The 144,179-nt window shown below is 38.1% G+C and overlaps 3 protein-coding genes and 3 long non-coding RNA genes across 6 annotated transcripts; 2 read left to right on the top strand and 4 right to left on the bottom strand.

Moving 5' to 3' along the window:
- Positions 1–3,769: 3,769 nt before the first annotated feature.
- dbx1a (developing brain homeobox 1a) lies at positions 3,770–9,467 on the top strand. The gene is made up of 4 exons (XM_014972374.2): positions 3,770–4,155; positions 4,243–4,347; positions 7,613–7,815; positions 8,798–9,467. The coding sequence occupies exons 1-4, from the start codon at positions 3,855–3,857 to the stop codon at positions 9,089–9,091; spliced, it is 903 nt and encodes a 300-aa protein (XP_014827860.1). The 5' UTR covers positions 3,770–3,854; the 3' UTR covers positions 9,092–9,467.
- A 964-nt stretch (positions 9,468–10,431) lies between these two features.
- nav2a (neuron navigator 2a) lies at positions 10,432–74,740 on the bottom strand. The gene is made up of 33 exons (XM_088004461.1): positions 73,597–74,740; positions 72,542–72,651; positions 72,362–72,470; positions 71,592–72,005; positions 64,277–64,399; positions 48,404–48,533; positions 45,307–45,616; positions 43,684–44,392; positions 41,800–42,019; positions 39,799–40,076; positions 38,565–38,630; positions 37,736–37,780; positions 37,061–37,218; positions 35,819–36,001; positions 31,095–31,147; positions 28,896–28,919; positions 28,323–28,397; positions 25,752–25,835; positions 25,551–25,674; positions 24,477–24,652; positions 20,419–20,591; positions 19,504–19,657; positions 19,234–19,420; positions 18,253–18,353; positions 18,078–18,173; positions 17,665–17,839; positions 17,254–17,489; positions 16,972–17,123; positions 16,717–16,788; positions 16,434–16,630; positions 15,539–15,657; positions 14,999–15,199; positions 10,432–14,324 (listed from the first exon to the last, which is right to left on the bottom strand). The coding sequence occupies exons 1-33, from the start codon at positions 74,718–74,720 to the stop codon at positions 14,199–14,201; spliced, it is 6,504 nt and encodes a 2,167-aa protein (XP_087860587.1). The 5' UTR covers positions 74,721–74,740; the 3' UTR covers positions 10,432–14,198.
- LOC148160287 (uncharacterized) lies at positions 51,780–53,332 on the top strand. Its single transcript, XR_015762564.1, has 3 exons — positions 51,780–52,424; positions 52,498–52,535; positions 53,226–53,332. It is a non-coding gene; the product is annotated as an uncharacterized LOC148160287 (long non-coding RNA).
- An 11,067-nt stretch (positions 74,741–85,807) lies between the features above and the next one.
- On the bottom strand, positions 85,808–91,204 carry LOC148160288 (neuron navigator 2-like). Its single transcript, XM_088004641.1, has 4 exons — positions 91,181–91,204; positions 90,016–90,088; positions 89,109–89,352; positions 85,808–85,964 (listed from the first exon to the last, which is right to left on the bottom strand). Exons 1-4 carry the CDS (start codon positions 91,202–91,204, stop codon positions 85,808–85,810), a joined length of 498 nt encoding a protein of 165 aa, XP_087860767.1.
- Positions 91,205–99,930: 8,726 nt separating this feature from the next.
- LOC106908736 (uncharacterized) lies at positions 99,931–103,365 on the bottom strand. Its single transcript, XR_015762565.1, has 2 exons — positions 103,224–103,365; positions 99,931–100,337 (listed from the first exon to the last, which is right to left on the bottom strand). It is a non-coding gene; the product is annotated as an uncharacterized LOC106908736 (long non-coding RNA).
- Positions 103,366–119,951: 16,586 nt separating this feature from the next.
- On the bottom strand, positions 119,952–123,087 carry LOC148160289 (uncharacterized). Its single transcript, XR_015762598.1, has 2 exons — positions 122,535–123,087; positions 119,952–120,940 (listed from the first exon to the last, which is right to left on the bottom strand). It is a non-coding gene; the product is annotated as an uncharacterized LOC148160289 (long non-coding RNA).
- Between the last annotated feature and the right edge of the window lie 21,092 nt (positions 123,088–144,179).

Consider the following 144,179-nt stretch of genomic DNA (forward strand, 5'->3'; position numbering starts at 1 on the left):
TATAAGCTCACTACCAAACGAGACGTGTTGACAGCTGAACTTATGTCACATGTAGAGAAAGCCAAGGTGCATCCCTGCTGGTGAATTATGCAACCTTGGCTCTGCTCTGGGCGGATCTCGAACTGACGGACTGGTGACCAGCGCCGCGACCAGTCAGCACAATCTGTTCACCCCGGACGTGAAAGAGCTGGGAGTTTCCTTCCCTTGATGCGCCCACGTCATTGATAAATAATGAGGGAATAATAAACAGTCAACCACCTGTCGGACCCGCAGCACAATGCGGCGGCCCATTGAGAGCCTCTCATGCATGGATAACATATTTACTCAATCCCCTTTCACTTAGGGAAGCAGAAATGGAGGCAAAACAATGGTTAAGTTCATCTGTTTGGTAAAAAAAAAGTGTTGGGAAAACACGAAAAATAAAATAAAAACGGGCGAATATCCAGTGACGTAAATGTTTACAGGCATTCTTGATGCTTTATAATTAACAGTGTTGGGTAGTAACTAGTTGCATTTACTCAATTATGTTTACTTGCGTAACTGTTTTTTTTTTTTAAATAAATAGTTTTAGGAGTTTTTCTTACTCCTCTGAACTTTTTGCTCTTGAGTAAAATTTCTGGGTTCTCTACCTTCACTGAATGAAAAACAAACATGTTTTAACCATAAATTCACCAGACACAGACACACACCTGCAGTTTTTGTTAAAGTTTTACAAGGTTTTTTTTATTGAAAAAAAACGATTTGTAAAAAAAAATATCCTAACTTTTTATTTTTTTTCTCACTTATTGTCATTTTTAATCCCCAAAACACCAAAAGTTCGAATTAATTTCACATTTTGGTCCGTCTGACTGTGTAATTTTAACTAGTAACTGATTGGTAGTTTGATCAGTTACCCAGTAGACTTTTTATCAAATACTTTTTTATTCTTACATGAGTAATTTCTTCGACTTTTTCTTTTACTGGAGTTCAGTTTTTGGCTCCCCTGATTATTCATGCCATGTGTCCCGCAAAATGACGCGGTACACCAATAATAATAAACATAGTGAAATCACGCGACATATTTCACTTTCTAACATGATTGTGAATATATTTCAGATCATATTTGTAAAAAGTGCAAAAAATAAAACCAATATTCAGATGCGCATCAGTTACCAGATGGCAACTTAATACCAATTGGATGATAAAGAGACTTAAACGCATGATAACCATTTAAAGGTGATAAGCGTCGCAGGGAGGGGTGGTTGTTGTTACTGTTGGAGGTTTTATTCCAAAGATGTGCTTTTAATGGCCTTAATTCATCCGCAGCCAGCTGTTTTTACTCGGCCTGGAAGAAGCGGGGGACGTGGCAAGCTTGCAAAGCTCGTAGAAATTAGTCTCGGTCAGGCGGAGCAGCCCCTGCTTCCTGGTAACCATCTGCTTGCCGCTCACAAAAGGCGGATTTCGGCCTGCCAAGTAAAGGAATAGGGGCTCATAAAAAACCTTTGAAGGCCTCGTTACTCATTGAAGGTGTAGCTGCGCTGCGCCAATTGCGCGCTAAATGCGTATTGCGCGCATAAAAAAAGAAAAAGAAAAATCGGCGCATCTCTGATAAGCGTTGACTCTGAGGGCTCATTTCACGGAGGCGTTCCCTTTTAATTATCGGATTGCGGTCAGTTACATATTATGTTGATGTATTGTTATTTAAACTAAAGTGATGTGTTTGCGGCAATCGGAAAACAGACTTCAGCACACAACTGAATATTTATTTGCTTATTCATTGAATGTATTCACATAAAAATAAACATGTGATAAGAGCGCGAATTTATTAAAACAGTTATGGCCAAGGAAAATAATAGAAAAATATTTCAAAGTTTTTCTTAGGGTCAAAATTACGTTTTTTGACAAAAAAAGTTTGTTTTCTTATTCATTGAATTTATTCACATAAAAATAAATATTGAGGCTTTTTTTCTTAGTATAAGAACACAAATTTATTAAAAACAGTTATGGCCAAAAATAATAATAAAAAAATATTTCAACAAGCAAAAGAAAAAAAAAGAAGAAAATAATAAATAAAAAAAAACATTACTTTTTATTGGCTAAAAAAATTTTAGGGTCAAAATCACAATGTTTAGCTAGAAAAAATACATAATCGATTATTTTAGGAATATTAAAATGTTTTTAAGTATAATTATTTGTTCGGTTTAGTTTACTTAAACTTTAACGAGTTATTTTATATATATATATAACTTTTTTATGAGAAAAGCTGACGGAACACGACTAACCGGCTTTAATAGGAGTTGTATATGGGGGTCTCAGTGTGCGCTCATATGAATGCGTTTTAAATGAAATCACAGATGCACTTTTATTCAGTTGGTTAAAATAGCAGAACAAAACCGTCTTTAGAACTAAATCTTCTCCTTTCTTTCTGTTTTTTTATACCACTGTGCCTTTTTTTTTTTTTTCGTGGGGCGCCTCCTCCGCAGCTGAGGGTGACAGTTCGTTCATGGTTAACAGGATCATGAGTCCACGGTCCGGCCCGCACACTTCTCCATGCGCGCTGCGGAGCCGCGGCCGCGCGAAATGAGTGATATTTAACACATCTGTTAAAGCGTTTTGATAGCAGAAATCCGTTTAAGACATTATTCCATGACGAGAGGCAGATTGAGTGTTGAGAATCCCATGAAACCCTAAAGCTGATTTACATGAGAGATGTTGCCAGGAACGGGGGCGGGCGGGTTTATTTGGTTATTTTGCGCACTGCAAAAACACAAAATCTGACCAAGTAGTTTTGATGCTCTAGTACTCTTTGTTTAATATTGATTTAAAAAGTGGATTAATGAGAAAATGTCTTGGTATAAGTAAATAATTTACTTAAAATAAGCTCCAATATCCTTATGAAAAGTTACGTGTAAGTAGTTTTGTTTTAACAGTTGTAAGATATTTGCACTAAATTTGATGTTTTTGCAGTGTTTCATCAGACTCGCTCTGTTTTTGTCTGATTTTAATGAACTATTAACTGCATACAAGGTTAAACTATGATTCTTATTGTTAGATTATGCTTATAATAGTTGTGTTATGCGCTGCAAAAACACAAAATAAGTAATTTTGGTATATTCTAGTACAAATATCTTAGAATACTTAAAATAAGACAAAACTAACTTAAAAGTAAATTTTCAGCAAGTTATAGGAGCTTGTTTTGAGTAAAGAATTAGTTGATATTGATGAACAATTATAGTTTCATTATCAGATCATTTCAATTATAATAAGACATTTTTTGCATAAGTGAAATAATCTTCCATTGCAACTGGAACTTTTTCATCAACATAGAAATTATTCACTTAAATAATCTGCTGTAACTGAAAAGTTACTTTTAAGTTAGTTTTGTCTTATTCCCTGTGTACTAACATATTTTCACTATAAGAATACTTGGTAAGATGTTCTGTTTTTGCAGTGTAACAATTTTATTTGAAAGTTATTCATGTTTAAAGAAAAGGATAATTCACCCTCTTGTTTTACCTCGCTTGCCTTTGCCAAACGAAACAAACTAAAAGGAAAGTGGCCAACATGGAGAATTGATGACTGCCCCTCCTTTGTGCGCTTTACTTTCTCCATCGCTTGATTATGAAGACTAATGCAATCATAAACTGCGTGCAGCGGCCAATCAGCGGCCATGAAAGCGACCCATGTGGAGAACTTTGTTACCTCCATTGTTGGGGCTCTCCGCTCCCAGAGGAGGGCTGAGGGGGGGGGGGCAGCAAGCTATAAAACTCCTCTCCCTAGAGTGACGAAGCCAGAACAGTTTGCAGGACTGATTCACGGAGTATTTCTGATTCCAAACTGAAACTTTTTTATTTTTCCGCCCTAACGCCGGGATTATGATGATCCCAAGTGTCCTAGCGCCTCCCGCTCTTTACCCGGGGCTGTACCGACCTGCCGCGGCTCTGCCGTCCGCCTTCCCGGCTCACTCCAGCTTCTTGGTGGAGGATCTGCTGCGGATAAGCCGACCCACCGCCTTCATAAACCGAACTGCCCCGCCGGTCGGCGCCTCCATGCCCACCGCGTCCTATAACGGAGCCTCCGCGGTGACGCGCGACTCCTGCTCGCCCAAAACCTCAAAGGATCCAAGTTTCCTCAAGTTTGGAGTGAGCGCGATCCTGGCTCCGTCACCAAAGACAGGTGAGTAGAAAGAGAGCGCATACATTTGAACTTTTGGCTCTTTTATTTGACGCAGAAATCGTTTTCTAACACGTCACGTTTCCTCAGCAGCATCCTCACCTCCAACAATCCACAGTCTCAACTCCAAGACCTTCCCAGTCCCCTGCTTTGACGGAACCTTCCACCCCATATTTAGGACGCCATATTTACCAGGTAGGCAACATTGACCATATGATCGCGCAAGTTGGAGTTACGAAAATAAATTTGCTTAAGGAAAATACGCCAATTTGAATAACTTGATTAAAAAAAAGGGAAAAAAGCTTTAGCATTAGCATAATGTGGTTTTTCTGCAATTAGGGTGAATTAGGGCATTGTAGATAGAAAAAATGACTAACTTCCGCCATAAAACCCAAAATTCTGACAGATATTTTCTAGAGAAAACGTGGGCATTTCTGAGTTTCAAAAGTCAGAGATTTTCCACTTTGGAAAGTCATAAATTCTCAAAAATAGATTTTTTTTTACTTTTTAAACTCAGAAATTGTCACGTTTTTTCTAGAATATTTCTGAGTTTTTTTATTGTAAATTTGCAACTTTCTGAGTTCTGAAATGTAATTGTTTCTGATAGAAAATTTCTGAGATCAATCTTAAGAGAAGAGTTTTTTCTCCATATTTTCGACTTTTGGAGTTTAAAAACTGATAAGTTTCTCTAGAAAACATCTGAGATTAATCTCAAAATTTCTGAGCTTTTACTTTAAACTTTTGTAACTTTTGGAGCTGAGGAATTTTCACTTTTTGTGGAAAATTTCGCAGATTAATCTCAAACTTTCATATTTTTTCTCCTCAAATTTTCCTATTTTAAGCTCAGAAACTTTCAAGTTTTTTTAGACAATTTCTGAGATTAATCTAAAAATATCTGAGTGTCTTGTGGAAATTAATTTAATTTTTCTATCTAAAATGGCCCTAATATGCCGATGTAAAAGGTATTTAGCAAAGTTGCTAGGGAAACACTTTTCTCCACATCACACAAAACCGGATGTTACTACTGACGGAAACAACGAAGAAGACAGGAAGTAGAAGGATGATGTTTTTAATAACTTATAGAGTGAACAAACTTATTCAGGTGTGATTTTAATTGTGTTTCTTATTTAATGAAAACACCGCAGATGTGTTTTTATGACAGGGGAATGTAGACAAAGTTTTGCGCACATTTGTAATGGAAACACAGCGCTAATTGCATTTAAACTGAACCTTGTCACCCCTGTCATATATTTTAACAAAAATGTGAGAAGAAAAGGGGGCAAATAGCCAGAAAAGAAGAAATCACTGTCTCATTAATGGGACCGCCGGCTCAGAACCCTGTCAGGGAATAATCACCCACCCCCTAATTAACCAATTATCCCAAATCGTCACGCTCTAAATTTGAGGCGGGGTGGCGGGTTATGGTCCCCCTGCTTCCCATTGGGGGGCGTTCTTGGCATTTCTCCGGGCCTGCGTTTTCCCACAGCGGCCCGGTGGCAACAAAGCCCGGCTGCACCGTGACCAATTCGGTCAGCTCCCACCGGTCGAACCACCCACACACCCCGGAGAGTGACTTTTACCAGGCGGGCCAACCAGTCATGCACTAATTTCCCTATTAGGCGCTATTGAGCGTTTTCAATATTCTCACAAGACCACATAGAGGGTTGTTGTTCCTGACGCTCCCGCGTCCGTAAAGCAAATTTCACCCAAAAAAATCGTCCAACTTCGCAACTCCTCCCTGTCTACACCCCGCATAGTGCGCCCTAAACGTTCCTGTAGTCTCTATCGGGGCCAGCGAACGAGCTGAGATAAAGAATAATCCGTCAGAAAAGTCTATAAAGTCGCTTTCATTCAGACTAATCATAATGGAGAAGGAGTCTTTTCATGGGCTCAGCTCAGTGCCTCAACAAAACAACTCCAGCGTCCTGAAAAGCTTTTCGTGTTCATTTAATGAAAATGATTTGAGGGCAAGAAGAAGAAGAAAAAACTCACCATTCCCCGTTCCTCCGCACTCCTCACTTCCCCCCGCCGGGCATCAGTATTCTGGTATGCAGTTGTGTTTAGTTTGAAAGTGTAAATCTCCTTTTGTTGCGATAATATATGGCCTTCGCCGCCTGTCCACAGTCTTTTCTGCGTTAGTTCATTACTACACAATTACCGTTCACGGTTTATTAACTCCTCTATCCGCCCTCGCAGGGCTCCTTTAAGGGTGCGCTGCCTCTTTAACATACCAATGCGCTCGAGGACCGACCAATGTGCTAATTAGTCACCTCGTGCCATTTCACTCAAAACGGAGAACCCAAAAAAATCCCTGAAAACCGAGGCGTCGTTTTGATTCATATGTGGACAAACATTTCAAAAGTCCAAGTGTTTAAATGTTTATTTACATAATAAAGCAGTTATGAATAATTCAATGCAAACATTACATATTTTATTCATTATATGTAAATAGCTTATGATGTTTAATTTGTTTAATTCAGTTGGTTTAGTTGTTGCTGTCAGCTGTTGGGTCTATTTCATGACTCAGTTTACATTTTATTAATGATTTAGTAAATTATGAAATGATTAAATTAATACTGAAATAACACAGAGAAGTCATGTTATAATCAATCTGACACATTTTTAATAAATTAACTGTATTATTTTATGTAATTAATACAATTACTTAAAAGAAAGCATGCATAAATATTCAATGGATTGTGGCATTTTTTTTAGTGAAACCTCCCTTTGCCTATGAGCTTCTATGGAAGAAGATTAGTGCCTACTAAAAAAAAATTACGAATTTGGACTTTTTTCTCAGAATGCGGACTTCAAAATTACAGTTCTGATTTTTCTTCCCTCAGAATTCTGACTTTTTTTTCTAGAATTTTGACTTTTTTCTCAGAATTTAAATTTTTTTCTCAGAATTCTGATCCCCCCCCCGCCCCCCCACACACACCAAATTCTGACTTTTGTCTCAGAATTCCAACTTAAATATTAATATTGAAGTCAGAATTATGAGGAAAAAAAGTTTAAAAAATGTAAGTGATCCTAATCTTCTTCTGTAGATCTACATTATTCTAAATCTGTAAACACTTTTTAAAGAAAATGAATACTATCAATAAATACTGGAGTTGGGTAATTTCTGTCACTCATTTGTTTTTGCATTTTGATGAATAATGTCTAACCAAAGATTCAATGATTGGTGCTCATTCACACATTCATTCAAAAAACTAAAAATTTTAGATGCAAGCACAATAAATAAATAAACACAAATGGAACCATTAATCTATTCAGCTAATATCAAAGTAATACTTTGGATGTTTACATGTGAGACACTTGTAATTCCAGTTAAATCCACATTTATTCATGATTATTGATTGCATTGTGAGATTTCATGAAGTTTTGAGAAGTTTTAAGAGTTTTTGTGGCTTCAGAGATGAACTTTTTGAAAGAAATTGTAATTTTTTTTGTTTTGCAGCAACATCCTCTGTTGTTCCCATCCCTGGGACCTTTTCGTGGCCCCTGGCAGCCAGAGGAAAACCCCGCAGAGGAATGCTGAGGAGGGCCGTCTTTTCCGACGTCCAGCGCAAAGCTCTGGAGAAAATGTTCCAGAAACAGAAATACATCAGCAAACCCGACAGGAAGAAACTGGCGTCCAAACTGGGCCTTAAGGACTCGCAGGTAAAACTACATCTGTAGAAAAAATGTGTGCAACTTGTGCTCGGTACGTTTCCATTGACAATAAAAATGCGTGAATTGGAATTACTCTTACTGGAAACAAATTTAGACAAAACTCAAATTTTTATGTCTTATCGAAATTAGTGCATTTCAGAAAACTGCAATGCAAACATTTTTTCACATCACACAAGTCACATGATCAACAACCGGATGTTACTACTGTGGGAAATGACAAAGAAGACAGGAAGTGGTAGGACGATGATGGCGCAGCATGTTTTTAAGGACTTAAAGTGTGAACAAACTTATTCAGTTGTGATTTTAGTTGCGTTTCCTATTTAATCTTATTTAAAATTGTGTTTTTTCAACATTAGCAGAATATTGACAAACATTTGTGCATATTTGTAATGGGAAAGCGGCTCATAAGGGCCATTACAGATAGAAAAAAGGAGTAAATTTCTGCCAAAAAACAGATACATTTCTAGGTTAGTCACAAAAGTTTTCCTTAATGTTCTCAAAATGTCGAAAATTTGTGAGGAAAAACTCAGAAATTTTCAGCTTAAGCTCAGAAATTTTCTAGAAAGAATTTGGAAATATTTTAAACCTAAAAGACAACAATTGTCAACTTAACGAGCTAAAAAAAAATTAGTCTTGTATTTTAACTCAAATTTTGGATTTTTTTCAATTGAGAAAAGTTTATTTTTTAAGTAATTTGCAAGAAAAAAATTTTAGATTGATTTAAAAAATGTCAGTTTTTTTTCACAAAATTTTAAATTTTGTAGCTCAGAAATGTCAGTTTTTCCCAGAAAATTTCTAATAATCTAAAAATTTCGGTCTTTTTCTTATAAATCTTCAACTTTTAGAACTCAGAAATCTTCAATGTTTTTGTAGAAAATTTCTGGGTGCTAATAAGTTGTTGTCAAACATAGCAGTCTCCATCTTTCTTTTTTCTCTTTCTTTCCTCACCGTCCTCTTTTTGCCCCGTTAGGTGAAGATCTGGTTCCAGAACCGCCGGATGAAGTGGAGGAACTCCAAAGAACGGGAGCTGCTGTCATCCGGCGGCTGCCGAGAGCAGACCCTTCCCACCAAATCCAACCCCAACCCAGACCTCAGCGACGTGGGGAAGAAATCCTCCGCTGAGGACGAAGAGGAAGAGGAGGAGGATGAGGAGTTCAGAAGAGAGAGAATGAGCGTGGCAGGATGCAGCCTTTCCTCACCCTCCATGTCCAGTAAACACTCAGACTTCTCAGAGTCAGACGACGAAGAAATAACGGTCTCTTAATTTATTTTTTTTTATATAAACGTATAATTTGCGAGTTGTTTTTATGTGACTGTGAACCGATTTGTAACAACAACTCATTACATGTCTCTCTGTTTTGTTGCATTATGCGCACTGGACAGGTTCTGCTTCTGAGAGCGTTTGCTGTTTTTGCACAGCTGTGTTCAACTGTACAGTATTTTGTACAATTTGTATGGAAGTTTTATGCCAAGAATATTGAGTTACTTTCACCCCGATACTGAATAGAGTTGTTTATTGAGAAAATGTAGCTATTTCGTTAATAATTTATATAAATTTGTTTAAGTATCTTGTATTATGTCTTGTATATATGTTTTATTTCACCACTTTTGTACAAACACCAAATAAAACTGCAAATGATTCAAGGCTAAATGTTTGTTTTATGCAACACACATCTGAGCAGGAAGAAATCAATTAAAAACATTTTAATGAGTTTGGATCCGAATAATTTTAATAGAATAGCAAAATGAAATAATTGTTGATCCAAAGTATACAAACTAGATAAACTAATAAGTTTATCTAGACCAGTGGTTCCCAAACTTTTTCTGCACCCCCCCTGAAAATAGACACCAACATCGGTAGCCTACAGGCTACTTGTTAAGCTTAAGGTTCTGTATTGATATTAGCTAGTCATCGTTTAGCTAACATTACCTGCATCCAACAGCTTTACTCAACTCAGTCGGTTAGTTTGGAGGGAAAAACTGTGAAAAGTTCTTTGCGTTTTGCTGGTTTGCTGCCGTGATTCTAACACAAACCTACGTAGCTCCGCCCAGCAGCAGCAGGTCTCCTTCACAGGTGTAAACCCAGCGCGAGCGTCGTAGCGCTCATGTTGCGTTTAAAGGCGGCTCGGAAAAACAGGTTACAACATGTTAACGGATTAAACAGTTTTAACTGCTGACAAAAGTGACAGAGGACACAAATATGGGAAGTGTGGAAGCCTCTACTGAATCAAATTGACATAGGAATAACAGAGAGTTGGCCATTCTAAGGTAAAAACCCAGCGTATACAGTGTTCATGTTTTTTTTTTCATCCAGATGGCTTCCCGCGCCCCCCTTGCAATGACACGGCGCCCCACCTAGGGGGCGCGCCCCACAGTTTGGGAACCTCTGATCTAGACACATCCTGATGGCAGCTGCCGTAGGATGTGAATTATTCATGTGAACTGTAAAGTTCAGAAATTACAGTAGTTAATCTGTTTCAGTCTTTGCTCTTTTAATCTACGGTTGCTCTGCATTATTTTATGATTGTTCAACATCACCAAAACAAACAAACACAATACTGTGAATCGTGGTGAGATCAGGACTGGAAATACAAGTGAACACAATTCAGTTATAAATTAATAAATTTATTGAATCACAATAACTTAAGACTAGTACAGTGATATCAGATTTAATTCTCTGAGTCCTGGACAAACAAGTGATGACAAACTGCACCGATCTGCTCTGACACAAAGAGACTGTACACAAAATACCAATTTTCAAGTATTATACCAAATCGGCTAAAAAAGTCATCAAAATGCTGCAAGATCAACAGCTATTTACAAAGTTATCTTACATATAAAAAATGTACATGGCTATGAAATCTAAACATTCATTAAGTTTGTGAGTAATAAAATGATGGACCAGTCAAAGGCTTCAGACATTCACACCTAACGGAGCTGGCTTTACACGGACTTGCAGAACTTTTTGTGCTTGCAACAAGAGCAGTGGGATTAAAACTGAAGGAACTGAAACACAAAGACAATGAGAACTACGATGGTGTATCAGGGAAACTGTATGTAAAAAAAAAAAAGCAAATTTCTGCCAAAAAAAAAATAAAATTTTGAGATTAATCTCTGAAAATTTCCATAAAAAGGATTTGTTTTCTATAAATTTTTTTAGACTTATCAAAAAATATCATTTACTTGAAATGTTTGACTTGAAACTCATTTAACAAATTCTTCCTATAAAAATTTCTGAAATTAATCTCCAAATTTCAGTTTTTTCTTATATATTTTTGACATGAAACTCAGATTTGCAAGGAAAGTTTTGAGCTCCAAAAGTTTAGAAAAACTTTTCTAAAAAATGTATATTTTTATTACAAATGTTTGACTTTAAACTTTCATGGTTTTGCTTTAAAATTTCTGAGATTAGTCTCAATTTTGTACTTTTTTCTTTGCCAATTTTTCACTTGAAATTGAGATATTTGCAGGGAAATTTTTGAGCTCCAAAAGTCAAAAATTTGATAGAAAAAAAATCTTGTTTTTTTTCTAGAAAACTTCACACAGCAACCTCAATTTTTGTTTCTCACAAATTTTGAAATTTTCTGAGATTAATTAAAACATTTCTGAGTTTTTCTTTTTCTCACAACTATTCAACTTGAAACTCAGAAATTTAAAAAAAAAATTTCTAGAAAATTTCAGAGATTTCTTTTTGCAAATTTTTGATTTTTCAAACTCTGAAATTTCCCAATTTTTTTCTAGAAAATTTCTTAGATTAATTTGAAAATTTCCGAGTTTTTTGTTTGGCAGAAATTTACTCCTTTTTATCTACCATGGTCATGATACGCTGTCGTAGAACGCTGGCCACAAAGCTGGTGCCATGCAAAACATCTTCAAACTGGGGGACAAACGGATGTTCAGTTTTCATTTCTGGATTAAATGTTGCATAGGATCGGAGAGTAAAATATTGAAACGATGGACTTTAATTCTCTGGCTTTAAACCTCTCTGAAGGCAGGCTGGGAGGCTTAAGGGGGAAAAGAGAAGGTTTTAAAGTTATAAACATGCCAAACCATTTTTACTCATTTTTCACACGTACCTTTTATATTAATAACCTCTTGCGTATATTTTTTTATATATAAACAAAGCAGCTTTAAAACTAGTTCAACATGTCTGAGTTTTGTTCATAGTCAGAACAAAACAATGAAAAAAAGATGGGAGATGAGGTATAAAATCAAGTCTTTTACTTGCCTCAGTCACCGACAAGTTCTGATTTTAAGCACCAAAACACACCGAAATATTTTTCTTTTTTGCAGTTCAATATTTACAAACTTGTCAGATCACTCAAGCAAAAAGAGCAACAAACAAAAAATAGATCTTTAATTCAAAAGTACTGCTTCTGATTCGCATCTATTGAACGTTCCCACGGCAACGGTGATTGATATGAGAGGTCGACGGCGCTCCTCGATAACTGCAGCCACTCGAGGAGAGCTCGACTTTTGGAGCCCTGTTACGTTTTACAGCAATTCAGACAAAACAAAAAAAAAACACAACAAAATCAGCTAATGCACGTAGTCTGGTAGCAAAGAGTAAGGCATTGTTTGTTGGAACTCAGTCCAGCACCAAAAGGAGATTTGTGCTACAAAAGCCTGCATGGGCCAAATGTGCGAAGAGAGATCAGAGGGCTCAAAGAAAGAAGCGATGAATTAGAGAAGAAATCAGGACACAGATCATCTCAGCCAGCAGCATTTAAAGGACAAATCCCTCCAAAGTGAATTCCAGCTTCAAAGTCACCTCTGATACTTCACTGAACAGGTTAGGATTGGTCTATAGGTGATACAAAACATGTTTAATACATTTTTGTCTGCAGATCTCTGAAAAGCAGAAGTAGAGTCTCCTGCACAACCAATAAGGATGCAGAAAGTGGTTTCAACAACAAAACACTTGTCATACAGCTTGTACTGTATTACTGTTGTTCTGTTTTAGTTTTATATTTTATTTATTTTTTAACATACTATGTATTTCAGTATTCCTCTTTTGTGTTTTGTTTGATGTACTTAGAGTTCTACTTGTAATTTTTTGTGCTTAGAAACTGTTATACAAATAAAACATATTTTAAACGTGTCTCTGCTTGGGTTGCTAGGTAACAGGCTGGAGTTCCGCTGGGGTTGCTAGGTAACAGGCAGTGCCTGCTGATTTGAGACATTACATTTTGGAGATTTTTGAAACAGTTCATATTCCAGACTAAAAAAAAAAAAAATTAAAATATTGTCAAAAAAAAAAGCTGGGTGGGTTTTTACGAGTTTGGGTTGTTTTAATTAGCAGTAGAAACCCAAATAGAAGTACAAAAATATGAAAAACTGCATTTTTCACATTTCTCATTCAAGTTTTAGAGTAAATCTGACACATTTTCTGCTCCATTTTTCCTGTCTTTAATATAGAAATATAAAAAAAAATCTCTGTCAAATTAGGATCTGGTCAAATAGCCAAAATATACAATATGTTACAAATATATTTTCCTAATATCTGTATTTAAGGAAAGGCTATAGGAATCTGATGATAAATGTAACAAAAATTGAAATGTTACTCAGAAAAACTTATCAGGCTTAATTATAAGAATGCATGCTGTGTAATAGTTTAGATCATAAAACAAAATAAGACGCATTATTAAGTATTGATAGTTCATAGTAGCACATATTTGTTGATTCTCAGGCCGTTTGTTCTCACCCCAGGATGTAAGAAAAATAATCTGCCAGTGGAACTAGTACTTTTTTATCAATATTCAGGAATTATTTGCTTAAAATAAGCTCCTCTGTCTTGCTGAAAAGTTAGTTTTGTGTTATTACTAAAAACTAAACCAAAAACAAACTTTTCTGCAGTGTATTTTCAGAAAGAAAATATTGTGTTTTGAACTGAAAATTCACTTTGGCTGGTTTCATCCAGCAGTCACTCAGACGAGTTGGTCTGCAGAGGATGAGCTGACTGTTCATCGTCCAGCAGTGGGTCGCTGCTCTGGCTCACAGTGCAAGAGAGCATGGGTTGGATCGCCACCTGCAGGCGGGTCCGGTGCGCTGCAGCATGGTGGAGGATGCCGATCACTTGGCTGGTGTTAAAAGTAAACTGTTGACTCATGATGATGGTAAGAGGCCTCATCAACAGGCACAGGCTGTGTGCTTCCACTTTCTGCTGAAGCAGACATCAGACTCCTGACAGAGGAACCAAGGGCCACAGCGGTGAAGGAAAAAAAATAAAATAAAATCACGGCAGTGCTGAAGAAACTCGTCTTTTTTTGGGTTACCTGCACCCAGATAAATGTGGCTGCATTTTGTGCCAGGAAGTTCTCATCACGGTGAGAACAGAGTAGAAATAGTCAAGCTTTTGTGCTTCTGCGATGTCATAAGGTCGACTCCAGCGACGAGTCGAGGATGTCGTCATGGTGACTGTTGCTGTTGGAGTCGCTGTCGTAGCTCTGCGGGCTCGATGACGTCGCCGCTTCCTTCAGGCGCATCAGCATATTCATCTGCGACAGAAACAAAAGTCACTGGAAGAACGAGAAGAACAATGAGGAGCTGTAACTCAGAGGTGTCCAAAGTGTGGCTCGGGGGCCACATGTGGCCCTTCGGATGATCTTTCCTTGAGCCTCCAACAGCAGAGCAAGAATGAGATTAACCAGAAAGTTTTTAGAAAAAAGAAAACTGGAAATTTCTGAGTTTCAATTTTTCTAGAAAATTTCTCAATCTCAAAATTTCTGAGATTTTTTCCAGCAAATGTTTAACTTTTCTAACTAAGAAATTTCCATGTTTTTTTGTAGAAAATTTCTGAGATTAATTAAATTTTTTGGCAGAAATTATTATTATTATTTTTTTATCTATGATGGCCGCTGTCGTAGAAAAAAGTTTCTCCTTTTTTTGGAATGGGGGCAATAAAAAAGGAATAATGGAAACATCTGTCATTTTTTATTGCATTGCGGTTGGTGTAAACTATTTGTTGCAGGTTCTACATGTCAAAACATCAGATGATTTAACATACAGCATTGTACTGATATTAGATGATATTAGAAAATATTATTTGTACTTTTGAACCTTTTAGTATTTTCAAAAGTTTAACTTGAGTAAACTTTAAGTGCAACTTTCACTTGTAGTTGAGTGCTTTGTCCACTTTAATCTGATGTTAAACACTGTTGCTTTTGCTCACCAGTGGATCTGCGTCGCTGTCGCTTTGCGGCGGCTCTTTCCGGACTCCCTCTCTCGGTGCAGAGTAGCCGTCGAAGCCGACGTCTTCTGGGCGGAGCTGCAGCAGCGGTGGCCAGTCGCCTGGAGGTGGCGTGGATGACCAGGGGTACGAGTCGATCACCCAGGCTGCTGGATCCTCCCACGCTGCCCTGCGGCCGTACAGCTGCATGGAAAAACCAAATAGTCACAAGGAGAATCTGAGGAAAGCTTCTAAAATGGTGATTATTAGTTCAGATTGGACAATTTCAAGTAAGAAAAATCTTGAGCGCAGATTTGTAGCTCACACAGCAAAAAACAAAATCCTAAGTGTTTTTTCCTGTTACAAATGACATAATCTGCTAACAGAACTAGTACTTTTTCATCAAAACAAATTTAAAAAAACCATAGCAACTCTTGAAGGCAGTGAAAAAAACATAAGTATATTTAAATAATAACAGTAGAATCAAACAGAAACAACCAGAAAATGATTTTTCTGTAAAGATGACCCTTCCAGCTCTGCTACCTGCAGTCCTTCGCGTACGGCCTCCAGCATGTAGGGGATGATGGAGTAATTCCACAGGTCAGTGAACCAAACCCTGGATCCCTCCACGTCCATGGGGCATGACAGAAAGAGGCGGGGTCCTGCAGTCCACAGAACCAAAACATAAACACCCAGTCCTGCCTCCAATCTATTACTGCAAAAACACTGAATCTTACCAAGTATTGTCTAATTCCTAGTGAAAACATATTTTTTTACTATAGTGGCCTTTATTTGAAAGTGTTAGGACAGAACAGGAGGGTAATGAGAGAGAAGGAGGTAACACTTTATTTGAAGGGGGTTGAATAAGACTGACATGACACTGTCATAAACATGAATAAGCCTTCATGAATATTTATGACTGTTGTCATAAAGCGTCATTCGGTAAATTATGACACTTTTAATACAAAGTTGACATTATTCAAAATGTCTTTGTTATGACAACTTGACATTAACCAGGAAATCATTACTGTTTAAACTTTACCTTTAATAACATAAAGTTACCTATTTTTTAAAGTGCAATCAGTAATACTTTTATAACAAATTTATATCAGTAATGATAAGTAGCTAATAAGTAGCTTTTCAGCAAGATATAGGAGCTTATTTTAGGTGGACAATTCCTTAATAATGATGAAAAACTACCAGTTCCATTGGCAGATTATTTCACTCATAACATGGGAAAATATCTTGTTATAAGTGAAATAATCTTCCACCTGAACTAGAACTTTTTCATCAATATTAATGAAACATTTATTTAAAACCAGCCCCTATATATTGCTGAAAAGTTACCTCTAAGTTCGCTTTCTTGTATTTCAAGTGTATTAACTGAAATCCTTGGTAAGGCTTTTTGTTTTGTAATGCTAACTGTGCTTCTTCTCACCGATTGTGACGTCAGAGGAGCTGTGAGTCTCTAGGAAGCGGTTCAGATGGTGCCAAACCCGCGGCACCCAGTCCATGATCTTCACCAGCTCTGCGTTTCGGGTCCGGCTGCCGATCTCCATCTCTATTAGCTTCCTCCTCAGGTAGCGACCAAGGAATCCCTTTACTGGCTCAGTGTGGTTGGCACACAGGACCCACCTTCATGGAGAACATACAGCATGAGCATTCAGTGTAAAGTGAATGTTCAGTGGAAGGAGGATCTCACTAGTAGTTTGGAAATATACCTGAAGTTATGATGAAGCTGCAGGTTTGGAGCTGAAGATGTGGCTTGGCTCATGGTGCCGATAATGTAAGGGCTGAAAGGAGCAAAAAATGTACTGATTTTACTCACAACACTGCAAAAACATAAAATCCTACCAAGTATTTTTGATCTAGTTTGCAGTGCAAATATCTAAGCACAATTGAAATAAGACAAAACTAATTTATAAGTAACTTTTCATCAAAGTCCGTTATTATAGGTTAGATGAAGCTGAACTGACCAGTGCTGGTAGTTGCAGTTGAAGAGGCCATTAAAGATTTCTCCCAGAGAGCTGACGTGGTGCAGGTTGTCCAGAATGACCACCAGGGGGCTGTCTTCCCCAGAAACACTGTTGCATTGCTGTGCTAATCCTGACAGGTACTGACGAAGTTCCTTAAGAAATAACGTTTTTGTTTAAGCTCCACAGTTTGACTTCAGAGTCACCAGGAATGTTTTCTGTAATATTAACTGTCTGGGCAACTGATAAAAGCAGAAAAAATACACAAGCTGTCCATCCTTTTACCTTGCTGGACTTGTGATCCACGTTGAAAGTGACGACAGCGTTCGGGGTCAGAGGTCGGCCCTCGAGGAGCAGAAGGTGTCGCGCCAGCTGATTGGCCAGGTAGGTCTTCCCGGTGCCGCTCGGCCCGGACAGGATGACCCGTCTGTGCTCCCTGAGCAGGGAGACGTAGCGCTGCAGCATCGGCTTCGGGATCAACGTGTCAAACACGAGAGAGTCGACGTTTTCACTGCTCGCACCTACACACAAACACAACATGAGCCTTTTGAATCAACGATAACATGCAAAACGTCTTCTTACAAGTGGAACTAGATAGTTTAGTCTCATCTCAAGACTGCTGAGATATTTGCATTGAAACCAGAATAAAAACACTTGGTAAGAGTTTGTGTTTTTGCAGTGTGCAGGCTGTGGTACCTTTGAGCTGGATGTTGATGGTGTTGTCTCCCACCAGGTAGCCGCAGGGCAGCAGCTCAGGCGTACTGGCCGTACTGGAGCTGCTGGGCCGATGGATTTCACCGATGTTGTAACCCTGAACGCTGTCTGTGCTCAGGCCGAGCTGGCTCACCGGGTCAACATGGGTGATGTACTCCTGCAGAAGATTAAAGGACCAGTTTGTAGATAAAAGCTAGCGGTGGCGTATTATGCTAGGATATGTTTATGGGCTGTTTTAGGGCTTCCTGTCACTTTAAATCCAACTGTTGTTGGCCAAATCTTCTTACAAGTTAGATTTGTCATATTTAAATTGTACTGATATTGCATTAGAAACTAGCCCAAAAATACTTGGATAAGATATTATGTTTTTGCAGAACATAAACATGTTTATTTACCTTAAAGAGGCGTCGGACCACTCCATCCAAAACATCCCACTTCGTTTTGCCGCTCACTCCGATGCAACCAATCAGGAAGTGGCGAGATTGACCCTCCTTAAAAACACAAGCAGCTGTCAGACTCTGAGAGGCCGACGTGCTCCGTACGCCACTCCCATCGTAACGCGGGTCTCACCTCCCCCCATTTGATCTCCTCGTCGAGGCTGACGACGATCTTTACATGTCGACCCTCCTTCCTCATCCCACCATCTCCACCTGTGTCTTCCAGCAGCATATCTGGCAGGAAGAGAAATGAAATATGGTTTTAATTTATTAGTTTAAAGGCCTGTAACACAATAAGTAAATCAATTAATCACATTATATATTAAAATGAGCGTGATAATTTCCTGTTGAACAACTATAGTTAGAATTGAAAAGCCGCCATTTTGAAAAACCCTGAAAACATTTAACACATAGTACAATGTAGTTAGTTTTCCTTCTTTTTTTTTTTTTTTTTTTACAACAGTTCTGCCATTTTGACTTTTTTTTTATGCTGAAGCTGAATAATTAAGATTTTTTTTAAATGCAATTTTGGTTGCAAAGATTCCATGATCCATTTTAATTATTATTGTTTTGTATTTTATTTTGGATATTTAAAATGTTTCATGTGGTATATTCTTTTGAAATTGAATTGCTTGTATACACAATAGAACGGTGACTTAAGTCTCAAAATTCAAATGGTTTTCTCAGAATTTTAAATTTTTCTCAGAATTGTAACTTTAATCTCAGAATTTTGTCTTTCTTTCACCTGAATTCTGACTTTAAAAAATTAAGAATCCTGATTTTAATCCCAGAATTTTTTTTCCACAATTTTGACTTTAACCTCAGAATTTTAACTTTTTTGTAAAAAAAAAATTAAATCAGAATTCAGACTTTTTCCTTAGAATTATGACTTTATTTTATATCAAAATTCTGACTTTTAAAATTTTTATTATGTGGTACTATTGCATGGAAGAGGAGTAGAGACACTTTAAGCTCAGCCTTTTGTCTTTTCTCTCAAAGTTTTTCCCAGAATTCTAACTTCAGTCAGAATTATTTTTTTTCAGAGGCTCTAATCCTCTTCCATACAACAGTACCACAAAATATGTTGGTATGTTTTCCAGGCCGTGCGTCTCACCCAGACTGGTCGACTCGCTGGTGGTGAGGTTGAGGCTGTGCTGGGACAGGCCCGCGGCGGGGCCCGCGCTCTGGCTTTGGGTGTGAGGCGGAGGAGACGCCGAGATGGACGCCTGCGATCCCGTCCTGCTGCCCTGACTCTCCAGCTTCAGGCGGTCATTCTCCGACTTCAGCTTCTCAATCTCCAGCTGTCCAAACCACAGTCAGAAAACGTTAACCGGCAGGGAAATAACGAGGCTTCAGTCTGTTGGGGTTCTGTGGATCAGCGGACCTGCATGCGGTTCATGGCCTCCCGCAGCTGGTCCAGCTGATGCGCCGAGCTGAGGGCCTCCAGGCGGATATCGGTCAGCTTCATCTCCTTTTCTCTGAGTTCACTCCGCAGCTGCATCACCGTCTCGGCCTCGCTGTCCAAACACTCCGACAATCTGCAAAAACACAAACCAGTTGAGATGATTCAGAAACTCCACCTTAACAAGGACTGCATATTTACTTAGGGGTGGGAATTGATAAGAAATGCATCAATACTCCCAATATCAACCTCACTTATCAATTCACATCCAGTTATATTGAAAAAACACAAAATCTTATTTTTGATCCACTTTAGTTTGCACTTGAAATAAGACAAAACTAACTTAAAGGTAACTTTTCAGCAAGAAATAGGAGCTTATTTTAAGTTAAAAAAACTCTAATGTTGATTTAAAAAGTGATATTTAAAAGTGAAATAATCTGCCAGTGGAACAAGATACTTTTCCTATTTTATAAGTTCAAATATCTTGTTCCACTGGTAGATTATTTCACTTATAAATAGTACTTTTTAAATCAATATTAAGAGTTATTGACTTAAAAGAAGCTCATATTTCTTGCTGAAAATTTACTTATAAGTCAGGTTTGTTTTATTTCAAGTGTTCTTTCCAACGGAAACTAGACAAAAATACTTTTGTGTTTTTGCAATCTAAGAAATAAACTCAACATATGCACCATGTTGTTTTCAATTAAAATCAAATTAATTGAACCATCAATCCATCAAATGAACATTTTTTAAATAGAAATGCAACTCTCTGAATGTCCACAATTTTTGTGCAGAATAATCTGCATGTTTGCCTTTTCTGGGAGGATTTTTCAAGACTTCAGGTGAGTCCAGCTGTGGAAAGCTTCAATATTTACACCAGGTGAGCACCAAACTTACAGAGTGTTGGAGTGTGTGTTCCTGAGGATGTGGCTGGAGGCCGAAGTGCCGTTGTGAGGCAGTTTGGGGGAGGACGGCAGGGAAGAGTCTGTCATTTCCTCGATGTCTGAGTGAGACGAGGCGGATTTGGGAGATTTCTTCTTGGTGAACGCTTGTTTAAAGGAGCTGCGCAGCTGTAAAAAAAAAAAAAAAAAATATGGAAGGTAAGACAGCGAAGTCGAAATGTCAAAGGTAGGGGAAGAGGAGAACGTGGCGGGGATAATGGCTGCAGACAATTAAACAAAGGCCTGGGGAGAAAAGGAATCGCAGGTAGAAAGTCTTATGACTGACTGAGCATTTTGGAAACATTTTACAGTTTAGCTGCTGCAGATAAAGCAGTTTGAGAAACTTTGAAACATTTGCAGTAAAAGATGCTCAATTATTCACACAGTGCCAGTTACATCCATGGGCACAACTGGAAATAATGTGTAAATAAGTTCAGGTCGAAAAATATAGTAAAATCTCACGTTTAATTTGGATGTATTTTTTGTGGAGGGAAACATTTTTGTGACAAACTTACTGGTAACCATAGCAACCAACATTATTTTTACGCTTTCCTTCCTTGTTTTTCTAGGAACCTTTAATTCTTCGTTTGCTTATACTTATGCTTTGTATTTTTTATTTCTAAAAATTCCTCCAAGAAAATAAAAAAAATAAAAAATTAAAAGTTTAATTCAAAAACACAAAACCTTACCAAATTCTTTGTCTAGTTTCTGGTGCAAATATTTTAGCACTCTTGAAATAAGACAAAACAAATTCATAAGTAACTTTTCAGCAAATATATGAGCTTGATTTAAGTAAATAATTCCTTAATATTGATAAAAAAGTACAAGTTTCACAGATTTTTTCACCTGTAACACAGGAAAAAGGTTTAAAGTAAAACAATCTTCCAGTTGAAATTGTACTTTTTAAAAAAAAGAATATTAATGAATTATTGACTTAAAACAAGCTCCTGTATCTTTCTGAAAAATTACATATAAGTTAGTTTTGTCTTATTTCAGGTGTACTAAGATGTTTGCACTAGAAACTAGAACAAAAATACTTGGTAAGATTTGGTGTTTGAATAAAGCTTTTCATAAAAACCTAACATAGTAGAGATTCACTTTAGCCAAGTTAAGCTAAAATACGAGGCGACTGATGATAGTAAATTACTACTTCACTCAAATTTAATGTTTTGGTTTTCTACATATTCCATATTGAGATTATGTTTCTGCAAAATAAGTATAATTTGTCTCAACACTTTTTACACATCTTTACCAGCAGAACCAATAAATATATTCAGCAGGAGTGTGAACCGGGGAGCCAGCTCAAGTGTCATAAGAACCGTTCATAAGGAAGTGTTGGAGAGGAAAAACGGATCAATCGGGAAAAGAAAAGGAGTGTGGTTAGTAACCTAGAGGAGGTGCAGGGGTTAGACTCTGGTTTCTGTCAGCACACCGCCCTTACCTCGTAGACCTGCCGCACGAAGCGCAGCAGAGGAAGACAGGGAGACAAAACAGCACATGTTCATGCGGTTCATGTTTGTCTACGGAGGGACAAAGATTCAGCTAGAGATTCCTACAAGGTCGAAAGCCACCAACGACCTTGAAACATGGAGGCTTTCATCAGCCACTAGAGACCCCCCACCAAACGGAGCCCCTATGTGCTCAACATCACACACCTATGAGCAACACCTGCAGCCAGGAGCCGCCGACAAAAACACACACACACACACACACGCACACACACACACACACACACACACACACACACACACACACACACACACACAGGAAGGAGATCAAGTTCTGCTCTACACTGCAAAAACAGAAAATCTAACCAAGTCTTATTTCCAATGCAAATACACCTGAAATAATGCAAAACTAACTTATAACTAACTTTTCAGCAAGATATAACGGCCTGTTTTAAGTAAACAATTCCTTAATATTGATGGAAAAGTTCTAGTTCCAGAACTGGCAGATTATGTCTCTTGGAACATTTTTCACATGTTATAAGTGGAATAATCTGCATGCGGAACTAGTACTTTTTTTTTGTATCAATATAAAGGAATTATTGACCTAAATCAAGCACCTATATGTTTCTACAATGTTTCTTGTAAGATAATTTAGTCATTTTTCCAAGTGTGCTAAGATATTTGCACTAGAAACGAGACAAACATACTTGGTACAATTTTGTGTTTTTTCAGTGTATGACCTAAAAGAGGAATACACTGCAAAAACACTAAATCTTACCAAGTATTTTAGCCTTTTTTTAGAGCAAATATCTTCGTACACTTGGAATAATAGAAAGATAAATTACAAGTAACTTTTTGACAGATATAGGAGCTTGTTTAAAGTTAATTCCTTAAGTACACATTTCACATTCAGATTATTTCACTTTTAACATGGTAAAAATGTTCAAAGTGAAATAATCTGCCAGTGGAACTTTTACTTTTTAATAAATATTTAGGAGTTATTGTCTTAAAACAAGCCGGAAAGTTACTTGTAAGTTAGTTTTGTGTTATTTCAAGTGTATTAAAATAATTGTACCAGAAACTAAATAGAAATTGGTAAGATTTTACGTTTCTGCAGTGCTAAAGGTATAAAATAAAAATAAGTTGCATACATCATCATCCTGGATTTGTCCAGCGGTGCACAAAAGTGCCTTGTGATTGCAAAAAAAAAAGAAGAAAAAGTTTAAGTGTCAAGTTGCTGTTTTTCTAAATGTTTGCGCCAACCATCTAGTCAACATTGATTTGGTGATTTACTTCATTTACCAATTTAAAGCATGTTTTGGACAGGAAAAGCACCAAATCAAACCTTTCAGCAGGACGTTACAAGACTACATGGAGCTACGTCTGGTGTATTCACCTTATCCCCAGAAAAAGACGGCTGAAGGAGAGAAACCCAGAAACATGTGACCCCCAACAGGAAGTTCAGCAGAAAAACAATAAAAAGTCCTGAAATTCTGAATCAGTGCAGAATGAATTCATCAGATTTATAATATTTAAAGGTTCATCTCTGTAAGGATAATTTTATTGCTGATTCATTATAGAATTTTGATACAATTCAAATATTTGTTTCTGTTTATTTTGATGATTGTTGGATTTTCATAATTTGTAACCAGGAATCAACATAAACAGAAATAACACTTGGAACGTAATAAATTTATATTAGAGATGCACAAATCCGATACTGATGCTTTATTATTTATTTTACATCAGATTTATAATTCATAATTGCACTTTTTGAACCATTTGGAAGAAGGTTTGTTGCAGTTTACTTTCTTTACATATTTGACGAAAGTAGCCAACATTTTGCTTTTGTCGATTAGAGTTTATTATTTTACTCTGCATTGGCTGTTATCCCCCTAATTGCACTGATTAATTAAGTTAAATTGGTTTTTACATGTTTGACCAGGATTTAGAAGCTATTGGTGTACTGGTGCAGAGTTATAAAATAAATGTCTAATTCATTAAATATTTAGAAATAAGAAACATTTTAAGTCAATTTAGCTCTTATTTTCTATCAGATCAGCAAGGGCCATTTTAGATAGAAAAAGAAAAAGGAGAAAATTTCCACCAGTTAATTTTGAGATTAATTTCAGAAATTTAAAATAAAAAAATAAAAAACTTGGTACATTCCTGAACATGAAAAGTCAAAAATTTACTAATCAAAAACTCAGAATTTTTTTTTAAGAAAAAAAAAAAACTTGGAAATGTCTGAGACTGAAAAGTCCAAAAAAACAAAAACAAAAAAAAAACAGAAATTTTCTAGGAAGGACTTTGAAATGTTCATGTTTTTTCTAAAAACGTATTAATCCCAAAATTTCTGAGCTTTTGACAGAAATGGACTTTTTCCTCCAGTTGCCATTGCCCTAATATTCCGTTGTAGAAATCTGTATTGATGTCATAAGTGATAAAAGCGGATCGGTGCATCACTAATTTATTTATGTGTTTCACTTCGAATTACTGAAACAGATAAACTTTCCAATTACATCCTAGTTTATTGAGATCCACTTGTAAATCTCCACACTCTTACCCAGTTCTTCTTGTTCTTCTTCTTATTCTTTGCATCTGCGTCCATGTTGGATCCCACGCTGGAGTGGCTGGTGGCGCTGGCGACGCTGCTGACGCTGTCGGAGGAGTGCTGCCGCCTGATGCGCAGGTCTGGCTGCTGCTGCTGCTGCTGCTGCTGCATCGTACCGTTACTGCCAGCTGAGAAGACATGAGGGACGTTTGCATTTAAACACCTTTCAGATTAGCTCAACATTTGGGATCCTCAGAAGGTGTCACTGCAGAAAGCAAGCAAGAAAACATTTTTCTAACTATTATACACTTAATTTCTGATAGCTTAGTTTTCCACCTGGCTTGACGGCTGCAGATGCATGTTCAGTTTTTTGCTAATTGTTACCAAATTAGGAAGAAACTATATTTGTATTTCATTTGTCCATTTTGCCTCATCATTTATCCACTCAACTGTAACGTTTTGGGGTCAGACATTATTTCATCACGCTGTGATAAACAGTTGTACACTGCAAAAACAGAAAACCTTACCAAGTAATTTTACTCTATTTTAAAGTGCAACTATCTTAGTTCACTAAAAATAAGACAAAACTAACTTATAAGTGACTCTTCAGCAAAATATATGAGCTTATTTTAAGCAAATAATTCCTTCATACTGACTTTTAAAAAGTATTGGTTCCATTTGCAGATTATTCCCCTTAAAATCCTCGTTAGAAGTAAAAATAATCTGCCAATGGAACAAGTATTTTTTTAATCAATATTAATGAATTATTGATTTAAAACAAGCTCCTATATTTTATTAAAAGTTACTTGAAAGTTAGTTTGTTTCTTATTTCAAAGTGTAGTAAGATATTTGCACTAAAATAGACAAAACATACAAGGTAAAATGTTCAGTTTTTGCAAGGTAGCAAGCTGACAACATGCTAAGTAATGTTAAAGCATCAAGATAAATGCAGTAAACAGATTAACGGCTCTTTCTGCAGTCCAGTTGTGTGTCTATTTGTTTACCAAAAATAATCCCTTTAAGTCACATCTGGAACCAATTAAAATACACAAATCTAAATGTTGAGCCTAAGCGTTTTGTTTTTACCTGTCCGATCTGCTTTGGGTACAAGTTCAGGTGTGTTGATGACTCCGTTAATGGCCGCCTGAGCAACAGCGTTCTGCTTCTTCAGCAGCTCGATGGTCTTCCTCAGCTCGTTCAGCTCAGAGTCCTTCACAGAAACCAGGATTAGAAGAAGTTAAACCGGAGAAGTCATCGGCTTGGTGTGACAGGAGGAAAAGTTTTCACCTTCTGCTCTGCAGTCAGAGTTAGACTCTTCAGCCTGATGGTCATGTTGCCCAGACTCTGTTCAAACGCTGCAACCAGGTGAGCCTGTGGAGCAAACCAACAGGTTTTAGCTCAAATTTTACCAGGAAAGTCTGGTACTCATGACTTCTGTTAAATAAAAATACACCCTTATTTATTTCAAACAGACAAAAAGTAGAAAAAAAAACAGAAACGAGGACAAATGGACAACTGACATGCAGTTTTACATAATTTGTTCAAAAAGAAGCAGGTAGGACATGAAAAGTCTTATGGTTTCCTGAACCTCTCATACAAATCGACGTACACTGCAAAAACACAACATTTTACCGAGGATTTTCCGTCTAGTTTTCTAGTGAAAATATCTTAGTACACTTGATACATGAGGCAAAACTAACTTAAAAGTACTTTTTAAATGAAATATAGCAGCTTGTATTATGTAAATAATTTCTTAATATTCATAAAAAACAGATTTTTTTCATAGCAAGACATTTTTCTCATCTTATAAGTGAAATAATCTGCCAGAGAACTAAAACTTTTTCATCAATATTAAGGAATTATTCACTTAAAACAAATTCCTATATCTTATTTAAGTTAGTCTTGTCTTATTTCAAGTGTACTAAGTTATTTGCACTAGAAAGCTGTGTATATAAAATAAACAGTGATTTGTGGTTCAGAAAAAAAAAATCTTATTTTCCTCAAAACAGCAACATTTTTAGCTAGTTTTGATGTATACTTGGGAGATCTGTGCAACGTTATATCCTGGCAATTTCTCCTGTTGTTTGCCCTTTGTGGAAGGATTAATGGCTAAATTATGTTGTACAAAACCAATTAGTTTCCAAATTCGTGTTTGATTTATAAAGGAATAAGGAATCAAAAGCAATCCAAATCTGAGCTGCTGAATTGGATGGGATAAGAAAATAGGGGCACAGTGGCGCTACCCGCTGTAACCTTGAGGCTGAAGCTCAAACATGATGTCAACAGAATGTAACAAAACCCAAACAATCACCAAAAAATAACATCCTGTGATAAATGGCTAGCTGCTTATGATCACATTACAAAACATCAACACCAAACTGCTGAGCCTGGAGCTGACACAACTCATTTATCTAAAGTCACACTGAGTCCAAGATGTGTCCGATGGTTTCCTACTGTAACTCAATCTGACCCTTCCAGCATCACAAAATGATTCCATGAGGGTGAAATATGAATATATGTGAGGGTACAGCTAGAATGATGCATATCTGCTTTGAGACAAGACAAACTGGAATTACTTTTGGAAAAACACAGGTAAGTGTGTTGGTTTAAAAGTGATTGTTATGCTTCCTTGAACAGGTTAAGAAAGGTTTATGAGCTAAACAAAACATGTTCAATAGATCTTTGAAGGGGTTTCTGGTTGCTAGGTAACGGGCTGGGCTTCCGGGGTTGCTAGGTAACGCGCTGGGCTTCTGGGGTTGCTAGGTAACACATTGGGCTGGCAAATTTTTGACATTACATTCCGAAGTTTTTTAAAAAGGCTCATTTTCCAGACACCAAAAAGCATTAACATACTGCAGAATTGACTTGGTTGTTTTTAAGTCTTCCTCAGTTCATTCAGCTGTTTTTAGAAGCATCAGAGATTCAAGTGGAAGTACAAAAACGTGTAATATGTGAATTTAGCACCATACTTCCCCTTTAATCACACAGGGTGAACAAACTCCTCCTCTAGATTTGATCCTGTGCCGACTGATTTGCGTGTCCACGTTTGTTTGTTTTTTACAGCAGAAGCTTAATTTTTCTGCCTCAGGGGCATCAAGGTGTGCTCAGATAATTCATCAGTCTGACACACCGTTAAATATTTCAATACTATTTTGTCTCTCTCTGCATCTCTCCTGCTCGTATGGAGGCGTCACTTACTGTAAAATCTTTGCTTTAAATCTACCGGCTGTGTGCCGGGACTTGAGTACCTGCTGTTTTCCAACAATCTTCCTTCCATATCTTTAATCCAGAGGAGAGCTGCACTCTAGGAGCCGATTACCAGCAGAGCGTGGCAAGACTTGTGCAACAGCGGCAGCAGGCAGGCAGAAACGTTCGTGTCTAGAGATGCTTTAAGAGATTCTCTGATGGCTCTGCCAGTAGTCAAATTATACCTTTTGAGGGTAAAGAAGACTGTGCCATCATTCTGTAAGGGATTAGTAAGTACTTGTGTTTCAGTGCGTGATGGAGGCAAATTTTCTCTACTTTGTGAAGCCTTAAAAGACAAAGTCTGAAAAGAGGTGGATTTGTATTTAAAAATAAGCTACAAATAACAAACAAAAGGAAATTCAGATACAAGGATTTAGTTCAGTAAATCTTTAGAAGAGTAAATTTGGCCTTTTTCTATTTCAGTTTTGTACTTAAATTTACAGTTTAAAACATCTGTTTTAGTATTTTTAAATGTGTCTACTAAAAATCTAGTAAATATAAAGAAGGCAAACTTATTGATTATAAGGAGAGTCACTTTTAAAATCCGGGCTCATCTCGTACAGGTGTGTGATATAGGTTTTCCAGTGCGTGTTGATGTTCTTGTTCACTTACATTGGCGCTCAGCTGTGTCGTGAGGGCGGAAACCTTTTCCTGGGAGGCATCCAGCTCCCGGCGAAGTTTTCGGATCTGCGGGGTCAAGACAAAAACATCAAAAACGCAACCAGACGCATAATGAGGAAAACACTGCAGCCACAAACAGGGGAGGATCCCTCATCTGAACAATTTGTTCTGAGTTCACTGCAAAAACACAAAGTCTTACCAAGTAATTACAGCCTAGTTTCTATTCCAAATATCTTAGTGCGCTTGAAAAAAGAAAAACTAACTTATAAATAACTTTTCAGCAAGATATAGGAGCTATTTTAAGTCAATAATTCCTTAATATCGATGTAAACGTACTAGCTTTGATAAGACATTTTTCCCATATTTGAAACAATCGGCCAGTGGAGCTTGTTCTTCTGTGTTTTGCAGTGTACAGGTGTTCAGTGGGTTAAGAAGGTCAGTCACAACCTGGCTACATGTGTAACTGGATACAACTGTGAAAACATGCCCATGTTCCAACAAGTCCAGCTAGTGAACGCAGAAAATTAAAGAGGCTGTGAGCGCTGTGGGCGTGCTGATGCTTACCTCCGACTGAGACTTCTCCTCGTTCTGAAAAACAAACAGCAGAAGAAGAGAAAACCATTAGAGTCTTCAACCTGCCGCGGGTCAGACCGCACATTTCCTGACTCCCGTTTGATTTATTAGCTCCTTGGAGACGAGCTTTATAAACTGTGGAGCGTATTGTCTGGTGTAATATGTCTGGGAAGCAGAGATATCCTCCTGAAGGCATTTCACCGTGTGTGCCGAGTCTCATTGTCAAAATGGAACAATAGCCAAAAAAAAGAAATAGGTGGTAAAAAGACATGCAGAGCACAGAAAACAAACGCTAGCTCGCACGAACGCAACACGCCCTGATGCTGGTCACCAAAACACTGAAACATGCAACACCCACATTTACATATAAACACAGCTGCACCTGAACTTGTATTTATAGATGATAACAACGGGTTTGTTTGCAGCTAAATTTAAGGTGAATTTGACTTTTTTTTCTCCTCTGCTGAAACAACCCACTGCAGCAGCTTTCCCAGCAGAGTCTGAGCAGCTAACATTAGCACATCTGGACGGTGGCATGTGGTTTACAGAGAGACTCAAAAACACACGCAGGCACACAACCAGCTGATCCTAGAAACGCAAACACAGAAGTTTGTCCTGGAGACGCAGAGGAAACAGAGAAACAGCTCTCCAATGCAAAAATAGCAACGCACAAAGATCTTATTTCAATTAGCCTTTATGTTCACAAAATGATGTGATTCTAACCTACACTGCAAAAAAACTAAATCTTACCAACTAGTTTTGGTCTACTTTCCAGAGCAAATATCTTATTACACCTGAAATAAGACAAGCTTACTTGTAAGATAGCTTACAAGTATCTTCTCAGTAAGATATGGGAGCTTGTTTTAAGTAAATAACACCTTAATATCGATACAGTTCCACTGTATCTTGTTTCAAATACATTAAGATATTTTCTCTGTTATAATTGAAATAACCTGCCAATTGAACTTTTTATCAATTTTAAGGAATTTATTACTTAAAACAAGCTCTTACATCTGGATTAAAAGTTACATGTAAGTTAGTTTTGTCTTATTTCAGGTGCTCTAAGATATTTGCAGTAGAAACAACACAAAAATACTGGGTGAGATTTTGTGTTTTTGCAGTGCAACCACCTGATCCTAGAAACACACAGCAGTTTGTCCTGAAACGACTCACTGTAACAAAAACATCACCACTCGGTTCTATCAGCAACAGATTACAGCACATAAATCTTATTTCAAAGAGACTTTAGAGCCAGAAAATAACGCGCCTCTGACTCACGCTCCATAAAATCAGAAACCGGAACACTCTGCTCCCGTTTCCTACCGTTTGCTGCCAAACCGGGACCGATCCCGTCAGAGATAGAGTCGCCATCATTTTGGCTCCGTTCTGATTTCCAGCCTGTAACTTTCAGGCTCTGAGGGTCAAAGCCAGTATGAGAGGTTCTGAGCTACACCTGCTCAGGTGAGCGAACAGAGACAGGAGGAGGAGGAGCTTCACTTTCTGTGTGCACATGTGGGCTGTTCCCTGCTACTCTGTGTGCCTACGGTTAAACCTTTTCCTTTCAGGATGTGTGAGTCACATATCTGTTTGAGCTGACTGATAAACTTTAATATTTAAATGAATTGAAGCGGTTTCCACATGAATAACTGCAAAAATAATTTCTACTTTGGCAATTTTTGGGTTCAACAGGGTATTACAGCCACACTAAGACAATAAAAATAATAAGATTACGAGCATAAAGTAATTATATATCAACAATAAAGTTGTACTCTTATAACAATAAATTTATAAAATTAAAACAATAAACTTGTATGAGACTAAAATCATATCATTACAAGAATAAATTTGCAATATTAACAGAATAAAGTTATAATGTTACAAGAATAAATAATTATGTTAAAACTTATTTTTGTAATATTTTGACTTTATTCTCACGTTATCATGACTTTATTTTTGTACGACTATTCTTGTAATATTATGATTTTCTTCTAGTAATTTAATTTTTTAATTTTTTATTAACGCCGTAAGAAAGCTGCTGGATGTAAAATTACGTTCAGCTCTGATGGCACTGGAGTCCAGAGTAAAGTTAGTAGAAGTAAAAAGTAAAATATATGTGACAGGGAGAATCGTTGCCTTCAGGAACATAAAAATATGAGGAAATTTCACACCAGTTCTGAAGCGTAAACTCACCGTGGAGTAAATGGACGAAGTGCTGGACACCAAAGACAGAGATGAGCCATGAACTGCAGAAACAGAAACAAAAAGAAAAGGTTTCACTGTTTGGCCGTGACTGCATGGCAGAAACAGAAATACCGCTCTCGACAAACAGATTCATTTTAAAAAGACTTCTTCAGGACACCGCAACATAATGAAGTGGGATTTATATCACTAAACTGCACATAGAGACTTTATTTAATCATATTTTTTAATTTATTGCTACTTATTTATGTGATTGTAAAAAAAAGTGTGAAAAATTAATATATATATATATTTTAATGAATTTTTGATTTAATGACAACGATAAATCTAAATTATTATAATAACCAGCATTTTTTCAAAAAACAAATGTCAGATTTGTCTTATTTCAAGTCCACTAAAGTATCTGCACTAGAAACTGGACTAAGATTTTGTGTTTTTGCAGGGTGGGGTTATAATTGGTGGTCAGGAAGTTGGGCCCCCAAATCAAATTCAGCTCAAAGCCCCAGACAACCTTGGGTCGGCTCTGCTGTGATTACAACCAGACCTCCCACAGTCTCCCCACACAAACTTCCCAGTCTTCCCAGTTCTGTCCAGGCGGAGTTTAATTCCTGACTATAAAGATAAAACTCCTCCACATTACAGCCCAACCATGGCGAAACTAATGACAAGCTGAACTTTACCGCAGTGACTCAGCGGCTAATCACACATGTATGGAAAACAGGGCCGCTACTGTTCCCTGTCTGGAAGCAGATTAGAAGGGATCAGCAATGTGATGTCAGAAACCACGGCGAGAGGTCGGCCCGATCCGCAAAAGAACCTTTTGTTCTGTTAGATAGGAGTTTACAGAAGATTCACTCTTATCTCTGTTTGGTCTAGACGGGAAGGTGTGCAGTCAGCCACATGAAAGCAGAACATTTAGTTTTCACTGACAGACAAAACAATCAGGCTGTACAGCTTTATTACCAAGTTAGCCACAAATGTGTCTTTTTTTAAGTGGAATGGCTGTTTTGCTTTTTTTAATTAAATGAAAACTGAGTCAAACTTTATTGCAAATGTATGGACGAATTGCTAATATCGAATTCAAGATAATAGCATCTCAAGCTTGACTTTGTCTCTCTGGGTCGACTACTCATTGTGTCAAGAAAACACCAACAGTCAGCTCATTTTGTTGTGATAACAGTTTTATGGTGTTATTATTACTCAGGGTAATGAGACTTTATCCTTGCTTTGTTGTTGTTTCTGTTCAGCCGCATCTCTTAAAGTTAATCATTATGCAATGGTATATACAAAACACATTCATGGCATGTTTTTCCACAAAAATCATACTTAGATAATGAGATTTTAATCTGCTCAGTTCTACCTATTTTGAAATGTTTTATGGCCTCCTGTCCCTTTAAATCAAAATAAGCTGCTGCTGGCCACGCCCCCCCGACTCACCATTTATGCTCGCGTATGAAAATGGCTGCAAACACTTGTCTTTTCAAGCAGACATCGTACAGTAAATACGGCAGTAAAACCAGCTGACCAAACGTGCTGAAGCTCTGCTTGGGTTGCTAGGTAACGGGCTGGATTCCGCTGGGGTTGCTAAGTAACGGGCCGTATTCCGCTGGGGTTGCTAAGTAACAGGTCGTATTCCGCTGGGGTTGCTAAGTAACGGGCCGTATTCCGCTGGGATTACTAGGTGAAGGGTCATGCCTGCTGATTTGTGACGTTACATTACAGAGGTCTTTGAAATGGATAATTTTCCAGAGACAAAAAAACATCAACTTATTGCTGAAAACCATCTAAGTGGGTTTTTTAAGTGCTTGGACTGTGTTTAGAAGAAGTAGAAACCCAAATGGAAGTACAAAGATTAAAACGTTGAATTTAGCATGTAAGTTGTAAAAGTTTGATTTCAGACTTTGATATTTAACCAAACTTGAAAAAATTTCAGCTTTATTTTATATTTCAAGTCTTTCAACCCTCTAATAAACCAGCAGATTTAAAAGCAGTTCTTGGACTGGCGGAAAACTGCAGTCATGTTTCATCATCTCCTGTTATTTCAAACAAATACTTTTTAATCCATCCATTCATCCATACTGAGCCTAACCCTGCAGCCAGTGGGTGAGAGGTAATGTACAGATGAAACATCGTTGTTGCGCTGATTTTTTGAAAGATGTTGAAGGTTAGAAACTCAGGCTTTTACTAGGCGGTTATTTCCATCAAGAAGAGCTGGTTTAGTTAGTTTGGGGACTGGGAGAGGTGTTTGTTTTTCATACATCCCACTGGGAGAAAGCCTCAGGGCAGACCCAGGACTCACCAGAAAGATTATATCTTTTGGTTGGTTTGGGAATGCCCCTCGTTCTGCAACAAGAGGTGGAGCAAATGGCTAAGGAAAGAACTGTCCTTATCCCTAAAACTGTCAAAATAAGAAAAACTGAGAAAACATTTTCATTAACTGAAATAAAAAAAAATGGAGTAAAAACGGTAACCACCTGAAACTATATAAACTATGTGTTTATAAAACTAATTAAACACAAAGTGTTTGTACGATCAGCTGTCAGTAAATTACAGTTCTCCATAATCCTGGTGGCATTTATGCTAATCCGCAAAGTGGCAACAGTAAAAATTGGGAGAAAAAGCAGTCAGTTCGTTGTTCAACAATAAATGAATTAACTAATAGAAAATGTTTCTTCTGTTGAGTATTTATTACCCATTAGATGTAAACATAATCACAATACACCTTTAACTTGTGAATTCTGCAACATTAACCAAAGTATAAACAAAACCAAAACTACTGCTACAGTATAAATAATATAAATAATAGAAACTAGCAAATACTTTTAAGCCTTCCTGAATATAAAAACCTGCAAAACTGAGAATCTTCACGTTTCATATGAAAAGTCCACATGTTTGGTTTGAGACAATAAAACATTTTCTGAAACATTTTTTGAAAACGTGCATACAGTGGTGCTTTTGATATAGGCAACTGCCCAGGGCGGCATCAAAAATGGGCTGTGTGGAGGACGGGGGGACAACCAAGATCTAGAAAATATATCTTGTCAGTTGTTCATTGAGCAGGTTTGCTACTACTTTTATGGATGTGCAGTGGAGTAAGTTTTTCCTTTAATGCATCTGTGTGCATATTCATATTTCAAGCTTACAAAGTTATTCTTAGTGATTAATCGGGATTAAGCTTATTACATTTTCTAATCGATTTGCAGAAGTAAAATTTTTCCATATTTTCAGGGCTTTGAATTGTACCAGTAATGACTTGAGTAGTCACCAATAATTTCTAAAACTTTTACCTTTTTAAAATCGTCTTTCACTCGAATAAAATAAAAAAAAAATCCCCAACCCCAAGCTCAGACAAGTGACCCCGAAGCTGTAAACTATAATTTAAAACAGTAAATTTATGTCTGTGATTCTCCTTTAAGCTGAAAAAATATTTGCAAACATAAATATGAGCAGGGGGGATTCAGTTTGGTGTGGATGAGATGACAAAGTGCGGTGTTGCTGCTCTCGTTAAGCACAACAAAGTGTTTCAGGGATGATGCGTCTTTTGAGTCTGGAGGGAAACTCTACCCCTCAGAAACATGGACATGCACACAAGCTGCATGTCACAGCAGAGACGACAACCAAGACAAAGAGTGAAAGTGGGAGGGAGAAAGTTTAGCTCGGTGGTTTTCCTAAATGTCACCACGTCTCACTCACACCTCACACAGCGATCCCTGTAATTATCCCCTCTGCTGAAACGGGAGGAGGACAGATATGTTACAGCATGAGGTGCAACAACATGCCTTCAACTGTGGTTTTCAACCAGACCTACGGCTTTCAAGACAAGTTGTGCAATGGATGATGGACAGCTGCTCATGCACAATAAAATAAGCTAAAACATGAGGATACAAACCAGAGATGCACCGATTAATTTCTGTATCAATCCCAATATTTAAAAAAATTCTAGATCGGTTTTCTATCACAATGTGGATGATCAGGGAAGGTTAAGACTTGGTTCTGCAAAAACTCCACATTAATACATTTGTAATTCAGTACTTTTATGTCTGTTTTTAAAAAAACATAGAAACATTTTGAGTCAATTCAGTACATTAGCCATGTTGGATTGACTTAAAAAACGTGAAGCTGAAACTTTAAAACTTCAGTTTATCTCAGAATTTTTCAGAAAGAACATTTTTTTCAACCACATGAACCATTCCTGCTAAAATGTGTTAAATTTCATTATCATGGGAACACAGTATAAGGAAACAACACAATATGATGTTTATCTCAATTAAACTTTAATACTTTTTTAAAAACGGAAATAATTTGGTTTTTAATAGTTTTTCAATCCCTGAATGCACTGTTTAGTTGACAAGCTGCAGCTTAAAACATCAGCTTTTCCTTGACGTCTGATCAACGAAAATGGTTACTTTGCTTTTTTGTTATTTATTGCAACTTTTATTTGTGTTTTAAAGTTTTAAATGCTCATTTCATTTCCCCAATTTTGTATTAATCAGGTGCCAGCAAGCTTTTTAAGTTACATTTTTCTTGAGCCATAAAACTTAAATGACCCCTTGGAAAACAATGGCTTATCATACTTAATATTTTATAAACAAAAAAACTAATAATTGTTTAAGTCAAATAAGGAAGCAGAAGTAGGAGGCCTTTGAACTGGTGCACATGCATTTAAACCTGATTTCATCCCAGATGTGAAACAGAAACTCGAGCGGAGGTCTGACCTTCTTCGAAGCCGTCCCTGAAAGATCCCGACCGGCTCATGGTGCGGGTCTTCTCGTCCAGCGACATGCAGGAGTTTCTCAGTCGGCTGTCGCTGCACGGGTCAAAAGGAGCGTCCTGATTGGTCAGGCTGTTGTTGCGCAGACCAGCGAGGTTGATCTGACCTGCAGAGGTTGGGCTGGATGCTGCAGAAATGACACAACCAGAGCATCAAAGCTGGTTCTTTTTAAAAGCACATTTAAATACAGGCTATATTAAATACAATAAAACATTTTACATACATTTAAACACATAAATGTGGGAGTTGGTGGATCTAAAATGAACCAGCTCTCTGTCAATGAGCTTTCAGTGCCTCATTAAGGTATTCACACATGATCCTGATGCACAAGCTTTAATGATTTTTATTAGGATTTTATGTGATAAAGCAACACAAAGTATTGCATAATTAAAGCAGGAACAAAAAGCAAACATTGTTCCAAATACAAATCCTAAAAATGTGACCTGCATTTATATTAAAGGGGATCAAGTACACAAAATTCACATTTTGCACAATTTTGATTGCTCATTTTGGTCTGAACCAGCAATAACCGAATTGTTTTTGGTTTCAAAAACTTTCTGATTGTTGAGTCACATTCGACAAGCAATGGGTCGTTACCCAGCAACCCAAGTGGAGCTCCAGCATGTTTGTTCAGCTGGTTTTACTGCTGTATGCACTGTACAATGGCTGCTGGAAAACACAAGTGTTTTGTTGTTGACTCACCATCCAGAAACCACTTGCTGCATTCTTGTTGATTGTGCAGGAGGCTCTACTTCTGCTTTTCTAAGACATACGCTTGTAAAATTGCTTATCTGTTAGCAGCTATTTTCATGTTTGAGTATAAATATCGAGTGACTGGAACGGATTATTTTAATTTTAAGTGACGGTGCCCTAAAACAGCTCAGACACATCCTAACATTTTCAAGTAAAAATAATAGGTACCTTTAATGTTTTTACATTTTTTGCAGTACTTAATAGTTTGTTTTTTTCGAGGATTGTCCTTTCCTCCCAAAAAATTAGCAGACATGCAAATTTGGATGAAATCACTCACAACGGTGGAGTGCGTTTATTAATTATATGACTTTAAAACATTTGATTGACCTGGATTTAGTAAGTAATACCAAAGTAAATGCATGCCACACTTTACAGATTTGCCAGTGAATGTATACATTTTTTTTTTTTTTTTTTTTTTTTTTGAGTGGCCTACCCAGCTGTCCAAAGTTGAAGCGAGTCCCAGAGGGAGAGGTGAGGCTGGAGCTGGGGGAGAACGGTGAGTTACTGGCAGAGTCCTGCAGCCCACTGGTGGAGTGGGAGCGCAGCCAATCACGGTCCTCATGACCCCGCAGCTGCTGAGACGGACCGTACCTGCAGAGAGTCAAAGAATTGGCTTAAAACGGAAGCCAGGGCATCAAAATGGAGATTTTGTGTGGAGTATATGGGATTTTATTATTCTTTTAACAACAAGTGATCTGGATTTTGTTGCTTATTTTGCTTCCAGCAGCCAGATTAATCACCAGGATCTGACATGAAGATGAGACAGATGCTGCACCAACATATTACAACAGCGTGAACGTTTTTTTAAAAGCTTTGAGCAACGGAAAAAAGCAGAAAAGACGGCAAAAAAGAAAAAATTTGATCCCCTGATACAAAAAAAAAATCATGCCTGCCCCAGAACAACACACTGATAGATCTGCACAGGAACAAACACTCAACACGACAACACATGTGGTAAGTGCCAAACAAAATCTTGATTTTGAAAAGCGTGAGCAGAAGCCTTAACGAGATGATGTGGACGCTGCGAAAAATAAAAAAAATATAGCAGAGGCTGGTAAAACCGGAGTGAAAAGGTGCAAAGTGCCCAACAGGAGAACAAATGAGGTACCTGAATCCCTTCTTAGGCAGAGTGTTTCTACCACAATGTGGCCCGCTGTGGGAGAAAAACACTTCAGAAGAGGAACACAAATGGAGGGAGGAGGCAAGGAAACGTGTCTCTGAAAAAATGGCTGAAATTATTTTAACAATGTATTCTCTATGCTGCAATCTACAGGATCAGGGCCACTGGAAAAAAATCTTATTTTAATCTCAGAAGTTTGAGAAAATTAAAGTCAAAATTCCAAGAAAAAAAAGTCAAAATTAAAAAAAAAAAAGAAAGTCAGGATCTTGAGATTAGATTTCTGAGATTAAAATCAAAATTCTCAGAAAAAGTCATATTTCCTTCTCTTTTTTTCAGTGACCCTAATCCTCTGCAATAGCAATCAAATAATGTCCAAACTGGAAAGTTTTATTTATTTATTTATTTTTTTCAGAATGTCAAAAGCTTTAGCAAAAAAAATAATAATGAAATTAAATAAATAAATAAACAGCATTTTTCAAGATTAACTAGAAAACTAGACTAGCTAGGACTTGATTCTCAAGTATTTTTCAAATATTTAATATTTCAGTGGAAACAGAAAAACCCAATTTTGGTGTAAGCTCTATTCTCAACCACAAGATGGCAGTAAGTGACAGCTAAACTAAAACCTGAAACTCAATTTCCATTCATCTCCAGGAGTCCTAAAACTAACCACAGACTACCACACAGGGACAAAACGCTGAGGCTAGATTACAGGCTGTAATCCCAGAGGCCGGGGCTCCCTGTGTGGCAGCAGGTGGTGCTTTAGCAGGACCACCCACCTCAGCAACAGCCTAACACTGCACACAGGTACATTTACCTGTCCTGCCTCCGAGGTAGCGTGTTTCGGCTGAATATGGGGCTAGCGGAGGGCGAGGAGAGGGGACTGATGGAAGACAGGAAGGGGAAAAGAAAACGCACAACAGACACAAGAGAAACAGCAAAGTTTTAGAGAGTGAGGTAGATGAAGGAAAGTGTCAGAGCAGAAATCAACAGCAAGGATTCAGCAGAGAAACCTCACTGATGTCGCAGCCTGGAGCCCAAATGATAAAATGTTTCCTCTGAGGCATTCTCGTCACTTTACACAGTCAGGCTGTCAGGAAGGAATCCGCTACACTGACAAGAATCAGGATTGTTTCCTTGCCGCGGCTGCACACAGATTACCAAACGACTCCAACATCACGGCTGCTTTGTGCAACTGATCAATTCAGACATTTTTCAAAAGGAAACAACAGGATTGTTTAGGAGTTTTTGGTACAGATTTCCTCCCTGCAACAGAAGTCTGGTACTGTTGTCTGACAATTAGGAAAAGCCACACATATGATGCCAGATTAGGGTCATTGCAGATGGAAAAAATATTATTTAAACGGCCACAAAAAACTCAGAAATTTTTAGATTAAGCACAGAAATTTTCCAGAAAAATTTCTGAAAATGAAAAGTCAAAAATTTGCTATAAACAAACTCAGGAAATTTGAGAATGATCTTTGAAGGTTTCTTGATAAAAGAACATTTCTATCTTGAAAATTTTTTCAATGAAACTTCTTAATAACTTTTATCATAAAACCTGTTTTTATTATTATTTCTATTACTATTATTTTATCACTATAAAATAATTTGAGATAACTTATTATTGACAGATTGTTTTTCTTATAACATGGGAAAAATATCTTGTTATAAGTAAAAAAATCTGCCAGTGGAACTTATTATTTTTCATCAACATTAACAAACTATTTATGTGAGATAAGCTGTTATTCCTTGCTGAAAAGTTACTTGTAAGATATTTTAGTCTTTTTTCCAACTGTGCTAAGATATTTGCACTAGAAAGACAAACTGTGTAAGAGTTTATGGTTTTGCAGTGTACAAACAGTGAAGTTTGTTCAAAGGATGTAAATATTTCTGCAGTGAACCTGAAAACAATGATGCAATTATCAAACAAGTACATTAAATCTAATAGTTATGCAAACTTTTTAACCTGCTGTTCAGAAAAATATCAGCAAACAAACAAAAGTTTTCATCTCCTAATCATTTCCGTAACCCATCCCGTCTGTCCGTACCTCTCTGACATGCCGGTCTTGACGCTCCCGGTGCGACCCAGAGCAGAGACGGTGTCCTCGCGGTGCGTCCCGAGTCCGCCGGCGCTGCTCAGGCTCATGTCGATGGACTCGCTGCTGGTGTGCATGCTGCTGACCGAGGGGAATCCCATGCTGCCTGCCCCACCGTGCCCACCCAGGGTGCCCTCTCTGCTCGGCACAGACGAGCCGCTGAAGGTGGTTCCCCATGTCAGGCTGTTGGAGGGACCGGTGGAGGAATACATCGATCCTGGGCTGGAGGCCTGCAAGATAAATGTCTAAGATTAGGTCTGCGAAGGGATGGGAAACAAATCAATAATAATATGCATCAATACAGAGAAAATTCACTGAACTCTGATCTAAAACCGCACAGGATTCTGGGAGACGTATGCAGAGAAAAGGCTTTAAATGCTCAACATCTCACAGAACTCTTTGGTTAAATAGCAACGACCTGTTGAGTAACATGCGCAGCAGCATTTTATGCAGCAGCGTGGGTTGCTAGGTAACAGGGTAGTGCCACATCAAATCTGACTTGACAATCAAAAGATTTTTCAAATGGCTCATTTTCCAGACACTAAAAAAATTGCCGAAGTCGTTGGGTGGATGTTTTTTAAGTGCTTGTGTTGCTTTTAGACGTTGGAAAAACTCAAATCGAAGTATAAAAATCAGCAAAATGTGAATTAGATGTTCAACCTCCCACAGCTAGTTAAGCAAAGGTGGTGTCATCAACTGACTCACTCACTCTTTGGTCACCTAGCAACAACGTGTTGAGTAACTGGTGGTTACTTAGCAACAACGTGTTGAGTAACTGGTGGTTACCTAGCAACAACCTGCAGAGTAAGTTGTGGTTACTTAGCAACAACGTGTTGAGTAACTGGTGGTTACCTAGCAACAACCTGCAGAGTAACTTGCGCAGCAGCAGTTTAAGCTTTCCCCACAGTTCTTCATAACTGCTTACAAATAAAAGAATAACAGTATGGAGTAAAAACTGTAGATAAAAAATATATTTCCGATATTTAAAACAAAAATCCAATCAATAATTAGCAATATTTACTGACATAAAACGCTTATTTTTGCCATTTCCAAAATCTCTCTAGGAAATAAACTGATCAAACATCCTAACATGAAAGACCTTCAATCAACATTCCAGATGTAACTTCTCCATCATATTGAGAGGAAGATTCAATAATCATTATCCTAAATCAAATTCCAGTTGCAGCCCTGACATTAAGTCCTTACATTGTCCGCTTCCATTCCAGGGTGAATTGAATCTGAAATAATTTAATAAACTTTTGAACTGCCTTCTGTTTGTGAAGAAGTGACTTCTCTTTCGTCAAACAACATCCTCTGTGTCATAACGTGACTCACAGCCATTCAGCTCAAAACTTATGAATCATGTGAAAACGTGAAGCAGAGTTCATGACCGAGCACGCCCAAACAGCCCGGGTCTGAAGTGATTTTGATCTGCAGTTTGTTAAACGGGCGTTTCATCTGCGCCTCACCTGAACCGGAGTTGAATCAAGAAGTCGGCGTGTTTGTGGTATTAGTAAGGTGAGAGCAGAATAATCCCAGCGTCCCACCAAAGGCCGGTAAGTAGCTCTATAAACACACTCCCACGTTTAACACCGCCACAGTTTACTCTTGTATAAACTAAGGACACAAACAGTTGCTGCTTTTAAACCGGGAATAAAAAGGGTAGCAGCTGAATTCACAGGTAATATTTTAATATTTTAACTAAAATTAATAAAAATGAATAAAAAAAATACTGTTCTGACAATAAATATGAGCAACATTTGGTGGGAAATTATTACTTTTTTGTGTCCATGATAAAGATCAATCCACATTTGACTTACTTAAAGAGAAACTAAATGAAAATCACTTGTATTTTATGTCATATTTGAACCCAAAGGAACAGGAAGTCAAATGTTAACTCTCTAATCAGCTGAAGTGAAATAAATCCTACCTAACCCAGTTAAAGTGTCTGACCTGCTCGCTGCCCAGAGTCGCGGTTCCTGACCCCAGGGCTCGGCCTCCAAACAGGGGGCTGCTGGTCTCGCTGTCCGCGCCTCCCAGCGCGCCATCGGGCGACTCCAGCACCGTCGGAACGTGGTTCATGGTGGCGTGGGGGTTGGAGATCACCGTGGAGTTCTTCAGGTTTTCAGCTGTGGTGACTGGAGCTTGTTTACTGGCCTTACCGCCAAATAACCTAAACGTGCATCAGTGAAGGAGAGCAGGAAGTTAAACCAATCAGTCACCGAATGAACAACAAACATGTTTTAACCAAAAATAGTATGTTGAAGTACTTGAGCACAATATCTGGATACTTTGCCCAACATACTCCTACTGAATGTAATTGAGAAAATACAGCTAGTTGCTACCAGAGTACCCAGAAATAATACTACAGAAAGAGTAAAACTACTTCAGCATATTTTTACTCAAGCAAAAGTAAAAAGTAACCATCTAAAAATTACTCAGGTAATAGTAAAAAAGTATTTGGTAAAAAGTGTGTACAAGTACTGAGTAACTGATCAAATTATCAATTAATTAGTATTTAAGAATTACATAATCAGGTGGATCAAATTATAAAGTTAAGAGGAAATTTTGGTATTTCATGGACCAAAATGACAATAATTCATATTATTAAAAAAAATAAAAAATAAAAATAAAAAATCAGGCAAAATGATTTTTTACAAATCAATATAAAACTTATGAAACTAACAGAAACTGCAGGTGTGTCTCTGTGTCTGATGAAGTTTTGGTTAAAACATGTTTGTTTTCCATTCAGTGGGAAGAAAATCCAGAAACTTTACTCAAGAAAGAATAGAAATACTTCATAACAGAATCACTCAAGTAAAAATAAAAAGAACCGCAAGAAGTAATACAACTTCTAAAGGTAAATTTTTCCAAAAAGTTTCTTAAGTTAATGTGATTGGGTAAATGTAGCTAAACACCAAAAGAATCTGCTTAGAGCTTCTAATGTTACTCATAAAACAGTGAAGAAAGAAGAAGCGCTTATAGGCTGCTAGTCAGAACGAAGCGGCGCTTGAACCTACAACCCTCCTCTTGTTCCCGGCTTCGGCTAATCGGTGGGCTGTGATGACTGCAGCCGCGGCGGGGGATAACAGCAACACGTCTGTTTGAAGACTTATCACTGCCTCACATTAACGAGGGCAGAGTGCTGAGGTAAGGCGATGCAGACTCCATTCCTGCACGCCACTCCCTCCTGTTGCCCCTCCAACCTCACCACCAAGGCTGAGGCTTGGCAGCTCATCAACCGCGCTCAAGGCCTCCACTCACAATGGCCTCATTTAACCCCACACACACACACTGAGTGAGTGTGTGTGTAAAACAGGCCCACACGTGTGATACTTTAGTCATGATTAAGGTTTTTTGGGGGAGTGAAGTCAAGTCCATACAGGAGGGCCCCACTTGGAGTGGCTCACCATGTCTGGAGGGGTTCGCTAAAAACCAGGGCCGTCAACGTTAGCTAGTTAATCTGATATCACACTGCAAAAACACGAAGTCTTACCAAGTGTTTTAGCTTCTAGTGCCATTATCTTAGCACGCATGACATGAGACAAAACTAACTTAAAAAGCAGTAGCAAGATATAGCCACTTGTTTTAAGTAAATAATTCCTTAATGTTAATGAAAAACTGCTTGTTCCAATGGAAAACTAACTTAAAACATGGGAAAAATGTCTTGTTACAAGTGAAATAATCTGCTAATGAACTGGTACTCGGTTGATGCAGTATATGAAGCTGATCTTATCTGCCTCATCAAAGGTGGTTTCTGAGTTAAAAACTGTTTCTGAATCGAATCATGACTCTGAAAATCAGAATAGTATCTCCAGTTTGAAGATGTGTGTTCACCTGCGAAGTGTTGGTGATGAAACCTGCTGTCTTCCCGCCGCCGCCGCCGCCGGGCCGCTCTGCATCCCGCCTCTCAGATTGTCGATCTCGGAGACGCCCTTCTCGCGATCCGTCTGATTGGCCAGAAGCGCTGCTGACCCGTTGGGCTTGGCGACGCCGAACGAGTTTTTCCCGTGAGACGTGACGGAGAGCACGGCCGCCTCGATGCTGCTGGTGGACGAGCGGTTGCCGTTGCGGGCGGCGGCACCCGAGCGGCTGGGCCTGGGCAGGCTGCGGTACTGCAGAGTGGAGCGGGCGCTCATCGGGAGGAAGCCGTCGTCATGGTGACCCAACGCAGACCCCCCGTCCTGCCCACCCGATTTTAAGCCGCCCGACAGAGAGCGCCCTCCTGATTTGGGCATCTTCCCCAACGTGGCCGAGCCGCTGGTGATGGTGGCGCCGCTCGCGGTAACCATGGTTACCATGCCGTGACCTTGCTTCTTGAAGCCGAAGGTGCTGGTCGGGGTGCGGGTCGACAGCACGAGCGTGTGAGACTGCGGGTCGGAGACGGTGTGCGTCAGCGGGGCGGCGGCGGCGCGGCCGGCGGTGGCCGGCTGCTTCTTGGCCTCGTCGCCGCTGCTGCGCCCGGCGTCGGACGGCGAGCGCTGGAGGCCGTTCGAGCGCGGAGAGTGGCGACCTTTTTCCGACACTTTTACGTCGTCGGTTTTACCTGCAGGAGGATGAAAACGATTCAGGTGAGCGAACAAAACCAGAACGGCTTCACATTACGACACAGGTGGGAAGAGTCTCCAGAAATTTCACTCCAACGTCAGAGCTGGACAATATGGCTGAAAAACGGATCAGAGGTGTCCAAAGTGTGGCCCGTGGACCTTTTGTGGCCCCTGGAATGATTTTGTGTGGCTCTGCCTGCAGTATAAAAACGGTACAGATCTGACTGTTAGGCAGATGGAGCCAATGCAGATGCACATGTTTTATAATGGGGATAATTTTATAAACATCCTAATTACAAACAAAACATTTGATCCTAAAGAGATTCTCCTTTTAAAGTCGTTAAAAAGTCACAAACAGTTCTAACTGCTGATTTTACCTGTTTTCCTATCTAAGCTGAGTGATTAATATTTTTTGAAAAGTAATTTTGGTTACAAAGATTCATAATCCATTTTAGTTATTGCATTAATATGCTGTTGTTATTATATTGTTGAAAATGATCTCAAAATGACAATATTACTGTTTATCACAATAATTTCTGGGAAAATGTATTTGTTACAACGTCGAAGTCGTACAGTTTCCTAAAAAACAAGTAATAATCATCACTTTTATAATTATCACAATACCACAAAATACGACAATGAATCTTAAAGTCCAAATCACCAAGCATATTTTGTGTTTATCAGTAACACACAGTCCCAATAATATATACAAAATGTGAAAGGTTAAACATAAAATCACAGAAAACTAAATCTTAATCCTCCATTATATTATAACAAACAAAATCACACAAGGATTATCTCCAGGTAGCTACAAAGGCCACACCAAAAAAACCCCCAAAAACATTAAAAGTTGCCAAATCCATTGTTTATCTTGATATATTGTTCTATGTTTAACGATGGGAGTTTGATTTACCCGAGCCGTGGCTCTTCAGGCCGACTGAAACCGTGGAGCCAGTGCTGCTGGTGCTTTTAGTGCGGGGCGACGTCACCCCCACCTGGGAGCTCATGCCCCTCCTCCAGGAGCCCGTGTTGGACACAGAGGGCGTCTTCCTGCCCGAGCAGCCCTTGTCGGACTCGTCGGACACGTCGCAGTTCCTGCGGCTCCACTTGGCGTCCATCCTGACGCCGCCGTCCAGCCCGCCGTCGGGCCGCTTCACCTCGTCTCCGGTCCAAGCTTGGTGAGCCGTTGTGGAGGCAGAGTGCTTCTCCGCATCCGTCACAGGCTGGAAACACAGAGGAACAGTTAGACAAGAGGTTCGCAAAAGTACAACGGCGTATTACGGCCAAGGTAGACGGAAGGCAAACAGAGGAGTAAAATTCTGCTAAAAATCTCAGAAATTTTCAGATGAATCTCAGAAATTTTCTAGAATAAACATTGACATCTCTGAGCTCCAAAAGTCAAACATTTGTAAGAAAAAAAAATGAAATTTTGAGATTAGTCTCAGAAATTTCCTAGAAAAACTTTCAAAATTTATAGTCAAAAAATTTCCATTTTTCTCTAACATTTTTGACTTGAAAATCTTTTCAAAGTTTTTTCCAGAAAATTTCTGAGATCCATCTCAAATTTTTAGTTTTTCTTCTCACAAATTTTCAACTTTTTAAACCCAGAGATTGTGAGATTAATCTCAGATATTTTCTATAAAATTCATACAAGTTTCTGAGCTCCACAAGTCCAAAATTTTCAAGAAAAAAAAGGACATATTAAATTAAAAACTTTCTGAGCTCCAAAACTCGAAAATGCAAAAAGAAAAAGAAAAGCTTGAGATTAACCACAGAAATTTTTGACTTTAGAGCTCAAAAATTTCCTTGTTTTTTCTAGAAAATGTCAGTTTTTTTTCCAGAAGTTTTTGAGTTTTTGGTGAAAATCTACTTCTCCTTTCTTTTCTATCTACAATAATCCTAGCATACTGTCATGTAATTTTCTAGAAGATTTCTGAGAATCTCAAAATTTTTGCGTTTTCTTCTTACAAATTGGAAAATTACTCTGTTTTTCCCATCTACAATGGTCCTACCATGTTATCGTAGAAAAGTGCTCGGTTCAATCAGACAGCAGGACAGCAGTCGGTCTGGTCACATCACAGCTTGCGAACTAAATGTTCTAGTAATTTAAAAGATGACTACACTTTCATGTCAGAGCAAGCCTACAGTCTGACAACAGCAGATCTTCAGATTACTGAATCCTGGTTAGTGAACTGATAATGACCTTCTCACAGGAAATGTACTTAACGCAAACCAGCAGGAACACTGTTGAAGCATTTCAGCTCCATGGTTAATTAACATTTTGCTCAGGCACATTCTTGTTTTGAATCTTTATGCCAACCAGAGTTCACACCTGAGAGGAGACGCAATTCGATTGGGGAACAAATTTGAGACATCCACACTGCATTTTGTCAAACAATCTAAACTAATTAAAAACCTGTTCCCCTCCCAGCCTGTGGGGGCGCTGCACTAAGAACCACTGAAGGAGACAACACAAAAACCTCTAATGAAAGCAGGAGCGCATCTTTCTGCTTCACAAAAAGCAAAGTAGCGTCAGATTTTAGCAGATGTTGGATTCCTCTTTTGTCTTTGGCAATAGATAATAAATTAAAAACCAGAGAAGACTCCAGCATAGTGAGGCGCAAAACACAGTTTAGCCAGAAGGTGGCGTCTATTGGAGGGGCACAAACTACCAGCAGATATCTGAGACAGAACTAAAGTATAATCAAACTAAAGTTTGATTAAAGCAGAAATGGTGTGAATGCACTGTAAATATTCATAACTTTCCTACTAACAACAGCTGGATTTGTTGCAATGACAGTTCTGCTGTCGCACAGGCAACACCTTTAAAAAGCTGCAAGCTGATCTGCTGTGAGATCTTCAAAGTCCAGCCGACGCAGGCTCGTCTGAGGACAGACGAGGCAGAGCTCATTACCTGCACTCTGTCGTACAGCTGCACTGAGAGAAAGACGCTCTGTGTGCCTTCCTTTGTTATTCAATCAGCACCTTGATCTCTGCAGCAATAATGAAGAGTCATCACACATGGGATGGCCTCAGATCAGGCCAAATATACTGTGAGTACAATAAGCACAAGAGTCCACTGACATTTTCAGCAAATGTCAAAGACTGACATGCAAGCTTAGAAAAAATAGCTTTAATGTATAAAAGAAACATGTGCTCCAACTAAACAACGAATGTTAAAAGCTTCATTCAGGGAGTTTCCACACCTGATAGTTCAGCAGACTCTGTTTGATTGGGGACCAAAATTGCAACATTTGTTACATTTTCAGCTGCTGCAGTTCTCTTTCACTGCATTGTCAAATCATCCAAACCAATCAAAAAACTTGTTCCCCTCCTCACCTGTGGGGGCGCTGCAGCAAGAACTACAGAAGGAAACAACTGAAAACCTCCAGAGCTTCCTTCCTCATGAAATGTAAACGAAAATGGAGTGGCGTCAGATTTTAGTGGTTGTAGGATTTGTTGTTGGTAATAAAACCACGAGCCATTTCTCCTGTTAGCACTAAACTAGACTAACGTTTGTTTTGGTTGTATTTACCCAGAATGCCCTGCTTTTGGAGCGGTGCAGGTTTCTGCAGGTTTCAGCAACTCAAATTTAAGACATTTTAAGACGTTTAAAGTCAATTATGAATGAAATTTAAAACTTGTATCGCATCAGAAATGTACAAAAAATAGCATAATTTATATAGCAGTGCCAAACTACTAAGTGGCAAAGACAAATGTCTTCCAGCCAACTGGCGTTAGTTAACACTAAAAAAACTAGCTAGTTAGTAATTGTAAATTAGCAGCTAGCTAGTGGTAGCCTCAACTGCTTTGAGGAACAGAACATAATAAAGATGTCTGCCAATGACTCAAATATCAGATCGGTGTGTCTCTAATTGAAACAAATCATGTAGGAATGTCCTATAAAGACAATTCATTTAAATTTCGTTGAACTTCCAGTTGATTGAACTGGGATTCACTGCAGGATGCAGAGAATCCTGCTCTCTGAATGTGTGTTTTCTCTGACTTGCCTGAGTGTTGAGGCCTTTGCGCTGAGCTGCAGGTGTGTTGGCGTAGGAGGAGATGGAGGAACTGGTGTTGATGTCATCGGTGTCGATGTTGTCGCTGACGCCGCTGCTTACCGAACTGCTGTCATCCCAGCTGCACAAGAAGAAGAAGAGACATGGAGGCTCATTTCAGTCCATATAAACAAATCGCTTTATATGGAGGAAAACGACAGACTAAGACCTGTTGGAATAAACAATAAATCAGTTAATTGCATAATAATTTCCATTTATTTCTCAGAAATATCTTCCAATTCCAGTGTTACATGTTTATTAGAAATGAAAATGTACTGATTTTTCAGAGGGTGTACTTGCATTATTACCCTACATTACTTGAAAACTGTCTCAAAACAACATTATAGTTTATTGTAATAACTTCCGAGGCAATTCATACAAAGAGACAAAACAAAGTCTGATAGGATATAATTCTGCTTTGCATTAGCCTGCTGAGAAGAAATGAATTGACTTTTAGAGTTTTAAGTGTTTAATGTCACCACTTAGTCAAAGATGCATGCAAAATTCATTTAATGCATAAAAATAGATCACTTTCTATGAACAGGAAAAGGCGAAAAATGTTAATTTAAGCATGAAGTGAGACTGAAAGAAGAATCTGGTGACTGCCTGGAGATTTTCCTTTTATTCTCCATAAAACTGATTGCAACTTGGATACACACACACACACACACCCACACCCAGACACGTCTGAATGGGGCTGTCTATCATACGAACAAAGACTCGATGGAAGGCTGACATCATGGTGCGTTTGTGTGTCTGAGCTGTTCAAATAGACCCACATGAGCAGAGCAAACGTGCCAAGAGTTAAGGATATCTGTAAATATGTCTGTGTGTGTCTGCTGGTGTGTGTGTGTGTGGGGTGTGTGTGCATGTGTGTGTCTGCTGGTGTGCGTGTGTGTGTGTATCCGCTTAGAGGCTGTGGGGGACAGGAAGCCCAGCCAGTTGGCAGGCAAACATTGGCCTGAAAGGAGCAGAGGGAGGCTGATGGTGACAGCCACTGCAGGGATGACGCACACACACACACACACACGCACGCACACACACACACACACACACACACACACGCATACACACACACACACACACACACACACTTTGTCAGAGCTGAAAGGATAAACACATTTCAGATTTGATCAAGCTAGCATTTGTTGCCTTTGATATAATTTTCTTCTAATCCAGATGATTTTTGATGTTTATTAAGGTGGGCACTTATCGTGTCGTTTATCATTTATGGATGTTAAGATTTCACATCTTTATTCACATGATGAATCTCAAGAAACCCAAAACATTCCTTAATGTTGGGATTGTTAGTTTTGATATTTTTTTCACAGTTTGTTTAATTAAAAGCATCAATGCACTGCAAAAACACAAAAGCTCACTCAGTATCTCATAAGTAATTTTTCATGAGCTTGTGTTAAGTAAATAATTCCTTTATATTTATGAAAATGTAATAGCTCCATTGGCAGATTATTTCACTTATTGCAAGACATTTTTCCAATCTTATAAGTGAAATAATCTGCCAATGGAACCAGAACTTTTTAATCAATATTATGGAATTATAGACTTAAAACAAACTCCTCTATATTCTGAAAAGTTGCTTGTAAGTTAGTTTTGTTTTATTGCAAGTGTAATAAATATTTTCACTAGAAAATAGACCAAAAATACTAGGTAAGACTTAGTGTTTTTGCAGTGTAATATTCTGTTTATGGAAGCATGACTCAGATTTATTTGTTTATGAAAAGAGGAATAAATCCCTGAATCATTAATAAGGTGATGTCCGTTAATCCCGTGTATCAAGAATCATCTATTAAGAATCAGGTAATAGAGAAAACATTCACATATTAACATAAACTAAAAACTCTGATGCTATTTCAAACGTTTCAGCATAAAATTATTTATGATTTAATTGTGTGAATTTCAGAAATATCTCCAAACCAAATGAGCCTACACAGTTCATTTCCCACCAGCTTACATCGTCTTGTTTTTAATCATTCATCCTTCCAGTTTGATCTTTGTACAAAAGCAAAACAGAGGCAGCTTTGGTATAAACAAAACCAAAGCGGCGTTGCTCAGTAGTCAACTTACACGCCCAGAACTTTCCCACCAAGCAGCGAGCTCACATCATAATTATGGCTTCAAACTAAGAAGCTAAACAAAAACAGACATTTCCAATGGCACAATTCCCAGATTCAACAGAGAACCGCCAAAACCTAATCAGCTGGTTCCTGACAACCATCAGACCCAAACACCAGCCGATGACCCGACGTCCTCCTGGATTTAACCGGCTGAATAAATCAAGCAGAAGCTTAGCGCAGACACGGCTTATGGAGCTGAAAGCATCCGAGGAGAGGAAAGAGCTGGGCGGTGATGAGAGATTTAGAGTGACCAGAACCAGTTTAAGTCTTCCACACGGCCACTGGGGGTATTTCCCACGTGGACTCCGCTCACAGACAATAAATATGGACAGCTGCACTGCAAAAACACTAAACTTTACCAAGTACTGTCCAGTTTCCTCCAGTGCACTTGAAAAAAGACTAAGTAACTCTTCAGCAGGACATAAGAGCTGGTTTTAAGTAAATAATTCCTTAGTAGTGATAAAAAGTATTAATTCCACAGGCAGATTATTCCACTTGTAAAAAGACATTTCCCCATGTTATAAGTGAAATAATCTGCCAGCAAAACTAGTACTTCTCCATCAATATTAAGAAATTATTGACTACATCTTTCTGAAAAGTTACTTAGTAAGTTAGTTTTGTCTTATTTTAAGTGTACTGAGATATTTGCACTATAAAATAGACAAAAATACGTGGCTGGATGATTCTACACTGCAAAAACACAACATCTTACCAAGTGGTTTTGGTATAGTTTCTCACTTGCATTAGGTTAATATTGAAAAGACAAAATTACTTGGTAAAATGATTCTACACTGCAAAAACACAAAATCTTACAAACTATTTTTAGCCTAGTTTCTAGTGCAAATATCTTAGAGCACTTAAAAAAATACTAAAATAACTTACAAGCATTTTTTGGATAGATATAGGAGCTTTGTCTTTTTTCAAGTGCACTAGAAAAAATAGACAAAAATACTTGGTAAGGCTTTATGTTTTTGCAGTGAGATAATCCAAACACTAGACATGACATGAAAGGAAACATTAAATTTAGTCTCTTTTCCTGCTCATATGTCTGGTATCTACCTGTTCAGGGTGCCGGTGTTGCTGTGGGAACCGGGTCGCTGCGCGAAAATGCCAAACTGGACAGAGAGCTTCATGACTCCATGCTGCTGAAGGATTCACAGAAATAAATCTCTCTCTCTCTTCTCCTCCCTCCCTCTCTCTTTCTTTCTCTGCGCTCCCTCTCTCGTTCTGGATCGAGGTTCTTTGTCACTTGCTGCAGCGGTGCTTCATCCCCCGGGCGCTGTTTGTCTCTGTCTGCGCCGAGCGCCGAGCTGAAAGGATCTGAGCGGAGGACCTGCCCCGCCGCTGGTAACCTGAGCCGCCCTGGAGACCGTTAACCTCTTCACTGCCGCAGCAGCGCCGCTAACGCTGCGCAGCCAAACACACACACAAACACACCCTGTGTCCTAAATAAGCCGCTTGAGGCTTGAGGAGCATCAAAAAGGCGGGACGAGTCAAAGCCGCGCCAGCGCAGACAGATTGAGACAAAAATGACAATCCTCATCCTCCACTTGCTCTGCTGTGTGGTTCCCAGCTCTGGTTTATGTATCCTGACTGTGTGCGCGTGCGCGTGTGTAAGACTGCAATTTCCCACACAGATCCACCCTGAGCAACTGACAAGCCAGCGCTAATTAGAGATCAGGCCAAACGGCGGGCCCAGCCCTCAGCATCCTGCTGGCAGAGCAACCCGCCTGTTACCAACCGCCGAGCCTTTACGACCAATCACAGGAGACCGAGACGCTCACCGCGGGCAGCGCTGGCAAAGACCAGGTCAACAGCTAATGGATCAGAACCAAAGGGTCAGTTTATAAATGTTTCTGGGTCGTAGGGAAGTTAAGGCTCTCTCACACCTGAACTTTGTTTCATTTTCAGCTGCTGAGGTTCGGTTTCATGCTCCCCTGAGTCCAGAGGTGGGTAGTAACTAGTTACATTTACTCAACTACGTTCACTTGAGTATTTTAATTTACCTTTTCTATTCTGTACTTTTTACTTTTACTGGAGCTATTTTATTATGAAGTATCTCTACGCTTGAGTAAAATATCTGGATTTTCTACATACTGAATGAAAAACAAATATGTTTTAACAAACAAATAAGACCGACAGCTTCTGTTAAAGTTTCATAATTTTTTTTACTGAAAGAAACGGATTTGGAAAAAATGTTTGTGACCAATTTTGTTATTTTTTGTTACTAATATGAATTATTTTCATTTCCATCCTTAACATACCAAAATTTCCACTTAATTTCCGATTTTGTTCCATCTGATTGTATGATTTTTAAATATTAAATAATTGATGATTTGACCAGTTCCTCAATACTTGAGTCGACTATTTACCAAATACTGTTACTGTTATTTGAGTAAAAATTTTGGATTTTTCTATGCCCGTCTGGTGAGGAGCCATATTGATAAGCATGAAACTTTAACACCTGATCATATTATTACTGGAGGGCTCAAGTTGCCACCCTCAAAATTAACAAATTAAAACTTTTTTACATTGAGATTATGCTGATTTTGGTCAGTTAAAAAGCTTTTCTTTAATTTTATGAATATTGGAGATGTTTCTATTCTGTTTGAAAGTGTTTTTCCCCTCCTCGCCTGCAGGGGCGCTGCAATCAAGATATACTGAAGAAAAAGGCACAAAAACCTCTGAAGAAGACACTGAACACAACTTCCTGCTTCACAAATCGTAAATAAAGAGGAGTAACAAACTTTTTCTCTTTTGTCTTTGGTAAAAAAAAAAAAAAAAAGGCCATTTCTTGTGTTAGCACTCGATTCTTGCGTTTGTTTTGGTTGTGTAATTGAAACTGAACTAAAGATCTGATTCATTACAAAACCTCAATGGGGCTCACAGTTTAAGTTGGTGAAACCAAAAGGTGCAAACCCATTCTTCAGTTTTTAAACAGGCTAAACGGCCTATAAGTCAGTAATGGAGGACGAAACGAGACCCAAATCAAGACATTCCACTCGGGAGCCTTGCCTCTCGCCCGGTCCCATTAGATTAGGGTTTCTCTTCTCCCAAAAGGGTCAAAGTTCAGGGGCCAAACTTCCTTACAGAGAAACACAGAGTTAAGAAGATGGGGGTTGGTGGCAATGAAAAAATGAAGCTCCCACATGGGACAGCCAATAATGGTTTCTGTGAGCGTCCTGAGAAACAGGCAGTGGGTTTGTTTGTTTTAACTTTCCCTATGCGAGGCTCCTGGGACGTGGTTGGTTGGACGGTTGGTCTGCTGGTCATTTCAGTTCACCAGCGGCTCCCCCAGCCCCCAACCTCAGGAAAAAAACCACCTCTGGCACGAGCACACAGAGTGTGTGCCGCCGCAGAAATGTACACACAGACATGCAGCCACAACAGAGCAGCCAGGCAGAAGTAAGGGGATTTCCTGCATGTGAGAGGAAACTACTGGCCTCTTCGCCCCACAGCTGCATCGCACAACCCCCAAATCCCCGTCTGTCGGGGGCCGGCAGGCAGCGGATGGTACGACGGCGTGGTGGTACGTTGCAAGGAGAAAAAAGGAATTATATTTCATTCAAAAAACCTCAGAAAATTTGAGATTAATCTCAGAAAATTTCCAGAAAATAAAGGAAATTTGTGAGCTCCAAAAAACTCTGAAGTTTTCAAATTAAACTTAGACATTTTTGTAGAAAACTTTGAAATTCCTGAGCTCCTAAAGTAAAAATTTTCCAAAAGTTGAACATTTTTGACTTCACGAACTCAGAAAAAGTTTTTTCTAGAAAATTTCATCTGAAAACTTTTTTTTTCTCACAGTTCTTCACTTTTGGAACTCAGAAATTTCCACCTTTTCTTTTTCTAGAATATTTCTGAGACCAATCTCAAAATTTCAGAGTTTTTTTTTCTTACATATTTTCAAGTTTTGGAGCTCAAAAGTGCCCTAACTTTTAAACTCAGTTATCTAGAAAATTTCTGAGATTAACCTAGAAATTTCTGGGTATGTTTTATAGAAATTTACTCTTTTTGTCGCCTATTTACACTGGTCGTAAACGCCATCGTAAGACGAAGAGAAACTTTTAGATGTAATCTCTTTGTAGGAAGCAGACAACATCTCACTGAAGCTGTCGGGTGTGCGTTAAGTAAACATACAGACAGAAAAGCCAGTTTGTGGATTAACACTCAACCGAACACAAAACAAGCAAGATGACATTTTTATTTTTAGTGGTGTGACATCTGGAGTGTTAATGCAGGATCTGATCTTTACTGTTAAATAAAACAAACTGAAATGTACCTTGAGATGACATTCCTTATGAAAAACTTTAGATACCAGCAGTTTTAAAGGTTGAGTTGTATCAGATATACGTTTCTGACTTTTTGTCTTTTTTTAATCCTTTTTTTTTAACGTTTTTACAGCAAAAAACCTTAAGAGGATTCAAGGAGACCTAAATATGCATAATGAAGTCCCTGTTTGTTTTTGTTTTTTTAAATAAATAAACTTTAATCATTCTGCCTTTTGGCTTTTCTACTTAAATCAAAAGTAGATCAAGTTTTTGGTTTCTAACTTTGCAGGGAGAAAAAAAATCATGTTCTGAACGGTACGGTGAAGCTGAAAAGATGAAGGAAAGGGAGAAAAACGGGATTCTGGGACATTCTGGGCCGGATCCCAGGAGTCCTGCGGTATGAAAATGACACAGTTGTCCCCGCTTTGACAGGGAAAGACGGAACCGGAGCGGACAGCACAATGAGCCGGGTTTGTCTGTCCGCTTATTGGGCCTACCGTCTCCTGTCTCGGAGAAAAAAATGGCTGCCCACATTCAGATGATTTATCGCAGCATGTTTCCTTTAAGCGCTCGCTTTCTCTTTGTGTTTGTGTGTTTAATATGTAAACACTCCTATAGATTTGACCGACTGACCCCGATCTACAGAGAATACACACAAAACTCTGAACACGTGTGCATCACTTCACACACACACACACACGACCCCTCCGAAAGGCACTCACTTCAGACAAATGAGGAATTTCTATCAGCAGTGCAGATGCCATCAAACCCATTTTCACCTCAGTGCGAGAAGAAGACTCAAAGCATCTTTTTTGCTCGGAGAAAAAAACTCATTTTGGTTTTTAGGTGGAAAAAATACAGGTTAAAGGAAACAAGTTAGACTCATTTCAACACATTGGTATAGGTCAAAACATGTTCATTGCACAAAAATGTTTTTAGATCTTAACATTCACACTTGCATGTGAAAATGGCTGCAAAAAGATGCACAATTATACAACCATACATCTTTGAAAAGCAAAAGCGGAGCCTCCTGCACAACAAGAATGCGGCAAGTGGTTTCTGGATGGTAAGTCAGCAACAAAACATGTGTCTTTCTCTGCAGCCATTGTACACCACTTACAGCGGTAAAACCAAACGCCCTAAAAGCAAAAAATAAAATCTTACCAGGCATTTTTTTGTCTAGTTTCTATTGTCTTATTTGAAGTTTTGTCACTTCAAATGAGACAAAACTATCCAAAAATTCTTGGTAAGGTTTTGTGTTTTTGCAGTTCTGAAGCTTTGCTGGGGTTGCTAGGTAACGGGTTAGCGCTCTGCTGGGGTTGCTAGGTAACGGCACACTGCTTGCTGATTTATGACATTCTGGAGGTTATTTTTGAAACAGCTTATTTTCCAGACACCAAAAAACATTAACTTCTCACCAAAAACCACCTGGCTGTTTTTTTGTTTTTGTTTAAGCACTCGGGTTGTTTTCTAGAAGCAGCAGAAACCCAAAAGGAAGAACAAAAAAACTTAGAATAAAGTGATATTTGCATGATATGTCCCCTTTAAGGGTCTCCAGATAACACATGATAATCCTCTTTAGAATAACAGAAACATATTTGGGACTTCCAGCTGCTAGAGAACCTCTTGCTGCTTTTTCCCCTCCACATTTCCCATGTAAAAAATGTTATTTTTAATCAAAACAAGAAGGTCTGCAGTCTGTCTCAAGACACTAAGCCGACTAAAACATGGATCCAAATTAAACTTCAAGGCTGCACTGAAACGCTTCCCCTAAAGTTCAGTTAATAGACGTTTGAAGGATTCAGACTCACCCTGTGCTAACGGACCAATAAAGCTCTCACAATAGACGAATTCTCCTTTTGCTCCACTTTGTCCATCTACGGTTTCGTCCCAGTGGTCTTGGTCAGATTCCAGACCGGACCAGAACCACGGCGGGACTGAGTGCTTTACTGCACTGACTGCCTTCAGAGAGTAAATTTGAATATAAAAATAAAAAAGTATCTGATTTACAGCTGATCCGTCAGTAGAATAACTCAGTGTGTGATTTTGCATCTCTGTGAGGCTGTTTTGTTTACAGCTAATAGAAACCCCGGGTGGTGGTCTGCTGGTATGGTAGCCATGGCAACCTGTGTTACCACGGCTACCATATCTCTAAGGGCTTCGTCTCAGTCTGTATCTACCTGCTTGTAAACAACAATTTTTACTTATTCTGTTTATGATATAAGAACCAGTTAGTGGCATTTAGTTTTAGAAGATGAGAACTTACCGCATTAAAGGAGTTAAAATGTTAAATAATGCATTTTTACAGTGAATTTGAAAGATATAGAATAAGATTAAAGCCACTGGAAAAACAAAAAGTAATTGAGTTTTTCTCAATTTTGACTTGTTTCTCAAAAATTTTGACATTAATCTCAGAAAAATCAGAACTGAAAAAAGTGAGATTCTGAGATTAAAGAAGACTAAAATCAGACTATTTGGATTTTTTTTTACTTTTTCTCTTCTTTAATCTCAGAACTCTGAGAAAAGAGTCAAAATATTTTTTCTACATTTTCAGTGGTCCTCATCCTCCTCCGTAGGAAAAGCAGATTACACCAGATGGGAAATCTGTGTGGGCGCAAAAAACAGCAAAACATACTCAACCTTTAGAGCCACACAGCGGCTCCAGCAGGGCTTCAATCCAAACATCACGCACTGCAACAAAGTGAAACGGCTCACGTTTTCACAGAAAAATGTGTTATTTGTACATTAGTCTACATCTGAAGTTTGTCAAATAATTAAAAGAGAGTCAAGGTATAAACGAGTGAAATATGTTTCCACAGCAAGGCAGGTGAACTTGCCTTGGACATAAGGTGAGAAACTCAAGGTGGATCTGGAGAACAGTTGATGCTTTATAAGAAATCAGCTGAGGTGGATTTTGATTTGCAGGTTTGTAGGTGGTACGAAAGAGGATTAGGGCCACTGAAAAACAAAACTAAACTCAACTGACTGCGGCGTTTTTGGCAGATTTCTGACTTCAGATCTTAAAAAGTTAAAGTCAGAATTTTGACAATTCTGCGGTTAAAGTCATAATTGTGAGATTTAAATCATAATTCTGATTTTAAAAAGTCCAAATTCTGATAGGATTAAAGTCATAATTCTGATATTAAAGTAAGAATTGCGTGGAAGAATGTCAAATTCTGAGAACCAAGTCCGAAATCTGAGATTAAATCAAATCTGAGAAAAATTCAGAATTGATATTAAGTCATAATTCAGAGAAAAACTTAAAAATTCTGAGAAAAAAGTCAGAATTTTGAGATTAAAGTTTGGATTCTGAGAAAAAAGTGAAAATTCTGAGAAAAAAAAAGCCAGAATTCTGAGAATAAAGTGTAAAATATGAAGAGACTCCAACAACAAAAAATCTGCAGCATTAAAGCAGAAAAAATTTGGTGGAAGAAAAAACGTATCCAACACTAATAATAATTATTGCAGCGAAACCACAACGTTACGATAGCTGGAGCAGAGGAGCAGGTGGAGATGCGGCCTGGTGGAGAGTAAAACAGCCGCAGCGGCAGGTGTTGGAGAAGCAAAGAGCTGATAAGGTTAAAAACATTTTGTTCTTCTGCCCGAGGCCAACAGGGAAACCGCGCAAGTCCAGACACGACAGAGAAACGTTTGGGGGTTCAAGCATCTGTGTGTCTGTCTGAAACAACCTCTGCACTGTAAAAACTCTAAATCCTACCAAGTGTTTCTGGTCTATTCTTAGTGAACACATCACTTTGAATAAAACAAAACTAACAAGTAACTTTTCATCAAGACACAGCAACTTGTTTTAGGTAAATAATTTATTACAATTGATGAAAAAGTTCCAGTTGCACTAGCAGATTATTTCACTTTTAACACAGGAAAAATGTGTTGTTACAGGTAAAATAAGTAGTTATTTTAATCAATATCAAGGATTTATTGACTTAAAACAAACTCCGATATCTTTTTAAAACGTCACTTATTATTTAGTTTTGTCTTATTTTAAGTGCACTAACACATCCGCACTAGAAAAAGACAAAAAACACAAAGCAAGTATTTTTGTTTAGTTTCAAGTGTAAATTTCTCACTTCACATGAAATAATAAAAAACTGGTTTAAAAGTATCAAGATGTGGGTGCTTTTTAAAGTAAATATGTCCTTAATATTGATGGAAAAGTACTAAATAATCCACAACCAGATTATTTCACTTGTAACGAGACATTTTTTCCATATTATAAGTGAATTAATCTGGCAGGGAAACTAACACCTTTTCATCAATATTGAGAAATGATTGACTTTAAAACAAGCTCCTACGTTTTACTGAAAGTTTATTTGCTACCTTTGTCTTATTTCACATGTACTCCAATATTTTCACTAATAACTGGACAAAAAAAATTACTTGATTTTGTTTTTGCAGTGCGTTCTGCAGTCATGCTCTACTTCGCACAACAATCCATCACCATCTTTTGGTGCAGACAAAACAATTAGAGGATGAATCATAAATGAATACTCATAACTAGAGAGGATTTCAGCAGATAAACAGCAGAGGAGTGACAGACACATCAGCTGGAGTCCCTCAGGTGCCAAAACATTACAAAATGATTCACTGAAAGCAAATGAATTTTATGACCCTGGAACATTATGCCAGTGTTGCACAAACTGGGTTTGTAATGCAATGTGTCACATTGCTCCGAGGTGCAACTCAAACAAAGCCTGCAGTTTCCTCTCCCTATGAGCAATTATTAGTGGAATAATAAATCAGGAGTCTCTCCATGCAGTGTAAAGGACTTAAAAGATTACTTGTTGAGAGATTTAGTGGGAAACGTTCTGTTTGTTTGCTTAGAGAGTCTGAAAAGGCGAAGAAAGGCAAAGATCTCCACAAAAGCATGAAGTTTACAATGAAAAGGTAACGACGGCGGCAGAAGGGATCAGGCTTTAACGAGCACTGATGAAGGAGTCTGTTAGTGGATTAGGCTGAGTTTACTTTACGATGCATCACATGATGCCTAAAAAAAAACACACACTGCACAGACCAACAAAAACTAATCCTGCAGCAGGCTGTAGTCACTAAGTCACTTTGGCTTTTTCTGGATCACAAATTCATTTGTCATAATCAATGCGGCGGATTTTCGGTATAGGGGAATTTTTTCAATGGATATAAGATGCTTTAGTGCAAATATTTAAACTAAAAAAAATCTAAATACATTGTTTTCTTTCTCCTTCCCATGAACTGCCCCTCCCTGGAAGCTGCAGCCTTTCTCAAATATAGTGTCTCACACAAAAGCTCTTAACCCGACACTTCTCTTGTTTACTTTCCTTTGACTTTTTAAACAAATGAACATTTTATTTCCTTGTGTGCAACAGACAAATTATGCTCAACAGCTGTATTTCCATTACAAATGTGTAAAAACGTAGTGAATATCCGGCTAGAATGTAGAAAAAACACAACTTCACAATTGTGATGTTTCCATTAAGTAAGAAAAGTGATAAAAATCACATGTAAATAAGTTTGTTCACACAATAAATCATTAAAAAATACATCACACCATCATCCTCCTGCCACTTCCTGTCATCTTCTTTGTCGTTTCTGTCAGTAGTAACATCCTGTTGTTGATCACATGACTCGTGTGATGCAAAAAAACATTTTCTATCAAAAAATTATATATATACTTTTTAAATTGCCGTGTTTCCATTAAGCAAATTTATATTCATAATTCCAATTTGCAAATTGTAAACGCAGCTATTAGTTAAAACAGAAACAAGAAAAGAAAAAGATGGGGGTGGGTCCTTTGTGCTCCCTCAGCAGCTTCAGACAACAAAGACCTCTTCTTCTTTGTCTTCTTTAACAAAGAGGATTCAAACCAGAGGACAGACCATAATAGATTGCTTCCTCTTTTCTCAGCCCCAGAGATTAAAGACAGGATTAGAAAGCTCTCTTACACATCAGCACACAGTTTCTATTCTCTATTGTCTGCTTGTACGTTAACAGTCTGCTGTTTCATGACTCAGCTTTGCTTCCACTTACCACTTCAGGTACATTTGATATGTTAGTCATTTTGCACAGCTGCTGAGCAACACGTCATGTTTCTCCCCCGCCTGCTCATTAGTCCAGGTCTGGTTTATCGGAAAACGTTTTGCATGACGGCTTTAAAGGTTTTCTTAAAGGTGAACCTCAGCCCTTTGAAGCCTGTGACCTCAGAGTTCAGGGGTCACGGCGTTTTTGCCCCAGCGCCACGTGAGCCCCCGACACCTCCCGCCTTCAGCTTCTCCTGAACACTTTGCTGCATCGCAATCCAGAGAGTACAGAAAAAAACGCACAGGTCACATAAATCCACAGCAGATTGCACAGATGTCTGGACGTGTGAAGCTTATAAATTAGAGATTATAGTCCAGAACCTGAACACTGCTCAGCGCCATTCCTCCACCTGCATCATTAACTCTCTTTTCATAAATTTAATTAGCCTCATCTTTTACTAGATGAAACCAGTCACCCTTCTTAACCCCCAGCTCCAAGACTTTCCATCCCGTGTGCCAATGCATTTTATGCAATGGTTCCCCAAATTACGAAGGAGGATTAGGGTCACTGTAAAAATAAAAAACCTCTGACTTTAAACTTATGAGATTAAAGTCAGAATTCTGATTCTAAAGTCAGAATTCTGAAGAAAACGTCAAACTTCCAAGGAAAAAGTTCAAATTCTGAGAGTAAAACCAGAATTCTGGGGAAAAAAATCTGAATTCTGAGGAGAAAAGTCAGACGTTCAAAGAAAAAAAGCTACAATTCTGAGATTAAAGTCACAGTTATGGTTATAAAGTCAGAATTTTGAGAGTAAAACCAGAATTCTGAGGAAAGGGCTGGATTTCATGTTTTCCAGTGGCCTTAATCCTCTTCCATACCAATCCTCCCGATTAATCCCATTAATTTTAAAGCGGTGAGATTAACCAGACATTCCTGCAGAGATGAGGGGAGACCCACCTCTCCTTTTTCCACTCTTTTCTCCCAATAAGGAATTCAGCCACAACATGATCATGATGGAAAAATGTGAATCTTCTGAAGAGAAGCCACATCTGCAGTGTTGGTTGATTATAAATCTCCCAGAGAAACATGAAATAAAATATAAAAAGTCCCCCAGCTTTTATCATTTAGCTACTTTTTTATCCTCTACTTATCGCACTCTTTAATCTAAACAAGCAAGAAAGAAAAACCAAGAGATGAGAGGAGAGACGCATGAAAAGAGGGGAGGAAACGGGAGATGAAAGACAAAGGGAGGACAGGCTGGCTTACAGAGAGAGAGAGCAAAACACCAAATCCCACCACGTAGTTTTGGGCTACTTTCTAGTGGGCCACTGGAGATGAGAGTAAATATTTCTAGAAAATCTAAAAATTTCTGAGTTTTTCTTGCAAATTTATGACTTTTTGAGTTAAAAGAATTTTCCGTTTTTTCAAGAAAATTTCTGATGTTATTATAAAACTTTCTGAATTTTTTTGATGGTATTGAATTCAGGTTATAGATGCATATAAATGTTTGCAATAAATTTTAAACTAATCTAATCGTAAACAGAAATTAATAATTTTTTTCCCCCTTCCTGTTAGGAGCTGGCGATAGCTGGATAAAAAATGCCCAAACCAGTCACTCTGCCTGTTTTCACCCACAGCAGGCCTTTGTCTCGCTTAATTTACCCCTTATTCATTTAGAGCCGTCTCCATCCATTCTGCTGTCCATCTCCGCATCATTTTATTCCCTCCCCCATCGTCTGTCTTTCTTTCAACCCCCTCATCTTTCTGCAGCTACATGGTGGGGCGCAGCTCAGCCTTTATTCGCTTCTGTCTGACAAGCGGCCAAATCCTTCCAACTGTCTGACAGGACAAAGGCGGCAGCAAAATCACAAACAAAAATGTCACAGATCGAGAAAAACTGTCCTTCTTCTCTTTGGGTGACATCCAACACAAACGACTAACATCTCAAACCATGAATACATCCTCAAAGTGAGACATGAAATTCAGATCCGGAAACATATTTTTATACTAAATGATCTTATTGAGAAGTTTTTCTGCCTCGGGTTCTGAAACTGGGTCAAATTAACCAAGTACTGCCTCACATTTTGTGTTTCAATGTTTGACATTTTTCTTTCTCCACGTGTCGACATACAAGTTTCATAACATATATAAATATCACCTCTATCTACACTTTCAGAACAAATATTTACTGATTTTAAAGTAGATAGATAAACTACAGGTGAACCAATAAATCGACCCAGAGTTCCTTCATTTGGGAAATCAGAATCTGTCAACATTCCGCTAATGGCGAAAAAACACAACTTCGCAATCGCAGTGTTTCCATTGAACAAGAGATGCAATCAAAATCAGACGTGAATAAGTTTCTTCATGCAATAAGTCACTAAAAACATGCTGGCATCATTCTCCAACTACTTCCTGTCATCTTCTTTGTCATTTCCTTCAGTAGTAACATCCAGTTGTTAATCAACTCAAGTTATGTGAAATAAGCGTTTTCATTGCAGTTTTGCAAAATAAACCAATTTCAATACAGTCAAAAAAGAATCACCTTTTCTGAGTGGCAAAACCATCAGATTATCTGAAACTGATTTGTTTCCATTAAGTAAATTTATTTTTGAAATTGTGCTATTATAATGTCAATTGAATCGCAGCTGTTGTTGCTACACTTGGCAACTTTTCAGACAAAAACAAAATGGGAATCGGCCAGAATCAGACAATTCTGAAAACAAATCGGCCAGAAAATGTGATCGGTGCGCCGCTAATATAAACACTGAAAATCCAACATGCACGAGAGATGTCACTATTTTTACAATCCACAAATCCAAATTTGGAATAATTAATATCAAGTGGATCCTGTGAGATGGATTAATAATAATAAACCGAGAAAGAAAATGGAAGATCATCAGCAAACAGCATGAGTTTGTTTTAAAACTCCACTTTTAATTGTTGCTCAACCAGATTTAACAGCAAACTTTAAGTTAAAAAATCATAGAACATATATAAGTAAAAGAATAAAACTAAAAAGTAGAGGACATTCAAATATGCACTGCAAAATCACAAAATTTTAGCAGGTATTTTTTTTCATCTAGTTTCTAATGCAAAAATCTCAGTACACTTGAAATAACTAACTTAGAAATAACTTTTTACCAAACTATAGCAGCTTGTTTAAAGTAAATACTTCCTTTAATATTAATTAAAAAGTCCTAGTTACACTGGTAGATTATTTCACCTGCAGCATGGAAAAAATTTATCTTTGAACTAGTCATTTTTAAGCTCCTAGATCTGCTGAAAAGTCACTTGTAAGTTCGTTTTGTCTTATTCCTAGTATCCTGAGATATTTGCAGTAGAAACTAGACTAAAAAACTTTTGTGTTTGTTCAGAGCGAGAGGAGAAACGTGAAGTCCACCCACCTGTCGGCGTCTCCCTGTCCTGACGACGCGTTCCGATGGAGCGTCTCTCGAACTGCAGCCATGCTGTCAGGCAGTCGGTTCAGGCGGCGAGTGTAGAGACCCAAACCTCCATCGGTCATGTAGCTGCAAAAAAAAGAAACATTTTAGGCACCAGCACGCAGAAAATGTGCAGTACAACACTTTCAAATCCAACACACTGTGTCCGGTCTTTCTGATAAATTATCTTTATTTAGTTCAGGAGGCGGCGCTCAGAGTGGTTTTCTGGTTGGAGCAAAGCGTCCATCAACCAGAAAAACCCCCAAAAACACTGAAAACAGCTAATTAAATGGCACAGATTTCCCTTATGTGGCGAACAGAAGTGGTGTTTAAAAAGAAGAGGCACAAACATTGTACTCAAAAACTTTACTCAAGTAAGAGTAAAAACGTATTTGGTAAAAGTAACTATAGTACAGAGTATCTGATCAAATCAGTCAATCATTTAATATTTAAAAATTATATCATCAGACAGGACATAATATAAAGGTAAGTGGAATATTTGGTATTTTATGGACAAAAATGACAATAATTCGTATTAGTAACAAAAAACAACAACAGAATCATTAAAAACATGTTTCCAAATCAGTTTCTTTCAATATAAATTTATAAAACTTTACCAGAAACTGCAGGTGTATGTTTGTGTCTGGTGAATTTCTGGTTAAAACATGTTTCTTTTTCATTCAGTGGGTAGAAAATCCAGAAATTTTACTCAAGTAAGACTAGAAATACTTCATGATAAAGTTACTAAAGTGTAAAGTAAAAATAGTCCAAAAAGCACATCTTAAATGTAATTAGTTACTAGCCAACTCTGTTGAAAAGAAGAGGCAGCACAATAGACAAAAGATGAGTCTGTTCTTTATTTCACCAGAACATAAATTCATTACAAAAACCAGTTCCTGCCTGTCAAATGCTGATGAATGGAAGAACTAAAGATAGGATCTGATATAAACATACTGACTACTTATCTACAAAAAGGAGGCAAAGCAGTGATTAAGTTCATTTCGTAACAGAAAAAACTTGATTTATATGTTGGGAGACTGAAAAGTGGTTCCAAGATGCTGAAACTTTCCCAACGGATAATAAAAAACTGAAACTAAATATGAACCAAAGATCACTGGTGGATATAAAAACTGGCTGATTTAGTTCAGGCCAACAGATGGTGGATGCTGAAAATGTAGCGCATTATTAATATAAACTCAGATTAAAATGAAAATATAAACGGGTAACCAGGAACTTCTAACAGAAAGAGAACTGATTTAGACTATCTCATGATATACAAACATCATTGGGGTTTCACCAACTAGAATTTATCAATTACAAATTAGAAAAAAGACAGCCAAACATATTTATAAGAGTGATTTGTTTGTGCTTGTTTCAAGTCATTAATTCCCTAATTATTATTATTTCCAGTGCTATAACTGAAATAATCTGCCAAGGAAATTAGCAAATTTGTGTTTTATCCGTGCATCTTTGTTTTACTCGTGAACCACTTTGTGATTTTTATCGATGAAAGGTGCTATACAAATAAAAAGTACTTATTTCATAGTAAGAAACCTGCAAAAAGTACAAATAATCCATTACAGGATATCATAAGTAAATAATCTGCCTTTTGTAGTCATAATAAACACAAAGTTTTGATCATAAGAGACTAAAATAATGTATGCAACTTTGTTTTAAATTAAAAAACAAGTGCGGTTAAAGCAGGACTTTGTCCAGACACAGGATCCAGTCCACAGGGGGTCGACATCAATCATCACACTGCAAAGTCACCTTGGAGATGACCGGCCAGAGACAAACACAAGCTCAAACATTTCTCTGTCACACTAATATCTAACCCCGCTCCTATCCACCTGTCTCAGTAGAAACCTGTCCAAACAAGACATTTTATTGTTTACAGGCGATCTGTTATGTAAAAAAAATCACATTCTCCATGTATTTGTACTTCCATTTGGGTTTCTATTGCTTCTAAAAACAAACCAAGCTCTTAATAAAACACACACAGCCATTTCTTGGCAATAAGTTCATCTTTTGGTGTCTTTTTGGTGTATGGAAAATCAGCAGTTTCAAAAACCTCCAGAATGTTGAGTCAGTTGCTAGTAACGCAAGCTGAGCTCCAGCTTGTGGTCAGTTGGTTTTACAGCTGTATGTGCTGTACAATGGCTGCTGGAAAAGACAAGCTTTTTGTTGTTGACTTACCATTCATTATTGTTGGTTGTTCAGGAGGCTCTACCAGTGCTTTTCAAAATGGATGATTGGTTGTATAATTGCACATCTTTTTGCAGATATTGTCACGTGTGAGTGTAAATGTTGAGTTGGGGAGCGTGGCCAGCAGCAGATTATTTGGGTTTAAAGCATCAGAATTTCCTAAAACCAACTAAAATCTCAATGTCTTAGAATAATTTTGTGCAAACAATGTAATTAACATTTTTTTGTCATCCATAAACCTATCTTATCCTCTCTAGTTAAAATAATAGCTCACCTTTAAATCCACCACTTTACCAGCTCACCTTTATGAAACTCCTCCAGTTTCATACAAACAAAATCATGTTACAAACCTACCTGTCTGCCTCAAACATGTCAGCCAAAAGCAAAATCAAACACGTCCAGGTGCTTCTATCCGAATAAAATCTCGAACGAAATGAGTCCGTTTAACCGTCAGGTCTGCGGCAAACACAGATAAACAACACCAGCAGGTGAAGGCGAGTTTCATCACGGTGAAATGAAGCCGGCCAACTTGTGTGTGAGCTCAGCGTTGATATGAGGCGGCTCTCCTCCGCTCCACATGCTGATTTTCCTCCCCTGATAGGAGGTTGGGTCTGGCAGAGGAAAAGGGAGGGAGGAGGAGGATGGGTCAGACAGTTTAGACCCGAAGCTTTAGAGAGTGAAGCGCTGGGTCTCTGTTCGTCTCTGAGGGACAGAGAACCAAAAACTGAGGGGCTGTGGGCTGAAGAAAACCACTGCACTGCAAAAAAAATTTTTGATCCAATTCAAGTGAAATCTCTTAGTACGCTGGATTAAAGATTAAAATGAATTACAAGTAACTTTCAGAAAGATATATGAGCTTGTTTAGAGTCAATAATTACTTGTTCAACTGGCAAAATATAAAACATGGGAAATGTCTTGTTATAAGATTAATCTGTCTTTAATCAATATAAGATCCTATATCTCACTGAAAAGTTACTTGCAATTTAGTTTTATCTTATTTCAAGTGTTCTAAGATATTTGCTCAAGAAACTAGACTAAAATACTCGGTAAGATTTTATGGTTTGATGTGTGAGCAATCAGTACAGTTTACAAACAAAATATTCTGGGTTTAAAAAAATAACTAAGTAACTTTTCAGGAATATATCAGAGCTTATTTCAAACAATATTGATAAAAAATTCCTAATTCCACTGAAAGCTTATTTCAATTATAACAAGACATTTTCTTATATTACAAATAAAATTATTTGCCAGCAGAACTTGCATTTCTAAATCAATATTAAGACATTTTTGACTCTAAACGAGCCCCTACACCTTCCTGAAAATTTACTTGTATGTTAGTTTTGTCTTATTTCTTATATACTAAGATATTTTCACTAGACACTAGAGCAAACATACCTGGTAAGATTTTGTGTTTTTACAGTGCAGCTTTAAAAACGTCTCCTGAATTTGGCGAAATCTCTGGGAAAAGTTTATTTCAACGGTTGCCGTTTCATTTTACCTGTGTCACATTTCCTCTGAATAACCCAGTGACCTCCTTGTACAGTATAATCCCAGTTAATCTTTTAATGAATGGCTCTCCAGTGTTGGAAAGAGCAGCAATTCATTTCACCACGGGGTTGATTTTCAAGGTGGGCTGAACTCCCTGCAGATTTTACAACAGCTGGGAGTTTCCTGCCCTGTTTTAAATAAAAAGTTCTGCCATGATGGCAGGAGTGCAAAAACATAAAATCTTAGCAAGTATTTTTGTCTAGTACAAATGTTTTAGTACACTTTAAATAACTTTTCATTAAGATATAGGAGTTTGTTTTAAGTAAATAATTATTTAATATTGATTAAAAATACTGGTCCCATTGGCAGATGTTTCCCATTTTAGTCAATTACAGTCTCTTTTCAAGTATCCTAAGATATTTGTGCTTAAAACTAGACATAGTGCTTGGTAAGGTTTTGTATTTTGCAATGTTTTTTGTGCGTTTATGTGCCACACACTGGAAAAACATAATCTTACCAAGTGTTTTAGGTCTAGTTTGTAGCATATTTGAAATAAGACAAAAAAAACTTATAAGTTTTTAGTACGATATAAGATCTTGTTTTAAATCAATAACACTGATGAAAAAGTTCTGGTTTCACTGGCAGATTATTTCACTTAAAACATGGGAAAAATGTCGCATGTAAAATAATCTGGAACATTTTGATCAAAATTAAAGGATTATTGACTTAAGCTATAATATCTTGCTAAATATTTGTAAGTTTCTTATTTCAAGTGTATTAAGCACAAGAAACTAGAAGAAACACTTGGTGGTATTTTGTGTTTTTGCAGTGCAGTCAAGCAACCAGCTCCTCCTCTGTGGGTAAACGTCCCAGCTCCGGTGTGGAAGAACCAGTTATGTCTGCGCTGGATGCCGACGCGCTCGCGATCGAGGGAACCGCAAAATGTCCCGAGGACGAAGAGGAAAGTGGGAGGTCATCATCAGTCTGAGTCTGTTTTAAATGGTTAACCCACAGGGTGACTCCACCCACACACACACGCTCACACGTGCACACACGCACGCACGCACACACACACACACACACACACACACACAACAACCAAGAGCCTCATATAGTCTCTGTTTAAATAAAAGCTGATTTCCCAGTCATCCATCACTTCTTCCTAAAGCTTCATAAAAATGCCATGGCTCTCACCTACAGACATCAACTAGCATGGATGAAACGTCAACAGAAAGTCATTTGTCAAACAGTCCAGACATCAACAAGAGCCGGATCATAACAACAGAGGATTTGTGGATTTTCTTTGCTTTATGATGGTGTCAAGTGTAAGAAAAATGAGAAATGGTTTCAAAACAGAAGAAAAATTAGAAACACGACTTCAAAGGGACTTGAAAGTAGAAAAATGGAAATTTTGCAAACATCTAAGGATCATCTAATCACTTCATTGGAAAAACACAAAATCTGTAGTATATACGGTTTAGTTTCCATTGCAAATATTTGGTACACTCGAAAAAAGGCAAAACTAACTTACAAGTAACTTTCCAGGACATAAGAGTCAATAATCCCTTAAATCTGATTAAAAAGTTCCACTGGCAGATTATTTCACTTATAACATGGAAAAAAATGTTTCGGTAAAACCAAAATTATAAGGTTTTGTGTTTTTGCAGTGCAGACAGTAATCTTGTATTTCTGCTTCAGTTTTTTGTGTTTTCACTGCAAAAACACTAAATCTTTCCAAGTTAGGTCGGGTTTGTAGTCAAAATATCTTGATATACCAGAAATAAGAAAAATGCTTGTTTCAAGTAAATAATTTCTTAATATTGATAAAAAGTAATAATTCCACTGGTAGGTTTTTTCACTACAGTCAGACATTTTTCCCTTGATTTAAGTGAAATGATCTGCCTGTGGAAGTAGCACTTTTTAATCAATATTAAGGAATTATTATAAAAACAATTTATCTTCCTGAAAAGTTACTTGTAAGTTAGTTTTGTTTAATTTACTAAGATATTGGCTCTACAAACTAAACCAAAAATACTTGGTCACATTTTGCATTTTTGCAGTAAAGAATAGAGCATGAAAACATCCTCCAACAATCCAGGAATTATTTTGTGATAAATAATATTTAGTTTGGAGCAAAAATTGTGTTGTGAACCAACACAGATCAAAACATTGAAATGTTCGCTCTAACATCTCAAAATTAATCAATAAACTTTAATAAAAACAACAGAGGCAACCTCAAAGTCCTAATTAAAGAGGGACTGATCACAATCAGTAACAATTTGGCTCAAAAGATTGTATCTAATCAGTCAGTTTAAGTCTTAAAAAAGAAAGTTTACTGTAAATATTGATGCATCAATATTCACCAGGAAATGTGAATCAGATATAAAACTGAAACATTAGCTTCCTAACACTAAGCTTGGATTCTGGGTTTAAGAAACGTGCCTCTGCTTTGGGCTCCTCTTGGAAATCAGTTCAAACTCATGCAGATGTTTTCCAAACTTTATCTGAATCTTTCAGTCTGAGGCCAACTTGGCGCCTTTTACAGCTTCATCTGATAACAATGATGACAGCAGAGCTTTGGATCAGTGTAACAGCCAAAATATGCAAAGAGCATGTTATAACATAGACAGTGGCTTTGTGAACAAAACATAAACAGTGGATCTGAAGATCAGCATTAATGCATCTGATGATACATGCGGCATGTTGGCTTTGAATTGTTGCAGATAAATGTTGTTATAAAAGCTACACAAAATCTGGCAAAGTACTTTTGGTCTATTTTTTTAGTGCAAAATATCTTATGACACTTAAAATAAAATAAAAAACTAACTTACATTAACTTTTTAACTAAATACCTGTTTTAATCAATATGTCCTTAATATGTATTTTTAAAAGTATTAATTCCACTGGCAGATTACTTCACAAAATGTTTTATTTTTCTGTATGGGTAGTTCAGTCATTAAGGAACACTACTGCCCTCTTCTGGTTTGTTATAAAACTGTATAAGAACCATTAAAAGTTCAACATTTGAACTTGTATAATAAATATATATTAAATTATCCATCATAACCTTTAAAAGTGACCTGTTACAATTCCCTGAAAATGTTAGGACAGGTTTATGGTCTACTCAAAACATTTTCATTTGCATAAAACTATTCTTAGATGATGACATTTCAGTCTGATCAGTTCTGCCTTTTCTCAGCTCCTTTCAGATTTAGCTGTCACTATAAATCCATGTGAAAATGGACCCAAACAGAGCAGTTATACAACCTTTGAAAAGCAGAAGTGGAGCCTGCTGTACAACCAATAAGAATGCAGCAAGTGGTTTCTGGTTCTTGTCTTCTCCAGCAGCCATTATACAGTGGTAAAACTAGCTGACCAAACATGTTGGAGCTCAGTTTGTGTTGCTAGGTAACGGGCTGGGCTTTCAGGGTTGCTAGGTAACGGACAGTTCCTGCTGATTTGTAACATTACATTCTGTTTTGTTATTTGAAGGCTGTTTTTAAAAGTAGTAGAAACCCAAATGGAAGTACAAAAACACTAAAAGTAAAAAGTAAAGTAAAACAATCTGCTGCATCCACCCACTTACCCACTGGTGACATCATCAGTGCGCACGACGTTCTTGCTCAGCACGTCTCCGTCGCTCATGTAGCCGGTGACCTCCATGGCGGGGCCGTCCAGCTCCATTTCGTCTCCGGCTCTGTCCCCCAGCTCCACGCTGCACAGAGCGCCGCCCCTGCCGGCCAGCTGCCTCCGCAGGTGCCCCGGGTACAGGTAGCGCCCACCTCGCCCGCCGTAGCCGTTCCCAACAGAAGGGGCGTCACCCGCCTGCAGACGAGGGCTGGACTGCCCCAGTCGCCATGGTGACAGCGACGAGCGGGCGGAGGTAAGGCTGAGGATGCTTCGACCGCTCCCGCCGCCGCTGCTGTTGTTGCCGGATGATCCGCCGCCACCACTGCTGATGTCTGTCGTAACGCTGCCGTCAAAGGTGGTTTCCAGAGTACTAAGAAAAAAAAAATTTAATTTAAACAACAAACAAACTCCTCTAGATCATTTTATTAGCAGAACCGCAATGAAAAATAGGGGTTAGGCTGAAACTAGGAATGAATAAAATGACTGAAAAAAGTGTCAGATATCGGTATCGGTATGGGAAGTGAAAATAGTGAATCGGTGCATCCGGAGTATAATCACCAAAATTTTTGTCTTAAAAACTCATGAAAATAACAAGAAGTTTTTTGAAAAATATCATTAAAGTGAAATTTAGTTGATACTTTCTCATCTTAACATAGAAGTAAGTGCAGTCAGTTGTGGTTTAGCAATTAATCATAATTAAATAAGTATTTTTTATTATTGTTTTACCTGTGAGTGACCTGAGTTCCCCGCAGACTGGACATGGTCTCTTCTAAATTTTGCCGAAGGTCTGCAATGTTTTTGACGGTGCGCAGCCGTCTGGTCTCTGGGTCTTCACCTGAACAAAACATTGTTTTAAAGAAGTGAGATTTGAAATGTAAACTGTGGACGGAAGCAGACCGTTCCTACCTGAAAGGTCTTCGATGGAGGTCTGGCTGGTCTTTGTGCAGGAAACGTCTCCACCTCTTCCCACTGAGCCGCTCTCAGAGTTCACCGTTCCCTCGCCATCTGTTTGTGTTCTGCCGGAAAACAAATTGTGTGAGTGATTAAAGTGAGGAAATCATTGATTGTGAATTATGGCGCACTTAGGGGGAACCTAATATTCAGAAAATTGTCACGAAGAAGGGATAAACCTGATTAGACCTTAAATCTGCTGTGTTTCAAGTCTTGTGACTGCGGTGAGAAGCGAATGGCTGCTAAGCCTCAGACTTCAGTAACGTTTTGTCTTTGAAGGATAAATCAATAGAGCGCTGCGGCTGGACAGCGTGACGTTTGAATGCCTCGCTCATACGCTGCCTTTGCTCTTTGGCCGACTCCAGACTTTGTCCTTGTTGACTAACGAACCCTCAGCTGAGCAGTTAGAGTCACTGAGGAGAAATAACACTTGAATTTTAACTACTAATTATCCACAAAAAATGTTTTAGCAACAAAATAACACATTCGCTTGGTTTATTTTCAGTAAAACTTTTCTCCATCTTTGTGAGATTATGGTTTATGGAAGCCAAAGTTGACATAATGCAAAGAGTAATTATACATTTGACAAGCAAACAAAAGAAAATGAGCTTTCTGTGTTACACAATGTTTTCTAATTGTGTTCAAACTGTAATTCTGTCATGCTACAAAAAAATAATCAATATGTTTTACTGGATTTCAATGTCTTTCAATGAGATTCCAAAAAGTCTGAGAATAAAGTCAGGATTATAAAACTCTGAATTCTGAGAAAAAGAGACAAAATTTTGAGAAATAAGAAGAATTTTCATAACCCAGAATTCCAAGATTAAAAATCTGAATTATGAGCTCAAAAGTCTGAATTCTGAGATTAAAACCATAATTCTAAGATTAAAAGTCAAAATTCTGAGATTAAAGTCAGAACTCTTACAACAATCCTTACAGCTGCTCCTCCAAAACCAAACCTTTCTGGTGTTTGCTAATATTCAAGCTAGCAGGGTAATCCGGCCTCCTACCTGTACATGAAAGGTGCGACAGTAGCCGTGTTGGGGTGGCTGTGCAGTTGCTGCGTCTGAGGTAGCTGCACGCTGACAGTGTTGCTGGCCGTGCTCTGCGTAGTGCCTAAACCCGCCACCGGGGTGGCGCCGGGCTTCCCTTCAGTGGAGGCCAAGCTGGAGGTAGAGCTGGAGTGCCTGCTGTCCCTGTCTCTGTCCAGAGGGCCGCGGTGCATGGCGAGCCCGCCTCCGCCCAGCCGCATGCTCCGAGGCCTCTCCGCCGCCTCCTTTGCTGAAGAAGCTTTGCCCCCAGCTCCCGGGGCTTTGCCTCCTGGCTTTGGTATTCCGCTTTGTGCTGGGGTGGAACTCTCCTTTTTGGATACTTTTCCCCCCTTGGGAATGAAACTAGCAATTTTGGACGTCTTTTTGTTGGACGCCTCCACATCCGGAGGAGCGGGCTCCGCTTCCTCCTTAAGCTCCTCCCCCCTCAGCTCCGCCCTGTCAGGGCCGCGTTTGCCCACCTCCTTCCCTTTCTCTTTCTCCTTCCCTTTCTCCTTGTCCGGGCCTTTCACTGAACCCTTCTTGGCAGTCAAAGCTCTGCTGAAAGTGCGTTGGGCAATGCCCTTCAGAGCAATTTTGGGGCTGCTGGCGGTTGTCGAAGCCGTCGTCCCATTCATCCCTGGTCGAAGGTTACCATCTTCTTCCTCCAAAGGGTCAGTGTTGGAGCCGGTTTCCAATCTCTCTACAGGCGTCCGGACTGAGGCGGCGCCATCCGGTTGGGGTACTGCCGCTTTAGATCCTGATTTGCTGTTGAATAGCTTAAGTTTCTCAAGCATCGACTTCTGGGTGGCGGCTTTGGGAGGAGCTTCAACCTTGGTCGATGCGTCCTTCTCTGGCTTGTTGGACTGCATTGCGGATGCTGGGCTGCTAGTGGACGATGGCGGTTGGGCGTTGGTGTGCTTGGCGCTTGTTGACTTGCTCCTCCAGGGTTTGCTGCTGCTGTTGGGTTGGGGAATGGCGGTAGACAGGGAGGCAGAGGATGTAGGAACCAGGTGGGACGTAGCAGATAGGGCGCTGGTGGAGGAGCCGACGGTCACTGCAGACGACGGAGCATGCTCAGTCATCACAGACAGCTGTGAGGTCATGCCCTCCAAGGAATCTGCACCAAAGGACAGACATTTTACCAAACAATGAAGTCAAGTTTATTTGTGTAGCACATTTTCAGCAACAAGGCAGTTCAAAGTGCTATCATACAGTCATCAAATATCGAACAATGAATAAACATTACATTTAGTCAAAAATCAGAATCATCAAGCAAACGCTCATCTAATCAAAGGCAACTCTTTTATTCTAGATTTAAAGGTACTCCATGTTTCAGCAGTTTTGCAGTTTTCCAGAAGTTTGCTCAGATTTGTGGTGCATAAAAGTTGAATGCTGCTTCTCCATGTTCTGGGGATGCAGACCCGAACCCGAACCAGAACCAGAACCAGAACCAGAAGACCTGAGAGGCCTGGAAGGTTGATCCAACAACAGCAGATCTTTAAAACCACAGTAATATATTTTTTATTACATATTTTTTTCATTGTCACCATGCTGTGACAGTTAATTTGTGGAAAAAATCGAGCTCTTCTGCCTCCTTCTTCCAGAAACAACCAATCAGAGCCCAGAGGCGGGTCTTAGCGCTGTCAATCACTATGTAGCTAGCATAGCATGTTGTGAATGCTGAGGCTCGTTAGCATAGCCATTAATGATGGCAGATAAACGGTTTTCCTGTAACACATTTAACAGTGTGTATATGAAGTTGATTGACAGCACTAAGACCCGCCCCCTGTCTTTGATTGGTTGTTTTCACAGTTCATCTGTCTAATGTTATATTATCACAACATAAAGATTTAAAAAAACATAATTTGCTAAGACAAATGTCATATTATTGCCTGTTTCATTAAAGTATTAGTTGTTTAATTTATTATTGTGCAGATAAAAGAGAAAGTAATCACAATAACATTATGTTTCCACTTTTAATTGGAGAAAAAAGCTAATTTTGGCTCCTGAGGACCTTCAACTTGGAGAGTTTGACCCTTGGTACAAAAAGTTTAGACACCCGTGTGCTAAGGGATAAACCTGCTATGAGTTTGCTGTAAAAAACCCTCAGCAATAACAATAAGGGAGTCCATCATAAACTGTTTAGAAGAGCAGTGAGGAGCAGACTGGAGTGCTTTCAAGCCTCGCCAAGTCAGCCACATCAAGAAGCGGTGCTGCTGCACTTATAAGGCCTGCTTTTGGTCAGAGTTCTTCTGCTCTGCAAAAAAAACAAAAAAAAAACAGCAAGATACATGGACTCAACCTCGCCTAAAAACAGAAATAATATCTCGCAACACCTCACTTTAGTTCCTGTCTGCGTAAATCAAACACAGATCTTCCTGCTAAAAGTTGTAGCCTGTCAGAAAGTGAAGCTATACTGAGGGTTTCTGAGGTGGTCAGCGTGCAGATTGCAGCTCCAACCGGCAACATTTGAATATTCAAACACCAACTGCCAGAGAGAGAGCGGGAGAGCGAGGGCCTGAGCTGGGCGGCGAAGACCCCCACCTTAGTTTGCATGAGACAACACAGACAAGATCCTCAGGCCAAGTCTCTCCTGCAGCCGTTTTCTCTAGTTTACATGATTTATTTGTTTGGTTATCTGATTACAACTGGAAACTAGAGATGCTTTGAATAAACTGTTTGTATTGTGCATAAGCCAAGATATAAAAACGAACCCCTGATTAAAAAGTCACAGTTTTGGTGACAGAAAAGAGGAAAACATGATTGCAATTTTCAGGCAAAACCTACAATATCCTGCAAAAATACAAATTCTTACCAGATATTTTTGGTCTAGTTTCTAGTGCAAATATTTTAGTAAACTTTAAATAAAACAAAACTAACTTACAAGTAACTGTTCAGCAAGATATAGGAGCTTGAATTGAGTCAATAATTTCTTAAAATTGATGAAAAAGTAAATAATCTTCTGGTGGAACTGGTCATTTATAATCAACATTAAGGAATTGGTGACTTAAAAGAAACTCCTACATCTTGCTGAAAAGCTATATGACTTATTTTTGTCATATTGTGTAAGATATGTGTGCCAAGATATTTGCAATAGAAACCAAAAGTAGTTGGTAGGATTTTGTGTTTTTGCAGTGCAGAGCCACATTCTTGTATTTTAAGAGGTTTCCTCATCACATCTCCTTGTTTCAGTAACAATTCATAGGATACTGCTGCACAGGCCTAGTGAGAAATGTCATTTATTATCAGAAATAACTGGACAGGTATTTAAATAAAAGGCATAGTGAAACTCCAGAAGTTTCTGAATTACATCTCAATTAATATAAAGTATCAGTCCAAAGAATGAATGTTTTATTCACAGCAGCATTTATTCATAGTGGTAAACAACAACACTTTCATACTGTATGCACATTTTCATGAGGATCTCCCCTTTTATTCATGTTGCCAGTTCTTTCATGTCCTAATTGGAAATCGGCACTCACAAAGCAGCCTTCACTTTCTCCTCCTCTTCAGCGTTTAATGTGAGCAGCATGAAACAAAGCAGCCATTAGGAAGTAATTAGGGCCCAATTAGATGCGCTAGTAGTTAGCTATTAACAAAGTGGGTCAGGTTTCTAATAGCTGGCTTCCTATTGGTGCTAGCTGAATAAGATGGGAACCACATCCAGCAGAGTGGGGGGAGCAAGGGGCCATGTGGTTCAGGTTTGGGGTGAATGAGGCTTTGATGTGGGCCAGCAGGAAGGTCCGGGCTCCCACAGAACTGGGTCAGTTTGGATTTTGGGTCAGAAAGGAACAGAGAGAGATGCGATGGGCATTGGGAGGCTTTTGACTTGGAGCCAGCGGGTCGCCGACAAGACCGGACCGTAAGGGACGAGGACTGACATGCTCCAGTTAGGCTGCCAAGTCGGGAAAAGAGAGATATGTTTTCCAGAGTTATGAGTGAAAAGTAACAGAAAATTGATTAACTTGGGATTCTGATCAGATCTGCTTCATTCAACAGGTTAGGGCAGGTCTACGGGCGAAACAAGACATGCTCACTACGCTTTCCACAAAACCGTCCTATTTGGAGCTGTTGCAGGGGATCTTGTCACTTTAAATCCAAATAAGCTGCTGCTAGGCATGCAGTCCAAATGCAATGCTTACACTCCCATGATGGCGCAGTTATACAACCATACATCTTTGAAAAGCAGAAATGGAGTCTCCTGCGCAACCAACAAGAACACAGCAGGTGGTTTCTGAACGATGAGTCAACAACAGAAACACTTGTCTTTTCCAGCAGCCATTTTACAGCCATAAAACCAGACGACCAAATGTGCTGGAACTCTGCTGGGGTTGCTAGGTAACCGGCCAGGCTTCCGGGGTTGCTAGGTAGGCAGAGCCTGCTGATTTGTGACATTACATTCAGGAGGTTTTTTGAAATGCCTCCTTTTCAGACACTAAAAAGCATTAACTTACTGCCAAAATCTATGTGAGTGTTTTTAAGCGTTTGGACCGTTCTTAGGAGCAGCAGAAACCAAAATGGCAGCACAAAAACTTAATAAAATAATTTGCACAATACACCTCTTTTCGCTTTAAAAATAAGTGGAGCAAATGCTTCCCATATTTTAAAATTTTAAATGACTAACACTTTAGCCTGTTCTGATTGATCCCAGTCCTGCTTTGGCACAGTTAGCTGAAGAATACTGAATGAAAGAATGGGATTGTCTCTGCAAAACAGCTTCAGATCCAGAACCAGTACTACTAAATACCCAGAATGCTTTAAAATCAAAACATTAAGGTCAAAGGTTATCCACTTAATCTTTTTTATGTTTTATTTTTAATGTTAAATTAGTCACTGACTTTTTTATGTAGTACTCCATTTTTTTATACATTTTTATTTGAATGGTGTCACTATAAATAAATCACTTTATGCTAAAAAACAAATGACTGACACCAATGACCGTAAAATTAGATTTTCTACTTCAATGTTTTTTTTGTCTTCCATTTCCTGCAAAAAAGTCAGTAAGGAAGCACTTTCCTTCCAAAATAAACAAATTATTCCTCATGTGGTTTAGCTAACGGGTCACTAACTAAGCAACCCCGTGCAGCCTGAGGCTGAATCCTGAAATTGCGCTGGTCACATTTGTTCATTTTGCTGATTTAGGAGACATGCTGGAAGAATTTAAGTGTTTGACTTAACTGCTTAATTGCTGTGGTCATTAGAGATTAAAATGAAAAGCAGACCACCCTTCCTCGACCCCCTATACGTCTGAACATCCTCTAAGTCTGGGTCCTCTCCCCTCTGCATGAGGATAATATAAAAGCCTCTCCAGGATTCACACAGAATCGATTCTAAAGTTCTTTTCACGGCTCGTCACACTCATGCGTCTGTGAATATGCATGTGTTCAAGCCTGTCTGCACCAGAGGAAAAGAGGTTGCAATTTCACACAGTGTCAGCACTCGAACCGTCTGTGCATACATGTCTGAGCACGCCTGCCAGGTTAAGCAGAAACGGTTGGAGCTGTGTACATCTGCAGGGCCAGAAACTGAGGCGAATGCAGGCTGGAGCGCTGACGGAAAACAAGCAGTAAAAAGAAAAGTGGCATCCGCTGATGACTCGGATCAAACATCTGCCACAGTCATGACTGTACCAGTCACAAGATATTACTGTCCGACTTGGGAACAAATCGCTTGGACATACAGGAAGTAGGGCTGGACAATAGATCAATAACAACATATATCGCACTAGACATGTGATCAATATTAACAGATAATTACATTTTTAATATATGGAATATTCACAGAACCACATGGCATTCTGGGGGATGTAGGCAGAGGAAAAACATTAGCCGTTAGCTAGCTAAGTTAGGTAGCTGACATCAACTAACTCTTTGGTTTCCTAGCAACAACCTGTTGAGTAACTTGCGCTGCTAAGATATCTGCACTAGAAAATAGCAAAAAAGACTTGGTAAAATTGTGTTTTTACAGTGTAGTGCTTATCACTTTTATTATCACAATAAAACCACAAAATGTTGTAATAAAACATTAAGGGCATATCTCCCACCCATGCTTAGCATCCATTTCCCATTGACTTGACATGTTGCCCTTTGATGGAGTAGCACTTATTATGATATAGAAAATCATAATTAAAAAATAATCACTGAGTATAGTTTATCCAGAATAAAACATGGTTAGGCATTATTTTTATTTACAGACTCATTCACTGATGCTCCTCTTTCGCCCTGCGGGTGTTTTTGCTTCCATATCGGATTTCAGTCGGCTCCTCTCGCTCCTCACACATTGTGCTCCAAAAAGCAAAGGGGACAGGAAGCTTTTGTGATTTTTTTCTTTTATACTTTTTAAAGTTTCTCCATATGAATACACTCAAACAGTGACGCCACAGCTCATCAAGGAGCTAGTCACTCAGTAAAGGGAGCAGACGTACAAACTCCTCACAGAAACACACAGGTGCACCCTGCACTGCAAAAAAACAAAATCTTCTGTCTAGTTTTTAGTCCAAATATCTTGGTACATTTCATGTAACCTTTCAGTTTTGTTTTAAGTAAATAATTTATTTATACTGATTAAAAGTCCTAGTTTCATTGGAAGATTACGTCACTTATAATCAGACATTTCCTGAAACAAGTAGATGTATTCAGGGAACAAAAATGCATTTTTACTGTTTTAAAAAGAAGCAATAACTGCATAAATGTGCACAGCTTTCAGCTAAAACTTTATTTAAGACAACATGAAATATAGTTCTGACATCCTAAAACAGTGTAGCTGATATCCCTCATTTGTATTGATTGGTTTAAGCCAGAGTTGCCCAACATGTTACAAAGGATGTATTTGTACAAAAGGCATCAGTCAGGAGAAGGCTAAAAAGAATCCACAGCATTATAAATACTTCATGGTAATGTGAAAATAGCCCTCAGTTATTGTAAAAACTACAAGGAATTGCAACAGCTTTAAGAAATAATGATTAATAATGATTTATTTAATATGTAAACAATACACTGCAAAAACTAAAAATCTTACCAAGTATTTTTGGTCTAGATTCTACTGTGAATATCTTCATACCCTTGAAATAAGACAAAACTAACTTGCAAGTACCTTTTTACCAAGATATAGGAATTTGTTTAAAGTAAATAATTAGTTTAATATTGTTTAAAAAGTCCTAGTTCCACTGGAAGATTATTTCAATATTTTGATCTGAGTTAGTTACTACTTTTCAGTGAGAAAATGAGCTTTTTTAAAAGTAAATAATTCCTTAATATCGATGAAAACGTTGTAATACCACAGGAATTATTATTTCACTTGTTAGAAATAAATCAATTTAAGGAAATATGTACTGAAAACGAGTTCCTATATCATGCTAAAAGTTACTTATTCGATAGTTTTAACTTAGAAACTAGACCAGAAACAGTTGGTAGGGTTTTGTGTTTTTGCAGTGCGCTCTCTCTGCTCAGTGTAAATTAGCAAACACCCAGATTCTGTCAGCTCCTATTAAACAGAGAGCAGAGCAGGACGCCTGTTAGCATGACTTCATTCTGGTGTCACAGCCGCTGACACAGAACAGCTCCGGCCCGAACATCTGAACCTGCAGCAGCAACGTTTCAAACATGCATGCAAAATTACAAGTTAGGAAAAAATCTATAAAAACCAACAATTAGAGATTGGTTGCTACCTCAAAAGGGGGGGAAAAAGAAACTAATCTAAACTCTATAAACCTGTTAAAGTAACCATTTCTGGAGAGGATTTAGAAGTGGAAGCTGACAAACCTGGCTGGTGCTGCTGACATCAAGCAGGAAAGGAAAGTAGAGAAGAAAGAAGATGGACAGCAGAGGAGAGGAGAGGCTCAAAGTGGCGTTCAGGGAGGAGGAGTGCGGTCCGCAGACAGGACAGGGGCGGAGTTTGGGAACAGGACTGCTGCGGTCATTTTTAACTCTGCACAGCCATCACATCTCTAACTTTATCGCACTTCGTCATGTTACGAGCAAAGGCTTTAATTTGTTAGGCTAACATAAAGGAGCATGTAATTACCAACTGGAAGGAGAGAGAGGCACGGCTTTCAACCTTTACAAATAAAAAGTATGGCGTTTATCTTTAGCAACCTAAAATGAAACTACACAATATGTAATAGTGTCATAAAATCCGCAAACACATTTTGCAATTCTTTATCCCAGAATATGTAATAGCATTATTATGTTTTCAACCGATTAACACAACATGCACAGGTACACTGCAAAAACATAAAATCTAACCAAGTATTTTTGGTTTAGTTTCCAGTCCAAATATCTTGATAGATTTGAAATAAGACAAAACTAACTTACAAATAACTTCCATCGAGATATAGGAGCTTGTTTCAAGTCAACTATTCCTTAGTATTGATTAAAAAGTTTTATTGACAGATTATTTGACTTGTAAACTGTAAAAAAATGTGTTATAAATGAATGTATCTACTAAACGAAGCTTTTCCATTAATATTAAGGAATTATTTACTTAAAAAAAAGCTCCTATGACTCAAGCTCCTGAGTTAGTTTTTCTTATTGCAAGAAATATCTGAACTAGAAATTTGACCAAAATACTTGGTAAAATTTTGTGTTTTTGCAGTGCAGAAACATTTTCAATGAAGTAATTTTCTTTTCATACAATTTTCTTTTTCCAAGTAATTACAATATACTCAGATTTCTTAAGTTAACTCAAGCTATGCTTACTAAAACTGCATAAGTTGATGTTACTCACTCAGTTAATTCAATGAAAACTGGAAACATTTGAGGCAATGAGTTTGTACATATTTTTTGTTATGACTTTTTTGAGCTTTGTATCAATTTTATGTCCTCATCAAAAGCATACTTGGAGTGTTGCCTTGATTCTTTAAGATGTTTAAGAAATCTTTTAATCTCCATGGAAACCATTCAGATGTGAAAAACGCCTCACAGTGCGGCTCTCCCTCAGTCTGCTCCTTCAGACTAGCCAGCAGCAATTAGCAAACACCTGGTGGAATTGAGCATTTCATTTTATAAGATACTTCTCAGTGAAATTCTGGTAAAAACGCTGTTAAAGGGTTAATAGAGGAGCCATGTTGTGATGATTTCCTGAAGGCGGAGCTTCAGAAACTGCAGGAGCTTCTTAAAGAGACAGACGCATTTTCCAAATTACAAAGTCAAATTTCTTTTAAGTCATATTTGATATATAAAGCATTTTTATAATAATTGCAGTTAACGTTACTTGATTGTGCTATGAAACAGCTCTATGTGCCTGGAAAATGCATAATACTGCCATTTTAAGTAAGAAGAACTAACTAGGTTTTACAGTGCACGCGCTTCCTTTGAATGCTTATAAAAACGCCTCCCTTCTTGGAGTATGTTGGACATTTTTTCATTTATTTCCACTCTGTTCTTCCTGAGAGTCTGAGCAGCAGACAGTTTGCAAGTAATTGAGATCATCTGCTGCATTCATGCTTCACCCATCAGCTGACTGGTAACATCCCAGTCCGCCTGCATGCAGCCGACACCGTTAACTGCTGCTTTTATGCACAGAAGCCACCTTTATGCAGCATAATGGGAAACCTTAAAACAGCTTCACTTTACTCAGTGTGAACAAAGGGACTCTTTCTTTCTGGGTCTAAACTAAGACAGACTTATTTAACAGCAAATAATCAATTAAAGCTGCAGTATGTAACTTTTATAAAGATGTTCAAGATGTTTTTTATATATTTGTTAAAACTGGCACCATGTTGTTATATGAGGCAGATAATCTGTGAAAAGATCAATCCCTGAGCTGATGATGACATACAGCACTCCCGACCAAAAACAACCAATCACAGGCAGGGGGGCGGGTCTTAGCGTTGTCAATCAAGCTCAAGGTAATTTTATTTTTAAAGCACATTTTCAGCAGCATGGCAGTTCAAAGTTCTTTACTGAATTAGAAGGAGAGACAAACAAAACAACAAACCAAAAGAAAGACAAAGTAAAAGTATAAAACTACATATTGGTTCCCCATGTTTAATAATAATGATAATAAAAATGCTTAGTCCATAGTATAGAAACTAGTAGGGGTTTCATGTTCTGATAAAACTAAATGTTGGTTTTCTGTGTTTGGTAAGACTAGTGAGGCATAAAACTAAATGTTGGGTCCAGTTGTTCTGGGTGGAGTTCTATATTTGTTCGATATAAATCTAAATGTTGCTTCTCAGTGTTTTATTCTTGTTCAGGGTTGTTAAGTAGATGGTACTTTGTAATTTTCTAGAAACAAGACAAAATTAACTTACAAATTAACTTTTTAGGAAGATATAGGAGCTTGATTTAAGTAAATGACTCTGTAATATTAATTAAAAAGTACTAGATATACAGTCAGATTATTTCACTTATGTAAAAAATGTCTTGTTGAAAGAGAAAATCTGCCAGTTCAACTATTACTTTTCATCAATATTAATGACTTAAAACAAGCTCCTACATCTTACTGAAAAGTTAGGTTTGTCTTATTTGAAATATATTAATATATTTGCACTAGAAACTACAGAAAAAATGGTAAGATTTTGTGTTTTTGCAGTGTTAGCCTGGCACTGTTTAACACAATGACATCTCTCTCTCCCACCTCTCTCTGGGCGGTCAAAACTCCCTGTAATTCTGGGTAACGAGTTTAGACGTCGGACACTAACAAAGTCTATATAAAGGTCGGGTCCACTGAACGGTCGCTTCAAGCACCATTTATGCTAAATCTGCTGCCAAATACCAGAAACAGGTTGTAAAAAAATTAAGCCTGTAATGCAAACACACCGTAGAGAGAAAACTTACGCTGCGATATCAAATTTATAGTTTTATGTAAGTCGTTTCCTGTGCTTAGAGGATTCAGAGGAGCTGTAGGAGAACATTAACATGTTTGCACTCTAGTTTTAAGAGGATCCTCTTGCTTTTCTTTCCTGGCTTAACAATTCGACCAAAACTGAGTGCTGCTTCTAATAAAATAAACACTTTCAGCCGGCTGCAGCAGACTGATAACGGCTGAAGTGTTTTTGGGGAGCCGTTCTTCGTTTGCACCGCATCTCTGAGTAAAAACAGCATAAATTTCAATCAGGGTTGGGTAAAAGTCATCAGCTATTCTCAGAATTGCGAATGATGTGGTGCGGAGCGACACAGAATGTTCTGTCCTTATGCTGGACCGAACCCCAGCCTTTGATACGCTGACCGCCACATCAGGTCGAGGTACTGGGCCGCCGTATCGCGCTCTGCCTCACCGTGGTTTTCTCCATATCGTTCCGATCATTCCTTCTGTGCAGCTGCTTCAAATTATAGGGCTTCCTTAGACCGTTTTCATTTTGGCGTACCTCAGGGTTCTGCATTTGGGGCCCTTGTTATTTCTGGTTTTACATGCCACTTGCGCACATTTTGGACAGTTTTAAAGATGACTCATGTCGATGCTGATCTCTTCATGAGTTATGGAAAAAAAACATTTCTCACATGCTTGTTGCTAAATAATATCTGGCATTACATGCATGTCTTTCAGGGTGCATAACAAGAAGCTATGATGACTGACCAAGCCTCCTACTGGTCTCAGTCACAAGTTTCACCATGGATATCAGAGTTACACATTTAAACCATTTTCATTTTGGCGTACCTCAGGGTTCTGTGTTTGGGGCTCTTGATATTTCTGGTTTTACGTGCTTCTTCAGAACATTTTGAACAGTTTTAAAGATGACTCATGTCAACGCTAATCTATTTTAGGCCTCATGAGTTATTGAAAAAAGCATATAATTCATGTTTTTTGCTAAAAAAAAAATATTTGGCATTATTTTGCCACATGATTTCTTTTTCTTTGACAGACACACACAGATAGTTTCAGTATCCAGAAAGCATTAGGTTAGAAATAAGGTTGAAATTTCCTAAACCAGTCACATAGAAAGAGCGATTTACATAATTAAACTGCAAATTGTAATTTCATTTAAGCATATTTTTAAAGGTATTGATGATTTCATTGGACAATCGATTAAACAGTAAAACTAGCAATTCCAACAACAAGGTCAGTTTTTTTTAAGCATTACTGGAATTAAGAATAAATAAAAAAAAATATGATAACCAATCCTTTTGTGGTTTTTGTTAAAATATAAGATGAAACTCTAGGTAGAACTTCCTCCAACAAAGATATGTTAAGTGGAAATTGTTTAAGGGTCTTTCTGGTAGAATTTAAACCGCAGGTGGAGGTACCTCTGTCACCGTTTATGAAGTTTCTCACCTTTGTTGGGATGTAAACTTGCTTTGGTCTTGTCGCTGCAGCCCTGACTGCGCCGGTTTCCAGCAGCGCTGACCGAGCCTCTGGCAGGGACGTCACCGCCAGCAGTGGACACCCGTGTTGTCGGGCCAGGAAGTCTGATGAACAGATCAGAAAGAAAAACAAAAAAACAATGGAGGAGGGGAGTAAAGACATTTGAGCTTTCACGAGGGAAGTTTAAATGTGTGAACATCTGATTAAACTCAGAAAAGGACTTTTTCACACAGAACAGATAAGAACCAGATTAGGAAGGTCAGCAAGAGCTGCTGTACATTTCTAATTCTTATAAAAGTCTCCTAAAAATATATCTGTTATATCTTGTTTTATGCAACAGTCAAACAACAAAGAGAAAAATGGTTTTGTTTCGACATGCTAATGCAAATATTTAATACTTTGAGTAAAAACATCTGGATCTGATCAACAATCAAACATTTTATATTTGAAGCTTTTCCCAACTGTGCAGCTCATTAATTTATTCCACCAGACAGATTATTTCACCTAGACTGCAACGTTTTAAATTATTAATAAAGTCCACACCATTTCATATGATGGAGTATTACGGCTACTACAGACAGGTGGATAAAATGAGTAAAATAAGATTAATATCAGATATTTTCTAGATAAAACGTGGAAATTTCTAAGTTTGAAAAGTCAAAAGTTTTCTACTTTTTTCTAGAAAATTTTTCGGATTAATCTCAAAATTAAAAAAAAAATTCAGCAAATTTTAAACTTTTCAAACTCTGAAACTTCCAGGTTTCCTTTTTCTTTCTTTCTTTTTTTTTAGAAGATTTCCTCCATAAAATAGCAGAAATATTATTCAAATAGGAAAAGTGCAAAATGTTTCTGTTTTTGACAAAACACACTGGCTATGCTACTAGAAACATGGCTAATTAAAGACTGTCACTGCACTTTGCTGACATTACATAGTATTGCATCTGATAAAAACAGCATTTTATGTCTAAACAAATTTTAACAAACATATTCACTGTAACTGCTAATGAAAACAATATACTTTAATACTTTATTACCTTTAACACACCTTTTGAATACTAAAATACACATAAATACATTGCAATAATCAGGTAATCTAACAGTAATATCTTCACGTTGTAGTTACACAGGTTCACCAGAAGATGGAGACATTGAACCACATGTTAGGGGCCGTTGTGACGACAGGAAGCAGGTGCAGCAAATCACATTTTGGGATGGGCTGCATGCAAAACCAGATCTTACATTCAGTTTAAAAGGGAAAGTTGTTACATTAGACCAAAATTCATGCTGAGAATCTGACAAAACTTCAACAAAACCAAACGAAACAGAACAAAGGCAAGTTTCTGTCACGCATCACTTCAAACGCACAATCCTTGCTGCAGGTTCTGTGTTAATTATTAATGTCACATTATATAGCGGAGAGGGGGACGTTCTTGTCAAGAAAACCAACCCACACACACTTACTTACTTAAGGGTTATCTAAAGGTCTTTTACAGCCCATTTAGCAGACTGGCCAAATGAGGCGTGATGCCAGAAACAGACAAGAACCCTCTGAAAGTGGAGCCAGGAGCTTTAGTTTCTATCTGCGGAGCACCATCACTCATGCATTATTGATGGTGCTTGTAGTAGAAATTGCCCTTAATCACAGACAAAGAAGCAATAGGAACTTCATAATAGTTGAAAAAATAAGTTATCTCTGATTGGAGGCAATTTCTAGCATTCTACACTGTAAAAACATGCAATTCTACCAAGTATTTTTAGTGAAAATATTGTAGTCCACTTGAAATAAGGCAAAACTAACTTTTAAGCAACTTTTCAGCAAGAAATGTGAGCTTTTTATGTCAATAATTGCTTAATATTGATGAAAAATGTAATAAGTGAAATAATCTGCCAGTGGAGCCAATACTTTTCCATGAATTTAAAGGAATTACCTACTTAAAACAAGTTAACATATCTTGCTAAAAAGTTACTTTAGTCTTAGTTCAAGTGTACGACGATGTTCACACCAACAACTAGACAGAAACTTGGTAGACTTTGTGTTTTTGCAGTGTAATTCCAGGTAAAAGTGTTGGTGAGGTGAAGGAAAGGGCAGGAAATCAGGAGAGCAAGTGAAGCTGACCTAGAGCTCTTTTTCTGACCAATGGAAAACTTGAGAAGTTTACTCTGACAAGCATCCCTGGAGGAGGAGAAGAAGAAAAGAGACGGGAGATGTGGAGGAGGACGGGAGAGAAGCCATGTTTAGAAATTTAAATGGTATGAAATGTGAGCAAGAAGATAGAAATGTCAAAATGATGGATTGAAGAAAGTGAAGCAGAACATTTCATCCACTCATGTCTCCTGTTAAAGCTGCAGTATGTCAGTTTTATAAAAATATTTTTTTACTTATTTGTTGAAACTGTCAATTTGTCGAGACAATTTACAGATAATTTGTCTTCTCCCAGTGGTAACTAGAAACAACCAATCAGATGATTGAATGCTGAGCTGCTATGAAGCTCAGCATTCATGACAGGCTATGCTAATGTTAGTTAGCATAGCTTGGCGTTTTGCATTAAGCAATATATCAATTAATTATATGATAAATTAAAACTATATCAACGACTTACATTTGTATGATTTATTGTTTTTCTCTTTTCTCTCATTAAAGGACAATTCTAGTTTTGAATTGTCCTTCAAAACTAGCTCATAAAAATCTTCAGTCTGATGTTTTGGTCTCAACTAGCTCTTATTTTGAAGGACAATTTTGTTTACAGAAACTTCATAATTTGTTTGACTTGTTTTTATTGTTTTGTTTATTTGTTCTGGATATTTAAGCTGTCTTCCAGTTCCAGTGTTAAATGTTATTAGAGTATAAAGTTTACTGAACTTTGAGAATGTGTCCTTGGATTATTATTACTCTATTATTCCATTATTGTTATATTATTTGAAAATAATCTCAAAACAATATTATCATTTATCGCGACAACTTCTGGGACAATTTATTGTTTTGTAATCATGACAGAGCTAAGCATATCCACCAACGACGGCAGATTTTCTGTGGCTGTAAGTTGTTTTCCACCATTAGTGCGTTCATGAGGATGATTGACAGCATTAAGCCCCGCCTCCTGGCTCTGATTGGTTGTTTTTGGTGCATTTCGAGATTATCTTTCCAGTCACAACAAGGTGACAGTTTTAACAAATGTGTAAAATACTTTTTTTAAGTTAAGTTGCACACTGCAGCTTTAATCTGCGCTGATCTGGCGAACCGGGCTCACCTGGACTGCATCTCGGCCTGTGCTGCTTTCTGTGCTGTGAGGGCGGGCGTCCCATACGGAGAGTGGCTGAGCTGTGCCGGAGCGCTGCTCTGCTGGCTCAGGGACGGGTGTGTGTTCTGGGTTTGGGCCGCCGGCGCGAGGTTGGGCTGCGAGTTCTGCCGCTGAGCCTGCTGCTGCTGCTGTTTGTAGCGGGACAAGCTGAAGAAGAGGCCGAGGATCGCCTTCAGATTCCCATTACGAATCTCTGAGGGTCAGACAGAGAATCCAGATCATTTATGTAGCACATTTCAGCAGTTAAAGGCACTTTACACTGTGGAAACATGAAAAAACTTCAGTCAACAGTTGTGAAAACTGATAACAGACATTACATTTTGTCATGTTAAATATGTTGGTCATTGTTCCAATGTTTGACTAAAGATCAACGCATTGATGAGTTTCTCAAGATCTTGCTTGGATCTGAACCCTGGAAATATTCTTCAGGTGACAGAAGGCCAACTTTGTAACTGTCTTTATGTGTCTCTGAAGATTCATGTCAGAGTTCATCACTACACCCAAATTTCAGGCCTGATCGCCGGTTTCAGGCTGTAATAACTGACTGGATTGTTCCTCTTTAGGTCCAAAGGTAATAACTTCAGTTTTGTTTCTGTTTGATTTGTTCTAAGCATCTTTTCAGCATGATTTCACCAGAGTCACCTGGTGACATTGTAATGTAGAGCTGAGTATCATCTGCACAGATATGATAGCTAATCTTATTTCCTGTTACAACCCAGTGGGAGCATCTAGAATGAGAGGGATCCCAGGATTGCACCTTGGAGCACCCCAGACTCCGTTTCAGGGAAAGCAGAACATGTGACGTGTTGAATTAGTAGATAAAAACCATTCAGGGTCATGCATCAGTCCAGCTCACCTTCTGCAGACAGACCCTGGATGTTGACTCCTTTAGCTGCCAGGAAACTCAAACAAGCATCAATGTTCTCAATCTGGAGAGGAAAAGACACAGGAGCAAGTCAACACAGACTCCATATTTACATTCTACATAATTCCACAACATGATTATTTAAACTAAATCTGTTAAAACGCATGTTTGGTAATGGAGATCTTTTAGGTGCAACGGTTGTTTAAATTCTGTGTTTCGTGGCGAATAAAGACTCATTTTGATTACATCGGTGAAACAAACCAAACATACATGTGTCAGCAGTCCTATACTAAAACAACCCCTCCATTGCAGCTCAGTTGCTATGACGACGCCCCTGGCAACCTGCTGAGCTGCCATTGGACAACAGGAGGATTTGATAGGCAGACTGGCTTTGTTATGGGATCGTCTGACCCATTATGCCCAGAATCTGATGACCGGGTCACATGATTATAAAGTAAACCACATAAAACAAGTCATTAAATGGGAATGACCAAAGGTTGTAGGCGATGAGTAAACACAAAGGGTGACGCACAAAAGATATCAATATGGCGTAAAACACTCCTTTCTCATGTTACATTAAACACGCCGGCCTGATGTGAGACTCTCAGATGAGCAGAACATGACAGAACCGGCTTCACAAACAGACACAAACTCACAGAAACCTGAAAAAGGAGAAGAATATCTGAGAGTTGGGAAAACCTGGAACACTTACACATGGAAAAAGAAATCCTCAGAGGATATAAAAAGTAAAACGCATATAAAACTACACATTAACTCCGCTGGGTGTGGGCAAAAAGCAGTTGGGTACCATTCATTCAGCGATTAATGACATGATTACACCTAATGTGCAGCAGCTAAATATAGCCTGACCTACAGATTCTCCTGCCTCCAGCTGGGAGGTGAGAAGCTCAAACCAAAACGGATTTTTACATTTTCCACCATGTGAATTTTTAAATAAATAAATTCAATGACAGGGCATAAACCAAACTAAAGCTCAATTCTGTTTTGATGTTGGTCCTTCTTGTTCACTACAATATGAAGCAAAACGTTTGGATGACAAGCACCAGTACTAGGCCAGTCTATAAGAAATATATCAATTAAAACATTTCTTTTTAATTCCATTTGCATGATTTACAAGTTTTCTCTCTCTTTCTACCAAAAACTGGATGACCAAAGTCATGGTCTCAACAGGACCATTTTTTTAAACTATTTTGCTTACAGACTTTGTTTTGGATATTTAAAATGTCTTCCAGTTCCGGTGTTTAAAAAAAGGCTTCGTTGATTAAAAGTTGCAATGTTGTTTGTGAAACATCTGCTTTTCTGTGAACCTGGGGCTCGACGATATGTGTTTCATATAATTAGATATTGATAATTGTTAATTTCTTTTGTTTGTTTGTTTAAATATCTGACATACTGCCAAACTGGTGGACTGACATTTCCTGATCTATCCACAGTTTTCACTCCACATTGATATTTTTTTAATTTTTAAGCAGTTATGAGGCACTTAACTGTTAAACTGTTACTGAGCAAGTTACTCAAAGGTTGTTGCTAGGTAACCGAAGTGGGGAGGGGGGTCTGCTTCTTATCCAGAATGTTGTTGCTAGGTAACCAAAGTTTGGGGGGGTGGGACTGCTTCTTATCCAGAATGTTGTTGCTAGGTAACCGAAGTGGGGAGGGGGGGGCTGCTTCTTATCCAGAATGTTGTTGCAAGTTTGGGGGGGTGGGACTGCTTCTTATCCAGAATGTTGTTGCTAGGTAACCAAAGTTTGGGGGGGTGGGACTGCTTCTTATCCAGAATGTTGTTGCTAGGTAACCGAAGTGGGGAGGAGGGGGGGGCTGCTCCTTCTCCAGAATGTTGTTGCTAGGTAACCAAAGTTTGGGGGGGTGGGACTGCTTCTTATCCAGAATGTTGTTGCTAGGTAACCAGAGAGTGAGTGAGTTAGTTGATTTCACCAACCCAGCTCAGTGGCCATGGGAGGTTGAGTGACTAAAGCCATTCTGCCTATTGATATATATATACGTATATATATATATATATATATATATATATATATATATATATATATATATATATATATATATATATATATTTGTCCAGTCCTATGTGACTGTCATTAAACATCTTTTCATTTAACTCGTGTTAAATTAAACCTCCAAAGCCTTTCTGTGCTATTTTGGCGTATGAACAGGTCAAACTCCCCTGCTAACATATCTGTGATCTCTGATCTGAGAAACAGCTGTCAGTATAGCGGACATATGCTGTCCTTCTAGATGACACGACGCAGCGTACAAGTAGGGCAAGAATGGGGACTATGGCCTTCTTTGAATACCACAACCTCCCCAAAAATAACCATCTTTGAAACACCGCTCTAACCAAGTCTTTCTTTAATACCCTGAATCTGAAACCTCACTTTGGTGACTGAACTACTCTCCCTGCCACTTTCTCTGTTGTAGCTGCAGTCTGAATAGCAGTCACCTTCAGAGAGTCTCGTCATAAATGCCAGGCCTGTCCTGCTGAGATGTACCCAGCCACGCCTCTCTGGGGGGCCAAACACTGAAACCTCGCGCTATTTAAAACCTCCAAGAATAAGAAATGCACACACAGCAAAGGGGGTCCAAATCTGCAGCAAAACTCGTATTTAAGTGGCTCAGATTTCAGAGTCCACATCTGAAGATGATAAGAACTAAGGAGGATTTAACTGAAAAAAAAGGTTTCTGACTTCAATCTCAGATTTCTGAGGTTTGATATCAGAATTCTGAGATTAAATCAAACATTCTGAGAAAATCATCAAACTTCTGAGATTAATGTCAGAATTCTGGAAAAAATGTCAAAATCCAGATAAAAACATCACAATTCTGATATGACAGTCAAATTTCTGAGAAAAATTGGAAAATTCTGAGATTAAATCAAACATTCTGAGAAAAACATCTAAATTCTGAGATTAATACTTTTTCCACAGCTGTTTGTTCCTGATTTTCAGAACATGAGAAGTTAAAACCAGCCATAATGAAACCATATTAAAATGCCAAAGTTCCTCTGAATCATCAATCTTTTTAACTAAACCACTGGTTAAAGTATAAGTAACACTTTCTGAGACTACAAACTCAGAAACAAAAAACCTTCCCAAAACCACAAAAAAAATCCTTAATGTCATTATTTTATAGAAAAAAAATCTATTAATTATTCTTCAGCCTATGAGGAAACGCGCTCTGTGCTGAAAATGCTGCAAACTGTGGCTGTCAAATCTAGAAAATCCAGAATAAAACCTCCTTATCTGAAAATACCTCCAAACAAGACGCGTGTCTGAGGCCCGACTTCTCGCCGCGGCTCCGCCGTCGGTCACCGCCTGCTCCGGTTCCTGACAGCCGCACTGGGCCGGCCGGCCAACAACTGAACAAACACTTCCTACCATCACAGGGCTGCTATTGTGTGTGTGTGTGTGTGTGTTTATGGGTGTGTGTGTGTGAGAGAGAGAGAGAGAGAGAGAGAAAGAGGAAGAGAGGTAGGGAGTACTTTTTTCTTGCAAGAGCAGGATCTTGATGGCTTATAGTTACCATTCATGACTTATAACTTGACAACTTCTGGTATTTTGCACTAAATTTAATTATTTTTAAGCTAAGCTAAAGCTACATAGCTTCTTGTTTCCGCATATAACATAATAACTTTGATTTATCACTGATTTTTGACATTTTAATGGCTGCTTATCATTTCCTCATCTCAATTTTATTAACCTTCGAGACATGATATCTTCACTACAGTCTGACAACCACTAATGGAAACTAAAAGGTTTCCAAAAATATGGAGACATATGCAGCAACAAATTGTTGCTAATGCTAAATAACACAGAACTGCACTGAAGCCAGATTTTGGTCTGTAAACTGTACACTGTAAAAAAACACAAAATCTTACCAAGTATTTTTGGTTTAATTTTCAGCATAAATATATCAGTACAATTGAAAAAAAGACAAAACTAACTTTCAGGAAAATCTATGAGCTTGTTTTATGTCAGTAGTTCATTAAAATTGCTGAAAAAGTGACGGTTCTACTGGCAGATCATTTCACTTACAACAAGATATTTTTTCCATGTTAAAAGTGAAATAATCTGCCAGAGGAACTAGAACTTTAATATCAATTTCAAGTGATTATAAACTAAGACGAGCCCTCATATCTTGATGAAAAGTTACCATTAAGTTAGTTTTGTCTTTTTTCAACTGATCTGAGATATCTGCAGTAGAAACTAGACCAAAAATACTGGGTAAGATTTTGTGTTTTTAAAATCTTAGTTTGCAAAATGAGACAAAAATGGAAGCCACACATCGATCTCAAGCTAACTATTTTTGTTTTATTTACCTAATTAAGACATAACATTATTTCTCTACCTGTTAAAATGGATCCTTGCCTGTTATTCTATCACCTTATTTTCAAAGAACAGTTCCCGTTTCGTTTTTAGAACATGCCTGAACTAATGTCTTTATTTTTAAAGGCCACACTTTTCCCAGATTCCTGGAGGGAAACTCTGTCTGCGCTGCTGATCAGCTGCAGATGACTTTCTGCTAAAAAACAGGAACACTGAGTGCATCTGCAGCCAGTGGCAATGCTCTTTTTCACTGCATAGAGAAAACCAAACCCCAGGGTCAAACACGGGAAGTTTCTCCATTCAGCCTGTTATTTCACCCACTGCTGCAGGTGCACCAGTTTTTTCCCAGAGATCAAAAAATGCAGCAAATGATTCACTTTTTCGTTGCTTTGCAACAGAAACTAAAGTTGCTCTTCTCTTATCGGTTCAACATGTGATCATCCCAGCTCTGACCTGGTGACTAAACTTGGGATTTTCCCACGCACTCTCCACTGAAACACTCTTTATTCCTTACATACTCTAAATTGTTAATTTTTAAACAATTTTTGGCCATTTTTTTGTTGACAATAACAGTTTTGTGAATTTATATTAAATATAAATGTGGTAATATCATTTTCATTCTCAAAATCCAATGAAAAACTAACAGCATCAGAAATAACAAGGAATGAGGAAATAAATCAACTGTTGATTGGAATAAAATTGATTTTTACACTGAAAAAATAAAATCTTACCAAGTATTTTCAATCTAATTTTAGTGTCAAGCTCTTAATACATTTGAAATAAGACAAAACTAACTTACAAGTAATTTTTCAGCAAAATACAGAAGCTTGTTTCAAGTCAATAATTTCTTAATATTGATGAGAAAGTACTAGCACATAGGTCAATAGCGCAGGGCATTCTGGGAAAATACAGCCAAAACAAACGAGTTAGCATAGCGCTAGCAGAAGAAATGCATCGTTGTCTTTTACCAAAAACCAAAGAGAAATCCTACAGTCGTTAAATCTGACGTTACTCCATTTCTGTTTACAGAAGCAAGTCGTTTCATTTCCTACAGTGGTTGATGCTGCAGCGCCCCCACAGGTGAGGAGGGGAACAGGTTTTTCAAAGTGTTTGGATTGTTTGACGTAGAACAGTGAAAGCGAAATGCAGCAGCTGAAAATGTAACAAATGTTGCAACTTTGATCTCGAATTGAACCAGGTAGTTTTTGACAGCTCAATCCAGGAAGGCAAAGAAAAATAAAATTAACTTTTTGATACTTATATCTTCCTATTTTATAATTATGAATGAGAAAATAGAGTCGAAGTGAAAGTTTGAGTAGAAAATTCAGACTGGTATATCTTTAACCCTGGATCATACCCACACTGCAAAAAGATAAATATTACCAAGATTTTCAGTCTATTTTAGTGCAAAGATATTAGTACACTTGAATTAAGAAGTAGCTAACTTGAGTAACTTTTCAGCATAAAATAGGAGCTTGTTTTAAGTCAATAATCATTTAAAATTGATGATAAAGTGCTACATTCACTGGCAGATTATTTCACTTAGAAAATCTTAATGAATCTAAATGAATTATTTACTCATCCTGCTGAAAAGTTACTTTTAAGTTACCTTTGTTTTGTTTTAAGTGTAATAAGATATTTGCTCTCCAGTTTTTGCACTGTGTGAACATGCAGCCATGTGTCGGATCTAAAACAACCACAACGGTTGCAAGTTCCCGTGCCTGAATGTGATTTAAATGCCAACTGTCTCTTTATAACAAATTGTCTCACAATTTATTTATTTATTTTTTTTACTTTTGCAGAAAAAACTGCTTACAATTTTGTGACAGACAAAATAAAATATCAAACGTCTGTTTGTAAAACATGTGTCAAGCAGCAAACACGTGTTTTAAATCAAAGCTTAAAGGTTTAGGAAACAACACTCACCCGTCATGAAAAAGGAAAAGCAAATGAAATGTTGCAGAGTGTCGATTTAAACTGAAACTGACTTTTAGAGTGAAACCTGGAGGGATAAATCTTCGTACAGGAAAGCCTTAATGTCAGTTGAGATTTTAAACAAGTACACACAAGCAGGAAAACCCATTAAGTACCCGGCCCTGCTGGTTTTCACCCAGGTATAGCTGTCAGTTTCCCATTTCAACTCTCACAGTTCTGACAGCAGTAGGAAAAAAACTGCAGGCTAGCAAACATGCTATTAGCAACCAGAAAACAAGCAAAGCTCTCTGCTTTTCATCTGGATCACTTTAAAAACTGGAACAGGTTTTACCCATGTTTTACTGGCAGCCTGTGTGGTTTTCACAGCTCAGTGTGAAATTCACACCATCAATCTGGACTAAACCAACAAACGACAAACTAAAACTAAAACTGGGTGGTTCAGCACTGAGCAGGCCATGGGGTCCGTTTAACAAGGACGAGGCAGCTGTAAAAACAGAACCTCTTTCTGAAAACTGCAAAAACACCAAATATAACAAGTATTTTGGTTTGTTTTATCTTAGTACCCTTGAAATAAGACAAAACCAACTTACAAGTAACTTTTCAGCAAAATATAGGAGCTTGTTGAGTCAAATAACACTTAATATTGATTCAATAAAAGTACTAGGCTCCACTCCATCACATTTTCCCGATGTTATAAGTGACATAATCTGGGAGTAAACTATACATGCTGAAAAGTTACTTATGAGTTACCTTTGTCTTATTTCCTGTGGACTTATATATTTGTAGGCCTGTGCAATAACCAGTAAATGATTTAACAGCATGATGAATAAATAGGTTTTTCTCTCTTTCTACCAGAAATGACCAAAGTCTTCAGTGTGGAGTTTTGGTCTCGACTAGCTGTTTATTTGAAGGACAGTTTTATTTACAGAGACTTCATTATTCATTTTATTTGTTGTTTCTGCTGTTTTGTTCATTTATTTTTGATATTTGAACTGTCATCCAGTTTCAGTGTTAGAAACTTACTAGAATTTAAAGTGTATTGATCTTTGATAATGTGAAATGAAATTTGAAATTTTGCAATAATGTGTTCTTACATTATTATTATTATGTCATTATCATTATATATAACATTGCAATAAATTCAGGGATAATTTATATTGTGACAGGCCTTTGATATTTAGATATTTGCACTAGAAACTAGACTCCAGTAACTTGGTAATATTTTGTGTTTTTGCAGTTGATTTTTTTTTTTTTATGTTTAGAGGCCCGGGTTAAACTCAGCGCTGGTAATTGGCAGCAGCTCTGGAAGCTTTGGGAGTTTAAAGTGGAGTTTCTCCAACCAGCTGACAAACAAACTCCACAAACCTGAGTGTGTTTGTTTTGACGGAGCTGCAAACACAAAGCAGATATTTGCATAATGACTGCGGTTGCACCTGCCCTTCATGGCACCGCGTTTCCTTCAAAGCTGACGAAGCTGCTGAGATTACAGCCAGAGATCCAATAATACCCGCCGAAGCTCGGCACATAAAGGCTCATTCAAAGCTAGACACCATAAATTAAACACTCCGTCTATGAATATCTGAGATGAAATGTGTTTTAAAGTCTCTTTTGATGACCTTCTGTAAAGTGGAGCTATTTTTGTAATGCTAAGGAGAAAAGGAAGCTAAGAAACAAAGAATAACTTTAATTCAGATTAAAAAAACAAAGCATGTACTGAAAGATTACTCTCGTTCAACTTTATTTTCATATTATTATCACTTTATCTTTGTATTATTTCTACTTTATTCTCATGGCTTTATGTCTCCAAATATCATAAGTTTATTATAACTTTATTTTCCAAGTATTATGACTTTAATCTCTAAATTTTTTACCTTATTTATTTAAATATTATGACTTTATTGTCTAAATATTCTGACTGCATTCTCATAAAATTTTATTCTCATGGTTTTATTTTATTTTATTTATTTACTCTTGCGTAAACATGCAATAAAACCTGAGAAAAAAAAAAGATTTAAGCATGAAAACAGCCTGAAAAAGGAGGGCAGGCTGTCCCCTCATGGTTGGGCCTCCTGTTTGGGATCAGCTGTGGTTCCACCTCTGTCTCAGATGTTAAATTTGGGTGTGCTTGTCTCTCCCTGCGTCTCTCTGGTGCTCAGAAAGGCTTCAATAATCTGGCTGGTGGCCAGAAATATCCCCGCTCAGCTGGCGCACCGGCCCAATTTACAGCCCATCACAGAGCGGCGGGAGGGCGGGCCGGCCTTGGGATGCGCCGCTCTGTTCCCAACAACAACAACAGAAAACAACATTTAGACGTTGAGAAAATCCGCTGCTCCTCACTGGTGTAACAAGATGAGGCATAAGTGGGTCTGAAACCCAAACCTGCGGTGCTTTTAACTGGGAGCCAACAGCCCCAAGTCTGGGCCAGATGTTTCACAGACGGTAGCCCGCTAGACCATAAAAGTAAATATAAATGGACTTTCGGTTCCCATCTACAATCACTCACTGTGCCGCAGCTTCCATAGGGGAGAGTTACTACACACAGATGCACCCACACACACTGCTACACTGCAAAAAACAAGTTTTAATACAAACATTTTAGTCCACTTGAAGTAAGACAAAAATAACTTAAAAGTAACTTTTCAGCAAGATATAAGAGTTTGTTTTAATGAAAAATTCCTTAACATTGACCAGAAAATCTAGTTCAGTTGGCAGATTATTTCACTTAACAAGACATTTCTCCATGCTATAACTGAAATAATCAGCAGTGGAACTACTATTTTCTCCATCAATATTAGGGAATTATTAACGTAATAAAACCTCACACGGACTCCTAGCACGTTATTGTTTGCATCTGGGAAATTCACACATCCGTACAACGCTTGGGGACAAAAAAATGCCATCCGTAGCCGCGCTGCCGCAGCAGAACAGTCCATTTAACTCAATGAAACCTGGAGATGATTAATTCAGTGCAGTGCGCCACAGCAAAGGGAAAAACAGCGTAGAAAACCCATTAAAGAACAACTCAAAACTACTTTTCTTCTCACCGTCTGTGCTGGTTATGCTGCATGCAGACTCGTTGCCATAGCAACTCACAACAACGCCACAAAATGTATCAGGATTCAACACTAAAAAACACTCAAACATTTCCCACACAGAGAACAGAGCATTCAGTTCGTTACAGTCTTATGTTTTCAGGCTTGATGTTTATTTTGCGATTATTAATAAGTGATCGCTGTGGTTGATTAGCTACCACTGCTATTAGCTAAGCTAACAGAGCAGTGGTAGATTAGCTACAGCTGCTATTAGCTAGGCTAACAGAGCGGTGGTTGATTAGCTACAGCTGCTATTAGCTAGGCTAACAGAGCGGTGGTTGATTAGCTACAGCTGCTATTAGCTAAGCTAACAGAGCGGTGGTTGATTAGCTAATATAAACACCTGATCTATTGATGGCCTGTTAGAGTTCATTGTTCTGGTCGCATTTTTATTTTTTAACTGAACCGAAACACACAGAATTACACATCACATCTACATGTTAAGGTTGTCAAAGTCAAGCTAGCATATCACAACTACAACTACTTCCCTCTCCGTCTCTATTTTCCTTCTTAATTAAAACTTTTTCCCTCGTTATCCAGTTGTTGTAGTCTTGACAATTAGTAGCAAAGCACGGAGTTCTTTGCCCTGTTATATTTCAAATGTACATTTAAGATTTAGTGTGTAATATTCACAACTAAATAGCTAAAAACCAATAATGGTAGTCACAATTGGCAAGCAGGTTTTTGCCCTCCAGCATGGAGATGGGTGTGCGTAAGTTCATGCTGCAAAAGAGTCCATATGTTCCTGAAAAGTTACTTGTACGAGTTTTGTCTTCATTCAAGTGCACTGAGATATTTGCACTAAAAAATAGACCATAAATACTTGGTAAGATTTTGTGTTTTTGCAGTGAAAACAAAGTTTGGAGGTCACTTACCATCTGAGAACGGCTTTTGGGACACCCATTGATATCATCAATCTTCTCATTGGCTAAAGAAGAGACAAAAAAAGAGGAAAAGAGACAAAATGAGGGAAGATTAGAAACTCATCTGAGTTTGTTCAGTAAATTATTCCTGTTTTAATCCAAAGGATGGAGACTCCAGTGTGTTTGAGTCCTGGATGGTCGATGCCTGAATGAGGGACATGAAACATTATCTGGGAGCGATGCCACCGACCAGCAGTGTTGTGTTGCTTTTTTTAACGTGTGTGTGTGTGTGTGTGTGTGTGTGTGTGTGTGTGTGTGTGTGTGTGTGTGTGTGTGTGTGTGTGTGTGTGTGGGTGTGTGTGTGTGTGTGTGTGTGTGTGTGCGTGTGTGTGTGTGTGTGTTGGGGGTGTTAAGGATCACTCCTGTCCATTAAAGGCCCAGCCCACAGCAGCTGAGACACGGCCGTCAGATCACAGCTGACAACTGAGCCAGCGGGACAGATTTTGGCATATGAGACACAGCGGGGCCAAAAGACCCGCTCCATCACAGAACCACCAGAAACAACCAACTAACCTTCATCTGTCCTTCAAGGCTAACCCCTTATTATTAAAGGTGCAATATTTCGCTTCTTTGAACAGGTTAGGATCGGTCTACGATCTATAATGTTCGTCACATTTTTTTGTACAAAGTCATTCAGAGACAATAAGATTTTAGGCTGTTTCAGGGACTCTGCCACTTTAAATCCATTAAACATATGAACAGTGTTCTACCAATATATTTGATCAACCAAATGAAACCAAATATATTGGTTCCCTTGACCAGATATGGTCAGTGGGATCAAATAATCTCCTGCAGACCACGCCCCCCAACTCAACGTTTACACTCGCACATAAAAAATGGCTGCAAACAGATCTGAAATCATATATCTGTTTGTTTGAAGAGCAGAAGTGGAGAACAGACCAAGAGGTTTCTGGATCGTGAGTCAACAAGACTCTTATTACAGCGCATAAAGAGGTAAAACCAGCTGACCAAACATTCTGGAACTCAGTTTGGGTTGCTAGGCGACGGCTGGGTTCCGCTGGGGTTGCTAGGTAACGGTTTGTGACTTTACATTCCAGAGGTTTAGGAAATGGCTCATTTTCCAGACACCAAAAGACATAAACTTATTGACAAAGACCGTCTGGGTATGTTTTTAAGTGCTTTGGTTGATTTTAGAAGCAGTAGGAACCCAAATGTAATGACAAAATGTGAAGTATTAACAAACTAATGGTTATCTTCTCTATTTATTTAGTAGTTTGCTGATATACTTTTGTGTTCTTGTCCCTTCAGAGCCAAAACACAAAATCTTAGTATTTTGAATCCAGTGTCTTGTGCAACTATCTTAGGACAATTAAATAAGGCTAATACAGAAGATGATTATTGCCACTAAAAGAAATAAAGAATTCTGATTTTTGATCACATAAGATTCTGAATTTTTTTTCTCAAAATTCTGAGAAAAAAGTATTTTTCTTTTCTTCAGTGGCCCTAATCGTCCTCCTTAGACCAAATTACCTGACAAGTAACTTTTTAGCTAGAAATAGGAGCTTATGTGAAGTAAGTAGTTCCTTAATATTGATGTAAAAAATACTAGCTCCACTACCAGATTATTTTACTTATAATAAGAGACTTTTTCAAGTTAAAAGTGAAATATTCTGTTAATTAAACTAGAACTTTTTCATCAATAAGTATTTACTTAAACCAAGCTTCTATATCTTGCTGAAATGTTAGCTTTGCTTTAATTCAAGTCCACTAACACATTTGCGTTAGAAACTAGACCAAAATTACTTGGTAAGATTTAGTGTTTTGCAGTGTAGAGCTGCACAGAGACAGATCCACCTGAAATAAAAGTGATTCAACAGCTACATTATGGGAACAGAGGCCGTCTTCAGATAAAGGGGAAGTTTAAAATCTGGGTCAGAGGTCATGGGGGAAGAGCCGGGAGACGAAACAGTCACTGACACGCTGAGTCAGCGTTCGGTCAGCTGGTGTCGGCCCGTTTCAGCCTCCAGTCTGCCAGCGGACGCAGTGACAGCACAAGGGCGGCCAGACGAAATGACAAGACCGATGATGATGACGACTCTGACGGGGGCAAAGGTCAAGAAGACACAGAAACAAACAAATTTCACAGCCTACTTCAGGCGGTTACTATGGTAACGTATATGGATAACTGACTCTGGAGACGTCCTGCATCACTGGAGGCTGAATTATTAACTCAACTGGGAAACAGTTTATAGACTGAGCAAATTACAGAAAGATCTGTCAGGTTTTTACATCTGACAAGTACTGCAAAAAAAACAAAATATTACCAAGTGACTTTTGGCTAGTTTCATTAACTTAAAACTAACTTACAAGTAACTTTTCAGAAAGATATAGGAGCTTGTTTTAAATCAATAACACTTTAATCCTGATAAAAGTGCTCGTTCCACTGGCACATTATTTCACTTAAAACAAGACATTTTTTCCTTAAGTGAAATAATCTGCCAGTGGAACTAGCACCTTAATCGATTTTAAGGAATTACTAACTAAAACAGCTTTTATATCTTTGAGATTTCTGTGCTGAGGTTGAGCTTTTTCTTGCAACTTTTGGAGCTCAGAAAAGTTTTCCTTATAATAGTAAACAAAATTACTTTTCAAGGACTTGCATTTCCAAATTTATTTTTTTAATTGTTCAAAAAAAAAAAAAGTTTTTTCTAACCGATTTTTGTGTTTTTCAGCAATTTCCTCTTATTTTCTATTTATATACAATGACTTTAAGAAACCGTCATGGTGAAGTGAAAAAAAATAAAAGTTGTTTTGTTTAAAACCATCCACTTCTTCTAAAACCAGTGACGTTCTCCACATTTTCCTCCCGTCGCCACTTAAACGGTGTTGGTTTTAATTAGCCAACTTTGTAATTAAATTAGTTAACTTACCGACGACCTGTATGATCTCGGCCAGCAGCACTCCATCCGTGACGTCCGTCTGCAGGTCCTTGATGAGCCGCTTGTGTCCTGACTTGGCAAGGTAGTGGTTGGCCCAGTCCGTGTAGATCTGCATCCAGAAACACACAAAACGCCCGTCACTTCCTGGACCCACCAAAACAAAATTCGGTCCCAAAAATCCAGAGGTCAGTGTTTCAAAACTCTGCAAAGACACTTGAACACCAACAAAAGGCATAAACGGTTGTTGCAAATTCACAGCTACAGAAATAACAGCATGGTTAAACGGGACCGGAGCGGCCCCTGGTTCTTTTGTTGCAGCTCCGATCCGGAGTGTATCCGCGTGGTATTCAAATTGGGGCCATTGTGCTGAGCCAGGGCATTCATCTCTGAGCACACGGCGGCTGTTTTCTATGGGCCGTGCTGACATCACCCTCTGGGGACAGAAAAGACCCTTCACTGCCTGGAGGGGGGAGCAGAGCAAGCATCTGAATAATCTGAATGGCTTCCTTCATAATTAGTTACCAAACTCACGCCTGTCCTCCCTTAAACTCACAACGGGACGATCGAGTTTCTATTTCTGAGTGAATAAAAAGAGGGCAGGAAGGTTGAGAAGCGATCCAAGTCGTCATAAAGGAGTTATATTTGAGAAATGGACAATTCATGGATCTGTAGTCGCTTCAGATCCTCTCTGCAGGGATTCAAAATGTGTGGCAGCTCATCTCCCTCTGTTTGACATCTTATTTTTATCATTCACCACTTGCTGATATCTGCTGGGAGAAATGTCAGTTATGGGAATAAAAAAGCGTTGATTTTTACTGGAAAATGTCTCATGAAGGAAACAGGTTTACAACAAGCACAGGCCTTTAGTTAAGTTTATTTTTGTAAAATTAACCAGACTTTAGTCTGAGAAAATTAAAGTTAGAATTCTGAAATAAAGTCAGAATTCTGAGGGGGGGAATCAAAATTCAGAGAAAATAGTCAGAACTTTAAAAAACAAAGTTAGAATTTTGAGATCAAAGTCAGAATTTTGAAAAGGAGAGTCAATCTCTCAAAACTCTTTAAAAAAAGAGTCAATTCTGACTCTCGTTAGAGTTAGAATTGACTCTAAAAAAGTCAATTCTTTTAGAGTTGACTAAAATAATTGACTTTGAATTCAAAGGATGAATGCCTTTGAATTCATCCTGGAATTCAAAGGCAGAATTCCAGGATGAAAGTCAGAATTCTGAGGAAAAAAGTTTTTTTTTTTTTTTTTATGGTGGCTCTTATCCTTTTATGAATGGATCTGATCAGTAAAATACATAATCTAAGTTTTAGAGCTTAATACGAATAGGATACAGTTTGGGAACATAATGCTTTAACGCACAAACATAAAATGCCTCTATGAAAAACTTGCAGCACATTTTTCCCAAAGATCAAAATCTGTCAAAAACAGGTCATGTTTTTGACAGCAAGTCGGAAGTGCAATTGGTAAAAGACATGAAAACACATAAACAGAAAGTACTTGATAAAGTTTTGTTTTTGAAAAAACAAACCTTAAGGTGCCAAAAGACAAAGTTATAACCGTTGTAAAGAAACCTAAACACTGACAAGTTGTAAGCACGGCGGTGGTGTCTGGTTACGTTTGAGAGAATCTCTAAAGAGGGAAATCATGACTGCAAATTACAGGGCAGCAAACCAGCAACATAAAAAACAGAAGCTGCTCCCCTCAACAAGACACAATATTTGTTTTTTTTCTCCTAAAACGTGCAAACTTTCTCCACTCAAAAGAAAAAGAGCCGGATTTATTTATTTTTTTCTGGTTGTGAAACTGAAGAACATCTGTTAATCTGGACAAGACGCCTAGTGTTGTGGTTAAAAAAAGCGAAGCAGCATTTAGGGTTTGACATGGTGGCGACCTCTGGTTCTTTATGTTTGCACTGTAAACACACTCGGGGCTTTTTCTGCTGAAACACTAAAAAATAGGATGAATCACTGCTCGTCATGTCGGTTTACAGCAGGTGTTCAAACTTCAAAGACTAGCGCTCAAACGCCAACTCATGCTAGCATGCAAACGGTTTATTAGAGAGACAACATCAAATTAAATACAAAAAGCTTCAGAGAAACCTTTAAATAATACCTACACTGCAAAATCACAAAACCTTACCAAGTATTTTTGATCTAGCTTTAGTGCAAATATCTCAGAATACTTTAAAACAAAACTAACTTACCCTTTTTTAACAAGAAAGTGGAGCTTGTTTTGAGTAAATAAGTCCTTAAAATTTATGAAAAAGTAATCGTTCATTGAGATTATTTCATTTATAACAAGAAATATTTCCATTTTATAAGTGAAATGGAAAAGGTACGTTTTTTATCAACATTAAGGAATTATTGACTTTTAAACTCTTGGATATCTTACTGAAGTATAACTTAGTACAACTAAGATATTTGCTCTAGGAACTAGAAGAAAAATACTCCAATTTTGTGTTTTTGCAGTGTAGTTTTAAATTAACAACAAGACGTTAGAGTAATTATTAATCTTTACACTGCAAAAACAAAGAATCTTACTAAGTATCTTATTTCCAGTTTGTATTGAAAATGTCTCAGTTTAGTCTAAATCTTACAAGTTACATTCTGGCAAATTTTAAAACTTATAACATTGGAAAAATTATTTGAACAAAAAATCTAACAGTCGAACTACGTTTTTATGAATATTAAGGAATTACATGTCTTGCTGAAATGTTGCTTCTCAGTTAGTTTTGCCTTGTTTTAATTCTACTAAAAGATTTGCATAAGAAACTAGACTAAAAATACTTGGTAAGATGTTGTTTTTGCAGTGTAGATGCTAAAACTGTTAGAGATTTGATAAACTTATATTTAGTTGTTATAAGAGGTATATTTTTTACTCTATATTGTGTATTTTACATAAAGAGATCTTGGTAGTCCAGCTGTTGAATTGTCTCGTTGTTTTTCTCTTTATTTTTCACTTAAAGTCGGAATGGATCCGTTTTCTCAGGATATTTGAGCCACATTTTCTGGTTTCAGTGAGTAGAATGACAGCTACCCGTTTCACCTCGGTCTTTCATTGCAGCCCAAACCCTCAATTTGCTTCCCCGAAACTGCTTCAAAGAAAGCCTGCACACTCGCACAAAAGCTCCTGAAGATCGCACTTCCTTTATTTTGAGAGAGCAAATTGAAAGGATGAAGTTTAATCCGTTTTTTTATAGCTCCTTGTTTCACTAGAGACTGTCTTTATTCTCACTGAAGGTTTGTGTTTAAACTGGAAAAACACAAAATCTTACCACATATTTTAGTCTAGTTTCTAGTGCAAATATCAGAAATAAGACAAATCTAATTTACAAATAGCTTTTCTTGTAAGTTTTACATCAATAATTTTTTGAAATTGATGAAAAAGTACTAGTTCAACTGGCAGATTTTATTCCAAGACATTTTATAAGTTATAAGTTTAAAAAGCTCATTTATCTTGCTAAAAACTTACTATTAAGTCAGTTTACTTGAAATTAGACAAACTAAGAAACTGGACAAAAAAATACTTGGTAAGATTTTTCATTTTTGCAGTGTGACTTTTGTTACTGCACTGCAAAAACACAAAATCTTACCAAGTATATTTCCAGAGCAAATATCTTAGTACACTTGAAATATGACAAAACTAACTTATAAGTAACTTTTGAAGAAGGTATGAGTTTTATTTAAGTTGATAATCCCTTAGTATTCATTTTACAAAAGGTACGTGGCAGATTTTTTTTTCACATTTTTCCAAAAGTCTTTTGAGAAAAAAATCTGAATTCTTTTCTCTTTTTTTGGCACCAATCATCTTCCGTAGCCATCTGTAACACTATTCTAATGTATTTAAAGCCTCGTCTATTATTGAACATTGAAATCCAACTATTTTCTGCTTCTGTTTTTTCATATGTCAACACAGCAGAAACATGTTTAATCTGGAAGGGCAGCTGAACAGGCATGCTGTTTCCATATGGAAAATCCCACCATTCCCAGAGACTCCCAGTAATCCCAAATCTCCCTCTTCAAGGGAGTGTGGGTCTTTTTTCGGAGCTGATAATTGGTGTAGGGGTCAGGGGTATTCCCGTCATCAGAGAGAAGCAAAGTGACACCAGATCCTTCCTTCATCCTTATGAAAACTCTTCTTTGTGCTGCCAGCCCATCAACATCCTGTTCTGCTGACGATACATCAGCATTATTAACAGCCGTTCAGCTGCAACCTTTCCTCATCAAATACAAAGCAAAACATTGTTGACAGTTGGCTTCCTTTACGACACGGGTGTCCAACGTGGGGCCAGGGGGCCATTTGCAGCCCTTGGAATAGCTTTGTGTGGCCCCCTGGACCCTTTTTAGGAATGCATATAAATGGTAATTAGCTTGCACTTTTTAAAAAACCTAAAATTTCACCAGTTCTACCTGCCATTAGTTCCTTTTTTCCCTGTCTGAGGTGAATGATCATTATTTTCTGAAATGCTACTTTGCTTACAGAGACTTTATAACCCACTTTTTTATTTTGGATGCTTAAAATGTTTTATGTTCTTTAGAAATTGAAGTTTTTTTATCTTTAAGTGGCTATACTTGCATTAATATGTCATAATTGTTATTATTATTATATTAGTTGAAAATGGTCTCAAAATGACATTATCGTTTATCGCGATAATTTCTGGGACAATTTATCATCCAGCAAAATTTGCTACACATATATTTACCTAAAAAGAAGCAATACATAGCAATAAATAGCCATAAAATATTGTGATAAAGCTTAAAGACCATATCGCCCACCCTTGATGAAAACGTCTTGTTTAGTGCACAGGCCTGTTCTACATGACAGCTGTGTGCAGCTTCTCATTTAAAACCATCAGCTCTTCAAAGCTGTGATGAGTCACTCCCCCAGACAGCTGCATCGTCTTTTCACACAAACACCACAAAATGCGCCGCAGATCCAACACGCCTGCCGCCTCGCCTCGCTGAGTCACCAGCCTGACAACAACAGGCGGCGATGGACGCATGCCATCCCCGCAGTGCACACTCTGCTTGGTCAGGCCGGGCTTCACGCCGCCACACTGCCCTTCAGCTGACGGAGTCATCCTGGATCAGAAAGCAAAGGTTTCCCAGATGGTCCAGATATACGGATTTAGGCGCTTGGAATTTTTATTATGATATTTTGTGGTACTATTATAAAAAGAAATACTCATTGCTTCTTTTGTAGCGATTTTGAAGATAAATTGTCCTAGAATTTATGGCAAGAAACAATAATATTGCTATTTTAAGACCATTTTCAACTAATATGGAGCCTATGCATGGGTTGATTCCTTTACATGCTGTCCTTTAACAACTGAATAAATTATACCTGCAGATTTTTGCTTTTTTGGAATTTTTGTATCAAAGCATTGCTTTTATAAACATAATGTCTTTACTTCAGTTATTGTAAAAGTTTTTTGGAAAACGTCTTGTAAAAAGTAGCATCTGAAAGTCGTTTTTGTTCTTTTGTGTTTGTTAGTTTTAGCTTACGTTGCATCATATTCATTTTTGGAAAGTTATTTGCGTCGCCAAATGAACCCTTAAGATAATAACTCTAATAGACTTGAGTTACCAGCATAATAGCTGAACTTTGATGGACAGACTTGCGTTGTTGTGGTTTGATTTAATGGTAAAATGGGAAACATTTAGTCACTCCTTTGTGGTTTACATGCTTGAACTTCAATGAGCAGAGTAAATGGTCCTTTAAATGCCTTTCAGTAAAGAACCGGGATAAAAATACATAAACTTTAATAAGGTATAAATACCCAAGGTGGGGTGCAAAAATCTCTTGCATCGTCTGTGTTTACACAGGATTAGTTTCAAAAAGGTGGCATAAAAAATCCTCTAAGAAGGTGAAGTTAAGTTCATGTTAAAATTAGTGTTTCTTTGGATTATTTTCCCACTATCAGCGCTAATCTAGAAAAACTGAGGGATTTGACAGCTGTTCAGTGTGACAAAGAACCAGCCATATGGCGCGTGGTTGAAATTAAAGCACTGAATTTTCTTTATGAAATAGTTTTTCCCTGATTGGTGTCACAGTTCTAGTTTGCCTCCTGCTACAGTTGAAAAAGTGTTTTATAGGTTTGGTAACTAAGTGGGCGGGGTTCTGGAGAACAGGACGCCGCGCGCAAAGGGTCAATAGATGGATTCAGCAAGCTACAGCCGACTTGATGGTCGATAGATGGATCATTGACCATCTATCTATGGTCAATGATCCATAGATTCACTGAGTCGGTGGCCAGCTATTCAGCAAGTTGAAGCTAGTTATCTATATCGATGGATCCAGCAAATTGAAACTACCATGTTAGCTATCTATACATAGATTATGCTAGCTATGTATAGCTAGCATAATCTATGCTAGCTATACATGCTAGCTAAGTTAGTTAGCCAGATAGATTCAGCAAATTGAAATTAGCTCGACAGATTCAGTGAATAATTGGTTTGTCCCAGCACAGCACGCAACAGTAACATAAATTTAAATAATAAGTAATTACAATTTAGTTCAGTTCAGTTCTTATGGAAGAAATAATATAACCTGACTTCTGTGATGCCTTTTGCCAACATTTGTTACCAAAGCACCAAAGCATTAGCAATGTGGCTATTTAGCATGCTACACTACAAAAACACAAAATCTTACCAAGCATTTTTCAAGTACAAAAGACAAAACTAATTTACAAATAACTTTACAGCAAAGATACAGGAGCTTGTTGAAAGTAAATAATTCCTTAAAACTGATTAAATTAATCTTACTGGTAGAATATTTCACTCCTAACATGGAGAATGTCGTGTTACAAGTGAAATAATTTACCTTTTTCAGTTCTTTTTTTATCAGTATTAAGGAATTAACTTAAAACAGGTTTCTGTACCTTGCTGAAAAGTTTTTTGGTGTTTTATTGAATGTATTGGACCAAAAACACTTGGTAGGATTTTGTGTGTCAGATTTGCAAAGTACCTTCTGCTGTGTGAAGCTGCTATAATAAATCCAAACAGCTTCTGCAGATCTGGTTCTACTCATGACAAGTCTATTTCAAGCTGACCTTTCCTCCTATATGCATTTAAGTCTGTTCAAATCATTGCTCCCAGCAGTGATTATGGTCCTTATTAACACCTTTTCCTACAGGCTGTCTGATTATTCTACAAGCAAATCAGAAATGATTTGATGTTTGCCGTATTTTCCATGTTTCTTTCTGATTTCTTACCACTTTGTAGTTTTCACAGGAAAAGCGGCTGTTGCTCCTGGGCGACACCTTGAGGCCGCAATAGAGCGCCATGCGAGGTCGTCACCGAGATGAAGATTACTGACAGACCCAAACAAACAGCTAGACATTCCTGAGAAGATGAGAGCAGTCTGAGCGAACAGAAGCGGTTTAGTGGCCACTTGCCCCTGACTGCCTTATCTCCGTCGCAGCGTCTTTACGGGCTGCTGCCGGTTGGAACATGACATGATTTACCTCTTTACAGGAAGGCTTCTCTTTATCTGCCCCCCGCCCCTTTTCAGACGGCTCGGCGAAGCCTCAGACATCCTGACACTGTTACGGCCCCCTGCCCACCCGCCGCCGCTGCCGCCTCTCTGAGTGTCATTCAGTCTGAGTCAAGTAGCCGACCTAGACTTGGTTCCTCTCCAGGTACAGACACAAAGCATGCAGAAATGGCAATGTTTATGTTGGGGCATAGGTTTTTTTTATTATTATTCGGTTTAAATGATGCCTTTCCACAGAAGAGGATTAGAGACACTTAAAAAAATATACTGATTTAACTTAATTAAAAGTCAGAATTGTAACATTAAAGTCAACGATACAAGGCTACCTAATTTGCTAACTACAGATTAATTCAGAAAGTTGAAGGTAGCTAGCTAGCTATCGATAGATAGATTCAGGGAGTTGAAGCTAGCTCTCTAGAGATAAAGTCAGCAAATTCAAACTACCCTGCTAGCTACATAGATTTAGCAAGTTGAAGCTAGCTAGCTAGCTAGCTATATGTCGATTCAGTGAGTTGAAGCTAGCTAGAATGATTCATTTGTAAGCACACAAGAATACAAATTTTAAAAAATAATAAGCTTGAGTTCAGTTTTGACAGAAGAAAAAAAAAATATATATATATATATATATATATATATATATATATATATCTCCAAAGTTTTCCTGCTTTGATGCCTTTTGGCAACATTTGTTTTATTCTTTTGTCTTCCGAAGATGAAGGATGAACATTTCACAACCTGAAGGCTCTTTAGGAATATCACAGAGCATATTTGGTTATTGACCCCTCAATCTGCTCACTTTCATCAATAAGGAGTCATAATGTCTCCATGCTGCCGTGAGCTCAGGGTGACATGTGGCGGCACATCCCCTCTGACCCAAGCTGGGCCGTCCAGCAGATGGCTGCTGGGAGAATGATGGATGGACTGATGGAGTCACTAACACAATAATCTAAAAAAGACATACAGTGAGTGGCTGCGGCTCTTCGTAAACAGAGGTAGATATGAACAGATGTCTCCTGACGGGCCAGAGGACCACAATCTGCTGCCATTTCATTCATATTTTTGGATTTGAACCGCCAAATTTCCCCCTTTTTCTATGTATATTTACCAAAAATCTGCAATTTTATTTAAATACATGCAAACGTTCACATTGACATCAGGTTTGAATAAATGGATCACCATTAGAGCCGTGCAGCAATGCATTAAGAAGGAACAAGAACCCAACATGAAAGAGCAGAAAACTGATTTAAAAACCACTTCATCCAGGGCCAGCCCAGAGATTTACAGGGCGTTGAGCAGAATTTGATTTGTGGGCCTTTTCCTGTTCAGCTTATCGCCACCTCCCCCTCGTTTAGGGAGCATTCATGTCAGCAACTGTTCAGTTCGATTTGATCAAAATTTTGTTTGTTGTCTAGAAAATCCAGTTTGTGGAGGTGTGAATACGTAAACTAACTCTGGTCCGCTTAAAAACCTCTGCCTCGGTTATTTGAAGTGAACTCTGGCGCAGTTTGAATGCATATGTGAACAAAAAGCGCTCCAAAGCCAGGAAGTGGACTACAAAGCAAGGCATTCTAGGTAAATACCACCAAAGCAAATGTGAGAGTCTAGCACTTGCAGGAGAAATTTGATAAAAAGTCTGCGCAAGTACTGAGTAACTGATCAAATTATCAATAATTTAATATTTACAAATCATCAGACAGACCAAAATGTAAACTTAAGTGGAAATTTTAGGCATTTTAAGGACAAAAATGTCAATAATTCATAAAAGTAACAACAAATATCAACATAATTTTTTTACAAATCAGTTTCTTTCAATAAAAAAACTTATGAAACTGTAACAAAAACTGCAGGTGTGTTTCTGAGTCTTTATCTTAGTCATAATAAAATGACTCGAGTAAAAATAAAAAAGTACAACTTAGTAGAAATACTCCTAAAAGTTCATTCTTTCCAGAAAGTTACTTAAATAAATGTAATTGAGTAAACATAGTTACCACCCAACTCTGTTGAAGATCCATCGAGATAGCCAAGCATAAGAAGTGTGAATGAATGGGATTTTAAATATAGCCACTGACTAAATACAGGATCCAAACAATCTTTTGTCATATGGATTATTAGAGTTTTATCATCAGTTTAGAGCCGATCGAGCAGCAGCACCAACCGAAGTCGGTAACCCTCCCTGCCTGCCAACCGGCGCAGGCCTCTAAAGTGGCTTCAGCCCGCAGGGAGCCGATCCAGGCCAGCTCTAAATAAGCCCTCATGTCCCTGCTTGTACTTCGTTTGGCGCATAAAACATGTGGTTTAGAGAAGCCTTGTGAGGCACAAGGCAGACCAAACAACTTGGCCTTAACGCGGCTGGTGGAGCATGGGAAACAAAGTCAGATGCTAGTAAGCCAGAGCGATGGGAGGGAGTATGAGCTCCTGACATCTGATGGGAATATTCATATCCCTGCAACAACACACAATCTGACCAAGAATTTCTGCTCTGGTCTTCAGTGCAAATACCTTAGTGCACTTGAAATAAGACTAAACTAACTCACAAGTAGCTTTTAAGGCTTTTATATAGGAGTTTTAAGGCAATAATTTCCTAATATTGATGAAAAATCTTCTCATTCCACTGGCAGATACATTCACTTATAACAAGACATTTTTCCAAACTTATAAGTGAAGAGAAACTGGAACTTTTTCATCAACATTAAGGAATTATTTACTTAAAACAAGCTCCTATATTTTTCTGAAAAGTTACTTGTAAGTTTATTTTGTCTTATTTTAAGTGTACCAAGATATTTGCACTAGAAAATAGACAAAATTACTTGGTAAGATTTTGTGTTTTTGCAGTGCAATCTTATTTCTAACAATATTTTTAACAATTAGCCAGGATAAACTTCTCCTTTTGTTAGCCCATTTAGAGACTTTTACAGTTAAATCAGCACATTGGTATCTAAAATACAAGAAAAACTTGTTTAAAAATTATTTTTCTAATCATTAAGTACTCAGATTTATCATTTGATTAATCTGGGCTGTTGTTTGTTTATATATAAAAGTTGGACAGAAATGTTGAGGATTTATGGCTTAATTATCTGTTCATTAACATGTACAGAAATACGAGTATAAAAGCACACGAGAAACATTATTTATCACCAGACAACAAAAAGTAATATTGTTCAAATAACTGAGTAAAAACGTAGGTTATTTTTCAACATCACATTTAAATCTCATGATTTATTTCCATAAAAAGTACCAGAAGCAGCTTTTTCAAAGTTCTGAATGGTTAGCGGTTTCAGAGTCCATGTTAAAACACAACCACACTAGTTTCCATTTTTCCCCGAGGCTTAGCCGTAAGCCAGGAGGGTCAAGAGCTACGATAAGCTCAAGGTTTTAACAACATTTCAACAATTACAAAACACAAACAAGTTTGACACATTTATATGATGAAAAATGTAATACAATAAGCTTTAAAATGGACCAAAGGCCTTCCCTCTGCAAGTGGCACAACAATTTTGATTTATGGACCGCAGGTCATTTGTTGACATGACAACCATGACGGTCAAATAATCAATCGAACGGATAGAACGCACCATAGATTACCGACATCGACGGCACTTCATAACACAGACGGCGGGTCATTTTAATCTTCTAAATGTGCTGATGTTTTCATGCTTATGTTGTCGGTTCCACTTATTTTTTTGTTGCTCACACACACTGACCTAGAGGTGTGTTGTCAGCCGGTGTGTGTGGGGGTTAGCTGTGTAATTAAGCTAGCTTTCTTATCAACCCATCTAAGAACCTCCACTGCCTTCCCTTCCTCTCTGCACCAGAAGAGATGCAGAAAAGAAAAGGAGAAGCAGAAAAAGAGCCTCAACAGGGCGCTTACTGAATAAAATGACTTTTAATAAAGCTGCTGCTTTTAATGCTATCACCTCTGAAATCTTTATAAAGGTTTGATTTTCCATTTCTTTGCTCCACATGTCTTTTCTGCAGCTGACCTGCTTTGTATTTTATCTCAGAATCCCAGACTCTGCTGAATATTTACCACCTCTGCAGCACCATATTGCCCTGAACAGTCAGTTTGTGCAACAATGCACAAAGCAAAGTGAAAGAATGATGCCTTGCTAATGCTTCAAAGGAAAATAGACTTGTGCACGCATGTGCTGCAGAACTCTAAAGGGGTAATTGACCCGATTGTAACTTTCCAAGCAGACATCAAAGTGAAAGACGGAATCAGGTGAGGGGAAACCACAGAGCATTTCCCTTTATATTAAACCCTTTGCTAATCCGCAGCCTTCTAGTAACCCAACACCGAAGCTGCTGCATTGTTACAGCCTGACGAGACAAGCCCCATAAAAAATACATCAACATAGAAATATACAGAAACGACTTGGAGCCACTAAAAGAAGGGAATTTTGACTTGAATCTCAGAAATTCTGACTTGAAAATTTCTGACTTTTTTCTCAGGATTCTGATTTTAATCTCAGAAAATGTAGATGTGAATTCTTCAAAAGATGAAGAAAAAGTCAGAATTCTGAGATTGAAATCAGAATTGTGAAAAAATTTTCAGAATTCTGAGAAAAAAACTAAGAATTCTGCAGAAAAATAAACTAAATTCTGCAAAAAAGACAAAGTTGTGAGCCTATGTGAGAAAAAAGTCGATTAAAGTGAGGATTTTGTGATTAAAGTCAGGATTGCTAGAAGAAAAGTCAGAATTCTAAGAAAAATTACATTTTGAGAAAAAATGTGACTGAATTCAGCCTTCTGTGAAAAAACAGTCAGAATTCAGAGACTAAACTCAGAACTGAGAAGAAAAATCTGATTTATTTTGTGAAATTAAAGTCAAAATTCTGAGAGTCAGAATTGTGATAGGAAACATCAGAATTTGGTGAAGAATATTTTAGAATTCTGAGAAACAAGTTGAATTAAGTAAGAATTCTGAAAAAAAAGTCAGAATTAAGCAAAAAAAAGTTCGAAGTCAGAAAAAAAATCTAAATTCTGTGAAAAAAACTGAATTTTCAGAAATAAGTCAGAATTCTGTTATTAAAGTCAGGATTGTGGGAAGAAAATTCAAAAATCTGCAGAAAAAAGTCAATATTCTGCAAAAAATGTCAAAGTTGGAATTCTTTTTTTTAAGTGACTCTAATCAACTTCTGTAGAAATAACCATCCTCAATTCAAGAACGTCTAAAGTGACTTTTAGCAAACAGAGCTTCCATTCTGTCACATTTTTACACATTTTGACACCAGAGAAACACGTAAAGCTGATAATTTCCCAAATCCCAGCTGCTACTTGACCCTGGACATGACCCACCTACCAGTTTCATGGTGAAATTGTTCTGCTCCCAGCGGCACAGCATCAAACTCATGGTGCTTCATACACCTGCCTCACATGTAGCAAGACGGCCGACGGACCCGTCGGGTCCTGATGGGTCACATCAGGACCAACTTTAGCCCAACAGAACCGGAGTGGGAAGAAACCCCAAGAATCCAAAGAATCCCAGACGGTTTCTCAGGGTGAAGGGAGAGCTGCTGCTACGCCGGGACCCAGCAGGTCTCTGGTTGCCTGGACTAGAAGAACCGGGTCCCTCAGCGTCTCCCCACCCACTCTGGACCAGAGAGGAGGTGAAAGGCGAGAGGAGCTCCGCCGCCTCTGCTGCTGCTTTGAGCCGCTGCCAAGCCAAATGCAGGATCCCTCCTCCTCCTCCTCCTCCTTGCCCACAGCAACACATTGTGCAATTGCTTTTCAATAGACCTTTGGTCAAACGGGGAGGAGGCTGAAAAAGAAAGGGACAGTCCTCGTACCCCTCCCCCGATAAAGCTCACCTCCCCCAATAAAATGGAAGAAAAGCAGCAAAAAGATGAGTGAACTTTTAATCGCAGTGTATGGAGACCAAATCTTGCCAAGTATTTTTGGTCTAGTTTGTAGTGCAAATATCTTAGTACACCTGAAATGAGACAAAACTAACTTACAGGTAGCTTTTCAGCAAAATGAAGAAGCTTGTTTTAAGTCAACAATCACTTAAAATTTATTAAAAAGTTTTAGTTCCACTGGCAGATTATAACAATATTTTTGCCATGTTAAAATTGAAATAATTTGCCAGTGGAACTAGAACATTTTAATCAATAGTAAGGAATTATTTACCTATAAGCTTCTATATCTTAATTAAAAGTTACTTGTAAGTTATTTTAGTCATTTTTTTCAAATGTACTGATATATTTCCAATAGAAACCATTTAAAAATACTTATGTTTTTGTGGTGTATGTGTTTTGACAAATTATTTTTCCAGCCTGAATTGGACTCTAAATTAACTTTAAGTCTTGCTGTCAATCTGGTTTTTTTTTATTCTTTATTGAGATTATTGTTTATGTTTATTATAAGTGAAATAATCTGCCAGTAGAACTAATATTATTTGTCAATATTAAAACAAGTTCCTATGTCTTGCTGAAAAGTTACTTACAGAAGTAAAACCAGCTGACCAAATATGCTAGAGCTCCACTTGGGTTGCTAGGTGACAAGCTGGGCTTTACTGAGGTTGCTAGGTAACGGGGCTGTGCCTGCTTATTTGTGAAATTACATTTCAGAAGCTTTTGAAATGACTCATTTCCAGACATCTAAAAACATTGATTTGAAGTCAAATAACAGCTGGGTGTTTTTTAAGCACTTGAGCTGTTTTTAGAAAAAGTACAAAACCAAATGGAAGCACAAAAACATGTAAAACGTGAATTTTACTCTGCTATATCTTGCTAAAATGTTACTTGTAACGTTTTTGTCTTTTTTTTTTTCCGAGTGTACTAAGATATTCAAACTATAAACTAGACTAAAAGTACTTGGTAAGATTTTGTGTTTTTGCAGTGTGAGAAATGAAAAAGCTTAGAGGCCAAACCACTTAAAACTCCAGACTAACAATCTCCTTTCCAGTTATTATTATTTCTTTAAACAGCTTCTTGCTGTGAAGAAAAGCCAAGTTTTATTTTCCGCAAACACAGATGGACCAAACCGCTCTCTGATCAGCCGTCACTCACAACTCGCTGCCCGATGCGGACCCATGTATTTATGTGCATGTGCTGCGTGGGTTCATAGCCCAAGTATTTATATATTTGTGAGTGTGGAAGAGAATCCACAGTACAGGATGCTCTCCGTTCAAGCTCGCTCCAACCCCCTATGCACACACGCGCTCCATTCCCGACCACAAATTACAAGCCGAATTTGAATTTTGGGAAAGACCCAAGATCTACAAAAAGTTCCCACAGCAGCGGGAGGCCTGATCACTTCCAGCAGGCTGAACAAACGCTTTCAACTCCTTAAAATAACAATATTTCTGATTTGTGTAAAGTGATATTTCCACCTAATTCTCTGCAGTGCTGAAAGTAATACGCAATTCAATAGCCATGAAATGATTTATATCAGTTTAATAGTAGCAAAATAGAGAAATCTAACACAAACATACACGTCAGGTCCAAAATGGATTCCCATCTTTTTCATTTGTACCAACCATGTTTTGTTTTCTTCTTGCTTGTAGTAATTGCTGTTTCCTCACAAACACTTTGTGTAATTAAGCTAATAAATCAGTAGCCATAATTTGATGATGATGATGATTATGAGTTATGATTTCTTTCCATAAATGAGTGTCCCTACAAACATTTTTCATCAGAGTACAAAATAATAAAGAAATGTAATAATGGCCACACAAAGAACCCAACAGTGAGTTGATTTTTCCACCAGAGCTAAGCGAAGTACAAGTTCTGGTTAATAATTACATTTAGGAGTATTTTTACTATGATGTACTTAATTTTAAGTTTCGCTGGTCTTACTTGAGTAAACTTTCTGGATTCTCTACCACTGAATGAAAAGCAAACATGTTTTAACCAAAGATTCACCAGACACAGACCTGCAGTTTTTGTTATAGTTTCACAAGTTTTTTATCGAAAGAAAATGATTTTATTTTTTTTTATATTAATTATTGTCATCCTTAAAATACCAAAATTTCCACTTAACTATACATTTTAGTCTAGCTGATGATGTACTATTTAAATATTAAATTTGATCAGTTACTCAGTACTCGAGCAGACTTTTTTTACTTTACCAAGTAAAAAAGTACTTGGCCAAAGTACTTTTAGCCAGAGTAATTTCTGGGTACCTTTTACTTTTGAGTAGAAATATATTAAATTAGTGCTACTCTTACTTGATGTGAAGTTTGTCAAAAAGTGTTTATTTATTTTTTGAATTCATTTTGTCTAGACAAGTTGTTTCTCCAGTCATTTATCGTTGATTTGTTACGTTGCGTTTGGCGGTTGGTGGTTACCATAGCAACCAGCTCCGCCCCCTTTTTCTGTTGCCTTCTGTGACTATGGCATGTATAGGAAACAGCTCTGTGTTTTCTTCACAAGTATGGTATTTTAGCAGATATTTTAGGCAAATTTGATCACATGCAGTGTTCCATTAGTAACGTTGCTGTTTTGTTTGATATGTTTTAGTTATAATTATTAATGTTGCCCATTTTAGCTATGTTTAATTTTACAAAGTTAACTGTTGCCAACTGCTCATTGGGAAGCATTGCTTTGTAGTTTGTTAATTATTGTATTTTATTTAATGTACGAGGGCAGAAGCTGCTGGACTGATGCAAACCACTTGATTTCCTTGTCTGTTAGAATCAGTACGGTGAACCTGAGTGTGTCTGTCGTGAAGTCAACCTACTGGACCTGAGACGAACGTAGAAGGGTTGCAGATGTACTATCAAAGCAGTGACCTGACCCGTCCACTCAGCCTTTGGACGTTCCCATTGCTCTGAACAGCATTGTCTCACTGTCCCTGTGGCTCTACACTGGGAAACTGTCAGCATTTAAAGCTCGAGTTTAACAGTTTTAGTGGAGGCCTTCAACAAGCTCATTAAGTGCAGCCGCAGTGAATGGACTGAGCAGTGGTTCCTTTCACAGCTCCAAATAAAACACAGTGTATCAGGGACAATAGCGGGGGTAACCCCACCGAGGAGGGGCTTTTGTTTTGGGGGAACCCTCCCTTTAAGCTGGGGGTGAAAACTACGCTGATGATGGGGGGAGACGGACCTGATTCATATAGACTCTCAGTTTAGGTTCAGAGACTCGCTGTAGGTTGAGACACAGACAAAAGCTGCTGGACTGATCAGAGTTTACATTTCTATGACCTTTTCTTTTTATAAAATGTAATGATCTGTCTGAGTTACAATAAAAATGGCATTGACTTAAAAGACAATGCAGGACTTCTGGAAAGACTTAATATCTTTAAAACGATAGAAGCACAAACAAAAAATTCTGCTGCACAATTCTACCGATGATCAAAAATGCTAGCATTAGCAGTTAGCTCCAAACCAGTGAAGAAATAAACAGAAAACTCAGTATAGCAATGATGTAAAATACTGGGGAGCATTTTTCAGTGGATGACATTAACTGAGGGTGTTTGAAAGATCATCATGAATAAATAAGCACCATGCACTCCTTCAAATTAGATTAACCCCTAAATTCAGATGTGATTTTTGATTTATTGTCAATAATTACTCGGTGTGGTTTAGCAAGAAGCTTCTTGACTGTCAGATTTACAGCTCTGCTGTGGAATCCAATATTTACCAGAGCAGCTTTCACACTTATTGCCGTTGCATGCAGGCTGAAACGGGAGGCGTAAGACGGCTTGAGAAAGTCCCCGAAGCTGCAGGAGAGAAGAGCTGAGAGCGGAGATGTGAAAATCCGCTCAGTCATCCTTTCAAAGGAGAACGGCGCTGACAGAAAGCCGAGCGATATTTCACAGCGGTTGTCACGTCTGTTTAAAATGAGCAATCATGTTCAACAGCAGCTGAAAGACGAGCAGGAACTCATCATTAAAAATGTAGAGATGAACTGATGCTCGATGCTCTGGGGACGGTGACTTCAGTCCTGTTGACCTTTACCCCCAACCTCTCCTCTCCATTCAGGCTCCAGCTTCCAGACCGATATGACGCTGATCGTGTTAGTCGAAGCGCTGATTCTCCAGGGGGCGCCGCTCACAAACCGCCATTTATGCTTCCCAACGAGCTCCATGTGACAACTGACACGAGGAAAGCAGAGACGCCGGAGTGCGGAGGGCACCTTGGCGGGGGATCGATTGGAAGGATGTTGACTCAGGAGAAGCAGATGTAGGCTCTTAATTAATATGGTTATGTCCTCAGCCATGACCTCAGACAGGAAGACAGCGAGGGCGACCGCACAGGAAGTGGAATCTGATCGAGACGCATTAGGAAAAGAAGTGAGGTCATTACTCCTGGAGCCAAAACGCCGTATGATCACACACACCGAACAGGTTTCCACACAGAGCAAATTTAATCCCAAGACTTCCAAAGATGATTTATTTATCAATGGAAAATCTGTCCAAGCCAACATGGTAATTTACAGTTATTTAAAGGGTGTTTACAGAAGCCGAGAGCAGAAGATATTCAGATAAACTTCACCAATGGTTTTGATAACGAGTTAATCTATAGAAAGCAAATGGTTGGTGTGAATGTTAAACCTGCAACCTGTTGTGGCACAAACCTGTGTTCTTGATGAAACAGAGATTGTTTTCTCAACAAAAAAACAACTAAATTTGTTTTCCAGAGATTAACTTATCTCTAGAGAAGCATCTGAAAAAGTGTGAGAGGAAAATGGAAAAGTAATTTCTTATCTAGAGAAAAACATTAAAAAAAACAAATTATGTTGAGAAAACCATCAGGAAATTAATTTGTTATCTCAAGAAAACTGTTGGGAAAAAGATTATGCAGAAAAAAGTTAATTATTTTGCTTATGTTAACTAATTCTGGCTAACTGCGTTGGCTGCATTTTCTCAACCTTTTGTACTCTCAGATTTATTTTCTAAAGCTTTTCACCTGTTTTGGCCTCGACAACCTACAAAATTAAAAGTTAAAAACCAAAGAATTGATTCTTGGTCATTGAGTTAAATCCAGATAAAAGTTGATCTGGATAAAAAGCTGCCTTTAACCTGTCATTCACAGGTTGTCATTCACAATGACAGGGGTGTCAAACTCCAGTCCTCAAGGGCCGCTGTCCTGCAGTGTTTAGATGTGCCACAGGTAAAAAACAGTGGAATGAAATGGCTTAATTACCTCCTCCCTGTGTAGATCGGTTCTCCTGAGCCTTGCTAATGACCTAATTATTCTTTTCAGGTGTGGTGCAGCAGAGGCACATCTAAAAGTTGCAGGACAGCGGCCCTTGAGGACTGGAGTTTGACACCAGAGAGGACCCAAATTTGGGTCCTCTCGTGAATGACAGGTTAAGGAAGTGGGAACCAATTGACAACTTTAGAACGACCTCACTTCACACACCCTCATTAGAAAAGGAAATATTTTGTTTTTTAAACATGCTACCATCTATTCCTTGATCAGAATTGGACATTTATTGTTTAGTAAAAACGCTTCAGGACAAACGTCAGGTTTCTGATGCCGCTCAGTCGGATCAATCTGCAGGACACACAGGTGCTGGGTGGAAATCTCTTATCTCTAAAGAGTCAGCTGTCAGAAAGGAAGGCAAACGACCTCAATTTGCCCTTGATGACGAATCTACTGGAGGCGATTCTAACAGCGACTCTAAATGAAAAGGTTCAGAGTTTAAATCCATGAGGATAAGAGACGATTCCCTACAAAACATGTTCTTTTTTTCTTTACTTGAACTCTGCAGTCTGTTAAAACCTGGTTATTTCTGTTCAACAATAACATCCCGGACAATAAAGCGTCCATTAAATCTGGTTTTAACTAGCAGCGCCTCTTGAAGTGACATATGTCTGTGTGGTCCTTTGTCATGGTAATAAAGAAAGTAATATACCCAGAACCCCCAGCAATCTGTGCAGCTCCGGACCGGCGGCCATTAGCAATGCAACGCTGCTGATTCTCCTTTCTCCCTCACCTGCTCCAGTCTGCAGGAGGCTGGAGCTGGGAACCATAAAAAAGTCATGACTGCATTTCACTGGGAGGAGGGAGGAGCACCAGTAATAAAGAACGGCCTCTTATTGGGGTCAACAAGGTTGAATCTACGTCGGCGTATTCGAGTCATTGGTGATAGAAAAAAAGGACATTTCCGCAAAGAAGGTCAGAAAATTTAGTTTATCTCTAAAATGTTCTAGAAAAAATACAAAAGACTTTCTGAGTTCAGGAAAAAAATAAATTCAGAAATTTTGACATTGTCTGAAATTTTCTGAAAAAAAAAAAAAAAAGGATTAAATTTCTGAGTACCAAAGGTAAAAAATTCGAGAAAAAATAAACAAATTTTATAGAAAAAAAAATGAAATTTCAAAAGTCAAACATTTTCAACTCTTTAAACTCAGAAAATTTTTTAAATTGGAAAATTTTCAACAAAATCTCTGAGATTAGTTTCAGGCTTTTTCCACCAAATTTTTGACTTCTCAAACTCAGAAATTTTCACAATTTTTCTATAAAATTTGTGAGATTAAACTCCAAATGTCTTAGTTTTTTGCAGAAATACTTTTTTCTATCAATTTTGGCTCTACTATGTCAAAATAGTACTTATTGGAATTTAATCCAGTTTCCTTTGAGATTAAATAAAAAACTAAGTTTTTACATTAATCTGTATCTTTCATATCCATGCAATTCCAAATGTACAAGCATAACTAACTTAGATTAATATTTCAGAGCTTAGATTCTTTTTTTGCATTTATTTGTCTGCATTTTCCCTGTTATTGGTCTGAAAATATTTTTAGCCAATGACATTGCTGCATTATAGTCATTTAATAGATACACTGCAAAACATCAAATCTTACAAAGTATTTTTCTCTATTTCAAGTATCTTAGTACATTTAACTTATTAGTCAACATTACAATACACCAATATTCTTTAAATACTAATATGAATATTTTTGAATAATATCTTAAACAAATAAAGTTGAATGAAATAAATCTAGCTGAGTTTGTTAAACTGTTTCATGAAGCTGATGAGAACTTCTGAATCTAATTTTAATGAAACAAACCAATCAGTTTGACTTTAAGGGTCATTTAATTAACTTTCAATCCATAATAATCAAAAAAGTTCACATATGTCTCTGTGTAAGCGTGTTCACAGTCGATTCAATCCCAGAAATCTTAATTAAATTTATTTAAATTGTGAAATCATAATCTCCAGCAACTGCATCTTCAAAAAGGGACGAATTAATGGAGCTGACTTATCAGGCCAAAGCTTTTTATTATTGGACGGGGATTTATTTAAACAGTTCCTGGTTTATTTAACAGACCATCTTGGTAAATATTACCTCCATGATGTCTTTATGTGGTTCAGATTCAGCTCGCAGACTAATAAATTCGCACAAAGGCGGCAGCAGTTTGCCTTTCAAAGATGTTTATTAAGATAATAGATCCTAATCACTCAATTATAAAGACAAATATCTGCCTCTCAGGACGTTAATCTGAATGTTTCTCAGTTTTCCAGTCTGCATGTCATATTAATTATAGGATGTTATGTAAAAAAAAAAAAAAAGAAAAAGAAAAATCAGAATGTACACTTTTGAAGGTTTCAGAGCTGCAGCAGAAAATGAATGAGCTGACAACAGACTTCAGGATAAAATGTGGAAACAGGAGAGTGATGTGAAAAACGGAGGCATTAATAATTAATGAGGAGGCAAAGATGCTGGCCTTGCATGAGTGCACACACATGAACGCTACACTGCAAAAACGCAAAATCTCACCAAGTTTTTTAGTCTAGATACTAATGCAAATATCTAAATACCTTAAAATAATTTCATATTTCTTGCTGAAAAGTTACTTATAAGTTAGTTTTGTTTTATTTCAAGTGTACTAAAGTATTTGCAATGAAACTAGACTAAAATTACTTGATAAGATTTTGTGTTTTTGCAGTGTAAGGCTTGATTTTATGAATGGGAATGGTTGCAAAATAGAAATCAGACACCAGAGGGCAGCAGTCAGGTTTGCGCAAAGAGCCTCTCAGCTGTAGCAGCATTATAAAAGGTTGAAACTCAGTACAGCTTGTCAGGATATATATATATATAATCACACACACACACACACACACACACACAGAGCAGGTGGTTTGACACATTCCCAGACTGTAGTGGCAGATTTCACACTCTGAGCCACAAACACCTGCAGACCTGGTTCATCCCGGCCTGTACATACTCGCTGGGTGACTCCCTCTCTTTGCTCCTGCTGCATTGTGGATTAACTCTTTGTTAAAGGCGTACCGAACGAGTCGGGGCTGCGAGCCAACTGGGCCATCCAGCTGGATGCGTGAGCTGCTGCTTCTCTTCAACCAAGGCTTCACTAATCCCTCAGATAACTACTGACTTACCCTGTCAGGCGCTTAAAGGTGTCATGTCCAACTCACTTTGTGTTTCCTGTTTGACTTTCTGCAAATACATCCAGTCATTCAGCTGCTTAATGCACGCAGGATTTTAAAGGTGACCTGTTATGCTTTCTTGAACAGGTGAGGACAGATCTATGGCCTATACAAAACATTTTTTGTATAAAATCATTCTTAGATAATGATATCTTAGTCTGTTCTAGGGCGTCTTGTCACTTTAAATCCAAATAAGCTGCTGGTGGTGTTTACACCTGCATGTGAAAATGGCTGCAAACAGATTCTTAATTATACAACCATGCATCTGTGAAAATACAAGTGGAGCCTCCTGCACACTGCAAAATCTCACCAACTATTTTTGGTCTAGTTTTTCGTGCAAATGTCTTAGTAAACTTGAAATAAGACAAAACTAATTCAATGTTTGTTACTGGTTTCGCAACCGTCAACTGTATGTTGTTTTTATGGGTTTTATGTTTGTGATGTCATGATATAAAGCACTTTGAACTGCATTGCTGCTAGACGAATTTGACTGATTACAACTAACTTTTCTGAATGATATAGGAGCTTGATTTAGGTCAAGAATTTCTTAATATTTATTAAAAAGCACTATTTCCACACCGATTTTATTTCACTTCAAACATGGCAAAAATGTCTTGTTAAAAGTGAAATATTCTGCTAATGGAACCAGAACTTTATCAAAAATATTAAGGAATTATTGACCTAAAATAAGGTCCTATGTATAGCTGAAAATATACTTTTAAGCTTGTTTTATCTTATTGCAGGTGTACTAAGGTATTTTCACGAGAAGCCAGACCAAAAATACTTTGTAGGATTTTGTGTTTTTGCAGTGTACAACCAACAAGAATGCAGCATGTGATTTCTAAGTCAATAACAAAGCACCTGTCTTTTCCAGCAGCCATTATACAATGCATACGGCGGTAAAAGCAGCTGACCAAGCGTGCTGGAACTCCGCTTGCGTTGCTAGGTAACAGGCGGAACTCGCCTGGGGTTGCTAGGTAACAGCTGTGGTTTGCTGCAGTTACTAGGTGAAAGGTCAGTGCCTGCTGATTTATGACATTACATTCTGATTTTTTTTTTGAAACGGCTCCTTTTCAAGAAATCAAAAAAACATCAACTTATTGCCAAAAACTGTCTATTTGGGGTATTTTTAAAAGCTTTGGGTGTTTTTAGAAGCAATTGAAACCCAAATTGTAAGTACGAAAAATGTCAATTTTGTATAATACGTCCCATTTAAGATTACTTTGCTCCTTTTCTGCATGCTTCGTTTTGTTAATTTTGTTTCAAATGAGACTCTTATGAAACTACTGTTCACCAGATAAAGATAGAACGCATAAAAAAAATTGTTCCCCTGATTAAAAATCAGCTCAAACCTCAGCCCACATCTAGTTGTACTGGAACTAAAGCTATTTGCGGCTCCCTCTCCAACTCCTCAGCGGTCAAATTTTCAGATTAAACATTGTGCAATATGAAAAGACTCAACAGGAAACCATACAGCAGTGGCTTTTAACCTGGGCCCATTACAATTCTGCTCACTTTTCTCCAAGGAGGCAATCCACAGCTGGAAACACAAAGTAGAGGAAGAAGCAATATGTTCTTGCTCCTGATGTACCAACTTCAAATGTTCCCCATTTCATCGCTGGAAACGCTGGAAACGCTGGAAACGCTGCTCACGCTGCGGTAAGCACTCGATGCTGAGAGGAAATGACAACGAGACGGAGGAACGACACCGCAGGGTGCTGATTTTCACACAAACTGATTTTCTTTGTTTGAACGGCTGAATAAAACTGACGATTTAAAATCATTCTTACAATTACAACCCCTGGCAAAAAGTATGGAATCACCAGTCTTGGATGAGCAGTCATTCAGACATTTCATGCTGTAAAACAAACTCGGATCAAAAACATGATACAATATTAAGGTCATTCCAAAGTGCAACTTGTTGGCTTTCAGGAACACTCAAAGAAATGAAGAGAAAACATTGTGGAAGTCAGTGAATGATACTTTTATTGACCAAACACAGGGAAATAAATATGGAATCACTCAATTCTGAGGAAAAAAGTATGGAATCACTCAAATTGGAGATAGAAAAAAGGACACACCCAGTCTATTTCCTTTCCCTAAATGGACACCTGCCCCAGATTAGATGTGCCCGTTAGTGTGCAGTTCAAAACACCTGCAGTCATGACACCTTGGAGGGCTGCTGGACGAAGTGGAGTGGCGAGAACCATGACTCCAACAAGAGAAATGTCCCTTGAAACAAAAGAGAGGATTGTGAAACTTCTTGAAGAAGGTAACCCTTCACGCATGGTTGCTAAAGATGTGGGCTGTTCACAGTCAGCTGTATCCAAGATATGGTCCAAACACAAACAGCATGGAATGGTTGTTAAAGCCAAGCGTACTGGTAGACCAAGAAAGACATTAAAGCGTCAAGACAAACAACTAAAGGTCATTTGTCTTGAAAACCAAAAAAGTACAACTAAACAGATGAAGCATAAATGGGAGGAAGCTGGAGTCAATGTATGTGACCGAACCGTAAGAAATCGCCTAAAGGAGGTGGGATTTCAATACAGGAAAGCTAAATGAAAACCAGCATTGACACCTAACCATAAAAGAACAAGATTCCGATGGGCTAAGGAGAGGCAATCATGGACTGTGGATGACTGGATGAAAGTTGTCTTCAGTGATGAGTCAAGAATCTGCATTGGACAAGGTGATGATGCTGGAACTTTTGTTTGGTGCCGTTCCAGTGAGATTTATGAAGAGGCCTGCCTGAAGAAAACAACCAAATTTCCACAGTCCTTGATGATATGGGGCTGCATGTCAGGCAAAGGCACTGGGGAGATGACTGTGGTTAATTCTTCTATCAATGCACAAGTTTACATTGACATTTTGGACAGTTTTCTCATCCCTTCAATTGAACAGATGTTTGGAGATGATGAAATGATTTTCCAAGATGACAATGCATCGTGCCATAGGGCAAAAACAGTGAAGGCATTCCTTGAAGAAAGACACATTCAGTCGATGTCATGGCCTGCAAATAGTCCAGATCTCAACCCAATAGAAAACCTGTGGTGGAGATTGAAAAAAATGTCCCACAAGAAGGCTCCAACCTGCAAAGCTGATCTGGCAACTGCTATCAAAGAGAGTAGGCACCAAATACTGTTTGTCCCTCATCAAGTCCATGCCTCAGAGACTAAAAGCTGTTATAAAAGCCAAAGATGGTGCAACTAAATACTAGTGATGTATTTTGAATGGTCTTTTGTTTATGTGTTTTTCATGATTCCATACTTTTTTCCTCAGAATTGAGTGATTCCATATTTATTTCCCTGTGTTTGGTCAATAAAAGTATCATTCACTGACTTCCACAATGTTTTCTCTTCATTTCTTTGAGTGTTCCTGAAAGCCAACAAGTTGCACTTTGGAATGACCTTAATATTGTATCATGTTTTTGATCTGAGTTTGTTTTACAGCATGAAATGTCTGAATGACTGCTCATCCAACACTGGTGATTCCATACTTTTTGCCAGGGGTTGTACAACAGAGTATTGACATTTGACTAAAACTGCTTCTTGTGTTGTTCTATTTTAGCATGTAATTTATAAACAATTTTAGGATTTCTACTTGATATTTAACCTTCATTTTTTAGAAATGCAAGATCCAACTATTTCACCACTGCTGTATTTCAGAACAAAGAACTTTAACACTGAGCAGAATATTAGAGTTTCACTGGAAAACACAAAATATTACCAAGTAATTTTGATCTAGTTTCTTGTGCAATTATTGTAATACTCTTGAAATAAGAGAAAACTAGCATAAAAGTAATTTCTCAGCAAGATATGGTGTCTTGTTTTAAGTAAATATTTCCTTAATATCGATGAAAAAGTACTAGTTCCATTAACTTATAACATTTTTCCTATGTTACAAGTGAAATAATCTGCTAGTGAAGCAGCTGTTAAGCACTAGAAACATAACAAATGCAACAAATGTTCACATACATGCTGGTGTTTGAACAGTTTCTAATAATTTTTAGGTAATATTTTTGTTGTTGCACAGATTTTGTAAATAGTCTGTTGAGTTTTAGTTCTCTAATACACTTTCGCATTTTGTACAGTTTTTAAATTAACCTACCTAGTTTCACATTCCTTTGGACAAAAGTATGCTATTCTTAATTAGCATACTTAAGAATATGCTAATTATTCTTGAGTATGTTAATACTTAAGAATAATTAAGTAATTATTAAGAATAATTACTTAAGAATAATTAAGTATTTATGTTGAAATTTTGCCCTTTCAGTTACCGGAATGCAACGTCACAAAACAGCAGGCTGTTACCTAGCAACCCCAGCGAAATCCCAAACTGTTACCTAGCAACCTAAGCCGAGCTCCAGCACAGCACAGTTTCACCTAGTAACTCCAGCGAAGCCCAAGCTGTTACTTAGCAACCCCATCTGAGTTCTGCTCATCACCTAGCAACCCAAGCGGAACTCCAGCACATTTGGTCAGCTGGTTTTACCCCCGTATGTGCTGTACAAGGGCTGCTGGGAAAGACAAATGTTTTGTTGTCAACTTAGCATCCAGAAACCACTCCTGCACAACCATTCTTGATGGTTGTGCAGGAGGGTCCACTTCTGCTTTTCAAAGACGTACAGTTGTATAATTGTGCATCTATTTGCAGTCATTTTCACTTGTGAGTCTAAAAGTTGAGTTGGGGGATGTGGCCAACAGCAGCTTATTTGGATTTAAAGTGACAAGACGCTCTAAAGCAGCTCAAAATAGGCAGAAGATTTAAACCTCACTAAGAATGATTTTGTGACAAAAATGTAATGAACATGTTTCAGATGTTCATTACATTCACACCCACAGACTTATCCTCACCTGTTCAAGGAAGCATAACAGATCACTTTTAAAGAGTGTTTTGGTGTTTCATTTTTTTATACCACTGGGTTTCAAGTTTAATTTTTCCCAAATATAACAAAAAAAACCCTAAAATAACAATGCAGGACTGTAAAACAGCAAGACTGGATAGAGTCCAGCATATGACTGCAACATTCAGGTCGCTGCCTCTGTTCAGAAAGGTCAAGGGTTAACATAGCCGATGGTGACGAGGGCTGCTTCATCAGCACCACAGGGATGAGGAAGAGGAGGAGGAGGAGAGACAGAGGACAGAGGGGAGAAAGTCATGTAAAGTAGGTCAGCGAGAAAATGTGATTATCCAGAAAAACAAACAGCAGCCTCATCCCATGTCCAGAAACACTGGCCTCCTGTATCTTCTTCTCAAACGGCGTCCAGATCCGTCTCCGAGCGACGTCACGCTCAGAGTCACACTTACTGGACAGGTTGGCACAAACACAGACGGGGAGACAGCTCCTTCTCCCGCTGCCTTACATGGTGCTGGAGCGACTGCTCTGGCCACTGCAGCCCTGCTACACAGCCAATATTTCAGAAACGCAGCTAAACAGCCACCCTGGCGTCCCGCTACGGCTCCGTTCTGGACAGCAACGTCCCACAACGACCAGCTTCCTTTCAGGAAATCAACTGAATTCAAGCAGAATTCAACAAGGCCACAGTTTTCTGGGATTATTTAGAGAAATCAGTGAACTGCTTATATACTGAAACAACTGTTTTTCAGGGGGATTGGTCATGCAAAAAGTCACATTTTGCACATTGTTATGCTTCTATTTGAGTTCCTACTCCTTTTAAAAACAGCACAAGCTCTTAAAAAACACTCAGGCATTTTTTGGCAATAAGTTAATGTTTTTTGGTGCATGAAAAATGAGTCATTTCAAAAAACTCCTGATTGTTGAGTGCTACTGCGTTGTTACCTAGCAACACAACCAGCAATTTTAGTCATCTGGTTTTACTGTGGTACAAGTTGTACCACAGTAAAACAGAAAACATAAGTTTTTTGTTGTTGTTTTCATCCAAAAACCACTTGCTGCATTCTTAGTGATTGTGCAAGAGGCTCCACTTGTGCTTTTCAAAGATGTACAGTTGTATAACTGCGCATCTGTTTGCAGCTATTTTCACATGCGATTGTAAAAGTTGAGTTGGGCGTTAGCTTGCAACTTTTTCTTTATTTTATGAAAGTCCTAACTGGCAGTTTACTGACTACTGATTAATATGACTGATATGTTTTGAAGTGCAATTTTGTTCAGAAAGACTTCAGTAACCATTCTATATAATGTTTTGGTTGTTTTGTTTATTTATTTTTGAATATTTAAAATATCTTCCAGTTTTGGTATGTAAAATGTTCTTTGGAAAATAAATTTTACTAATTTTTGAGGGTGTACTTGCATTAATAGGCCTTTATCATAAGGCTGAACAATAAATCAGTAACAGCATATATCATCAAAACCACGTCATCAATATCAGTATTAATAAGTAATACGTCTGATACAGTTTTCAATAATTTCACTGAACTACAATCCAGAACCGCAGAGCCGTCTGGGAGGAAAGACATTAGCTGCTCAACCTAGCTAAGCAAGGTTGGTGAACTAACTCACTCACTATCTGGTTACCTAGCAACTCACTCACTCTTTGGTTACCTAGCAACAACCTGTTCAGTAACTTGCACAGCTGCAGTTTAAGGTTTCGCCACCATGCCTCAAAAGCTATAAAAAATAAACGATGTGGAGTGAAAATTGTGGATAAAACAAGATATTTAAATCAATAATTATCAATATTGACTGATATAAAACACTTATATTGTAAGAGGTTTGACAGTCATGTTAGTTCTACTTTATCATTATATTAGCTGAAAATGGTCTCAAAACAACAATGTTATTGTTTATACCAATAACTTCTGGAAAAATTTATCATCCAGTAAAATCTGTTGTTGTGTAGACCTGTTGCAATAAGCAATAAATCAATTAAACGCATTATAAATGAAAGCAAATTCAATAATTTACATTTGATTTATTGTTTTTCTCTTCTGGTGCTTTGTTGTTGTTTTTTTTAAGTATAATTTTGCTTACAGAGACTTCATAATTAGTTTTATTCATTGTTTGTATTTTGTTTATTTAGTTTGGATTTCAAATGTCTTCCACTTCCAGTGTTAGAATTTAAAGTTTGTTGGTCTTTGAGAATGTGTTCTTGCATCGTTACCATTTATAAACGGTCTCAAAACAATATCAGTTATCACAATAACATCTGGGGCAATTTATCGTCCAGCAGAATTTGTTGTCCTTACAGCTTTTTATTTGCATTTCTTATTTTGGTAAAGTCAGAAATCACAAACCAAGACCGAACAAAATGTGACAGAAATGAGAGAGTTGAGTGAGAAAAGCAAAGCAGGTGTGGATGATGTTGACACACCTGAGGGTTTCCAGTTGCCTCCGACTCCGGAGAACTCCTTGGCGGTCTGGTGGACACCTGCCGGGTCTTGAGTGGCGCCGAAGGCAGCGCTAAGGCCGACGGTCTGCTGGGGGTCTGGGGGATGGGGAGGGCACTGTGAACCGGTTTGGGTTTCGGGAGTCCTGACTTCATGGCTGAGGCCACCAGGATGGCTGGCATCTTCTCCCCCGAGTCCACCAAACGACTGAACCACCCTCCACTTCCACTTCCACAGATTTCTGCTCACTCACTTCAGATCCCAGTGTTCCCAGAACCGAGCAGCACACACCAAGGTTGCACCTGATTGAGGTACAATTTGTCAGCGTCCGGCTCTTTGGCTGCAGAGAAGTAGGGAAGCCTTGCCAACATGCAGCACAGTGGGGGGGTTAACCCTCACATTTCCACCTGTTTCCCATTACATGCAGCTTCGACTCAAAAAACACACAAAAAAATGTCCAAAGATTTCTGCAGAAAAACCAGCAAATAAATCCCAGGGAGGAATCCCCAGTTGCCTTGCGGCGTTGCAAGAAATCCCTTCCACTCACCTCCAGTTCAGAGTGAGTCGGCAATTAACCAAAAGAACCCTTCATCAGCTCCTCTTCCTCCTCTTGAATGAAATAATTGCCTGAAGTCGTGGATTTGTGAAGAAGAACAGAGCGGAAACAGATGGAGAGAGGCGGCAGCGATGCAGCAACTGTTCGCTTCAGCGACTGCCCCGCTTGTGACAGCGCAGCCTGAAAACACACTCCACACACTCTCTCTCTCTCTCTCTCGCTCTCTCTCTCTCTGCGCTCAGCAGCAGGTGTGGCTTAGATCAGGCTGACATATGTGGAGACCAGCTCAACACACACTGGTGGCGTCTTCATCCAGCCTGCCGCTCTCTGATCCCGTTTGGCTTAACTCCTCACTCAAACGCCACATTTATGAAGCCGCTTGCTCTCAACTCCAGTCTGAAAACAATGTTCCAACGTAGCAAGTTTGATCTGGGAATTTCTTTATGAAAATGATCAAAATTAGGTAAATTTGTTGCTCAGTATTCAATTCTGAGAAAAAAAAGTCATAATTCTGACATTAAATTTATAATTCAAACAAAAAAGTAAAACTATATAAACTAGTTTACTTGTAATCCATAGTGCGTAGGAGAACACCATGTTCAATTATTGGATATTTTTGTTATTAAAAACTTGTTTTTAAAAGTTATTGTTATTCCCTGAAAAGGTTAGGATATATTTATGGATGATATAAAACATGTTAATTACATATTTTGCACGAAATCATTCTTATATAAAGAGATTGTAGTCTGATCAGTTCTGCCTATTTTGAGCTGTTTTAGGGTCTCTAATACACTATTACTCTCATAATAATGCTTTAAAGAGTCAGTATTTTGAATTTTCCTGGAGCAATAATATAATTTATAGCTTAATCAGGCAACTTTTTTCCATCAGTGGTAATAATAATGCTGTACATATCAAATATGACTTAAAAGAAATTTTACTTTGTAATTTATGCCTTGAAATTGAGGCTCCGTCTCTTTAAGAAGCTCCTGCTCTTTCTGAAGCTCCGCCTTCAGGAAGTCATCACAACATGGCTCCTCTATGAACCCTTTAACGACATTTTTACCAACCTTTCACTGAGAAGTAGCTCCTATAATGAGCTCAGCAGATGTGCAGTTCCACCAGGTGTTTGCTAATTGCTGCTGGCTAGTCTGAAGGAGCTGAATGAAGGCGGAAGCTCTGAAGATTGGAAACTGCAGCTCTGAGAAGGAGCTTCATCCTTGAAAGCAGAGCTAGGTTCAACCAGGTGTTTTGCGCATCTGGATGGTTGCCATGGAGACTAAAGGATTTCTCAAACATGCATGAAAGAATCAAAGCAACACTTCAGGTGTGGTTTTGATGAGGGAATAACATTATAAAATAAAAAAAGTCAATTTTACATGACACTTCCCCTTTAAAACCAAATAAGCTGCTGCTGGCCATGTTCCCCAACTCAACATTTACATTTTTTTTTTTTTTGAAAAGCAGAAGTGGGGCCTCCTACACAACTAACAAGAGTGCAGCAAGTGGTTTGTGGATGCTAAGCAGCCATTGTACAGTGCATACAGTGGTAAAACCAGCTGACCAAATGGGCTGGAACTCAGCTTGGGTTGCTAGGTAACAGGCAGAATTCTGCTGGGGTTGCTAGGTAACGAGCAGTGTTACATTCCGCAGATTTTTGAAACTGCTCATTTTCCAGACACTAGAAAATCATTAACTTATTGCCAAAAAACAGCTTGGTGTTTTTTTTTTGGTTTGTTTGTTTTTTTGTTTTTTTTTTAGTTTTGGGCTGACAGACGTGCTAATCAATTACTGAATTGACTGAAGATTGATCACCTATAATGCTGCATTGGTAAAACAGAAGGAACAGACATGCTACCTTTTTCCTCTGTTCCTCTATTGTTATTTAAATTTTAAATCTTTTTTTTAATTCAGCTTTATGTTCACTTTATATTTGTATTGCTGTAGTATCAAAAAAAAATTAACATTATCAAACTCCTCACACACACCAGGATAGATTTTGTTGTTTTTTGTTTGTTTCTTTTTTTTTTTTTGCTCATCCCCATCCTACTGGCGCAGCTAAAACCCTTCCAGTAATTTACTCTACAATCACTGTTTACTTATAATAACAGGGAAACTATGTTCAACTCTGCAGCTGCCTACAAGAAACAACCCAAGCCAAACGAATTAGGAGAAATTACTAGCATCAGAGCCACGAGAAAGTGCAACTCTTGTGCTTTTACATCTCAGAATGAAGAAATCATTTTGCTTCATTTCTTGAATGTAATATTTAAAAACCGACTCTCGTGGAAGCAGGGTGAATATGGTAATCCTAATCCTGTTATATTAACCCCAAATTATGCTAATGCTGATATCTGATTATGTCTAAGTGCCATGATTTGCATCTGTGTGTTTTTAGCAACATAAGGGCTTGAGAATCCAAATAAATCAAACTATTCATCCAGGTTTTTCCAAACCAGTAGCCTAAAAAACCTGAAAAAAAAGTACTTTTAACGTTCCTGTTCAAAATCTATCTTTAAATCTGCCTCAGCGTAACACTACAAGCCTTCCTTTCAACAGTGAAACATATAGGAAAATACATCAACTCCACCCTGGCTGCCTCAAATGTCATTCTCTCATTTGGAAAATGGAAAAAAGGAGAAATCATGCAAAGCATAACAAGGGAAATTTCCATTATTTTCCTTCCCCTGTGATGATAAACATATGTCAGACCCACGTGGATCACAGAGCTGCACTTCACAGAGTCACAAGAAGAAAAAGAAAAGCAGTGAAACGTGATTTATGCTGCAACCTTTGAAGATACCTGATGAGAGTCCAGTGGAGTCTAATAATAGAGGCTGTTTGGCAGTAAATGGGCGGTATTGACAGTAATAAGTAGGACACCCACCGCTGTGCTCTGCTGTATGTTTATACTGTATTTCTCCCAGAATAATAAACATTCATGTGGGGTAGGTGGTGGGTGTTTTCAGTGAGCTGCAGTCAGATTCATGTCAACAGAGATTATATAGGAACTCTATAGGAGGCTTGCTTAAATATGTATATCTGGGTGCAGCTCTGCAGAGTTCTGACATCTGTGCTCAAAAAATACCAGTCCATGCATCTGTGTTCAGTCTATGCACCGCTTAAAAAAACACTAAGGTGCTAAAGAATGTGGCGTATGGAAACGTGTAGTGCAACTACAAACGTAGTCATCACTTTACAGTGAATATCAACACAATTTGTTGGAGCAAAAGTTGAACTGTACTTAGATTGCAAGATTATCAAGAATAGTCCACATTAACACATTGCAAAAACAAAAAACTTTACACTTGAAATAGGACAAAAGTAACTTGTAAGTGTCAGGATCCGTGTTTTTGTGTGTTTATTTTTGAGTTTTTCCTGTGTAGTCCTGTTCCTGTGAGTCTCGGTCCTGTCCTCCCCGTTGATTGCTCCCCATGTGTGTCTCATTTCCCCTGATTACCCGTGTATATTTAAACCCACCTGTGTCTGTGTTCATTGTCGGATCCTTGTCGTAGTCAGTGTCGTTTGTCTTACGTCTTGTGTTCGCTCCAGTAGAACTGTTAAGTCCTGGATAGCGTTAGCTCTCGTTTCCAGTCCGGTGTGTCAGTTGCTACCGGTGTTTGGCTGTGTGCCTGTCTCTCTGCCGTGCTGCCTGTTTTTGGACTGTTTCGAGCATCATCTTTATTAAAACCATCATATTTGTACATCCTGGGTCCGCCTGCGTCATCTCCTCACCACCTCAACCACACCTCACGACAGTAAGTAAATTTTAGCTTGTTTTAAGTCAATAATTCCTTAATACATGTCATGTTATAAGTTAAATAATCCAGTGGAACTTAAACTTTTTCTTCTATATTAAGGAAATATTATGCAAAATTCAGCTGCTTCTAAAGAAAAATGCCCCCAAAAAACACCCAGGTGTTTTTCTAGCAATAAGTTAATGTCTTTTGGTGTCTAGAAAAACCTTCGGAATGTAATGTCACAAATTAGCAGCGTTCCTCCTGTTACTAAACAACCCATGTCGCCCTCCAGCACATTTGGTACAATGGCTGCTGGAAAAGACAATTGTTTTGTTGTTGACTTACCATCAAGAACCCACTTGCTGCATTTTTGTTGGTTGTGCAGGAGGCTTCACTTCTGCTTTTCCAAGATGTACGGTTGTATAAATGCGCATCTGTTGGCAGCCATTTTCACTTGTCAGAGTTAACATTGAGTAAAATTTAATTGAGAATAATTTTGAGCAAAAAATGTACTGAACATGTTTTGACCTATTTTTTGATCTATTTGATTTGATCTATTTTTTGATCATATTTTATTTTTTGTGATTTATATTTGAGAAAGGTGCTATATAAGTAAAACTCACCTTATAATTCACTTTGTGGAAACTGGACAAGCAGCTTGTACAGCGTTTAATGTATTTGGGTCCTTTGCGTAACAAAATACTTCAAGATCAAATTCAAACTACTTGTTAAATATCTTTCATCCCCAAGCCACAATTCATATTCAGGCTATTCAAGATGCAGCAATATTTATGCATCATAAATTAAATTAACTTGTGGACACACCCACACCGACACACATTTATTGCTGATTGTTTTCATCAGCGGAGTCAGCAGACCGGAACAACTGGGCCGCCTGCGCCAACATGAGCAGCGCTAACTGAAGCAACAACCTGACATTTCCACCGTGCCGCCACAGGATCTTTGACGTGACCTACACATCGTTTCTTTCATCGCTTTGCCCCCGCCCTGCGCAAAACCTCTCATGGTAATGAAGGGTGGCAGCCAACAGGGCCCTGGCACAGCTGCAACACAACATGCAGTCAAAGGACAAACACACAAATGACGAAGACTCTACGTACACATTCAACACAAATTAATCTCAAAGGAATCTGCTGAGTCAGCTAAAGTAAGGACAAAGTCATTTTTGCTTGTGAAACACAAAATCAAATTGAGATTAAAAAAAGCAAATAAGGAGAGTCAGAAAAGAGGCGGGAGCAGGCATCAGTCAGAGTAGATTTGTGCATTAGTGTCAGTCCAGATGCAGCACATGTGTGCATGTGTGCGTGCGTGTGTAAGCGTGTGCATGTGTGTGTGTGTGCGTGCGTGTGTATGTGTGTGTGTGTGTGTGTGTGCGTGTGCATGTGTGTGTGTGTGTGTGTGCGTTTGGGATCTAAATGGGTCTTTATGGCAGTATGTGGGAAGCGAAGTATCCTGTCATCATCCTGTCAAATGTCACCAATAAAGAGAGCTGGGTTTATGCTCATATGGAGCATCAAACATGCAAACGAACAGCAAAAACATGGACACATAACCCTAAAACTCCACTTTCATTCTAAACTGTTTAGATTTATTCAAACTCTTTACGTATTTAATTTAAAACTATGTGTTGCATTACAGAAAATCTTAAACTTTCCACAGAAACAACTATTAGAAAACCAGTAGTGTTCACAATGGAAAATAACTGTAATCGTGTTATTAGTGATTACAGAGCAGAAGTTTGGAATTTAGTACTACACTGCAAAAACACAAAATCCTACCAAGTATTTTTTGTAGTAATTTTTCAGTAAGACACAGGAGCTTGTTTCAAGTCAATAATTCCTTAACATTGATTTAAAAGCACCAGCTCCATTGGCAGATTATTCCACTTATAACAAGATATTTGGTAACACTTTATTTGAAGGGGGGTGAATAAGACTGTCGTGACACTGTCATAAACATGACATAACACCTGTCAAGAAGATGAATAATAATTGTTATGACAACTTGAGATTAACCAGGAAATCATTACTGTTTAAACTTTACCTTTAATAACATAAAGTTACCTAATTTTTAAAGTGCAATCAGTAATACTTTTATAACAAATTTATATCAGTAATGATTTCTTGGTTAATGTCAAGTTGTCATAACAAAGACATTTTGAATAATGTCAACTTTGTATTAAAAGTGTCATAATTTACCGAATGACGCTTTATGACAAGTCATAAATATTCATGAAGGCTTATTCATGTTCATGACAGGTGTTATGTCATGTTTATGACATGTGTTATGTCATGTTTATGACAGTGTCATGTCAGTCTTATTCACCCCCCTTCAAATAAAGTGTTACCAGACATTTTTCCCAGCCTGCAATGTCACCACCACAGGCAAAAAGTATAACAGGTATACAATTTTTACATATGTTTTGGTTAATAAGAAAATTACAACATATTTAGACCAAAATTTAAGTACGGCGATGTAATATGCACATTATAGATATAGAAAAATTTTAATTTCCCTCAAAAAAGTGAGAGAACAAAAAATCCAGTTGTTCATCATGTGACTCATGTAATGCATTTCCATTGCTGTTTTGTGAAATAATCAGATTCAATATGGCCAAAAAATACCCTTTTATCAAAAAAAATTTCTTTTAAATTGGCGTGTTTTCAATAAGCAAATTTATTTTCAAAATGTCAAATTGTGCACTTATATATTCAATGGAAAAGCAGCTACTGAACTGTTAAAAATGTTTTAAAACTCATAAATTTTGTAAAAAGCTTCTGAGTAGTTCAGGTGCAGTCGTTTTGCTTTATCATCTGTGCATGACTATAACATGTGAAAGTCCCAGTTCAGGCATCGTGACCTGGTTTGAGATAAAACACAGAGTTAAAGTGAGACAGAGGAGACAGCAGCACCCAAACAACAGTCTCACTGCAGAAACTGGGCTGACAAATAAGGAGACTAAGGAGAAATCACTGTGGCCACAGCTCGGAGGTGTGTGTGTGTGTGTGTGTGTGTGTGTGTGTGTGTGTGTGTGTGTGTGTGTGTGTGTGTGTGTGTGTGTGTCCTGAAGACCTACTTTACCTTCTGCCAAAGGTAGAACACTTTGGATCTGAGAAAATTCACAGAGAGGAGATATAATAAACCATGTCATTATGTAATTTCTAATGCCGTCTGTGAAATTAGCCAGCGCTAACTGAGCTTTTACAGCTCGTTTAGGGCCCATTAACCGAAAGGCAGAGTTACATGTGAGCACATTATGTTCGACACGTTTTAATGTTCCCCAGAAATTAATTACGCAGCAGCCAACACTTCCAACAAGCCTGGATTTGAAGATATCTGTCATGTTTTAACCTCTACTTTACTCAACAGAGGAGATGGTGGTAAATATTTTATGAATGGGGATGAGGGTGAAAGAAAGGACAACAAATGTCTGCGAGCAAAAACTACAGCCTGAAACCTTTCTGAAGGTACAAAATCTAACTATTATCCCTCTGATGTTGGTGAATATTAGCAGATCTGTCCTCCTTTCTGCCCCTCTGTGCTCAGACGACCTTACTTGGATTGAATATTTTATATTTCATGCACTACCTGAGAGAAAGTGACATTCGGCTGCAGCAGCCGTTGCTCCATTGTGGGACAGTCAGGAAAGGTTGTAACACTGCTGCAATAAAATGTAACGTCAGCCCCAGGCTTTAATGGCAATTACCCCCAACCGCGGCAACAATAAGCCATTTATGTTTTCTTCCCCCTCCAGTGACAAGATATAACACAGTGGAGAAACAGAGCAGAGCAAAATGAAACATATAACGTACAGTAGATTGAACCTGCAGAAGATGATTAGAGGCACTGGGGGGAAAGAAAAAAAGAATTGTGGCTTTAATCTTTTGGCATCAAAAGTCAGAATTCTGAGGAAAACAGTCAGGATTCTGAGAAAAAACTTCAGAACTCCAAGAAAGTCAGAATTTCAAGGAAAAAAAGTCTCAACTTTATTTTCTCATGAATTACAAGTAATCTCTAAAGCGGTTAGAATCTGACCTGCACACATTTCTTGTGGCTCCAAAATATGGAGCAAGTTGAATTTAAGTTTTATAAGTTAGCATCTTTTTTTTGTCCTAATTAAAGCCCTTTCAAAACTCAAAGAACTAATGATATAACATGACTAGACAATCCCTTCAAGCAAGCTAAATAAATGTATTTAGACAAGGGAGCTCTGGTGAATAAAACATGACTCTACATGCTGCGACTTTTTGCTCCAAGCAAACATTCAACCCAGAGGTGTAAGAAGACAAGAACACAAAGTTACATCCAAGATGTCAAATTCTATCAAGACCTTTTGCTACCCAATAATTAACTGATTGACCCAAAAAATAAACAGATTAGCTGAAAAATCTGCAGAAAGTGTAAATTTTTGTATCCGATTAATCATGAGAAGAGTCAATAGAATAACCGATTGCTAAAATAACCATTGATTGTGGTCCTAAAAGTGTCTTTACAGCAACAAAACCTGTGAAAATGTTGCTGTCCACCTTTCTCACAGGCTAACAGGGTTTCATTTGGACAACATTACACATGTAAGTCAAAGTAAAGTCGGTTTATTTATCCTTCGTTTTCTCCTGACATGTATCGGTATAAAAGTTTTGTCATTTTGTCACCCTGCTCTTGGCCGTTGGTGGTTACCGTAGCAACCGTTACCTGTCAGCTCCTCCCCCTTTTTCTGTTTCGTCTCTAACTGTGGGATCAGCTCTCTGCGTGTTGGTGGTTACCGTAGCAACCGCTACCTGTCAGCTCCTCCCCCTTTTTCTGTTTCGTCTCTAACTGTGGGATCAGATCTCTGCGTGTTGGTGGTTACCGTAGCAACCGCTACCTGTCAGCTCCTCCCCCTTTTTCTGTTTCGTCTCTAACTGTGGGATCAGCTCTCTGCGTGTTGGTGGTTACCGTAGCAACCGCTACCTGTCAGCTCCTCCCCCTTTTTCTGTTTCGTCTCTAACTGTGGGATCAGATCTCTGCGTTTTCTTTGCAAGTGTCCTAGTTTAGACAAGCTTAATTCTACAAATATCCTTATGTTTACTTTTTATCCACAACAAATCCTCTTTTCAGGGAAGTTGGAAGCTGATAGCGTAGATCGTTCAGTAATGGGTAACAGAGAAACAAACTGAAAATGCAAACTGAACAAATCGCCGGTTTATTTAAAGTTATTGTTTACACTAATCCATTATTTATGTATCAGGGTGCAGGAATGCCACACAGCTCGGCTATAATCTATTTACATACGCCCCCTTAAGTTTTCTATTAACATTTTTAACTGAATAATTCTCCATCCTCCCGCTGCATCTAGTCTAAACACTTGCATGCATTTGTTCAGCTTTCTATGTTTTAAAAAATGATCCCCTAAATGTTCCAGATGTAAACTGTTAAATATTCAGAGGCTCCAACACGCGATGCGAGCGTTCTGTAAAGCAGCAATAAAACCTGAGGAGATACCACACCCAAAATCTGCCTAATAATAAACACTCGCCTGCCCACAGGCATGAAATGGACCTTAAAAACATAAACAGCAGCTTTCACTTTTCAGTTCAGTTGCATTTATTTTACTTTTTTTTTAAATAGTTTAATATGAGGCTAAAATTGATGTTATTCTTTATGATGCAGATGTCATAAAACCAACACTTTCTTCTCCAGTGATTGCACTTTGGATCGGCTTGAATACATCGAAACACACAGAGAGGTAATGATGCCTTATGGTGAAGAGAAAATTCTCTTCAAATTAGTTTAGGGTGTTTGATTTGGTACCAAAATTGCAACATCTTTTACTTTTTCCAGCTGCTGGGTGTCGCTTTCAAACCGAGTCAAAAATACCAAACTATTTGAAAAACATTTTGGGGACACTACAGCAACAAACCACTGAAGGAAACAGCACAAAAACCTCCAAAGAAGACTTTCTTCACTAAAGATAAACAAAAATGGAGTAGTGTCAGATTTCAGCAGTTGTAATATTTACTTTTTTGTCTTTGGTAAATTACCACAAGACATTTCCTCTGCTAGCGTTAGCCTCCTTCATTTGCTTTGGTTGTATTTACCCAGAATGCCCAGTCCTTTAGTTCACTTCCTGCTTTTGCCACGGTTTCTGGTCCACTTGGCGTTCACATATACATTTGAACCACACCAGAGTTCACTTCAACCGAACTGAGACTGAGTGTTTTTAGGCAGACCAGAGTTTGCTTTTCTGGTTGCATCAAAGTTCGATTCCTTCCCAAATAAGCCTTTTTAGCCAAACAAACTGGACTAAAGCGGACCAAAGAGGGCGAGTATGAATGTGCCCTTCATGAGATTATGACCCAAAAGTATGGTCAGTAACTTGCTGGTTCACCAAAAACTTTAAATCATGGAGTGGCAGCCCAATCTCCAAGCTGTTATCCAATGGAAAACTTTTGGGGTGACATCAAAAATGCTGTTTCTAAGGCAAAACCAACTTAAGTCCAGTTTGTTTGACTTGCATTTTCAGCTCAGGTTATAACAAGAAATAAGATTAGATAAATTGCTACACAGATGATACACAGCTTTACATCACAATGTCACCAGGGGATTCTGAACCATCCAAACACCAAACAGATAAATGTGTGGATGAGCCACAACTTTCTCCAGTCGAAAAGAAACAAAACTGAAGTCATTATCTTTTGACCTAAAGAAAAACGATCAAAAGTCAACGCAGAGCTTCGGTTATCACAGTTGGAGAAACTAGACATCAGGTTGAACTCTGACCTGAACCATTAGAGCCACATAAAGACAGTTACAAAGCCGGCCTTCTATGACCTGATTAGGATTCTATCACCATCTCCAGGTTTAGAGGACCAATGTCTCACCAAGATCTAGAGAAACTCATGCATGCATAGATCTTTAGCTGCATTGATTACTGCAACAGTGTCTTCACAGGTCTGCCTAAAAAAGTAAATCCTCCAGCTGCAGCTGATCCAGAACGCTGCTGCTGGCGTTCTGACTAAAACTAGGAAGATAGACCACACTACCCACATCTAAAGTCCTTCCACTGAATCCCTGGAGCTCAGTCCGGTTCTGCTCTGCATCCCCAGAATCAGAACCAAACATGGAGAAGCAGCATTCAGCTTCTATGCACCACAAATCTGAAACAAACCTCGAGAAAACTGCAAAACAGCTGAAATTCTGAGTTCCTGTAAATCCAGATTAGAAAGCCAGTTGGTTGGTAGAGTTGCTATTGAACCATAATAAATGGAGGATAAAGCAACGTTTTCAACGTCTATTGATGATTTTCATGGTGGAACTCAACAAAATATAATGTTTGTCACTGGTTTCTCAATTGGTGACAGTTTATGCTTGTGTTTTTATGATGTAAAGCTCTGATTGCTGAAATGTTCTACACAAATAATTGATTAAAGTTGTTTGAAATAAAGATGTGAGGCTATTTAAGCACTGATGTGTTCACAATGAACGATGCAGATATCCTTT

This window comes from Poecilia mexicana, unplaced genomic scaffold (genome assembly GCF_051168715.1).
Source record: "Poecilia mexicana isolate PSO_F unplaced genomic scaffold, ASM5116871v1 scaffold_3, whole genome shotgun sequence".
NCBI lineage: Eukaryota > Metazoa > Chordata > Actinopteri > Cyprinodontiformes > Poeciliidae > Poecilia > Poecilia mexicana.

What these genes read in the sequence shown, in the direction of transcription:
- dbx1a (XM_014972374.2), top strand. Translation starts at nt 3,855, where the DNA reads ATGATGATCCCAAGTGTCCTAGCGCCTCCCGCTCTTTACCCGGGGCTG. An exon ending in GGCTCCGTCACCAAAGACAG is followed by an intron (nt 4,156 to 4,242) that starts GTGAGTAGAAAG and finishes ACGTTTCCTCAG; the next exon opens with CAGCATCCTCACCTCCAACA. An exon ending in TGGGCCTTAAGGACTCGCAG is followed by an intron (nt 7,816 to 8,797) that starts GTAAAACTACAT and finishes TTGCCCCGTTAG; the next exon opens with GTGAAGATCTGGTTCCAGAA.
- nav2a (XM_088004461.1), bottom strand. Translation starts at nt 74,720, where the DNA reads ATGACCTCACAGCTGTCTGTGATGACTGAGCATGCTCCGTCGTCTGCA. An exon ending in CTTCAACTTTGGACAGCTGG is followed by an intron (nt 36,002 to 37,060) that starts GTAGGCCACTCA and finishes TCATTTCTGCAG; the next exon opens with CATCCAGCCCAACCTCTGCA. An exon ending in CTCTGACTGCAGAGCAGAAG is followed by an intron (nt 25,675 to 25,751) that starts GTGAAAACTTTT and finishes GTTTCTGTGAAG; the next exon opens with GACTCTGAGCTGAACGAGCT.
- LOC148160288 (XM_088004641.1), bottom strand. Translation starts at nt 91,204, where the DNA reads ATGACTTTGGTCATCCAGTTTTTG. An exon ending in CTTTGGTCATCCAGTTTTTG is followed by an intron (nt 90,089 to 91,180) that starts GTAGAAAGAGAG and finishes TTTCCTCTCCAG; the next exon opens with ATTGAGAACATTGATGCTTG. An exon ending in CCAGGGTCTGTCTGCAGAAG is followed by an intron (nt 89,353 to 90,015) that starts GTGAGCTGGACT and finishes TCTGACCCTCAG; the next exon opens with AGATTCGTAATGGGAATCTG.